A 124,172-nucleotide genomic window follows, 5' to 3' on the forward strand; every position below is an offset into this window, starting at 1 on the left:
CCAAACAGAAAGGACAGAACATTCACCCTTCATTGCTTCATATATAAGGAGCTTTACTACTCCAGGACTGGATACGTGGCTGAGGGAGAGTGTAAGATTATTCGTTTAGAAGCACTAAAATGTGCAAATTAATTACCACAACTACCCATGTGTGTTTTATCTGGCTTAAATGCTGGGCTGCTTTTTCCAGGTTAAGGGAAATGCTAACCTGTAAGGAGCTTTATCCAGGTCTGTAGCCTGAAGAGCTAAAAGCCTCAAGATCTGAGTCCTGGCAATGAAAATTCAGGAGCTATCATAGCCTTTGATTGAACATCCCAATAGTTTCATTAAGACCTCGTCCCTGTGTTTTATGTTTGCTAATTAGCAAATTCAAACACTTTATCTCCGTGTTATCTTTGTGCAAGAGAGTGACAAATTTATGTCATTATAAAATATTGCGAGAATTTAAAGGTTCACAAGCAATTAGATTTTGTAATTCTTGTTTATGCCTCTGAAGCACTGTTCATTTTAAAACTTTATAGTTAATATGTACGAAGATAAAACAGTGGCCTGCGTTGCTCTGGTGACTGAAGTCAAGTGGTTGAGTGAGCTGAATGGATTATGAGAGCAAAATGTTTTGGAAGTGGCTGCCTTGATCCTTAGCTGGATATTGCAGGGAATTTACACCCGGGCAGAGGGTCTGTGCCCAGGTTAGTGGCATTTTCCTTGGCATCATTCCCATTAGGAAGCCCGGGATGATGGATGTGGCAGCAGGATTGAGCACAGGCTCCCTGTGCTGCCTGTCACAGTCGGGTTTCGGTGGGTTTGGGGGTAAGAAGCGATGGATGCGGTGGCAGCGGGGTGAATTCCAGGTGCCGGTCCCGGCAGGAATGCAGCGCGGCGGAGCGCTGACACCTGCCGGCAGGAGCGACCTGGGACCGGCCCCGGCAGCTGCCCCTGCCCCGGGATCCCTCCCGGGATTGTCCCTGGGACCGGCCCCGAGTCACCTCCTGCTCCGGGATCCCTCCTGGGATTGTCCCGAGACCCACCACTTCCCCCGGGATTGTCCCTGGGACCAGCCCCGAGTCACCTCCTGCTCCGGGATCCCTCCTGGGATTGCCCCGGGAGCCACCTCCCCCGGGATTGTCCCTGGGACCGGCCCCGGCAGCTGCCTCCTGCCCCGGGATCCTCCTGGGATTGTCCCGAGAGCCACCACCTCCCCCAGGATTGTCCCTGGGACCAGTCCCGAGCTGCCTCTTGCACTGGGATCCACCCTGCGACCAGCCCTGAGACCCTCATGCCCCCGGGACTGACCCATGGACTGGCCCCGAGCCATCTCCTGTCCCCGGGATCCATCCTGGGACTGTCCACAGAGCCACCTCCTGCCTCGAGTAACCCAGCCTAGCAGCTGGCTTCCCTGTCCATGGCAGGGCTTGGAACGGGATGACCTTTAAGGCCCATTCCAACCCAAACCATGCTGTGATTCCGTGACCCAGCCCCACCGCAGAGCTGCCACAGCCGCTGGTTTCACTCCGAGTCACCCTGTGGGTGTCCCTGAGCCTTGCTCTGACAGCTCCTTTGGGTGTCCAAGCATCCCCTACACCCCCACTCCCTGGCTGGACCAGGGAGAGACCCATCACTGCTACTCCTTAGGCAATCATGGAATAATTTGGGTTGGGAGGGACCCTTTAAAGCCCATTTAATCCAACCCTCCTGCATCAAAAAGGTTCATTACTCCATTCCAGCCCTGCTCACTGCCCAGGCCAGGAGCTCCATCACCATTTCCTGGTGTCACCGAGCCCAGGAGCGCAGGGAGTGCTCGTAACTCATTCTCCTCCTGCTCCCGTGGTGGAACTGAGACGTTCTGCAGCAGTTCCAGGACAGGAAGAAGATTTCTCTGTGATTGCTTTTTAATCACAGTAATAACAGTAATGGAGGCAATGAGTGGAATTGATGGGAAAGAGCTGAGCTCTCTCCTCTGCCAACTCCCTTGTGGGGTAAACAAGAAGGATTTACTGGCTCCTCGGTGAATTGGTGGGATCCTGGCTCTTCAGGTTGAGTGTAGGTGATGTCTGGGGAAAAATAGCTGGTGTTTAGTGCCTGGGAGTAGAAACATGCCAGGAATCCTCTGGAAATCCTCCTGCTTTCATCCGTCTGGGGATGTGAATAACCCTTGTCCACACAGAGGGATGTACAGTTGCTCTTTTAACCAGCTGTCAGTGCTACATCTCCTTGGTTTTGGCCTTGAATCTGCATCTTTAGCACCCCACAGGGGTTTTGTCTCTCCCTCTCCCTCAGAGGAAGGAGATGCTGTGATGGACACAAGACCTTTGAACTGAGCAGAACCAGAAGTCCCCAGAAGGGCTTGAGTGGGTGGAGGGTCCCAGTGGTGCCCAGAACCAACCTCTTGAGGAGATCCAGCTCTGGGCTGGGGCAAAACAGTCTCATTTTGGCCAGTGAATACAGGACCAAGTGTTTTCCTCCAGTGGGAGCTACTGAGGTTTAACTCAGGCACAGGCTGAGGGGTTTTTCAGAAATGCCCTTGCAGGGAAGGACTTTTGTGGCACCAATGCTTGGGAACTGGAAATGCATCCATCAGCTTCTGGCCCTCAAGGATGTGGGGATTTCCTCTGCCCTTAAATACCCAAAAAGCAGTGAAACAGAGGTGGGAAGATGGGCTCTCCAAGCCTGCTGCTCACATAAAGGATAATCTGGGGAGACTCAACCTCACTGAGAGCACAGAGACGCCAAGGACAGAGCTTACCCCGTTGGTTTTGGTCAGACATGGAGCTTTCTCCTTTATTTCTGCAGCGTGGTGCACACGTGAGGGGCCTCGTTTACATCGCCAGCGTGGCCGTGCCCTGCCTGAAGAGGAGGAGGAGGAGGTGGTGGAACCCTTCTTGCTTTGCTGACCAAGACATGATCAAAACAGTTCCTGCACACCTCAAAGGCTCGCTGGAAGCCCCCCCGGGAAGCAGAGGTACCACAGGGCTGGGATGTGCCCCATCCCGGGGGAAAAGGGGCTGGGGGGCACCAGCGGGGGCCGGGCGTCCTCCAGGGCTGAGGCAAATGGGGAGCAGCTCCATTCCTTGTGGGAATTCGTGTGTGCAAGGGCTGGGAAGGCCCCTGGGGAGGGGAAGGGGAGCAAAGAGGCTGTGGGGGTGCGGAGAGGGCAGGGGACAGCGGGAGGAAGGGGACAGTGGTGTCCTCAGGTAGGTCCCGGCTGGCACCACCCAGCCTTCCTCAGGGCAGGGAGGGACGGGGGGATTTTAACATCCAAGCTTTGGAGGAGGAGGAAGGGTCATGCCCACATTTTGGAGCATGGGAAGGAGGTGGTGGAAGGTTTTACTGGACCTGCTCAGGGGCAAAACAAACAGTGAGACCCGGAGGGGGCTGGTTTTATCCTTTCACACACATACTCAGAGCCCTCAGTGCTTTTCCCAGCAATTCCATCCCTTTTTGCACGTCCCTTTTGTTGCATCCTGCCCTACCACGCCAGCCTCTTCCCTCTCTGGTCTTTATGGGGAAAAAAACCCTCATTATAAAGTGACATTTCAAGTTCTCTGGAGCAACAGACGTTCAGGCCCAGGAGTTTGGGGTGAGGTGTTGGGTTACAAAGCCGTGAGTATCTTTGCGAAGGGATGAGCCAGGAAGGAATTTTCAGGTGGGATCTCCCTCAGCAAGGTGCTGCAAGCAGGAAAAAGTGGGGGGAAAGCCATTCCAAAACTGCCTGAATAGAGCAAACCATGGAAAGGAGCTGTTAGGTCTTGGTTTTCACCATTTACGGGCTTTTATCCCATTTCTCCCCCTGACTGCCCTACACGGCACGGACTGAACCCCTCAGCTTGTCCATGGAGAGGGAAAATCACCTCAGGGAGATCATGGAATGGTTATCCAGCCCTGGATGTGATTCATCTGTCCAGGGGACAAATACAAAAACATGATCCTGAGCAAAAAGCTGCGGCAGTAATTCTCATTGCCCACTGCAGGGGAAAAAAATATAAAATAGCTGAACAACAGAATGCAGATCAATTTGGGTTTAGGGGAATTAAGAAAAACCACCACAAACCAGAAAAGCACCCACCACCTATGGCATCTAATCAATCTTCTGTTACTAGGATGGATTTGCTTTTTATTTTTTAATTTGAAAAGGTGGCTGGAGGGGCACTTTAATGGGCTGGAAAGCCTCCCTGGCCTCCTCCAGCAGCTCTGGGAAGATCCTGCTGGACCTCTTTGGCAGGTGAGGAGCAGAGCTGAGCTGCTGGAGGACCCTGGGGATGCCTGATGCCACCAGGGGATCTGATCCCAGCGGGAGCTGGGTGTCCCCAGGGTGGAGAGGTATGGGAAGAGCTCAAGCCTGGGACCTCTCTGTGCTGGGAAGAGCTTTGGGAACGGCCAGCTTGGGGCCTTCACCAGGATTTAACAGCTCTGGGGACAGGGGGACAGCTGCCTAGCAGGGGGTGCCACCCAAGCATCCACAATTCCCAGGAGGGGCAGAGCAGCTGGGGACAGAGAGGGGACAAGGAGGGGACAGCAGAGGACGGGGTTACGCTGTTAAGGCCTGCGGAGCTCTCAAGGCGAGCAGGTGATTTGGGGAAAAGTCCTGGTTTCCTCAGGGAAAGGCAATTCCCTCGTGCACCTCCCCTGTCCCGGGCAGAGATTAGAGCAGTAAGGTTAAGAGAGTAGCGGGTACATCCATGAAAATCCGCAGCTGAGTCTCCACTCCGAGCGCTGCCAGCTCTCCCGGAATCCTCAGGGTGCCTCGTTGGAGGTGGCTCCGTTGCCTTTGTTGACGTAAAAGGGGCGGTAATGTGACTGCAAGGAGAATTTGGGGCACGTCAGTTGGAGCCCCCCTCCTCTTCCTGACCTCCTACACCTCACCCATCCATCCATATCTTACAAATTCCTGCCCCAGCACCTCCAGCTTCTCCTCCTGGACAGCAGCGCTGCCTCCTTCCCCTCCTGGAGGTACTGGAGCCATCAAATGCAAACAACTTTGGGCTTTTTTTGATTTACACACGTGCTTTGCATGGCCCCTGCTGCCGAGCCAAACGATGCCTCATGTAAAACCTCAGACTGTGACTCACGGCTTGATGAGAGGGCTTTTTTAGGGAGAAGGGGAACGTCACCTTTATTTTTATGCCTCTGTCAGTGTGTTTTAATTGCTCACTAACCTGACAGCTCAGGGGAGCTGTCACACTGGGAGCCACGCACAGTTATGCAAGTTGTGTGGGGTTTATTTGTGCTCTCTGGCGGGCAAACCCCAAACTCTTGTGCGTGGCAATTCCCACACAGTGGGGCAGCATTGGTTGGTGCCTCCGTGCGCTGCAGCACCCAATGTTTGTGTAAACAGAAATATAAATGGAGAGGTGGGGCAGAACCAACAGGAATTGGCATTTTCTGCCTCTCCAGCTCCGTTTGCTGCGGTCCCTGAGTGAACCTCATCCCATCAGGACCTGCCCCTGGAATTTCACTCTGATCTGCCCCATTTCAAGGAGCAACACGTGGCAAGGCTGTGTTGTGCAGCCTCCTGGTGCAAAAACAGCAGCCAATTTCTTTGCTGGGATCACTGGCTGCAGCCTGGGTGGGAATATCCTCCTACCACTGAAGGAGTGACCATGGAAATCAGGAAAAGAGGGGGTTTTTAATGTCCAGTGTGTGCTGGGTTTGTTCTCAGGTGCAGAAGGTGGGAGAGGGCCCACAGGAATGTTCTGGCCCCGTTTAGTGCAGCCCTATTTAATATTAGGAACAGCAGGAAGCACGGGCAGAGCAAACCCAGCCCATCTCCCTGCTCAGCGCTCAACACCTCCTGCTCCACGTTCCCTTTTGTCGAGATTCTTTTCATTTCATGGCTTTAATTTCCAACATAATTAAGATATGAAAGAGGGGGGGCTTCATTTGAAAGAGCTCCCTGGGCATGAAAAAGACCTTCCTCCTTAAACAGCACAATCCTTTGTGAAAATTTGTATTTACAGACCTTTTAGAAGGTATATTACTTAAATACACATTTAAGGCTATTTTAAAAGCCAGATTATTGGCCCAATAGACCATAAAAGCTCCTACAGAGATCCTGCAGCCTGGAGTGTGTATTTCTATTTTGGTGCTTTTAAATGCTCATATTTATCAGCTCAGTTGTTGGGTTCAGGGCTGTGTGGTGAATATTGGCTATAAAAAGAAAATGGTCATTACAGATGTGTGCATGGCAGGGGAAGGGAGACAGGGAGGCAATGGTGGGAGCAGTTACCCAGATTTTCTCTGTGGGGATTAAGGAAAAATCACTGGGAACACACAGTGGATGTGGGTGATGATGTTTTAGAGGGTCAAACCCAAGGCAGAAGGGACGGCAGAATTTTGCTGCTTTGCTGCAGCACCTTCAAAGGCTCGAGGCTAGATTTCCTGAAAGAATCTGCCAAGGAACATCCCTTCCACAGGATTCACCTCCTGGGGAGCCTGGAAAATGGAGCAGATCCAGCTGCAGCCGCTTTCTACCTGTTGTGTGTTTCCCTCAGTGTGGGAATGCTCTCAATTCCTGACCCTCTGCTCCTTGCAGGTCTCATTTCCATGGAACAGTAAATAATCTCCCACAAATGTGCAATCAGAAATTTAAAAAAACACATGTAAGATTTCATCTGTGCGGGCAAAAGCTCGACAATCTTAATTCAGATCATGCAAGGCCTTAACGCAGTGCGGTGTGAATAAAACCAGATTAACTTGGTGTTCCTGAGGCAATGCATTCCCTGGTTGTGTATTTGAGACTACAAGCCCTAAAACATCCCTGGCCTGGGCCTCTGACAACGATCAGTGTAAAACGAGTGGCTCGGAGATGCTGTGATGATTTCTGATCACAGCCGGACCCCTCATCTTTGATCCTGCATTTGCCCACTGCAGGGCATGACCAGCAAGGCGCTTTTATGTGGTTGTCTTTGGTGTCATTTACACATTCTGGATGTCACAGAGTGACACAGAGTGGGTGTTGAGAGCACACCTGCAGGCAGGAAAAGTCCTCTCAGTATCATTTTACAGGATTTGCACAGTTCCTATCTTCTGCATCACATTTTAGACCAAAACCTTCTCCAAACATCAATTCTGCAGCACTGATTATTCCCACACCCCAGAGCTGTGGAAGCTGGGGGCTTAATCCGCATCCTGAATAGGGTTGAAGCCTTTATTTCCCCACCTCCAAAGGACCCATCCCTGCATCTGAAGCCTCCCTGGAACAGGCTGAATCTCTCCCCCCCACAGAGCTTTTTCTTACCAATACAGACTGCTTCGAGGAGGATTTCCACGTCTGTGGCGTCACCTTTGCAGACTGGTGCCTCACTATGGAGGGGTAGGCTGTGACGACACAAAACACAGCCAGTTACAGAGCAGCCCCTGCCACCACCACCCCCGTGTCCCCTGGCCAGCGCCAGGACCAGCAGCAGGACTGGAAGTGCCACCTCATTAGTATTGCATTGCTCAACATGGAAATGCAGCCGACAGCCATCAGACGGTGCCTCTTCCACCATCCAACCAGGCAGGAAAAGGCAGGAAAGAAGGGCTGGCTAATTAAAACGTCTGAGGAATGCAGAGAGGTGGAATGCAATCAGACCAATTAAATTCAGGCCAAGTCCCAAAGTCAGCATTGTGACTCTTGCAGAGAGCACCACAGGCTGTTTAATTAGTGCAAAGAGCTGAGCCTGGGGTTCTGCAGCTCCTCTGGCAGCTTGATAAGCCCTAAGCCCTTCCAGCCGCCCGGCTCTGCTCTGCCCCACGGGTGCCAGCAGCCCTGCTGTGTCACAGCCAGTGTCAGGGCATCGCACCATGGCCCTGCCCCACCATCTCCAGTTAATCAGACCTGACTCTGAGCAGGTTCTGGTGCTCTTGGATTCCACCTCTGGCGCCCTTGGACCCGTGGGTAGTGACGAGAGGACGATGAGATGGTGAATGGGGGGTTTGGTTCAGGTGAAGGAGGACAGGCAGCTCCTGAATATATATTTTTTTAAAGGTTGTGCTGTTTGTGTTGTTTTTCAGTGACAGAGCTAGAGGGGCGAATGGCCGTGGTGCCTTCCTCGAAAATCATCTAAAATTTATCCCATTCCAAACAAAATTTAAAATCACTTCACCTGCTCACTAAACAAAACTTTGTAATAGTTTTTAACACTCCTTGTCGCCCTGGCTCAGCAGAGTCGCTCGTGTGCAGGTGCCTGGGAGATTGGCAGTCAGGCCAAGGTGTGGGAATGCTCTGGGAAGCCAGAGCAGGATTAGGGGGCTTGTCACCTCAGAAGGGGCAGGAGGAAGGGGAATACTCAGTTCCTAGTACCGGTCTTAGTGAAGAGGCTCCCATCAGACTGTTTGCTGAAGTCACCGGGCGGATTCTGTCCCACCGAGGAGAACTGAAAAGGCAGCTTAGTGCCATTGCCTACTGGAAGATAGAAGAAGTTGTGTTATTCCAGGGGGCTGCAGGGGGGCATTTCCAAACACACCTGTGGCGCTGCCTTCACCTGGCTCGGGGGGCGTGGGCAGGGACAGCCCTGTCCCTTTTCTCTCAGGGAGAAAAGGCAGATGGGAGCAGGCAGCTGTGAGTGGGTGGGAGCGATCCCAGTGCTCCAGGCAGGGAAGAGCCTTTCTCCTGAGAGCCCCAAGTGCAGGTGTGGCCGCGGAGCAGCAGCTCCTGCACCTCCAGAGGCAGCAGGGACGACTCCAGCGCTGCCCTTGCCTCCTGGCAGTGGAGGCTTCATTCAAACCCCACTGACATTAAAGCAACGCTTCCCCTCCTGGCCTCCTCGGGGTCAGGCCCTGGCTGCCAGAAGGAATCTGAGAGATGAGAGGGACACAGCCCTGCCTGTGGCATGGAAAGCAGGGAGGGCCGAGGTGTGGCCCTGAGTCACCAGGGCTCCCCCAGGCAGGGTGGCCATGGCTGCTGCCAGCGTGAAGGGAAAGGCTGGACCTTGCAGGAACGAGGCAAAGGAGGAAAATATAGGGAAAGGAAGATGGGGATCTGGGAAGAAAAGGCATGAACACGGGCCAGGCTGTGTCTTTGAGAACTTATTGGTAAAAGGTGTGATGGAGAGAAGCACCTTATGCTTCTGAGAGTATTTGGAGTCTCCTCCTGGTTCTGCCACAACCTCCAGAGTGTTCTGAATGATGGTTCAGGATCTGGGGATCTTTGCAAACTGGCTCCTGTGTTTTCCACCTCCTTTCTCTGTGCGAACAACGGGAAGCAGGGATGCCTTTCCCTCCTGTGAGCACAGCACGGAGAGCCTGGGCTCGGGTGGGTGCACACAGGGCTGATAGCCCAGCCAGGAGCTGGCTCTGGGACTGGCAGGTGCCAGGGCAGCTGAGAGAGCAGCAGGAAAGGTGGGTTAGTCAGGCAGAAAGCTGTGGCACGGGGGGTTAGATCCTCTCAAACTGAAGGCAGAATTACCCGTACCAAGTGTTTCCTCAGTCGCTTGGAAGGAGGAAAATTCCCATGACCGTGGGTTGAAATTGGCTGTAAAACAAGAGCATCCAGTTCAGCAGTTGGCTCCTGATGAGCTGGCCCAGAGGCCTGTACCTGGCATTGCTCTAGGAAAAGGTCCCCACCGAGTTGGGAGCAGCCCCAAAGCAGAAATCTGGGCCCAGGGAGCAGAGGAGAACCTGGGGTTTATCCCTGGGTGTTAGGGAATGGGGAATAGGCTTCTCCTGCAGTGAGCAGAGCTCTCAGTGCCACAGAGCTGCAGCAATTTGCCAGCTCAGGTTTGGCTACTCAAGATGAGAGATCTGCAGGCAGAGGTTTGGGTTCAGAGCTGCAGAGACACCAGGACAGGAACATCCCTCTGCCCTGTGCCAGGCGTGTGCCCCAGGGTGCCACCACGACGCAGACTGGTGCTGCCGTAGCCCTTTTGGGAGGCACTGGGAAAGCAAAAAGAAGATGGATTCTTGGAGCGGCTCTGCTGCCATCCTGTGGGCTGCTTCTCTATTTAAGATGCGTTTCTGTTTACACAATTCTCTCTCTTTGTGCCCGAGTCCCATCTACTCTTCATTCAAAGACTTTCAAGATGATTTTTCCAACTTTGGCTTTGGCCAGACTGTTTGACACATCAGGAGAAGAAAGCTTAGTGGGAGAGGACAGAAAGGAGCGTGGAGCAGTTGAACAGATTGTTCCTCTGTCTTTGAGGCAGCGTTTGAAACGTTTTATATCTCCCCTCTGCCCCATCCTGTCATCCCTGCAAGCAAATGTGGGATCATAGAATGGTTTGGGTTGGAAGGGACCTTAAAAACCATCTAATTCCACCCCCTGCCACAGCCAGGGACACCTTCCACTATCCCAGGTGGCTCCAAGCCCCGTCCAACCTGGCCTTGGACACTGCCAGGGATCCAGGGGCAGCCACAGCTGCTCTGGGCCAGGGCCTCACCACCCTCACAGGAAGAAATTCTTCCCAATGTCCCATCTAAGCCTCCTCTCTTTCAGTGTGAAGCCACTCATTATGACACTGTCTTTAACAACAAGAGCAGTGGAAGTCTCCTTGAATTTATGCAGGGCTTAAAACCTTACAAATTCAGCTGGAATCCAAGCAGTTCTTCAGTTTGGGCTGCTGTAATTAGCACAGAGCATTCCTCAGTCCAGCAAACAGATTTTCCACTGTGGCCTGGGGCAGAATCTGCACTGACCCAGCCTCACCAGAAAAAGGGTGTGTAGCAAAACTGCCATGAGATACTGAAGGATTCTGAGCCTGTTACACAATGCCAAGGGTGGTCCTCGCTTTTTCCTCCCGTTTTAAGGGATTCCTTAGCAAAGATGCAATCAGCTGCACTGCTGGACTTTGCTGACACGGGGACAGGGTGCAGAGAGCTCCAGAGAGTGAAATGATGATGGGGATGTTGCATTATTCATCAGGTAATCCTTGGCTAGCCAGCCTGCAAGCTAAATGGTCGCATCTCCTGCCTTGCCTACTGATTCATCCTGCTCCCCAAATCCCCACCAGTGTGGTTCCAGCAGCTGGATCCTGCCTGTCACCCCTGAGCCCTGACCCTGCTGAGGTCTGTTCGTCAGCACAGGCTCTGTGTGCGATCATGAGCTCGGTTGTTTTGGCCAAAGTCACTTTGTTGGTAGAAAACACAGGATGAGTAATTTGGAAGGCAGCATTGTCTGTGTTTCCAAGAAAACGCGGATGTGGAGGTGGGATGAACGATCCCTCAGTGTTTGGACAGTCAGAAATGCATTGCAGGAAGAGGGGAATTGTTGTACAGCCCTCACTCTGCTCTGGACACTCATCACTACCTGGATCTGGCAGTGCCTGCAGATCCCTCCTGGACCTTCAGGAGGTTGGGATGCTGGATCCCAGCAGGAGCCTCTTCTCCCAGGTGCCAGCAGCTCCAGAGAGCAGCAGAGGGAGGTTCAGGCACTCATGAGAGCACCGACCATGCTGTGGCACTGCCAAAATGGCTTTTCCCTTCTTTTTATCCCTTCCTTTTTGCCAGGCTGGGAAGCATCTCCGTCCCAGACACACGTGGGATGACATTGCCCAGTGTTCCTCCCACCACACCCCTGCCACACTCTTTAAATGCCTTTGGGGCCGTTTCCACCTGAAAGCTCCACATTTTGGGAAGAGACAGGCTCAGCTTGTGCAGTTTTAGAAATTATTTTCAAACTTCCCCTGGGGCTGGAAAGTTTTGGGTGCAGGGCTGAGTCTGTGGTCTGAGCAGGATTTCCCTGGCAGCACAGGGCCTGGAAACCCTGAGGCAGCTGAGCAGCAAAACAAACCCAACTCTAAAAAAATGCCCCTCTGCCCCTGAAGTTGGGAAGAGCCCTGCTCAAGTCCTGCTGGCACTGAAATGGGAATGTCAGCCCTGCTCCAAACAACATCCTCAGGGCTGCCAGGTGTGGGCTGAGGGCACGGGAGAAGGGCCCAGTGGCAATCCCGACAAAGGGCTCAGTGTCGGGGTCTGGGTTATCCTCAGGAAACCCCAGCACAGGGCAGGAATGTGCCTGCAGGGAGTGTCCCTGCTCACTGCTGGCACATCCCTGCCCACCCTCTGTCTGCAGAACGGGAGCTGGAGACACCTGGCAAACCCGGGCAGGGCTGAAATGTGGTTCCTTGTTCCGTGCCACCCTTCCTGCTCTTTTGTTCCTCGCCTTGCCTGGGCTTTCAGCGCTCTCAGCTTCTCGCTCTGGATGCCAGTTTAGGAATGACAGCTGGGATTTTAGAGCTGAATGTGTTGGAAACACTGGTTCACTCCAAAAGCTCATCCTGCAGTGGCCGTGCAACACGTGGGACATAACAAATCACCAGGGCTCTTGCTGTCAGAGCTCAGAGAGGAACTCCAGACTCCTGCCTTTTATTAGGACACATTCCTCACTTCTTCCGTCCTTTCCCTGGAAAATTATGTTTGGTGGTGAAAGTAAAATCTTAATCCTTAGTGCAGCTTTCACTTGATAGCACAGAGAGGTGAGCTCTGGGTGGAGAAAAACTCTGATTTTATCCTGGTAGCCCCTGTTAAAACTCCTCTATATTCACTCCTGGATAGCGTTCAGTCACTCCAGCTCTTCCCCATAAAGCTGAGAACCTTTTCTGCCTTGTTTGAGGCAAAACCTTGTCAAAGCTCTGTAAGCTGAAGAGAGGAAGTGCAGAGGGCTGGATCTGGAAGTGTGAGGGAGAGGAAATTTTGGGATATATCATCAGTGAAGTTCTTTTCCTGAGCTGGAAGGGAGCCTGCCCACCTCTGGGGTGCCCTACCTTTGGGAGACAGGAACATGGAAAATCTCTTCAGGTTGTCGGGCTGGTTCCACTCGTAGTTGTTCATCATGAACCGGTGGTCCCCTGGAGAAGCAGAGCAGGGCGTGAGCTGGGGGAGGCACTTTGGTGGTCTTTAAACCCCCTGTGGGATCTTTGGCTGGGAGCTAAAGCAGCTCTGGAGCTGCCCAGAGTCGAACATAAAAGGTTCCCTCAGAGGCGGAGCCCAGCTGAAGGATTCAACCTCTCAGCAGACACAGGATCTCCTAAAAGCCACAGCGAGCCCTGAGGGTTGAGGTGTTTTCTTACCAGAATACTGTTGTGTGGCTGAAAATGCCTTCAGAAGTTTGAGTTTGGCTCCTTTTGTGCATTTAACCTGAGCACAGGGCTGGCTGATCGAGAACCGCCACTATTTAAAGCTGCAGAAATCAGTTCTGGGAGGGTTAAATGGCTTGGCTTCTCCAGTTTTTAGTGGAAGATGCTAAAGCTGTGTTGCAAGCAGCTCTAAACTCTTGGACAAGGGTGGTTGGTTCAGGTTTCATGGATCAAACTTACTCCTACACAGCCTGGGTTTGGATTTCTGACACTGATTCACAGGAAATGAGGCTTTAGCACTACACTTGCTCATAAAAACACTTTCTTTGAAGGCCTCTGTAAACCTATTGTTCTCTGCGAGGAAGTAAATTCGGTTTTCATGTTTAAATAGCTCCACTCTTTGATTCTCAAGTCACTGAACAAACTTTTCTTTTATTTCTCCCATTTATTCCGGTGCTATTTAAGCTCCCTGAATGCTCCCTGATTATTTGTCTCCTCGCCACGTAGGCACCTGTTATGACAACTGAAAGGACGTGGATTCCCTTTGGAGTCTGCTATTAGGCAGGTTTCTTTCCATTAATAGAAGATTTCTTCCTGGGAAGTGTTTTACAGTAGAAGATCAAGCCAGCTGCAAATGAATTTGTTGCAGTGACTCAGGGGGAGTCCAAGTTAATAACTCCACAGTTCCTTAATGGATTTAATTCCCTTGCAGCCAGTGGATGCAGAGTGCTGCTCTCTTTCATCTGTCACCGTGGCTTGGAGAAGGGAGAGCTCTGAAGCTCCTGGGACTCGCCATAAATAACATTTCCCACCTGTTCCCAACTTTTCATTAGGCACACTCCAAGCTGTGTCCTTGCTAAAGCTCCTGGAAGCACCCAGGTTTCTGCAGAGCAGGAGTTAAAAATGGTTTTGGCACTTGAATTCCATGGATTTCAAATAACAATCAGGGCTTCTGGCATCACCAGCATGGAGGAGACCCCAAATAAAATAATCAAGAAGTAATCAGGCTTTATCCTGAGCTACCAGGACTGAGCAGCTGCAGAACCTTGTTGGGTTATAAGGATGTCCAAGGAAAACGGTTCAGGGCTGGCAAAACCCATCCCAGCAGATGGAAATTCTGCACAGCTTCAGGTGAACAAAGGAAGGAAAATGCACAGAAAGTGATTTTTGGATTTGTTTGTCATCTATTCATATTAAGTTATTGTCAAATTTTTTTGACACCTATTAATGTCAAGTTATTGTCAGTAAATCTGGAGCACGTGGAGTGTTGAGAATTTAAATGGGAATGCTGCAGTGTTGAAAGATAAGTAAGGTTCAATTTCTGGTGCTACTTTAAGGGCAGGAGAGCTTTAAAAACCTGCCTCTAGCTGTGTATCCTGAGCACTTGGAGTGGGACCCCTGACCTTCCTGAAAGGTTGGTCCAGAAGGATCTGGTCCATCTGACTCCTGTTTGATGGAGAATGGGCAGTGTAAGGTGTAGATACAGGAGGGATGGCCACTAAACACTGAATTTGAGCGAATTAACAGCGATTTGCAGATTTGCAGCACAGTTCCTCAGCTGCTTGTGTTGTCTGAACTGGCCTTGAGGTTATTCCTGCACCTTTCCAGCTCCCACATCCCCCTGGAAGAGCAGGGTGCCATTTCTCCTCGCATCACCCGCTGCTGTCCTGCTTGCTGGGGTTCCTCAATGACTGATAGATTACATCCTCCCGGCAGCCAGGTGAGATAAGCACTCATTCCCATCCCTGGGATTAAGCAACCTGCCCAGGGTTACAGAGGCTGCTTGTGGGAGAGCTGGGAAGTGCAGACAGCAGAGCCCCATCGTGGTGCCCTGGCCTAATCTGAGGTGTGAGCCTGATGCAAGACAAGGCCTTTATTCATGGCTAATTGGGAGGAAGTGGGTTATAAACTTGAAAGATTAATTTTGGTGCTGTGGTGTTGGCTGTGACCTCTGCATGCACCTTAAAGATCTCCTTAAACATCACTCAGGTGTGGGGATGCCTTGGACATCCTGGATCAGGGCAGGCAGGAAAGCTCTCCCAAGTGGAACAGGGAGTATGATCAGAGTTTTTCCAGTTTAGGTTGTAGCTTAACACCCAAATGGAGCCCTTTTGACTTGGGAAATTAGATTTTCAAATACTTCCTTTTCAGTGACAGGTGCTTGCAGGGTATTTCATGTTCCAGCCAGGCAAGCAGAGGCTGAAACCCTGCAGTTGTAATATCTGATGTCACACCAGCACCCCACATGTGCTAACCGAGTGTACAAATAGGATTTCAGACTCACCATCCCACATTCACCCTTCTGCCACTGCCTTCTCCCTGCACTGAGCTGCCTCAGCAGATCTGTGGAGTTTCCCATGTGGAAAATGTCCTGCTGAACTTCCAGGGGCTCGCTGGAGCCTGGCACAGGCAGAATGGCACAGGGCAGGAGGGAAGGGAGGCTGTTCTTGAGCCCACACAGGAGCTGGTGGAACCCATTAAATCCTAAACATGAAACCCTAACATGAACCAGGGAACTGGGGCCAGTTTGGTCCCCTACATGAGATACTTGAATTCCCTGGCAGTTCTACTGATTCCATCCCCACACAGGAGTGGCAGGATAACTCTGATATTCCAGAATTCATATTCTAATGACTCCCATATTCCAGAATTCATTCCAGCTGCAGGTGTTGTTACTCCCACTTTTCCCCCAGGTCTTTGCTGACTTTCTTCTTCACCAGGATTGCTCATCATCCTCATCGCCCTCATCTCCCCTGACCCTGCCTTCCAGGGGAGCAGCGAGGGAGGGAAGGGGAATATTTGGGATATTTTACCGTTCTCCATGTGGTTCCTCTCGATGAAGTTGCGGCCCAGGTCTGCCTTGCAGATCTTCTCCACGTGCCTCATGCAGACGTTGAGGAGGTCATCCCTGAGCAGCCCCATGGATGGGCTCATGCTCTCCCCTTCCAGCAGCACGCTGTAGGTTGGGAGGGATGGAGGGGGCACGTAATTCCTCATCAGAGCCCCAAATTCCTGCCAAAAAAAGAGGGATCACGGGTTAATGAGGAGCATAAGAGGATAGATCCTAGGGAACTGGTTGTTGTTAGACTCCAAAGGTGCAAAGGAAAGCAGTGAAGATGGGCAGGAAAATGTTCTGCCCATGGTTTGCAGCCATGGCATGTCCAAGCTCATTCCTCACCCACCAGAGCACAGACAGCTCCAAACGTCCAGGTGAACCCCTGACACGGATGTGCAGTGAACTGGGGAAGGTTCACACATCTCACACTTATTTGGGGTTGTCTTTGGGACAAATCCTGTCCTCGTGGGGACAAAGGAAAGGAAAATGAGGTCTCTGTCACCTGCAGGAAGAGCACGGAGTCGCTGATCTGGTGGATCTGCTCCCTGTTCTCCTTGTCCTCACGCAGCAGCTTCGCCCTCTCCTCCAGCTCATCCACGATTTCTTTCACGTTCTCCGAGGCGATCTTCTCTCGCTGGTCCAGGGCAGCCTTCACCTCATCCCTCTGCCTCTCCAGGTCACGGATCAGCTCCTTGAAGTGCTGGTCCACCGTGGCTTTCTCGTTGGTGGTGTAGTTCTGGATGGGGAAGGGGCAGACAGAGGAGGCAGCAGGAAAGAGGAGAAAGAAAATATTAAGATTTCACAGAGTTCTTTGCTACTAGAGGGACACAGAGGGGGATAAATCCAAGGTTTCAGCTTTTAGGTTATGGAAACTCCAGCTGTGCAAGTCTTAGCTGCAGGAAAGCTGTGCCAAGAGAAGCAATACCTGTTCCTGCAGTGATCACATGGATGCAATCCAAAGGGGACACTGCCTTCCCAGGGGTAAGAGCATATCTCTTATTTCATTCATGCACTCACAGGTGATATTTAAAAACACTCTGTAGCCTCCTAAATCATGGTTCTGGCTCCTGGACAATTTGAGGACTAAATTCCCACCATTTCAAAGGATGAAAGGTGCTGAAACACTTTTTACAGGCCTGACCTCGAGGTGCCTCTGAAACATTCCTCAGGAGGACTGGGGATGTAGCTATATTGAGAGTCAACATTTCTAGGTCAGGTTTCCAGTAATCATAATAATAATAATAGTAATAATAAAGCAGATGAAAAGCAGAGCTGGTGAGCCAATGTGCTTGCACCACATAAAAGGGAAAAGAATGGCTTTGCCTATTAATATTATGCAAATTTGCTGGGGTGTCTCCAACTTGTGCTTTCACTGCTTTATTCAGTTAGGCTATAAATGAAAAAAATAATACCATGACTCCATTCCAACCCTCACCACGGTGCAAGAATTATAAAGGAGCCCTCTCTCGGCACGGAAAGAAGCTGTTCCACCATAAATAAGATGTTTGTTGGGGTAATTTCATCTGCTCCTGCTGTCTTATCTCAGTTTGGGCAACCCAGAGCCCTTTTTCAGGTTATTTGTGGATTTTGTTTCTAAATCTGCCTGGCTACTGGTGATGGAAGGGCCATAAAGGACCTAAAAAAGGAGCCAGAGCAGGGAGGTGCCTTGGTTTTGTAACAGGGCTTGATCTCCCCGCAGGGAATGTCGCAAGATGCCTTCAGTGGGAGTTGTTGTTTCCAAGATTTGGCTTGGAGTTTGGGATAGGGACGAGATAGAGGCCAGGGAAGGATGGAGTGAGGAAGAGCTGAATGTCTTGAGGAAAGGAGGAGAAGGAGAAAAGAAATCGGTGATCACAGGAGGAAGAGGTGAATTTAACATCTCAAACACACCTTGATGCGGTCCCTCTCCTTCTGCCACTTGTCCACCTCATCTTCCACCTCGATGATCTTCAGCTGCAGCTGCTCCTTCTGCAGCGACAGCTCGGCCTGTGGGGAGGAGAGGAGAAGAGAGGGAGCCTGGTGAGCTGGGGCTGAGGGTGGCCCACTTCAAACAGCCCCGAGCCTGCCCTGCTGTGCTCAACAGCAGCAGCAGCGGGGAGGTCCAGGCTGCTGGCACTGCCAGCGGGCAGCATCCCAGCACAGTCAGCTCCCTCAGCAAAGCAGCAGCACCCACCTCCCAGGCTGTCAGGGTGCTGCTTTTAATCACATGGGAGTCATGAGCTGCAGGGGAAGGGAGCTGTTTCAAAATTCAGCTGTGTGTGCAGAGCAGGGCCCAGCCCAGGGTGTGCCTGTGCAGCAATAACAGTTTTCATGTAATTACGGAATGACGTTTGACGAGTGTTGCAACAAGAGGATGATGCCTCCGGCAGGAATTCTGTTTAGACAGGATCGTGGATTAATTTGCTCTGAATTGAGAGCTTTCATGTAGCGATGGAGCAGGGGAATGCTTGGAAAAAAATTAAAAAAAAAAAAAAAAGCCACAAAAGGAGGAGGGAAGAGGTGTAGTCAGAGCCTGCTGGGCTGAGATCAGCAACTTCGCTGGCATTCATTTGCATTTCGTTGTGCACTGGCTTCCCAGAGAAGCTCGGAGCAGGGACTTGTGCAGGAATTTGTGGCAGTGGAGCCATGGAGGTTGGGCAGCCGTGCACCATTTCCCCAGATCATTGTTTCCCTGGATCGGCCCAGGACCTGGATGCTGGCAAAGCCTTGCCCCGTTAACTCCAGGTCGTTCCCATTCACCATCCCTGCCCCACAGATGCCTTTGTTGGTGCATTTCTGCATTTCACGGGTGTGCAGGTTGGTCACAGCCGTGGCCAGAGGCAATCTGGCTGTGGGACACCCAGCCCAGAGCTGTTGAGGAACTATGGAGCTGGCAGAAATCCCCTGCATTCTGTCATGTTAGAAGAGTGCTCAAAACCCGCTGTTCACGGGGGATCTTTAGGAAAATTGTAGGATTAACCCAAACCACTTAAATTCAGGCGGACGGTTAGAGGCGTGGATGGATAAATCCACTCTCACACTCCAGCTGTCCGTCCAAGAACGTAATGGAACATGAAAATGTGGGTGTTTATTGATCAGAGCTGCCCTCAGGAATTTAAAAGTTTTCAGTTCTCCACTTGAAATGAAGAGCAGGGAAGAAGCTGTGAACCAGCCCAGACAGGAGTTCTTGTCTTGATGCCAGACAAGTGTCTGAACACCCTCTGGAGCTGGAATCCAGCACAGCTGCTCCGAGAGCACCAACCCCAGCTGCTCCAATTTAGAAAATCCCTATTTATGGAGGGAGAATGATTGGATGGTGGTTTTGTTGCCTTATAAAACACAAGGAAAGTGGGAAGAAAAAAGGGAAGCGTGCTCAGAGGTGTCTCAGTGCCACAAAAGCTGCATCTTCAAATTGTTTTTAGGAGTTGGGAGAGCATTGGCCGTCTAAATATTATCCACACACCCTCAGTAGCGGCCTGAAGGCTGCCATGAGCTGATTCTCACCCTCTCCAGGGGTTCAAGATTTCACAGGAAAGGATTTTGTGGCACAGGTTCACCAGGGAACCCACACTGGATTCCAGATGAGAAAATTTGCTCTGCTACTGGTCAAAAGAACAAAGACAGGAGCTTGATCCCGTAATTTTCACATTTTCAAGACAGTGACTTGGAGGAGTTCCTGCTGGTTTCCATTCCCACGTGCAGTGGGAGATGTCCTGTGCATCAAGACTCTGCACAGCAGGGAAAGGCAATGAGATAAAAATATTTTAGATCCATTTATCCATTGCACTGCATTAGCCAATGTGAGAAATGACACCCAAATTCCAGTTGTTTCCCTGAGCCCCAGAGCTACATCCAGGTGGAATTATTTGTTTGCAAAGTAAAAACTCATCTCCAGAGCAATTATTTCCCTCCTCATCCCCAAAAATCAGGACATCCTTATAGGAACGTGAGTGAAATCCTACAGAGAAAGACTGGAAGGAATTTTTGGGGAAGAGCAGAACTTTCACAGCCATGCAGACACTCCCAAACTCAAGGGATTTGCAGATAAAATGGCAGGAAAAAAAAAAAATCAGGTGATGGCTGGAAGAGGGTGATAACTATGCTTTTCTAGTCCTTTTTAATTAAGATGGGTCTCCAAGGAATTTTGGGAACTATGATTTGTAGAAGTGATCCTGACTCTCGGCAGTTCAAACATCCCCCAAAAGGTGGTTTGGGTGCTGCTGGTATGGGGTGTAACAAGCATTTAAGAGCAGAGCCACTCAGCAATTTGGAGCGAGATTTCTGACTTGCAAATGGGAATTACAGAGATGGTCCCAAGAGCCAGGATGCAAATCCCACACTCAGCCAGGTTTGGCAAAGGGGAAACACCAGCACAGGCTGCAGCCAGGGCAGGGGAGGTGAAGGGAGGTGTGAGTGTGTGGTACTGCAAAACATTTTAAAAATACTACAAAAAAACCACCTTAAACATAGAAAAGAAATGTTAAAGAGAGGTGTTGGGGAGACTCTGGAATAGTGGAGAAACTGGTGGCATGGGCAGCAGGGTTCAGGGAGGGTGCTCTGGAGGTGGAGCACAACATCAAGGGGTTCAGGAGGTGATTTCCTGATGGTTTTAAGACCTTTTTTTTGTCTGGAAGGTTGCTTTAGCTGTCCATGTGTATCACAAATAGGCATTTACAGTGGGGGGGGGTCACAGGTATTAGGGACAGGCGGTGCCTCAGCTTCATTCCCTAAGAGGAAACTCCTATCTGCCTTCATATTTCTCAGATTTTTCAGGGTCAAAAATCCTTGATGGACCACCCAGAACAAATCCATTGGAAGATCTGGGGTTCAGAAAATCCCAATGAGAGATAAAACAGCAACACTCCCCATCGTGGGGGTCCCTCCAGAGCAGAAATAACAGGAACAGTGGGAGGAAATCCAGGAAATCCAGATGCAGACAATTTTTGAGCACAGCTGGTTGAGAAATGCAGGCACTGAGAACCTTCAAGCTAAGATTGGATCCCCTATTAAAGCCTCAGTTAATTAGGGCAGTTCAGAGGCTTCAGTGAAAGTTCAGAGCGTCCATCCAAACACGCACAGCTGAGCCCAGCCCTGGTGCCGTGGAGGACCTGCAGATGGGAGATGACGAGCCTTGCACGATGATGCAAGTGGTTTGTGCAAGGCAGCAGCAGCACAAGCAGCATCATGCCCTTAATGCCCTGGGAACACCCCAGTGTCCCCAGCCTGGGAGAGAGAGCTCTGCTAATTAACCTGCCAGCAGCATCCCAAGGAAATCAGGGAGCTGGAGAAGTGCTGTTCCAACTCGTTGTCCATGTGGGTGCCATGGCTGAAAAGTCAGGGAGTTGTTTGAGACATTATTTCTGCTGGGTTTAAGATGACATTTCCCCATCTCAGTTTCTGTGGTGTCAGAGGGCTAAAACCCCTGGAGACTCTGCCAGCACCCTGCAAAAATGTCACTGCAGGAGCTGAGGCTCCCTGCACAGCTTGGAGGGAACTCCTTGCTTGCAAACAAGTGGATTTTCCCTGGATTCTGCCCTCAGTGTAGAGGATTAATGCAGAATTTGGGCAAACAGGCGATTTTGCTCCAATCACAGTCACTTCCTAGATTTCCAGCTGGGAGAAGAGTGCCCTTCCTGCAGGTAACTCTGGGGAAAGAGCATCTATTCTGAGCTATGTCCACAGAGCAACCACAGCTGATGCAGATAAAATCTCACAGCCGCGCTGCGCCAGCGAGAAAGGCCCCAAAACCCTTCCAGGGTTTTATTTTGTTTGTTCTCTGCTCAGTGAAAGTGGTGCAGAGATGGGAACCCCTCTGGATCCGTCTTTGTTTCTTCAAAGCCTGGCTCAGCCTTTGTGAAATCCCCCCCTTTTCAAAGCTGCTCTGTGGGAAGGAGGAACACCAGCTCCCCTTCCTGCACAGCCCTTCCCTGTACCCACAGCGAACTTTGCTTTAAAAGATAAATAACTACAGAAAAAAAGCCCAAATCAAAGAGTTTTTCAGCAGAGCTGGCCTGACATGCTGAGCACCAAGGCTGGTGCTGGAAGGTAGTGCCAGGTTGTTTACAGCTCTGGGACTGGCAGGCAGAGGTGAAGTTGTCTCCTTTGGAGAGCAGGCCTGTAAAACAGGTTTGGGATGAAGGATCCCCTTCCAGAAGGAAGGATGCTGGCTCCAAGGGGGGCTCTGGCTCTGCTGATAAATCAAGGGTTTTATTGGAGCTGCTGTGGAGAATTCTCACTTTTCAAGTGTCAGTGGTTATTATCCAGCCTCACAACCCTTTCCTCGGCTGTTTTTTATACTGGTTCTGCTGCAAACTGTTACTTTTCCTTTAAATCTGCAGCAGGAAACGAATGCAAAGTGGATCTGGGGAGAGCATTAAAGGTTTGCTGGGTAAAATACGCAAATAGCACAGGGTGGGAAGTCAGGACAAATGTCTCTTGTCTGAGTCCCTGTGCCTTTCACTTGTGTCTGCTCAAAAGGAACAGGGGGTGAGTGACTCTCACCCCAGGCTCCTGAAAAGTGGAAGATGCTGCTGTGTTCTCTGTCTGAGACAGAGATATCAGGCCTAACTATAGGTGTCTCTGTTCTGGCTTGTTTGCATTCCTCTTCTCCTGGGCTGCACCGTCTCTGTCTGCTCCATGAGACAAGGAGGGTTTCCTAATTCCACAGAAGGGTCTTTCCCAGCTCCAAAGCACAGCTCCTCTCTTCCCTACAGGCCTACAGCAAAGACAGGCTCCTGAAAGAGGCTCCAAGCTGCATTAATCCTGCAGAACTCAAGGGCAGATGGACCTAAACCCAGCTTATTCTGTGACAGTTTTGTGCCACCAGATCGCTGAGCGCCCAGGCTGGCAGTGCAGCGAAACAACCACCAGTTCTGGAACCCTCTCCAGTTCTGGAACCCCCTCCAGTTCTGGAACCCTCTCCAGTTCTGGAACCCCCTCCAGTTCTGGAACTCTCTCCAGTTCTGGAACCCCCTCCAGTTCTGGAACTCTCTCCAGTTCTGGAGTCACACAGCAGCCAGGGACAAGGAAATCCTCGCAGATAAGTCCTGGACATCCAGCACTGTGTGAACGGCTCTGGCTGGACACAGCTTTATTCTGGTCACCACTCCAGTGGCAGAAAGAATTTGGAGGTTTTAAAGCTACTCTGGAGCTGCTGGGATGCCAAGCTGGGAAAACAGGGCAGGGATAGGGGTGACCTGGCGTGGGGTTGTTGCTTATCCCTTCCAAAAGGGCAGCAGCACCAGCCACTCTCCCAATTTGTGGTCACATTCCAGCTGGGCTGATTTGATAAGGAGAGGTGTTACACACCAGGGGCTTGGAAATATTCATTGCTCTTTGTGGTTCTTGCTGAGGCTCCACCTCTGGTGAATAAATCAGGGCTGGGAACAAACATTTGTAGGCAACAGCTTTCGTGCTAATTGTTTTTGTCTGAGTGAATGCTTGCTCGAGTTACAACAAGATCAAACTCGTTGTCAGGAGAAACTTGCACATGTGCATGATTCATGTTGATAAATCCTAACTCCTTGAGGCCGAGCAGCGGCAGAGCCAGTGCAGGAGGACCTAAGGACTCAAGGACTCTGAGAGAGGAATCAAACACCATTTGAATCACAGTTCTCTGCTCATCCACGGTCGCCTCTTTACAATCAAGGTGCTGGAGGTGTATCCAGCCACAGGGGGAAGGATCTGAGCAGCTTTGCTTCCTCAGGAAGCAGCTGTTCCCCTCATTGCAGGGCAGGAACTGGACACCCCGGCAGACACCAGACACAGCTTTATGTTAGAGCTCTGCAGTGTTCAGGGCTGACATCAAAACCACGAGGACAGGCAATTACGGAACAAACAAGCCCTGCAGGAAGCTGGGAAAGGCTGGCTGAGACATGGAAGAGGCTTTGTCTGGTTTCAGCAAGGCTGCAAGCTGGAGATGACACGGCAAGGAAAGACCAGAGAAGACAGAGATAAGCTCTACACAAGATGCTCTTTCAGGCTGATGAGATAAATCTTCCCAGCTCCCTAGAAAGAGTAAAATTGTTCTTCCCATGAAGGGAACTCAAGAATTTCTCACAGCAGGAACCTGTGTTTGCCTGGTCACCACATCACAGCACTGGTTTGGGGTTTAGGAGATCTTAGTGCTCTTCCAGGTTCTGACTGTGTGACTCCAGGCACATTGTTTTATATAATTATTATTTTACAGGTCTCCTTTCTGCCATCTCTCCTGTCCTGTTTCTAGGCTGGGTCCTGCTTTTACCACAGGGGATGTGCAGCAACAAATGTGGTGAGCCCCTGATTTTTGCTAGAACAAGTGAAATCTCCTCATCCACCCAGAAAGCAAACAACAGGAGGCTTTAGGCAAACAAAGCTGAAAGACATTTCATTAGTGGAATCTCCCTGGATGTCCATCCTCTAAACCTGTTGCAGTAACACTTCAGGGGAAATGATCAGGTTTTGTGCTTGCCACCAGGGTTTGTTGTTTTTTTTTTTTCCTATCTGAGCTTCAAAAGACTCTTTCCGTAGGTGTGGCTCAACAGAAAAGGAAAAAAAAAATCCAAAACCTCATCTCACTCTAAGGAGCTGAGATAGCAATTTTCAATCGTTATTAGTGCCCATGAGGAACTTTAGCAGCCACTGGTTTGACAGCTTGTGTTGTGGAGATCCTGCCCCTGAGCAATGCCCACCTTTCTGTGGGTAACACCCCACGAACACCATCAAAACTCAAGAATAATTTTTAAAAACTCAGCATTTCTGGCTTTGATTCAGCTTCTGCTGAGAGTCAGGTGCGCTGGAAACCAGGTTGTCCATCCCTAAATCCAGCGCTGTGCTGCTCCAGCCAGGATTGGGAGAACGACAATCCCATGGCAACAGCACGCAGGCAATATCAGTTCTCCACTAAACACTTCCCATCCACCACCACTGCATCCCGGGATTCCATCCCAGCCATGATCTGAGGGGAGATTGCAGGCTGGGGAGCAAAGGCTGCGGTGTGACACTGGGATCTGCAGACTGCTGGGAACAGAAGGAAGAAAAGGAGAATCAAATTACCTCTTTCCCTGCCTTCTCGATCTCCACTGTCACCGTGCTGTGGTTCTTGTGCTCCTGGAACATGCAGAGGTAGCAGATGCACATCTGGTCTGTCTGGCAGAACAGCTCCATGGTCTTCCCGTGCACAGGGCATTTTCTGGCTTCGAAGTCCCTGATGGGGTCCAGGAGCTGGTGGTCCCGGAAAGCCGCTCCCTCCAGGTGGGGCTTGAGGTGCAGCTCGCAGAAGGAAGCCTGGCACACCAGGCAGGACTTCACAGCCTTCTGCTTGTTGTCAATGCAGGAGTCGCAGAGAACATCCTCGAGCTTCACGCGGGGCCGGGAGCCGGCGGCTCTGTCAGCCTTGTTGAAGGGTCTTCTCAGGTCGCCCGTCTCCACCAGAGGCAGGGAAGATTTCTTCAGGTCCCCCATCTGCCCTGCAGAGAACAAGGATTTCCTCCCTTCCCCGTCAGCGGGCAGGAAGCTCTTTTTGGAATCCAAGGAGAAGAGGGACTTCCTGAGGTCGCCCTTCTCCGGGAAGGACAGGGCCGGTCTCCTCATGTCTCCGATCTGGCCGCTGGCGAACTGCATCTTCTTGGAGTCTGCTGAGTCCATGCTGAAGTAGGTTGACCTCTTCTCGTCGGATGACTCCACAAACTGAATGATGGGCCTCTTCCAGTCACTCCCAGAGAAGAGGGAGCTCTTGATTTGCCCCGTCTCCAATGCAGCACCGCCCGTGCCTTTTATAGCTTCTTTCTCGCCTCCGCCAGGGCTCGTGGCCTTCTTGGCTTCCTCTTCTTTTTTGGGGGCAGTTGGGCTCTTCACGTCCTCGGGCTTGCTGGCGGTGCCGTTTGTCCTGGCTGCGCTCCCCGTTTCCATGTCTCAACAGGGTCAATGGCTTCTCTGCTCGCTCTCTGCTCCAGCTCCCGTCTCTCAGCCCCCTCCAAGGCAGGCAGGCTCTACCTGGTCGTTGTCTCAGCAAGGAATCGCTCTGGAATGGCTCTGGAATGGCTCTGGAATGCAGGAAACCTTCTGCCCGAGTGACGCACCCGCAGCTCCTGCGAGGAGGAGCAGCGCACCCAGACCGCGCCGAGGTGGATGCAGGGGGGAAGAAAGGAGGAAAGGAAGGAGCAGACGTGGAGGGATCAGAAGCTCCAGCTGTGCAGTTAATTATACAAGGCAGTCCACACCCAGGAACATTCTTGTCTAACCAGGTTGGGGAGGAAGGGCTGTTTATATACATAGAAATGGCTCCTTGGAAAAAAAAAAAAAAGAAAGAAAGAGAAGTCATTTTCATTAAGATGTAGCAACCAGTTCCACCGCTTGTTTCAAAAATAATTTGGCCAGCAGCTGAGGTTCCCCTCCTTGCAGAGATGGGCAGGGTTGGGGAGACCACGAGATGCCCAAGGTGGGTTTGTTAACTGGGTCATAGCAATGCACCAAAATAATTAGGGTTGTAATTAAAATGAACGCCTAGAATAAAGCATTCTTCAACCAGGCTCCCCCAAGGGCTTGCTGCATTCAGGAGGGAGGAGAAATGCATGGTTAATACTGGGTTTAAATGGCCCTATTACCTTTATTTTGATTTTATTTTGGGTTTGTGCAAGGTCTGTCCATCTAGACCTGGAAATAACCCAGCCATGGATCAGAACAGGAAAAATTGGCTGGGCCTGCTTTTCTCACAGGCCATGGAATCTCCGAAAGATGAGTGGTAAAATAAAACCCCACTGTGTGCTCTGTGATAAAGGTTTAGGTGTATCCTACGTAGCGCTTCCCATAAATGTCCTCGGAACTGGAACACACCTGGAAGACGAACCATTTTGCAGCTTAGATGGTCAGAACGTCTCTTGCCAGAGAAAAGAAGTGAAGAAGTTTTAAAAATAGATCTGTCTCCAGCAGCTGAACTCCTGGGAAATGTTCACCTGTTGGAATCACAGAAGATTTCAGGAGAAAAAAGCTTTTTATAAGCACTGGTGAATTCCAGCGACTTCTAAAGAATGAGGTTGATCTTCTTCTCACATCACATCAGATTATACTTGGAATTTCAGTGAGATTTCTCTGAGAGGAATGTCCAGGGTGCAAATTAACCATGCCAGAGATTTGTGCTTAATTGAGTTTTCTCAGAACGCCCTGGTGACGCTGCTGGAGAAGGTGATTTTTACCCGTAAAAAATCTCCTTAAACATCCACCAGGAACCCCCTGTTGGAAGGGATTTGAGTACAAATCCAGGTCTGCATTTTCCAGCTTTTTTTGAGGTGTGGAGGAAACAGAGGCAAAGCAGGGACAGCATAAATTCTGGATGTGATAGGAGAGGAGAGCGTGAATTACAGACACAGCTTCTAAAGGTCTCGTCTGTGCAAAAGGAGAGAAAAGCAAAGTGAAATTTGTTTTCTGGGCCCCTGGCTCATAGATCCAGCCCCTCTCGCTGCCTGCCTGTCTTTACCACTCTCTCTTTATGAAAAATGCCTCAGCATTCTGCATTTTTTGGATAATAGTTGTTGGGAAAGGGCATTTCTTTCATTAATAATTTTTTATTAATAGGCCTACAGCCTTTCATGAGTCAGAATTCACTCCCCGGCGCAGGAAAGGGCAATGCCGTTTTTTAAGAGCCGATTTCATAAAAGAAAAATTTGACTGACATAAATGCATTTCTTTCCTCCTGGCTTGCTGGGCTGAGCTGTTCTTTAGAACATCAACAGTTCTGTAAGTCTCCAAGTAATTAAAAATCCTGCAGGGTGGAGGCTCCTGTTCTCACGTGTACCGAGAGACTCAGCAGAGCTTTTCCAGCCAAGGTTGATCCTTGAGGAACAAAAAAACATCCCTAGGAAGAGGTCTGGCTTGGATGAAGGTGGCCTTGGTTTGTTTTCCTGATGCTTTGATAAGATTTTGGTGCAGGTAAAGCAGATGAAAGGTTAAGGGTTGAATTTTTAGATTTTGGTTTTACTGATGCAAATCCAGAGGAAATCCCAGAATCACAGGATGGGTTGGAAAGGACCTTAAAGCCCTTCCAGTTCCAAACCTGTGCCATGGGCAGGGACAGCTTCCACTGTGCCAGGCTGCTCCAAGCCCCAGTGTCCAGCCTGGCCTTGGACACTGCCAGGGATCCAGGGGCAGCCCCAGCTGCTCTGGGCACCCTGTGCCAGGGCCTGCCCACCCTCCCAGGGAACAATTCCTTCCTAATATCCAACCCAAATTTCCCCTCTTCCAGTTTGAACCCATCATGCCGTGACATTTCCTGATCCCTGTCCAGCTTCCCTTCAGACGCTGGCAGGCGCTGTGAGGTGTCCACACAAGGTTCTCCTCTCCAGCCTGAACATTCCCCACTCTCAGCCTGTCTCCAGACCCCTTATCAACCTCGTGGCCTCCTCCGGACCTGCTCCAACACTTCCATGTCCTCTTTGTGTTGGGGACCTCACATTCCAGGTGCCAATTTGTGCACACACGCACATTTTCCAGGCAATTTAGGAGCCAAAACACAGCCCAGCCTGGACATCTCCTTATCTTTGCCCCTCCCAGAGGGTGGCTCCTGCTGTTTCCAGCATGAGTTCATTTTTGTAGGAGCATCCCCTGGGATTTTTGGTCCCTGCACAGGACAAGTGTCCCCTGCTGGGTGCTGGCCCAGCACTCAGGTCCCTGGCTGTGCCTGTGACTCAGAGCACACACCCACGGGTGGCATCTGCAGGGCCTTTCATCTCCAGGACTCGGCAGAGCTTTTCAAAGGTTTGCAAATTAAACCTGACAACACCTTTGCAAAATAGGTCTGGGCTGGTAACCCCACACAGCAATTAGGGAAACTGAGGCATGCACTGGGGAGCTGGCAGATTTTTTCAGCAAAACGGAAGTGTTTTCCCCCCTAAAATCGCTGTGCAGCCTTTTTGCTTTCTCTTATTTTTTATCTCCTGCATTCTCTTATTTTTCATCTTTTGCATCCTCTTACTTTTCATGATCGGGACCCCTCTCAATCCTTGCTCTTTTCTATTAATACCTCCTGATGCTGCTGTTCTTGGTTAGAGCTTCATCTTTTTGTCACTCTACCAGGAAGTTTGGGTGTTTTATTGCTGGTACCAAAGCATTTCCACTCTGCAATATCGCTGCACACGGCTGGTGCCTGGAAAACCAATCTCCCCAGGATGAAAAAGTGAAAGAAACTGGGTCCACTTCAAACTAAATAGAACAGAAACAGTTAAGCCAACCCCGGGGCACTCCTTTAGACAGGCTCCAGAGCAGGTTTTCAAACAGCAGCGAGTGATGAAGTCATGGGGAGTCAGGGAGAGTTAGCTCAACCAGCCCGTGATTCACTGGCCCTGGTTCTCACAACTCCGAGCCAAGCAGGAGCAGGGAGCCTGCCCGGTAATTGCCTGCTCCGTGCTCTGCCCACTAATCCACGGTGCCTTGCACATCCTGCATATTTCCAGCCCTTTCTCATTTCTTCCACCTTTACATGGAATAAATCCCCGGCCCAGAAAATGTGACGCCGAGGTGCAGCCAGGGTGGTTCTGCTGTGGGAGAGCTCACAGATCACTCCAGCAGCCGTGTGGGGACCATTGGGCAATGCCAGGGCACGAAAGCAGCTCCCAGGGTGACAGCAGAGCTGGCAGAACGAGTTCAGGGCTTCGTGTTGCTCTCACAGGGATCAGGTTCAGGCAGCAGCACGTCCAGGTGTGGGTCGGTGGGGCTCTCCTGGAAGAGAGGGCAGCTCTGCAGAGCCTCTGGGCTGTGATTTCATGGTTTGGGGTGGAAGGGACCTTAAATCCCATCTTGTTCCACCCCTGCCACGTTCAGGGACACCTTCTACTATCCCAGGTTCCTCCAGCCTGGCCTTGGACACTTCCAGGGATGGGGCAGCCACAGCTGCTCTGGGCACCCTGTGCCAGGACCTCTCCACCCTCACAGGGAGGAATTCCATCCAAACACCTATTCCAACCTCTTTTAGTGTAAAACCATTGTCCTGTTGTTACCTGTCCATGTAAAAAGTCCCTCTCCCTACTTTTTATAAACCTCCTGAATACTGCAAAGCCCCAGTGAGGTCTCCCTGGAGCCTTCTCTTCCCCAGGCTGAGTTTAGATGAGACAGACTCAGTTTAGATGAGACAGACTCAGTTTAGATGAGACAGACTCAGTTTAGATGAGGTAGACTAAATTTATAGGGCATAAGGTGAAGCTCAGATGTTTGCAATGATGTTACCATCGTCTGTGTGTCTTAGATTAGGGGATGAAGGGAAGGAAAGCTGAACCAGCAGGACTCAGTAATTCAGGGGATGAATTTGGTTCCGTTCTGGTCAAGTCCTGGTCAGGATTTGGCTTCCTACACCAAGACTTGGACTTGTAGGGTGTTGTGAACATCCAAGGAGCTTCTCATGGGTACCACCCAGGCCAAGCACCCTTCCCAAGGCTTAAACCAGGCCTGCAGGCTATGAGCAGGACCACGGGGAGCCCTAATTGTTGGCAGAAGTCGCAGGCAGGACGTGAGTGCCCCGTTGTGTAAGAGCGATACCGGGTGAGCGTGCGGGAGCAGGGCGAGGCACTGCAGCAGGGACAGGGGTGTGACAGCACAGAGGATTTGTGCAGCCTGGGGGACAAGCCCTGTGCAGGGCTTGTGCTGAGTCTGGAAAGGCTGAAGGGCAAAGCGACAGCTCAGCATTAAATTAGAGGACAGACAGAGGGGAGTCGGAGTTAAAGGCCAGTGTCAGATCAAAAAGGGTGAATTTGCTCGTTCAAAAACACAGGCTGGGAATTAGGGGAGCACCACAGGAGCACAGGCCAGGCTTTGGAGCAGCCTTGGACCCCAGAATCCAAGGTTCTGCAGCCACCAACACGTTGCATAACTGCGCAGAGGATCCCGCATGCCTTCAACGTGCTCACAGGGCTTGTTGCACCATGTTCCTGTTGTTTATAATTAATTAATTAAAGCTGTGTTTCAAGGCTCCTGCTGCTTGCCTGCTGAGGGCCCCCCCCCCCGACTTTGATGATTAACTTGGTTTCTGTGTCATTGAGTTTGAGTTTTTGTTTTCTTTTCCACCTCCTTTTCACTGGAGATTGGCCCAGGGGAGAGGGGGAAGTTGGGTGGAGCTGGCTGCACCTCGCAGGTGTCTGCTCAGCACTAAAATGCCAGCTCCAAATCTGGGATCAGGAAGGGTTATTCCTTAGCTGGACTGGAAAAGGACCACTGGAGATTTCTTGCCATCTGCTTTGGCTCCTTGGGACTGTGGGCACTGGCAGTTTTCAGCCTCAGTGACTCTGGAGCTGGGATTTCATGGGTGGTTCCTCATCCAAACTTGGGAGATGGAGATTCTGCTCTGCTCCAGCCTGTTTAAAGTGCCCTGGGATCTTTGGGAGCAAAGCAAGCTGCCAGAGAAAGAGATTATTTATGTGAAATTGATAGTTGATATAATCTTATGCTTTTGGGAGGCTGTAGAAGTCTTATAAAACATTCTGCTCTCTTTATTGTTTATTTATTCTTTATTTACCCTGCAGCTGGCACAACTGACTGCACTGAGATCTGGGTGGCTGAAAGAGGTTGTACTTCCACAAAAAGGTTTGATCCTGAGGTGTAGCTGCTATCAAGGGTCTGTGGCCCCCAGGATCTCCTTTGAGGAAGCTCTTTTTAATCTGAAATTATAACTTTCAGCACAATTTGCTTTTGCCCCCAGCACCAGGAACCCCTTTGTTAGTTTAGCTCTCTCTGGATTTGCATCCCAGTAAGAAATTCCCTGTGTCCAACTCTGCAGAGCTGGGGAATGCCAACTCCATCTTGTGCCTCAGGAAACTGCAGCGTGCCCAAGCTGGGAAACATTGGCTTCCCAGAAATCCAGAGACTGGAAACCCCAAAACAGAGACCTTTTTGTCCCTGTCCCACTGCTTAAAAAGTTGATTTTCCCCCTAGAGCTTCTTTTCCTGGTCTATGAGATACAGTTCCAGTGTGTTGGCAGGTGGGAAAGGCTCACAGGGCACATCTGGAGCAGGGCACAGGGACAGCTTTGCTCCCTCTGAAGAGTTGTGCTGGTCCAGCTTGTCCTGCTGGGGTCCTGGAGTGGGGGTGAGGTGCTGTGGGATGGAGACCAGGCTGGGAAAGGGTTGAGGGCACCACTTAGTGATGGGAGGGACTTGACAAGCCCAGATATCCAGAAGCTGTGTGAGGATGGAGCTGGAAGAAGCTCTGCATGGCCAGAAGTTGTTAGAAGGAACATCATCACTTAGGCTCTTTCTGAAGGTTCTCCCTTCCCTTCATGGTTCCCTGTCTGCCTCTCCAGGCGTCTCTGCTGTTCCCAATTTCCCTCTCAGTGCAGCCTCTGCCTCCCCAAGACCCAAGTGCAGCTCCCTGCTGAGGTCAGCAGGTCAGCGGAGCCGGTGGGATTTGTGTGACTCACAGAGCCCAGTCTGGAGAGAAAGTGGGGAAACAGCAGGAGAAAGAGCAGCAGGACAAGGCCTGCCAGGGAAAGAAGGAAAAGGCCAGCCAGATGTTAATAGAGTCTCCTGTGAAATCCTCTGAAATCCTCGGGATTTGGCAATCCCAAGCCAAGCATCCCTGCAGGCCGTGGTCCAGCAAGAGAGCTGTGCACGGAGCACTCCCTGCCCTGGCCTGCCCTGGGGACAGAAACTGGGGCTCTGTCCCTCCTGAGCCACCCAGGGTCACTGGGCAGCCTGGCACAGCGGCAGGGACAGAGCACAGGCCAGGCTGAGGAGGAGGCAGTGCTTCCCTGTGCTCGTGAGGAGCTGGGGATGTTGGCAGGATCATGGATTTGGGGTCAGCTCTGAGATTTTTTTGGCTGGTGTCTTCATTGCTCTGAGCACATGTGGTGGGTGCCCCCCAGATGTTCCTTCACCTCTTGGAAAAGCCTCGAGTGGGATCTGACTCCTGAGAAGGCTCATAGGGATAGGAGGCATCACCCAGCCCGGGCAGCAGGGCTGAGCAATCCCACGGATGTGGGAGAACCCCAGCACAGAAAATCCTGCTCCCGTGGCTCCTGCCCTGCACAGAAACCTCCAGCAGAGGCTGTGGCCCTGCTCTGGAGCCAGCTCAGCACCCGGGGCACTCCAGCTGCCCTGCAGGCAGGCTTTGGGTGGGCTCTGTGTCATTGTTGGGTTCCTGGAAATCAGGAAAAGGGGGGGAAATCCTGAGGAGTGAGGCCACCATGCACAGCAAAGGAGTGTGAGCTCAGCCCTGCTGTGTGGCTGTGCGGAGGACTTCTCGCTCTGAAAAGCCCCTGGGAAGTGAAATGGGAAAACATGTTGGAACAAGGACACTTATTCACCCTGTGACTGAGCAAGACAAATATCCAGCCCGTGTGTGTGCCTGCACGTGTGGCTCTGGATTTACTCCCCTCTCCCTTCCCAGTGTAAATACAGAATGAAAAAACAGGCCAACGAGAGAAATACGAGACAGGGGCGAAGGAGGAGAGAGCAGGAAGAGGGAAAACACTGGGAAAAGGAGTGAAAAAAATCCAGAGCCATTCTGGGAGATAAATAAAAATATAAACACCAAATCTAGATAGGAGCGTGAACCTGGGGCCTGAAGCTGCCTTACTCATGGCAATAAACTCAGGATAACGTGGCAGGAGCCAAGGCAGGTGGAGGGTCAGGACCAGACCTCGGGGAGGGTTTTGCATCCACCACTCTGACTCAGCAGCAGCAGCACCGAGCTGCCTTGCCTGGGCTTGCAGTCCTGGGTCAGCATTATCCCTCTGCAGCCCAATCCCACCCTTTGGGTTTAGGGTGGTGGCAGCTCCTGGGAAACAACTCTGTGTGTGTGTTTGTGTCATGCCATCCCCTTTTCCAGACAAATCCAGCAGGATCAGCAGGCTGCAGGCAAGGCCAGCAAGGCTGCTCTTCTCCAGGCAGCAGCACAGAGAGGGTGTTTTGGAGGCTGGAATTTAGATGGAAACAGGATCAGGTAGTGCTTGACACAGCTCCTCTTCCCAGCTCCCTTATCTGCTCCTGCCAGGGCTGCTCCATGTTGGAGGCTTGGGAAGGGATCTGTAATTCACTGGGAGCATGTGGACACCAGCCCTGGCTTGCAGGAATGGGAGTGAGATTTGGCATCCGAGGGAAGCAGCGCCCGATGGAAAATGTCTGATGTTTGCCTTGGAAAGGAGCTGGGGACAGGCTGAGCACGGCGGCCCTGACGTCAGTGGCACTGAGCTCATCGTGGGCCCTCCTTCAGCACCTGTTTGTGTCTGCTCCCAACCCGCTGTGGGATGGCAGGGACTGCACCTCTCATCCTGCTCCTGCCTCTCTCCAGGTGCTCCATCCTCGCTGCTCTGGACAGCCCAGAGTGTCACCTGCACCCCAAAGTCCCCTCATGGCCTCCACCACCCTGTCAACACCCTGAGGCCTCTTTGCCTCATTCCTACCTGCTCTGGTGGCAGAAAAAACTCTTCCCACCTAGCAAAACCTCTGAATGTTCTCCAGCTCAGGGAACATCCCCAGCAGGACCTGACTCAAAGTCAGGGCAGACAGTGAGGTTCTAGGTGGCACAGCAGTGACATCCCACTGCATCCCTGCCCATCCATCCCTGCCCATCCATCCCTGCCAGTCCATCCCTGCCCGTCCATCCCTGCCCGTCCATCCCTGCCCATCCATCCCTGCCCATCCATCCCTGCCTGTCCAGCCTCTCCCTGACCCCTCCCGGGCAGGATTTGCTGTGTGCCAGCTCTCTCTGGACTCGGCAGCAGCTCTGTGTGGGGAGCAAAGTGCCCAGAACAAGGTGCGGGGAGCAGGCTGGGCACTGCCAGCAGCAGCACGGGCACAGCCCACAGCCTGGCATGGCCCACACTGTCACCTGCTGGCCCTGCACGCCAGGGTGGCACTGAGGCTGGAGAACTCCCGTGCAGCTGCACTTTGGGAAGTGCCCAGAGGGCCCAGAAGCTCCTGCATTGCCTCCCCACCGTGCTGCTCCCAGCAGAGCCCGCTCCTCCGGCAGGATCCGGCCTCCTCGTAGGTGGCACGGTTGTGAAAGAGGGGGAAAATCACGGGGCAGATTCCCAGGCAGCTCCTCAGGGGTGCCAGGGAGCGAGGAAGGGATGCTGCTTGCTGTGCACAGGCAGGGAACACCCGGAGCTCAGGCAAGGCAGGGAGCCCTGCTCCGCTCGGAGCCCGGCCTGCTCTGCTGGCTGGGCTTTATTACATTAATTGCATCCCAGCTGGAGGCTCCACCAAGTCCCAGCGCAGCCTCATGTGGCGTCCTGGGGCTGGCTGGCACCCAGGGAGGGGAGCCAAGGGGTGGAGGAAGGTTGGAAGGTTGGGAGAGGAAGCTGCAGCTCCCTCTTGGAGCAGGGAATGGCCTGGCCCCACATTCCCGGGGCTCCCCGTGCCCTCGGGGCTCCCTGGGGCAGTCCCCTGGCACAGGGACACACTGGCACCCAGGGATGGTGGGCATTGCTGGAAGGGTCTCACATCTCTCACCTGAGGCTTTGGTGCTCAGATTTTCCTGCTCTCAGTGCTCACATCCTGCCCGTGCAGCGAGGGAAAGTGAACAACGAGTGGGGATGTCCCTCCCAGGGCACCCTTAGTGACTTTTTTCCCAGAGCAGGACCCTCTGAGCATCCACCCAGGCTCCCAGGCTGGTTGTGCAGCCCTGCTGAGCACCCAAATTCCTCCTTCCCTGTGCCACCTCTGCCAGGCTCCCCCAGCATCCTCTGGCCCATCCCAGCTCCCCTTATCCTGCCCATCCCCGTGCCCTGCACCAGCTTGGGAGCACACAGGAGCTGCTGATTCTGCCTTGCTGACTGTCTGCATCCATATTCCCACCCCATGGAGCATTCCAGGGATCCCCCACACATCCTGCTGGGGCCAGGGCTTGGCTGGGAGGGTGCCACAGGTATGGAACAAAGACACTCATTATCCCGGCCATGTGGATCTCCCGGGATCTGGGGCTTCTGTGTGAGCATGGAGGATGGAGAGGGGATATGGGGATGGAGATGGAGAGGGAAAAGGAGGATGAAGATGGAGAGAGGAGATGGAGAGCAGAAAGGGACATGGAGAGGGGAGATGGAGAAAGGAGATGGGAGAGGGGAGATGAGGATGGAGAAAAGGGATGGGAGAGGGGAGATGAGGATGGAGGAAGGGGATGGGAGAAGGGAGATGAGGATGGAGAAAGGAGATGGGAGAGCAGAAAAGGACATGGAGAGAGGAGATGGGGATGGAGAGATGGAGAAGCTGGAGAGCTGTACCCAGCAGAGGAGGTGCTATGGGGCAGGACACCCCGCACGGGCTGCCAGCCACTAGGTGTCCTCCGTGGCCCACACACGGGCGTCAGGGGCCCCAAAAATCTGCGAGTGTTGGAAAATCCCTCCAGGACACGGCGGGTCAGTCCCACTCCACCTTGGGATGGGAGCAGGTGCCTGGCGCTGAGCAGGGGCAGGGGCTGTGATCACAATTCCATGTTTTTGGTGGGAAGGTGGATGCCTGGAGCTGCAGGGATGGGTCCATCCCTGGTGTATTCCACTGGGTGTAATCCTCCTGGCTTCTCCGTGCTTTGGGAAAGGGTAAATCCACTGGGTTGCAATGCGGCCAGCCCTGGGGAGCCTGTGCTGGACCGGGTTCGTTCTCCATGTGCTGCTCCCCTGCTCCAGGCCCATCCTGCAGGTCCCCGGCAGGGTCAGCGCCCTCAGGATTCCTTCCCAGCAGTACCGGGGCTCCCTGGGGCTCTGATAATCCCCTTTCCTCTCCTCCTCCCCGCTGGAATGCCCCGGCTGCTGGGAAGGGATCCGTTGGATTTACAGCAGGGAAAACACCCCAGATTCCATGCCGGCGGTGAAATCCTGGAAATCCCAGCTCTCCTAGTTCTGTTTTTCTGTCCTGGGAAGACCTTCTCCCGACGAGGCCTGAGAGGAGAGCCCGGGAGGGAACGGTGTTACCTGTGCAGGGTGCCGGGAGGGCATTTCCCAACCAGCCTGCAGAGCACACCCAGCACTCCCCATGCCCATATTCCCTCCCGGCTGAAATCCCCGGGTCCTGCGCTATCTTATCAGCACGCTCATTATCCCCTCAGAAGCACCGTGTAAACATCCCCACAAAGCGCTCTCCACGACAATTTCCTTGCCGAACAAAGCCACTTCCCCGCTTGAGTGATGGTTGAGAGGGAGGATTGGTGTACCCGCTGCTGTTTGAACAAGCGAGGAGCAAACAGAGCTCCGAGCTCACCGTGCACCTGCTCGGCCGAGTTTCATCACAGGAAGGTGTCTGTGGGAACTGCTCATTAAAATCCTGGCAGCTCATCACGGCTGCTTTGTTCAGCTTCTCACCTGGAATTTGGCTGAGGGAGGGAGATAACGCTGGCAGGAGCTGCCGGGGGAGGGTTTTTTTTACACTCCAGGCTGTCAGGCAGGCGGGTTGATGTCTTATTCCAGAGGATGGCACCTCCAGCGGCACGGCAGCTCTCATCCAGAGTGGCAGGGCTGAGTGGGGAATGGTTGGTTGTGCTGGGATCACAAAATCGTGGAGCTGCTGCTGGGCACCAGCCAGAGAGCAGAGGAGGAGATGACAGAGCACTCAACGTCCTCAGCTCCTGTTTTCTTTCTTCTTTCATTCATTCCCTGCCACTGCTGTGGGGTTTTGAGCAGTCCCTGGGTTGCTGCACTCCACACCAGGTAATGCTGGAGACAGGCCAAAACCTGTCAGGGATTTCAAGTGCTCTTCTTCCGCGTTTAACTCAGCCTGAGGAAGCTCTTCCAGCTCTCCCTGGTGTTTCCTCCTCCTCTGAGTGACCCAGCCTGGCTGGAGCAGAGCCCTTGGCCGCCTTCCTCCCCTATTCAGAGAGAGAAAGAGGGAGAAGGGGGAAAGAACAGAAACTAAATTAGTCTCCCAGCTGGTAGCAGCGATTCCAGGAGCCTGTCCAAGCCCTTCTCCATCACCAGGCTGTGCTGCAGCCCCTCACCTCCTGCCTGAGCTCTCTCTGTGCTCATTCCTCCCGTGGGCTGGGGTGTCTGCTCAGATCCCACCCCGCTCCCCCTTCCCTCTCAGCTCCTATTTCACAAAGATTCATTTTCCCTTCCTTTCCCCGTGTAAATAACACCACATATGGCCCCAAACCGTGTGTGCAGCCTGCCCGGCTGCTCCTGACAGCAGCCAGAGCTGAGCTCAGCAAACACCATCCCCCTGGCCTGATGCCCACCCGGGCAGGCTGGGGGAAAGCTTTACAGCTCAGGGAGAAGCATCAGGAGGAGAAAGGGAAGAGTTTTAGACAGGAACTCAAATATAAAGTGGGAGAAAATGCCCTGGGTGTTGAATGTTGGTTGTTTTGGATTCTTGCAGGGATGTGATGGTGCTGGAGATGATTCTGTATCACCCCTGGCACACATTAAAATGAGGTGCTGGTGCACAGGATGCTTTGCACTCTCACCCTGTGTCCACACCAGCTCTTTGCATTTATCCAGTGGTTGCTGAATGGTGACTGAGAGGAAAATTTAACTGCGGTCTTGGGATTTAACTCTGGTTTTTTTGAATCTGGAGAGACTAGAAGTGAGAGAAAAGGTAAAGCCTTGTCCATTCTGGGCTGAACCCTGGTTTCAGCAGCTCCCTAGTTCAGGGAACTGCATTTCCTCACCATTTGCAGCCTGCCCAGCTCTCAGAGGATGTGTTACAGCTCTCTGATGAAGTGCAGGAGCACTCTGAGGCCAGATCTGAAATAATTACAACTCCCCGAAGGGATGTGCAGTAAAAGGGGCAATACAGAGCTTTAGAGTGAGAATCCTCCAAGTCCTGACATGCTGTAAAAAGAATCTATAAGGCTTAATATCAGTAGAGAAGGAAATCTGGGCTGGTCTTGGTGTTGTCAGGGGGGTTCTGTGAGTTCCCAGGGTCAAATTGGGACGTGGAAAGAGAATCCTGCAAAATGATTCACCTGACACAGCCTGAGAAAATGTGTTCTTAGGAAAGGAGCCTCTTATTTAGCCTGAAAATCAATGACATTAATAACAGCAGGGAATATATCCTGGCGTGGGATAGAGATGAATTTCCTCACCAGTGTTCACTGAACCAGTGAGGAAAGGCATTGCTCTGTCCTGGGGTTTGATAAGCATTGAGGGCACCGCGCTAAGAAAGCAACCTCGGATTCAGAGATTAACTGCTGATTCAATTACAATGAAATGGAGAGGCAAACAAAGCCTGCAGACGAGATCCTCGATTTCAAACAGGCAAGCCCTCGTTGGTGGAGAGAAATCCACAGGAATGAAAATTGGACTCAGGAGCTCAGAGGAGCGATTGCAATTTTTCTAAAAAAAAACCAAAAAAACCAAGCAGAGTTCAAAACGTTTGAGAGGACACCTTCCAAGGGAGGTTTCCAGTTCTAGCTGGATGAATAACCACCTCAAAAGGATGCTAAGAGTCATCAGAATGCCTGCAAGGGACGGAGAAACAGGCCACAGCAGCAGGGAGAGCAGAGGTCAGTGTGTGGAGGAATCAGCTGTCAAAAGCTGGACTGAGTAACCTTGAAAGAGGCGTTAAAATACCCGGCCCGAGTTCTTTGGGTGCAGAACAAAAAGGGAAACGGAGGAGGGAGAATGGGTGATGTTCTGCAATCAGAAGGGGTAGGGATGAGTCTAAGGATTGCCTCAGAAGGGTTTAATCATCAGTGGGAAAAGGGCTGAGTGTGGGGCAAGTGGAGGCAGAGGTCCCAAAGGGAAATTGCCAAGTTCCTGGTAGAGGCAAAACTCAGAGCTCGCTCTCTGGGGAGGAGGATTTAGGAAAAAACCTTCTTCCCTCTGGTTCTGGAGAGTGGGGGAAACCACGGCTCCTTCAGCAGGGTTTTCAACATCTCAGCTTTATCACGGGGTCAGAGCACCTAATTCAGGACCCACAACTAAAAAGGGGATAGAGATGGGAGAAAAATTATAGTAGATGAATACAGAAATGCTGCCTCACTCCTCAGCAGGATGTCACAGAATCCGGGAATGGTTTGGGTTGGAAGGGACCTTAAAAACCATCTCATCCCACCCCCTGCCACGGGCAGGGACACCTTCCACTATCCCAGGGTGCTCCAACCTGGCCCTGGACACTCCCAGGGATCCAGGGGCAGCCACAGCTTCTCTGGGCACCCTGTGCCAGGGCCTCCCCACCCTCACAGTCAGAGCAAATTTTTCAGGGCAGAAGCGCTAAGATTACAGATAAATGGGAAACAAGATTAACTGTAGCCGCCTAGGTTGTTTTTCTGACTGGTTGTTTTTCTTTTCTAAAAGAATTTAACTTGTAGATAAAGCCTTGGGCGGCAGGAAAAAAAACCTCTCTATTTTGAGGAAGGCAGCTGTGATATGATTTACCCTGAGATTACTCCAGCAGATCCGAGCCCTGTTTCCGTGTACTCCTTCCACATGGCCATGGGTGAGCTGTGACCCCAACTCTGAGATTACAGGGCCACAGAAATTCCTGTGTCCAGCTGTTATTCCCAAACCCAGCATATCCAGATCTGCTCTGCTACCCTGCACACACACAGCGAGAAACCTGAGCCTGGCCTTCCCCTTTTCCTTACTTTCTCTCCTCCTGCTCAGGCACGTTGTCGCTGAGGAGGCCAAAAGTCAGGGCTGCTCCAGGAGGGAGCCCCTGAAGTGACACAGGGGGAGAGGAGCCAGCTGGCAAGGGAATGGCTCTGGGAGAGGTGGCAGGAAAAGGGAAAGAAGGGGAGAAAAAAATTCAAGGAGAGAGAAAGCATTTTTGCTCCGATTTGTGAGAAATCTCCCCGCTGCCTGTTAGCAAAACTCTCCTTTTTCTGCAGCAGCTGCATCCCTGAGCTCCAGCCTGGAAGCTGAGGAGGATGAAAGCAAAGGAAAAGGTGGGAGAGGGCCCAAGCCGTGCTGAGCCAGCGGGACATGGGAGCTGCGGCAGGGCCTGGCTGTCAGCGCTCGCTGCTGCTCCCCACCACGGCCCTGGCAGCACAGCCGAGCCCCTCGGCACCTCGGTGTCCAGCAGTGGCCAGGGACTGCCCAGGACTCCCTCAGGGTCAGTCTTTGGCAGGCAGGACTTTCTCCAGCGCTGCCTGCTCCAGATCAAAGCTCCTCTCGCTGCCCTGGCTGGCAGGCAGCAGTTCCGCTCCAGCACCAGTTCTCCTCTTGGCACTGGAGCAGCAGATGGGAAGATCTCCTAGCTCAGTTGGAAGAGCCTGTCCTGACTTTAGGGTTTTTGTTCTTTCTTTTATTTAAAACCACAGTTCACGTCTCCGGCGCTAAGCTGTGCTGCTCATGCCTCCCCAAATCTTGCACTGAGCAGGTCTGCTCCTGCTCCGGCTCAGGGGAGGTGTTCAAAGTGCTCCTGTGGGGCAGGGGAGGGGGTTGGCAGCCGTTTGCTTTCATCATCCCTGTCAGAGCTGTTTCCTGACCTTGCAGCTCTGCACTCTCTCCTGTCCACCCCAGGCCGTGGTCTCTGCCTTCCCTACCTCCCTCCTCAGGGGGTTTTGCAGGGAGAGCACCCCTGCCTGCTCTCCAGGTGCTCCGTATGGACCTGCACACCCTCCAGCAACGCCAGCTGGACCCCAGGGCAGTGCCAGCCAACCTCTGAGGGGCTGGGAATGTCCTCCCCAGCTCTGAGAGATGAAGCAGTGCCCAAACAGCACAACAGAACCAAGCCTTTTATAGCAGCCAAGGCGCCTGCCCTGCCAGGATTAATCATTACACCGAACGCAACACTTCCATGAACCGCGGGTGGCTGCGGTGCCGGGTGAGGGCTGTCCTGCCCTCCTCTGTCCTGCCCTCCTCTGTCCTGCCCCGGTGCCTCGAATGCCGCATGGCAGCAGCAGGGCAGGAGCTGGGAATGCTGCCTGGCATCCTCTGCTGCTGTGCCGGTGCTGCCGGGGGAGGCTCTGCTCCAAGGGAGCAGCTCCGGCCCCGTTTGGAGCTCGTGTTCCGAGCAGGGGCCCCTCTTTCTGAGCCCACCTCCTTTCCCCCTTTTACGAGGAGCTGGCCCCTTTCAACTGACGGCAGGGCTTTCCTGCCAGGCTTGTTAGCTTTAGCTGGAACAATTTCCTTTGAACTCGGCTTGAATTAACATCTCCATGGCAATGGGATCAGGGCTTTGTCTCTTTGCAACCTGCCCTTCACCCTCAGCACGAGGTTCCAGCAGGAGGTGGGCAGGGATGGGCAGGGCACCCCGGCCAGCAGCACCAGCCCCTGCTGCGGGACAGCACAGGGCAAGGCAGGGATGGTTCTGCTGCCTGGAGCTCCCAAGGGGTGGCAGATGCTGGCAGGTCCCTGCCCAGGTTAGAGGAGCTTTCTGCACCAAGTGGTGGGGTGAAAGCAAAGCAGATTTCCCTCTGCCATCAACAATCCCAAATGAACAGTTTCCCTCGGACTGGGTTTCTCCGGTGCAGGGGAAGGAAAGGGAGTGCTCCTGCTGGATCCAAACTCGGCATTTTCCCTTCTTTCCCCTCATTTCTCCCACAGCCATCCCCACTTCCAACTCTGTCTGCTCCTTCACCTCCGTGGCTTGGCAATGTGCTGCTGCCCACGGAGGTTCTCCCATGCTCCCAGGGACCATCTGCCTGTTCGCTGCTCAGATTCTCCTCCTCCAGCTCCCCCAGAAGGGAGATCCCTCTCTTTGGGCTATTATGAAACTTGACCTTTCCAGTTCTGCTGCCTGTGCATCACCCCCAGCCCCATCCAGCCCGGCCACCGCATAAAGAGCCACTTTATTCCCTCCCTGTGCCACTCCTGCTCCCTGCCCTGGCCCACGTGGGTCGGGCTGTTTGGCAGGAGTGGGCTCTCCCCAACAATATGGGTTTTTTCCTCTTGTGGAGCGAGAGGCTGCTTTTGCAGCCAACTCCGTAGGTGGGGAAAAAAAAAAAAAAAAAGAGGCCTTTTTCTTAGAATGTCGGGTAAATTCTTTGGGAGCTGCCTGGGGGAATCGCAGCTCGGCTTCTTCTGTTTGGGGGTGATGTAAAGAGCGCAGGGCTGCTCCTCTTCATCCTGCTCTGCTCCTAAATGCCCTGGGAAGGCAGTGCCCCCCCTGCTCCCCGCTCCCAGCGTCCTGGGGTGGGCTCAGGGTGCCTGGGAAGCCCCAGTGGATGTTTCATGGGCAGAGAGGTTTTGCTGGGGGTTACACTGAGGTCAAGGCTGGTCCAGCTGTGATCCTCCAAAAGATTTGGGGAGCAGGACACACTGGGGTCAGTGAGGGTCCAGCAGGGTCCTTAAGGAAAGGAGTGCAGAGACAACACCACGAGGCTCAGAGCTCTGGGCTCTGAGTGTGACGCACTGTGCAGGTTTGATTTCCTTTTCCACCTCTTTCTTCTCCCTCAGCGCTTTTCCTCCCTCCTCCAAGGGAGCTGCCGCAGCTGGATCCCAGCAGGCACTTTTCATTCCCTGTTAATGAGAAACTCCTGCACTTTGTCCCTTGAAACGGAGCCACATTCTCCACGTGGTGCTGGGGAAGGGCTCTAGTTGAGGTTACAGGGAGAGGAGAAGGGGTGAAGTGGCTCCTGTCCTACCCGTGGTTCCAGGGCTGGGCTGAGGGAATCAGAGCCTGGCTGGCCTTTCCCTGCCTCTGCGGGGCTGGCCAGAGCCTTCCGTGCCAGGGAATGGGAATCCATCCCCTTCCAACCTCCCCCAGCCCCATCCTGCGCTGTGATGAGCGCACCAGGCACGGAGCAGCCACTGCACCGCCCAAATCCTGACTTGGGGTCTGCTGGGGTGGTGTTCTGGAGCTGGACAGTGGGGGTCAATCCTTCCTCACCTCCTGGACAGTGGAGGTCAATCCTTCCTCACCTCCTGGACAGCGAGGGTCATCCCTTCCTCACCTCCTGGGAGGGCTGGGCTGGCGTTTTCCATGGGGAGCAGCTTTTGGGCAGGGCCAGGGAGTCCCAGCTTGTCCCAGAGGCAGATTCAGGAGTGTCCCTGGGAAGGAGGGAAAGGGAGATTTCTCTTCCATGAGCCTCAGGAGCATTTTCTCTCCTGCCTCTGCTCCTGAGCAAGCAAAGCCCAGTGCCCCAGGCCCTGCCTCCCTCCCGCTGTGCTTAATGCCTCTTATCTGCAGCAAAAGGGATCTCTTTCCTTGCTGATACAGACTGGAGTGCCCTGACCCTTCCGTGGCTCCGTCCCAGCCAGGAATTCGTGTTCTCTGGCACTCCTGGCCCACGAGCTGTGACAGGAATGTGATGTGATTTCTCCTGCAGCGAGAGGCGCTGCTCAATTAATCCTGGGCTGCAGATTTCCTTAGGGCCAAGAGGAAATTCCTCACCCACCAGCAGCAGGAGGGACCCTCTCCAGCCTGGCACTTCCAGCTCCAAGTCTGCAGCAGTTGGCAGCGCAGCCACAAGCAGGAGCATCCTGGTTTGTCCTTAATCAATCCGTGAGCTCCTGCCACGGTGCTTTGGGCACACAAAGGAGGTTTCCCACTGGCAGCTCTGTCTGATTCCAGCTCCTGTGCCCCCTTGCTGTCTCGTTTCACGCTTTTTCTGCTTGCCTGAGTCACTGTCTGGAAGTGGAGCCCACTGGTTTTACTCTGCAGAAAGACACATCCAGAGTCACTGCTCGAGCCAAACCTCTCCAGCCTTTGGAGTATTTGAAATTCAAAGTTAAGGTCTTTCATGAGGGAGGCTTGGGAACTCTGGGATTTGAGGCTCCATTTTTTGGGGTGGCTTCTCAAAAGGTGCTGCTGATTTCACTCACCTGCCACAGAAAGGGAAGGCAGAAGCTGGGCCAGAGGGAAGAAAAATATTCCCAGCTCTGGAGGCTTCTCAGCTTTTGCATTCCTGCCTTTCCCACCTCCTTAAAGGGAGGGGGGGGCGAGTGAGGGGAGGCTGAGCAACAGGAAGCTCTCAGACAGCTGTGATTTTTCACCAGAACCCGACAAAATGCCTGAGCTCGGCAGCTGCACTTTGAGGTGGGTCATTAAAGTGACACAGCAGCTCGGCTGGGCTGCAGGGGAGCAGGGAGAGCTTGGAGAGCAGGGCTGGGGGAAGCCCCTGAGAGAGACAAAAAAAACCAACCAACCAAATAAAAAAAACAACTTTGAAAAGACCAACTGGAGATATGAAAAATATTCCTGTAAATTCTGGTAGCTGCTGGGGAGCCCAGCTGGGGAGCTGCTGTGGTTTTTCCCCAGTGGCGTGGGAGCAGAGTAAAGGGTCACCTGGAAGAGTTTGGTTTCCTTTGCTGGCCTCGTGCTCCTCCTGCTTTATCTGAGGGGCTGGGGCCAGGCGAGGAAGGCATTATTTATTTGATTCTGCTTTGCTCCATCCCCCAAACGCCACATCAGCAGCAAACTGCAGGATGACCTCAATGAGGAACAGATTGTTCCTTGGCCTGCCTCCATCTTGCTGCCTGTGGGGACATCAACCTTGAGCTGGGAAGAGAGAGAGGAGGGAGGCTGGGCTCATTCCAGGAGCCACGCGTCAGGATACCGTCACCAGGGAGCTGGAGAGGGGTTTGGGAGCTAGAGAGGGGTTTGGGAATTACAGAAGGGTTTGGGAGCTGCAGTAGGTTTTGGGAGCTGGAGAGGGCTTTGGGAATTACAGAAGGGTTTGGGAGTTACAGCAAGTTTGGGAGCTGGAGAAGGGTTTGGAAGCTGCAGTAGGTTTTGGGAGCTGGAGCAGGGTTTGGGATTACAGCAGGGTTTGGGAGCTGCAGAAGGGTTTGGGATTACAGCAGAAGGGTTTGGGAGGAACAGCAGGGACTGCAGGAATGGGCACAGGAGGGAATTTATTCCCTCATCCCAAATTTGATGGCTCACTGGCATCACCCAGCAAGGATTTCCGTCCAGAGCTGTTCTTGAGGAGAAGCTGCACCGTGCCCTGGCCCCGAGCTGCTCTCCCTGTGCCCCAGGCTGCTGTGGGCAGCCCTTGTCCTCCTGCAGCCACCAGCGAGGCTTTGGTGCCAGCTCGGAGCGAGTTCCGTGCCCCCAGGGCTCCTGTTCGCTGGCTGCACAGCACAACGAGCTCAGTGTCCGTCTGCAGTGTGTGCGGCCACTCAGCCGAGAGCAGCAGGGGGACACAGCCTGCCGGGAATCCCTGCTCAGTCCCGGGGCTGATCCCACCTGTGTTTGCCCTGTGCGGATCCCCAGAGCCAGATCCAACCCACTGTGCCCACAGGGACACTTTCCCGTATCTCATTCCGGGGCTGCAGAGGTCAAACCCTCCTCTGGTGTAAAATCTGTCCCAGGAGGACAATCCCAAGAAGATTTATTCCATCAGAACAGAGGCTTTTTGCTGTTCTCCCACAACTGGGAGCCCAGGAAAAGCAGGAGGCACTCAAGTGGCAGTCTGGAGCTGATGTGTAACAGCCCTTAGTCACCTATTTCCCAATTTCCAGCTCACTCATTCATTCCAGCTGTCCCATCTCATTCCTTCCAGCTTGAATCAGGCTGGGATTTAGGGGATGCTGATGGTCTGCCCACATCTTCGATTCCAGGAAATGGGTTCTGGGAGGTTTGGCTGGAGGAACCTTAAATCAGAGACGGGATGGCAAAAGTGGTGACTGTGTCCTGGTCATCTCCAGCTGTTTGCTTCAAGCTGATCCCCGTGATCTGATGAGAAGAAAATAATATAATTAATATAATATCATTTACAAACCAATTTCCAATGGGTTTTAAGACCCCATTGACACAAATGCTGTCCCCAGATCCATAAATAAAATAAATTGACATTTTGATTAACTCGGGGTTGGGGTTTTTTTAAAGCTGTTTGTCTCAGTGGCTGCTGAATCCTGCCTTAGTGTTTCAGGAAAGCACAGTGTACTAGTTTGCAAACAAACCAGTGGGAGGCACCAAGTCAGAATAACAATTTAATGGAAATTAAAGAAAAGGGGGAAAAAAAAAAAGTAAAAGAAAACACTGGTTCAAACTGACAGAGTCAAGGTACAACCTGAGTCCCTGTTAGGCAGGGTGGTGGTAGCAGTCTGGTAGAATGGTGGCTGCAGTACTCTGAAGCAGTGATCCTGTAGGAAGAGTCTGCTCCTCCTCAGGTCCAGTGGTGGCTGTGTAGCTCCCGTCCTCTGGAAATCCAGTGGAAGGGTTGTCTCTGGTGTTCAGAGTCTCAGCTTATATCCACGATGGGATGCTTGGTTCCTCCCTCTGGGTGGAGCATCTCACAATGGGGTCATGAGTCATGAGGCCAAGTGTTGATTAGGCTGATTAACAGAAGATAGTCCGGAGGGAGTTATCTGGGAGTCATGCGGCAGGACAATGATGGGCCATGAACAGAAAGATAGTCTGAGGGGAGGAGGCAAGGAAACACTGCCCCACCTGATTTCAACACCTCATGAGGATGGTGATAGAATACACTGCAACCCAGGACACACAGGAAATATTTCCAGCTAAATCTGCCAGAAAAATACTTGCATTTTCCTCCAGGCTGATTTTCGAACATAAATTGTTGGGGTTGGGGGTTTGGGGAGGGGGTTGCTGCTTCCCAGTGAATTTCCACAAAATAGATCTTTTCCTTTGCTCTGGAAAAAGAAATGAAATCCAGGCCACTGCAGATGCTCAAATGCCAAATGACTTTCAAGCACGAGAAAATGTTGGAATTGCAAGTATAAAACATATGGCACTTTGGAGGAAGATTGGAAGGCAAAAGCACAATTGTAAAGCTGAACTGAGAGTGTTTTATTATTCAGAATGAAAATACTTTCTTTTCGCTAAAGGCAGCCAGAATTTTGAGCAGATCTGCTTATTTTCTGGAATTGATTTGGGTTTTTTTCCCCAAAGACAAACAGCATTATTGATTATGATTGTTTGGATTGTGGCTGGATTAGGTCAATTATTCCATCACTTAAGTGGAAAAAAAGAAAGACCTTTAGGAACTTATTTTATGTGCAAGTGGAGGAAAATGGAAACTACAAATGGGATTTTTCCAGTTTAAGGCAAAAATAGTCCCCACTGTGTCAGTCTGCAAACACAGCAGATTTGGGACAGTTCTGCCTTTAAACATAGCAGGTGAACAGGGGAGTGGAGAAAATCCCCAAAATCCTTCATTTTCTTTTTGTTGCTTCACTGTACCCAGGAAAATTTGGGTCGGGAATGAGTAGGGGGGGAAAATATCAGGGCTGTGCTGGCTGAGTTCTCCTGAGCTCCCACAAGTTCCTGCTGGGCTGAGGATCCCCCAGAACTCCCAAGACCTTGAGCTGGAAAATTCTGTGGTTCCCCTGGCATGATTTTCACCATTTACCCCATGAAACCATCCCCATTTCGCTGCCTTGCCCTGGGAAATGTGGGTCAGAATAAAGTGGGATTCAGAGTTGTGGGGAAGAGGAGCTTCCCTGACCCTCTTTGCAGCTGGAGCACAGCACCTCATTAACCTTGGGTGATTCTTTGTGGTTTTATTGCTCATAAACCTCTCCTGGTCCCCCTCTCCAGCTCCTCTCCTCTTCTGTGGGCCGTGATTCTTCTCGAAATGTCCATTTTATAAATCACTTTAATTAGTTTTAGATCTTCCTGCTGTATTTATAGCACTTGATTTAGGGTTCAGATTGCTTCCGTTACATCTTCTATATTGCTTTGATTTTATTTATGATGTTTCTGGTGCATTTGCATTGCTTTCCTTAGATGGGTATCATTTTGGCTGGATTTACAGTGTATTTCTCCTGTTAGATTTATATCACTTTAATTAGATTTATATCCTTTTAGAATTTGAGGGCTTCACGGAGATTTATAATATCTGTTACACCGGGCTTGCCTTGCACGGAAAATTCACACCCTTTTTGTTTTAAAGGATATTAACTCCACACTGGCGTTGCTTTCTCTGGTCTTTGGTCAGCCTCCCAATTAAAAACTCACCACTTGGGGGTTTTTCTCCCCCCCTAAATTCCCCAGGAATCATTCCAGCCTAAACTGTGCTGGTTTAAATTAACCTCTCCCCAGCCAGCAGCAGCAGGGCTGCGGTGCAGGACATCACCCTGCCTGGATTCCTCAGAAGTGGAGGGACACTTGGAGAGGCACCGCTTTTATTCATGGAATGGTTTGGCTTGGAAGAGACATGAAAGCTCCTTCTCTCCATCCCGGCTGTCCCTGGGGGCTGTTATTTCAGATGTTCCCAGCAGGATATTCGGCTGCTTTCATGGGAATGTGGGATCCAGGGCTCAGAGCAGTTGCTGCTCCCAGACCTTGCCCGTTTTTATCTCCAAACACGCCGAGGGTGTGAGTTGATGGACTTTAATCAATATTGACCTCCTGGATTGCTTCATTCCCAAAATACAGCACGGAGCCTTCCGTGTGCCCAGGGACAGTAGCAGATTCCCACTTCCCCAGCTGTGGCCCAGGGGCTGGGCTGTGAGAGATACCTGCAGAGCATTCCACATCCTTTCCGTCCCTGGAAATGGCTGGAAGGTTTTCCCTCTGCCACTGAGGGATTTCACAGGATCCCAGCATGGTTTGGGTTGGAAGGGACCTTAAAACTCATTTTGTCCCATCAGCAGGGACATTTCCACTAAATCAGGCTGCTCCAAACCCCGGCTTTGAAAACTCCCAGGGATGGGGGCAGCTTCAGAAGGCTTTTTTCAGTGGGTTTTAATGGGATTCCTGTATTTCTGCAGCATTTGGGAGCCACACAGGCCAAGAGCTGAGTTCGGGAAAGGAAAAGAAGAAATGATTTCACCTCCCAATGCCTTCCTCCTGCCCTGTCCTCCTTTTTCTCTCTCCGGCCTCCCCCTCTTTGTGTCTGTTCTCTCTGTGAACAGGACACGAGGCAGGAGGGAGGGGAGGAATGTGCTGCAGAGATCCTGCTGCTGGGTAGTTGAATCCAGATGTTGAGGGAAGGAGCGGGGCTGTGTGAGCAGGACACAAAAGGGCCGGAGCAGGAGGAAATAAGGAGCACCAAGCCTGACTTCAGCACAAAAGGAATGGGAATTTGACTCGTCAGGTACAACTTCTGCCCCCAGCAGAGGACAGGGGACCAAAAGGGGCACCTGCCCAAACCTCCAGTGCCACAGGAGGCATCCACAGCCCTTGCTCTGCCCCACGGAGGAGCTTTTACTTTTGTAAGGAGCAGTGCTGGCCATGAGGAGATTTTTCCAGTAATTTCCTAGTACTTCCCAAATCCACACCATCAGTGCGAACTCTGAAGTGTCTCCTGGCAGCCCAGACCCTTCCACATGATCCTTCCAGCTCTCATGGCCTTTCCAAGGAGGGCAGCCCAGTTTTGGCTGGGTGATCTCCAGCAGCTCCCACAGTTCAGGATTGTTCTCTCAAGGCTTCGGGAGCCCTGTGAGGGATCCTCACCTGGATTGTGGGGTGTGGCTTCAGAATTGTTATTTTGTGGCACTTCCCTCTTCCACCTGAACCAGGTTACGCCCGGCTCGTGCTCTTGAGTCCCTTTCATTAATTAATCCAGGAGAGAAGGGGCAGAACCCCTCCTGCACACCCCAAGAATCTCTCCCACTGCTCTCCTTCTGCCCTTCCCAGCCTCCCTGCAGCTGCATCGCTGAGCGTGGAATCCCAATTAACCTGCATCTAATCAGGATAACATCTCTGGACAAGCATCTGCAGCAGCTTTAGAGCACTCAATCAACTTCCCAGTGCTCTGCCACCGGGGCCTGCTCATTTAATTACACCCAGGCTGCTGCACTGCTCAGCCCCTTAATTGCCAAGGACAGAGAATAGGGTGGTAACCAGGTCAGAGCCAGAAGATGCTGGGCATTCTTCTAAGCCACTAAAGCTGTTTTTCACCCCCATTCAGAAGCTTGGTTTATGTAATTGTCAAGGAAAGGAGGGCATTGAGGAGGGGCAGCAGGGAACACTCCGAAGGGATGCTGAATCACTTTTAATTAATGAGAAATGACTCGAAGACTGATTCCTTTCTGCAACAGTCAGATCTCCACTGAACGCCACAACACAAATCCTTTCCCAGAGCTTCAGATCAAGCCATAGGTCCTTGGTAGTAATATTCCTGATAATAGCTGGGATTTAGTCTACAAGTTGGGGGACCAGGAGAGTGAAAAAAAATCCAATTAACTCTCCCTGAGCTCTTTTAGTTCTGTAGTTCTGGGAACAACAGCAAATAGCTGGGTTTTGTGTGTTCAGCTCCCCAAAATGCTTGCCCTGATTGAATCCTTCAAAAAGCACTGATGATTCTTTCGTGTAGCTTTAAAAGTAGTTTGGCACGAGAAATGAAGGATGGGAGATTAAAGAGTTTGGGTCTGACCCCTGACCTCAGTTACACCAACTTGAGTTGGGATTAACACCAGAGTAAACAAAATGAGGAACTCGGGCACTGAGCAGGCAGCAAAGGCTTGTTCTTGGTGGATTTTAATTTGGAAGACTTCAGATCTTTTGGGCTGATCTGGACAACTGCTGCGTGGGGTTTGCAGAGCACAACCGAAAGTCTGGGTTTCCTCTCTCTTCAGGGCTTCCCATTCCTGCCCTGAACTCCAGCTGTGCAAGCAGTTCCAGAGTGCTGGAAGGAGCTTCGAGCGTGCACAGAGCTCTCCTCAGTGCAGGCAGGGAAAGAAACCTGCTGGGGCCGGGGCAGGGGAATAAACTGTGGTGATCCACAGGCAAAACCCCTCCATTCAGCTCCATCCTGCTTCCCAGCTCCAGCAGGGCCAGGAGCTTGCTGCTTCCCAAGTTTGTGGGCACTGCTGGTCTGTTCTGAGTGAGCAGAACCTGGTGTTAAACTCTGGCACTGACAACCCTGGTGGGTGCAGCAGCTTTGGTGCTGCTCCCTCCATCTCCTCCATGCCCTGACCAAGCCAGGGTGCTGTGCACAGCTCATTAGACACAGCCTAATTAATCACTTCGCAGGGGGAGGGTTTAGGCTGGACATTTAGGGCTCGTTGTTGCTGTTGGGGTATGGCTCAGAGCTCCTGCCCGGCTGGGTCCTTTCCCTGAGACCAGGGGAGCTCCTGCACTGAATTTCTCTCCATTTTTGCCGAGGCAAAGGCAACTTGGGATGGCAAAGAGGCCTTTTTGAAGAAGCAGAGGCAGTTTGGAGGGCCTGGAGCTTCTCGGGGAAGCACTGTGGTTGTTGATTCAGCACTCTGAGGGGAGCCACAGGGGTGCCGCTGTTTCTGCAGCAGCAGAGCTGTGCGGGACTGAGAGCAGCTGAGAGCTGGCAGAGCTCTGGGGCTGCACCTGCCTGAGATCCCCCTGCAGCCACCCCAAACAGGGCATGGGAGAGGGTTTTTTGCCCCTCCGAAGGTCTCTGGCAGCAGAGCAGCTCCCAGCAAGATGCTCTTCCCCAGTTTTCAGCCTCCTCCAGCCCAGAATTACCCAGATTATTTCTCAGAATAAGCAGCTGGTTCCCAACAAACATCGTCTCTCTTTGATGTGCTGTTGTGGTGGTTGGGATCCTTTGGTTTCATGCTCATAATAAGCAAAGTGGCCACAGAGCTTTACTCTAAGCTGATGAGAAAGTAGCAGTAATTATTGCTCTCTTCTGCATGGGAAGGGAAACTCTGGATGTTAATGGCCTCTGGAGTACGGGCTGATTACTCACTTTGGAGTGAAACAGCAAAGGGAAAGGGCCTTCACTTTCCCTGCTCTTAAAAGCTCCTTTGCTCAGGAAGCTGGGCATCCTGACTGCGTAAAAGAGATTTGGGTTAAGAGGGGAAAGGATGATTCATTTTATTTTATTTTATTTTATTTTATTTTATTTTATTTTATTTCACTTTGTTTTATTTTATTTCATTTCATTTCATTTCATTTCATTTCATTTCATTTCATTTCATTTCATTTCATTTTATGTTCTGGGGGGTAGGAGGGGTACAACACCACACAGCTCAGGTGCATTCCTGGGATGGGTGAAAGGAGAAGCTGGTGCAGGAATTTCTGCTTCACCCCTGGCAGCATTCACAGGACAGCAAGTGGCTGGCAAGTGGTGAAGACGAGATGGCTACAAACATTTTGGTTTGCCTGGAAAATCTGCATGCAGGGAAGGCTCTTGCAAGCAGAGCTTTGTGTGGATGCTGCAGCACTTCTCACACCCTCTGCTCTGTTTTTCCCTCGCTTGCCAGGGCTCCGAGCGAGTCTTTGAGTCCAGTCTGAGTGGGCATTGATCCCTTCGTGGTTTTCCAAGGTGCCAGCGTGACACGGAGCTTCTGTAAACAAAGTTCTGAGGTGAGGAAGAGGCAGTGAGGATTTGTAGCTTGGCCAAATCCACGTGGTTTTCCCCAGGGACGACAGAGGCACCAAGGCAAGCCCTGTGCCAGATGCAGTTCCCCGCTCCCACGCACTGGAACTTCACAGCAAAGCCCAGCCAGGATTTTAGCAGCACTTTTTGTTCCCCTTGACCTCCTTCTCAGTCGTGGCTGAGGTATTTTAATGGAAGTTTTCTCCCAGTAAAAGGCTGCAATGTGCTCACATACCAGGAAATCCTGGCCCAGATCACTGACTTTCAGTCAGACTGATCCCGCAAGGGGCACATTGAGCTGCGGGGAATGTTTCACCTTCCCTGGGGTTCAGGAAAGGTTCCGTCCATGCAGCTGCCCCACAGTAGCAAACAGCAAAGGTAGAAAGGCTGACTGACACCAGTAAGGCACTGGTTTGGCCTCTCAGACCTGTCCCAAAGTCTTGGAGCTGCACTTGCTCTTCAGGAATTCTGTTCAGTGTCACCTGCTGACCACTCCGTCCCTTGGCAGCTTCCAGTCCCTTGCGCATCCCAGCAAGGCTGTCCCTCCTGTGCTCCCTGATTGCTTTTCTGCTCCCTGCTCTCTCCCAGACAGCTCCTTGTTCGTTAACTCTGCCAGCGTTTTTAATCCCCTTCCAGTGTTTATCTGTGCGTCCATTCATTTCTGGGACTGGGATCAAACCCACCGTTCCCAGGTCAGAGTTGCAGTCTCCAGGAGGACTCCAGCATTCCTGGCAATCTGCTGAGCCTCGGGAAGAGCTCCCTGAGCCAAACTGCTGATTTCCTCTGCTCTAGGAGCTCCCAGGAGGAAAATAACACCACGTACGCCAAGGCAGCTTTGCTGCAGCAGCACAGCGAGGGACAGCCCCGGATCACCTCTCACACCCCAGGATCCAGCGGCTCAGATAAAACCTGAGTGCCCCCAGTGCCACAGGGATGTGGATTCCAGGTTTGGGATGAGAAGAACCCTTCGGACTGGAATTCCTCTAAGGGTTGTTTGTGCCCGCTGGCCTCATGGCGCTCTTCCCTCCAGCCCCTGCTGAGATCCTCCTGGTTTTTGCATAATCTCTTCTGAATAAATTCACTGTGTGAGTGAGGCCGTGTCCTCTGCAGCTTTTGTCAGGAGGATCTTTCTGTTCGTTCCTACCTTGTGGGCCCTCCCTCTCTTTTTGTACCCGAGCTGAGCCATTACTTTCCTCCCTCGTTTGCACTTCTTAACTTTCCCTTCTCTTATTTTTAGCACCGCTATTGTCCTGAAAAGCGTTTCAAAGAGCCAATTTTGCTTGAGGGAAGCTGTGAAAATTTAGGGTTAAAGCTTGTGTGAGGTCACGCAAAAAGCACTATTTGGACAAGAGTGATCTCCCTGCCTGGAGTGGCTTTAATGGTTGTTTCTGTTTATTTCTGTGCTCCTCCTCGCAAAGCTCTTTCTCCGAGGCCCTGATCCTGCTGCCACAGTGACCTTTGTGTTTGCAGGGAGACCTTTTGAAATCAAAGGGGCCCTTCAAGCAGCATCTGCCCATCTGGAAATGATCACAGAGCCGGGAGGGTGAAGGGCAGATTGGGAGCGTTTGGAGGGTGAGCTGCAGGCTCTGAAGTGACACAGGTCCCTCATGCTTGGGAGAGAGGCTTTGAGGTGTCCCAGTTACATCCTCAGGGGCAGGGATGCTCACACCAGACCTGTGGCACTGGGAGCCTGAGCAATCACATCAGTATCGTTCGATTTGCAGCAAGAACGCATTCAGAAAACTCTGGGTGTATTTAATTGTGGCTGCCCCATCCCTGGAGGCGTTCAAGGCTGGGATGGATGGAGCTCTGAACAACCTGGGTTAGTGGAAGGTGTCCTTAAGGTGGGGGTGGAACTTTGGGTGATCTTTAAGGCCCCTTCCAACCCAAACCATTCTGTGACCCCATGATTTGAGCTGGGCTTTGCTTAAACCATGCCCTCCTTTGTAGCCAGCTGGGGACCCAGGGCGAAAAACACAGCGGGAATGCGGGAGAGCCCCGGAGCGGGCAGGAGCAGAGCCTGTCTCCGTGCTCCCAGCTGGCAGCCGGGGCTGCGGGAGATGGATCCGCGTGTGCGGGGCTGTGGATGATGGATCCGCGTGTGCGGGGCCGGCGTTCAGGACGATGGATCCGGGGTGTCGGGGCTCTGGCCCACGGATCCACGTGCGCAGCCAGGGCTCGGCCGCCGCTCGCCGCTCCCCCTCCGCCCCGGCGCTGTCCCTTTAACGACGGGGCGGGCGCTGCTCGGCGGGGCCGTCCCGGGTCCAGGGGGGAAGTGACGGGCGGGGGGGCGAGGGCAGAGCCCGTGCGGGGAGGAGGCAGCGAGCGGGCGCTGGATGAGCCGGGCGAGCGGGCGGCGCGCCGAGCCACCCCGCGGGGCCGGGGGCGCGGCGGGGCCGCCTTCCCCCGCCGCCTTCCGCGCTCCGCCCGCGCCCCCCGCCCCATGCGCGCCCTGCCCTGAGCCCGGGGCGCGGGGGGATGCGCGGCCCGCGGCCGCGGCTGCCGGCGCTGCCCGCGCTGCTGTGGCTGGCGCTGGCCCCGCTGCCCGGCCCCGCGGCGCGGGCAGAGCTGCGGGTGCGGGTGCGGCTGCCCGGCGGGCAGGTGACGGAGGAGAGCCTGCAGGCCGACAGCGGGGCCGACTGCGTCAGCCTGGAGCTGCGGGCGGCCGACGGCGCCCTGGTCACGCTCACGGCGGATTTCAGACAGGTACGGGGCGGGGGAGAGCATCCCCGGGGGGGGGGGGTTCGGGCAGGGATCGAGCGGGGAGAGCATCTCCGGGGAGTTCGGGTGGGGAGGGAGTGAGGAGAGCATCCCCGGGGAGTTCAGACCGGTACAGAGCGGGGGAGAGCATCCGCGGGGCTTTCGGATAAGAACGGGACGGGGAGAGCGTCCCCGGGTGCCGCGGGGTCCCGCGGTGAGTGCCGGCGGGGCTGGAGGAGGGCACAGGCTGCGGGATGGCAGCGCTGGCCCCTGGCACCTCGCGGGAGGGTCGCGTCAGGGCTTTTTTGTGCGCTCCGTGAGTGCTTTTTGTGGGATGAGCGCTGGGGATGGCGATGCTTCCCGTCCTCCTTCCAGATCCGAGTCCATCCCAACTCGGAACCTGGAAAATCTTGTCTGGGGCTCCAGGAGCCAGAACTGTTTCAGAGGCACGGAATTCCCTCGAAATGCGCAGGGAAACACAGTCCGTCCGTGCTCTCGCACCGTCGGGGGCTTTGTTTGGGCTCTCCCGCACAGCTCCAGGACAGGTGACCAGCCTTGCTGTCCCCGCCGGTGTCACTGCTGTGACCCGGGCTGCCTCCACGCTGGAAATAGCTGGTGAAAGATCCCAGGTAGCAGTTTCGCAGCTGAGCGGGGAAAGGACGGGCAGCAGTTTCCCAGCTGAGTCCAGCAGCTCTGATGCTCCTTGCTGAGTTGTGAGCAGCACAATTTTGCACGGTTCTGCCCAGTTTCGCGTGGCAGGCTCAGCACAGCCGGGCACGGAGCGGGGGCAGGGCAGGAGAGGCTGGGCTGGGGAGATCTCGGGTCCCTGGCTCCGGTGTGGGGGTGTCCACGCTCTGCTGTAGCCCTGGGATATCTCTCTCCATGGTGCCATGGGGTACAGTTAATTCCTTAGGTGGGCTCCTGCCGTCTTTGGGGGCTGATGTGTGGTGTGGGACGTGTTTGACTGACAGCTGTCAGTGGGGCTGACAACAGCCCTGCTGTACAGCTCCCTCTGCTCCCAGCCCGGAGTGCAGGGAGCTGATGCTGCTGAGCTGAGGCCCCAAATCCCACATGTCCCATGGGCATGGAGATGCCGAGCCTGGCTGGATGCGGGGAACTTCCCGCTGCCCAGGGAAGAGCAGTTTGCCCGGGGTGGCACGGCTGTGTTATCTCATTCCCCATCCCGCCTGTTTGCTCAGGTGGACTTTGCTTTGCAGCAGGAGGAAGCCCAGACCCAGGAGATAGGAAGGTGGTGTGTCCCAGCCCGCTGTGAACCTTGGAGCCTTTTGCCAGGGGTTGTTCTGGTGCCTCTTCCCCTTTCAGTCTCAGTCTCCTTTGGATGTTCCTTTTCCTCTCTGAGGTGCCGGCAGAAGCCGTGGTGATTTTGGAAGTGGTGGCATGCTCCAAATCCTCCAGCACATGTGCAGGGAAGCAGCCCTGTGACTCCTATTAGAGAAAATATTCAATAATTGCGAGCCGTGGCACAGCAGGGAAGTGAGGGGAGGGAGGAAGGGCTCGGAAGCCTGCGGATTGCAAACTTGCACATTCCCAGGCGTACAGATCCTCTAGGTAGGTCCTTTGGGAACCTGGGGAGTGACCTGGGGACTGCTGCTGTGCTGAGCTGGTGATTTTTTCAGCATTTTTCACTTGCTTCAGCTCTTCTTGAGAACTCAGAGCTCAGCCACAAACCCGACTGAGTGTGTGCTAGTTCTTCTCTCCCTCCCATCCTTATTAGAGCTGAGTGTCTTCTGGGTTGGGGTTCTCTGGAGCTGTCTGGAGTCCAGAGGTTAAATGCTCAGCCCCTGCTGGAAGCGATGCTCCCTGGAGGGCTCTGCAAGCATCCAACTTGCAGAAGTGCATTCCTGATCCTCAGTTTTAGAGCAGCCGGGGCCTGACTCTCCCTGCTCCATGGCTTTGCTGGAAAATAGCTGGGAAAAGCCAGGGAAACATAAAGGAACGAGGAGCTGGCTTTGTGGTGTGTGAGTAATGTGTGAGCAGGCAGCAGCCTGGCCAGGCTTCCCCCTCTGACCTGCTGCAGCTGCACCCAGACAGTTCCCTGTTCTGCCCCGGTGCTGCTCTCGCTGAAATTACACAACTTCTCCCCTGCACTGAAGGTCGTGGGGATCTGAGTGTTCCCAGAAGCAGCTGGGTTGTTGATCTGCTGCCCTTGAGCCTGATGGTGTGGTCACGCTCTGGCCAGGATGCTGGGGTTTTTCCACAAACGATTTTTCCACTCCTCTGGCTTAAACTGCAGGGGGTTCATCCAAAGTCAGGGGTTTATTTGCCATTTTTTAATTATTTTTTTCCTCTGCTGGCAATTTGTGGTTGCCAGACCAGGGGCTGGAGAAGAAAGGAGCTAAATGAGATCATTGTTCATTGCTCTGCTCTGACACTGGTGGGACTTGAGCAGTGCCTGGGGCTTCCACAGGGCTGGGATTTCCACTGCTCTTTTACCCCTGCCTGCCCTCCAGAGCTGAACCTGGAGGAGCCGTGTCCTCAGAGCACACCAGGTTATTTTTCCTATTTAGAGCAGCACAAAGTGGTCAGTGCAAGTTTGAACTGGGACTCGGTGTTTTCTGGGCAGAGCAGGAGCGACCCTTTCTTTTCTTGCAGTTTGAGAGAGGAGAACGAGAACATTTCTTTTGCTGTGGTCAGGCACAAAATGTATTGCAAAAACTAGTGAGGGGGCTCGGCAACCCTGAATGTTGTGTCTGATTTGAGAGATGTTGCCAGTTGTTAAACACTGAGAACAAAGTGGGTGGGGGTTTATTTCGAGGTCAGCACATAGATCTGGAAAAGTTTCTCTTCCCTTTTGATTGCTGGAAAAGTTGGGGTTGGAAACAGAAGGGAGTGTTTTAACCCTCACACTGCCAGTCTTTTGGAGGTCTTGATAAAGCTGTTGTGTGATGTTTTGGGGTGCTGGTGTCAGAATTTCCTCATGCCAGGGTGCCACGTGTTAGGTGACAAATCACCAGGTGACACAGGAAAGCATCTGACCACAGATTTTATCTGTGTGAGTTGGAAAGTAGATTCTTCTCTGAACATTCAGGACCCTGTGGGAGGGCTCATTAAAACACCCTGGTGTTTGTTACTCTGACTTCTAGAACCTTATTGCTCTGAAAATGTGCTTTTTTCCCCCCTCTCCCAGCACATCCTTGATGTGCCTTTTATAGATCCCTTAATACGAGACACCAAAATTCTTCATTCCAGCCATTTCCAGAGAGAGAGGGGTTAAAAACCATAATCCCCACCCATTCAGGGTGGCTCAGCTGGCTGGACCCCCGGTGTGGATGCAACACCGAGTTCCCTGTGCTGTGCAAACACATGGAACTGTGGCTGGCTGTGCCTGTTCCCTGGGGCAAGGGCTGCTGACAGCGTGCAGAATGGGGCCCAGCCGTGCTGCTGTCACCCCACGGCCCCAGCAGCGCATCCCCTCTGCCTGTGCCACTGCAAAGACAGAAGTGGGTCCTCACAGCAGCACTGATGTCCTTGGGGGAGAGAAATTTGGCAGCAAAGCTGAATGGGTTGCAGGGCGGAAGGCACTGAAATGATTTATTTCCCTGGGAACTGGTTTGCTCCACTCGACGTGGAATTGTTGCTGGGCTGGGAGCTGGACCACACAGGCTTGTGAATCCCGGCTGGAATAAACCCCAGGCAGGGGGGTTGAGCTGCTCTCAGCCCCAGATGACAGCCCCTGGCTGGGGACAGGGTGAGGAGGGAAGGAGTTTGATGATTTCCCTGCTGCTCCCTTTGGTAGGGACAGGCCACCCTGGGATTTTGGGAGCCGGGAGCACTGATTTCCATGCTGCCTTGAGGAGCTGCTGTGGCCTCGCTGCAGGGCTGCTTGTTCCCTGTTCCACCGAGTGTTTGACAGCCAAACCCCAGCAGCAGCTGTCACTGCACCCACTCAGGGCCGAGGATTCCCCGCGCCCCCGCCCTGAGTTCACCCGGAGAGTCCCCGCTCTGCTCCGCTCTGCTGGGACTTGTTCCCTGCTGGGAAGTTCTGCAGGAACCCAGAGCTAAAGGTGCTGTTTGCTGCCTTGGCTGGGTACCCACCTTGGCACTGATTCACCGCTTTTCCTGCTGGGAAAAAGTGAGGAGGCTGGGGAGGGGAAGGTGCTCTCCGAGGGGGAGAAGCTTTGGTGGCTCTTTCCCTGTGGCATCGTTTTGAAGCAGCATGGTTTGGTTCTTGCTCCACCTGAGGCTGCAGGGAGAGCTGTGCCAAAGCCGAGCAAGGATTTGGGACAGAGCAGGGAAAAGAAGGGACTGATTTTGCTCAGGACAGAGTGGTCACTGCAAGGTCCACTTTGGCTTTGCTCAGAGCCAGGTAAAGGTGGGATTTCTCCCCTCAGAAGAACTCGTGCCACAGGAGCCAGACTCTTGAGAAAGCAGCTTTTTTAAGCTGCTTTTGGCTGTTTCTATGTTGGCAACCCAGCCCATTCCTGCCTGTCCCAGTGCATCTCCCTTGGTGTCAACAAATGCTCTGGAAATCCCTGGCACCTGGAGTTCAGGCAGAGGGAGTTGTGAATTCCTCGTCTGCATCAGCCCTGAGGAGGAAAGAGTCGGCTGGCTGAAGGCTAATTCTTAAATAGACGGATCAGGAGGATTAATCAGCTGCTCAGCACGTTCTCATTTTACAGAAATTGCCTCCAACCTGGGAAGTGCTGCACTGTTTTTAATCTCCTGCCTGTGGAGGTTTTCGGCCTGAATGCAAAACGTGGCTATCCCTGCTTGCTTTTCCCAGACTGTTCAAAGGGAATTAGAATTGAATCCGCAGCTGAGGAATATGCCAGAGTCAGCTCCTGGTTTTAGTCTGCTCATCCATGGGCCCTGCACGCCATGGGGGCTCCCAGCTGGAAGCTGGAAGGCAGCTGGACTAAATGTGGATGGGGAATGTGGGTTGTTCCAGTGTCTCAGTGGGACATCTCCCCATTAAATCTCTCAAAAAAAGTAATGATTCCATAGCAATTTCACAGGAATTTTTGGTATCTCTTTCTTCTCAAGCCTCCTCTTCGCTGTGCAGTCAACAATTGCACCAGCAAGATGATTTCTGCAATCCTGGGGGTGGAAATGCTGTCCTTGCAGCTGTCCAGATGTGCACTGAATGGCATTCCCCTTGCTCTCCTGGGCATGGAGAAAAGGCAGGGAGTAAAGAGTGGGCTCTGTGAGCGGGAAAGCTCAGCTGGAAAAGAGAAATGCTCCCTTCTGGGGCAGAGAGAGGCTGGGAGAGGCCAATGAGGCATCCAGCAGGAACAGCTCAGGAGGAGAGGGATCCGAGGAGCTGGCACAGCTCTGCCTGCTGCTCTCTCACCAGTATCTGTCCAGCTCTCTGTGGTGAGGGATGGCTGCAGGAGCTGCCAAAGGCACGGATTGCTCTCCCTGTTGCAGTCCTGCTTAGCCCTTGGAGTGGGATGGGCTGGCACCAAGGGATGGCAGATTCCCACAGAGGGCACGGATGCCCCTGAAGCCAGAGCCAGAGGAATTGATCCCTGCAGGGAAATCAGGGTTTGATGCCAGAGCAGGACACAGGGAGTCTCTGCTGTTGACCCAGGAATTCTGTGGCTCCACATGAAGTAACTGTGAGTGATTTCCAGGCTGGTTCTGGAAAGGACTGCAGCCCATGTCATGTAAAATGACAAAATTAGTGACCTGGACAGAAGAGGAAGTCAGCTGCAGCTGATCATAACGGCTCCTTCTGCCTTTAACAATTTGATTTTCACTTCTGTTCCACACATTCAGGGATGAGTAACTTTTTCTCCAGGATGCCACCTGTCAAGAAGCAAGGGAGGGAAGGCTACAGAGGAAATTTGGGGCTGCTTACTCAGTAAGGCATGACCATAGTGGCTGTGTGATATTTGCTCAACAAAACCAGACGAGGTTCCTTGGAGTTTGCTTCCCTTCTTGGGAAAGGACAGAAACCCTGTTGGAGGTGGGATGTGACCTGGCAGCAATTTGTCCTTGCCACAGCGGGCAAACCCTTCATTCTCTACAGACACCGGGGATTCTGCTGCAGGCTTTGGGGTGGGATTGGAGCTGGGAACAACCCCTGTGCTCAGGTAGCACAAGCATGAGACTTTGGTTTTGTTTTTTGGCTGGAGCCTTTCTCTTTCACCCCGACCTCTCAGTTCACCTCACTGGTGCCAAAGGTTTGCAGCTCTCATTTTTGTTATTCCTCTCTCTGTCAGGAGGTGAAGATTTTCCGTGCCTTAATCCTCGGGGAGCTGGAGAGGGGCCAGAGCCAGTTCCAGGCTCTCTGCTTTGTGACCCGGCTCCACCGCAACGAGATCATCCCCAGCGAGTCCATGGCCAAGCTGCGGCAGGTACGGGGCTCCATCCTCCCATCCAGCCAGGAATTCTCAGAGTTATCCCACCTGGATGCCCTTCCCAGGCATCTTAGACCCACCTCTGACCACCCCTCCTGCTTGAGGGATTTGGTATTAAACTGAGTTCTTCAGTGGTATTGATCCTGTTCTAGTAAAGCACTCGAGGTTTAGTTGAGCCTCATTTGTGTCAGGGGTGGGTGAGTGGCCATGAAAATCCCTGCTCTGGTGGAGCCAGTACTGATCTGGAGACAAAACAGCACTGATCAGGACAAAACAGTACTGATCTGGAGACAAAACAGTACTGATCTGGAGACAAAACACTACTGATCAGGACAAAACAGTACTGATCTGGAGACAAAACACGGATAAACCACCACAGGCAGTGGTAAAACATCGTGGTTGCAGCATCAACAGGTTTTTAAAGTGCCTCTCACCCAGGCAGGATCAGGTGCACATCCGTCCTCACATCTGGTGTTGGCACCACCTCACAGTGGAACAAGCTGCACCCAGCATTGAAGTTTTTGATTATTTCCTCTGCAGAAAAACCCCCGGACAGTGCGGCAGGCGGAGGAGGTGCGAGGTTTGGAACATCTCAGCATGGACGTGGCTGTGAACTTCAGCAAGGGAGCCCAGCTGAGCTCCCACATCCACAACGTCTGCGCGGAGGCCAAGGAGGCCATTTACACCCGGGAGGAAGATGTCAAGTTCTGGCTGGAGAAAGGTGAGTTCCCGTGGGTTTCGCTGTCAGCGAGCTGGCACGGTGCTGCGATGGCTCCTGCCAGCTTTCTGGGCATCAACACGGATTGTTTTGGCTCTGAGGCACGTGTGTCACCCTGCAGCAGCCTGTGTGTTAGCAGATCTCACTCCTCCTGCTGGTGCTCCCCGAGTGAACCTAATTTGGGATTTTAGAGGTAACCTTTCACCTGCTCCACCACCCAGCGGAAATACATTGGTTTTGTGTCTTCTGGCTTACTTTCCCCGGGGTCTTTTGTTCTCCTGTGGTTCCTGTTCAGATTTAAATCCTTGGAAATGCTCTGTCCAACCTCCTCCTTAACCTGGGGACTGTGCAGAGAGACCAGTGCTGGCTTTGGTGGCTCTCTCCTCTGGCTTTACCTCATGGCAGCACCCTGAGGGATGTCTGTTCCAGGTGCTGCCACAGAGCTCGGACCTGCCAGACCTTGCCTTCCTCAGGGTCTTTTGCTCTCCCGTGGCTCCCATTCCGATTTAAGTCCCAACAACCCCTGAAAACGCTCTATCCAACCTCCTCCTCAGCCAGGGGGCTGTGTGGGGATGCCTTTGGTGGCTCTCTCCTTCGGTTTGCTTCTGTCCTGAGCGATGTCTGTGCTTGCTCCCGCAGGGGTGGACGGCTCCATGTTCGAGGTGCTGCCGCAGGGCTCGGACGTGCCGGAGCTGCAGCGCTGCCGGCTGTGCCCGGACCGCTGGAAGCCGTGCATCTGCAGCTACTCGCTGAGCATCGAGTGGTACCCCTGCATGCTCAAGTACTGCAAGAGCCGCGACGCCGGGGGCAAGGTGTCCTCCTACAAGTGCGGCATCCGCAGCTGCCAGAAGGGCTACACCTTCGACTACTACGTGCCTCAAAAGCAGCTCTGCCTCTGGGATGAGGAAACTTAAGAGCCAGGCCGGACTCTGCAGGGGCAGCTCGTCTGGCTGCTCTGAAGAAGGAATGCTGTTCACAGTGGTGCCTTGTGCTCTGTGTGTGTGCCTTTCCTTGTGGCCTCCTGTGACTCCCTCCCCACCTGATGCTGCCTCGTGCTGTGATGAGCAGGCTCAGCTCGCTGGGTGGTGATGCTCCGGCTTCCCTGGAGCAGCAGATGCAGGTTTTGGGGTGAAGCACGGGGAAAGGGGTGTGCTGCCCTGCTCTGGAGCTCAAAGGGGCAGCTCCCAGCCTCGAGCTGAGCAGGCAGGGCAGGCAGAGAAAGGATCTCGCTGATCTGGCTTGCCAAACATCGCTGCCATGAAGAACCCCCTTCGCTGCCTTCACCACCTCCTGGTGACACAACAACGGGAAAACAGCTGACTTTTGGGTCCACACCCCCTGAACAAGGAAGGTTTGAAGCCCACCCAAAGCAAGAGCCTGCCTGTAGCTTTTCCTAGTGCCTGACTGGCTGTTACATCCCCCTGTGGATAGAAATACAACGGGGGGAGATAGCCCAGCATCTTGTGCCCCCAAAGGGCTGGTAATTAGGGCTTTAATTAATCCCTATTTAGACTAGTGAAGGCCCAACTTTTTGTGTTGGTCTTGTGACTCTTCCACTAAGAAAGAAAACATCCAGAGACTCATGACTACCACCACAACCCCGTGGCTGCAAGGGGAGAGGAGGATCCCGGGTGGGTTTTGAAGAAAGGATTCTACACCCACGTCCAGTTTTATGTCCTGCTCTGCCAGCTATCCACAAGAAGCTCTTCAATAACTGTACTGCTTTGCTGTGCCCAAATGTTAAACAGGGATGGCACTGAAGCTGTCCTTGGCCCTGGAATATTCCTGGAGGGATCAGACAAAAAGCACTGGAAGTGCTGCCTGACCCTGTGTCCTCTTCCACTCAGATTAGAACAAGCACAGAGGGGAGAGAAGCTCTTGGGGTCTTTAGGAACCCCTGTGCCTCCTGGTGAAAAGCCTTCACAATGTGCCTTTTTGCCTAAAATACAGGAATTTCTGAGAAAGAAAGAAAAAGGATTTGGTCACAATTATTTTTGTATTGATCACTTAGGGGGGTGGGGGGAGAAGGGAAAGGTATTTTAATATTGGAACATGAAGTAAAACACACTTGAAATGATTTAAAAAAAAAACCAAACAAATTATTTATCATTTGTAAGGTAAAATAAACTGATTTTTTAAAGCATCCTTGGCCTAAAAATGTCTCTGTGCATGATGCTCTGTGCATGAATTAAGATTTGTTCCTTTATGGGTAAGTCTCAAACCTGCACCTGGTGAAGAGCCATGGGCTGGGGGAGAACACCCAGGGATTTCTGACTCAGCAGTGTGATGCTGCACCTCAAACACACCATCCTTTGGGATCCTCCACAGGGAGACAGGTTTGGCTCACCCCGAGCAGTTGTGGGAGCTCTGAGCTCGAGCTCTGGTGGATAAACCCATCGGCAGAAGCAGGTCCTGGGGGCTGCTCCTCTCGCCGAGTGGCCCCACGAGGCTTCTCTGGGTCCCGTAAACATTCCCGTGAATTCCTCTGCAGCTCCAGCTGATGAGGGCGGCACTTTGGGCCAGCCCAGAGCTCCCGGTGGCTGCTGGAGGGAGAAATGTGGAGCTCTGATTCCCTCTAGTGTGGGGAATGCAGGGATGGGGCGAGGACTCGAGCCTTTCTCCGCCTCGCCCACCAGCAGCTCTCCCTTTCCTGGGCACGGGGAACGGGGGTTTGTTCTCCGCTCTCTCGGCTGCCGCGGGCGCAGGGATTTTGGGATGGACACGGGCTCGCTCTGGGAGCGTCGGGACCCATCCCAACGAGCCTCCATGGGCTTGATTTTATAATTCGGGGCTCTGGGATGCCCGGGAGCCGGTGCAGTTCCCCGGCCTCCAGCAGTGGGTGCTGGCGGAGCGCGGCTGCGCCCGGCCGGGGTGTCGGGACGTCGGGATATCGGGACAGGGATGCTCGTGGTCCAGCCGGTCCCTGCAGGATCGCAGGGTGTCCCCAGCCCTGCTGGAAGAGAACGTGTGCGGGGGGAGGGTTTGTAACGTTTCCTTGCAGTTTGTGCGTCCCCAGGCCGTATCCCATAAACCAGGTGCTGTCTGCAGAGCTTATCTCCGTCCGAGAGGGGAACGAACGCTGGCAGCAGGAGAGGAGGAACACGGTGCCTGCAGCGAGGAGGAGAGCGGACAGGTCATGGATGACCACAGGGACAAGAAAGAGCAGCGCCTTTGATGGTGTCTGGGAGTGACTGCAGCAGTGAACAGAGTAAACCCAGTCCTGCCCTGCCTGATAATCCCATTTCCACAGCAGAAAGAAGTGGTGATGCTGCGATCCATCCCCCATTTTTCATTAGGAGGGTGTGTTCTCTCCTGCCCATCACCGAAGCTCAGGGCACCCAGGGGATGGGCTTGGCTGCCACAGCTGTTGGGGGAGAAAACCACCTAAATATTCAATTTCCCCCGCTGTTTCATTAAGCACTAAATAATAGCGAGAAAAAGTCACTCCCAGCTGTGTTTGGGGCCAGGAGAGGGCACTGGTGCCCTGCCCGTGGCCGGGACAGCATCCCTGCCCAGAGGATGCCCGGGATTCCTGTCCGGCTGGAGATGCCACCCGGCAGAGCCGCTTTCCTGCTCGGCTCTGGAGCACGGGAAAAGCGCCAGGAAGAGCAGAGAGAGAAGAGAAACTCCTGGTTGGTGAACAAAAGGTTCTCCGACGTGGGGGAAGGAGAGCTCCCGTGGTCCCCAGCCTTTCAAGCTGGCTGGGAGCCACCAGCACATAAATTCCTGTTTGACGCATGGAAGACACACGATCACGTCAGCCTTCAGGATGGGGAAAACCCAGAGAAAAACACGGTAAAAGAGGGCGGCAGCTGCCCAGGAACGCCCCGGGGCTCAGGGCCTGAGTGGCTGGGCGGGCTGGGGCTCGGTGGCACCAGTCCAGCCCCTCCAGGAGCTCCACGGGAGCTGCCGTGCCAAAAGCACCCCGTGCCACCTCGCTGCTTCCTGGAGGCAGAAATCTCCCCTGCCCTGGAAATAAATGTCAGTCTGACCCGGGAACCCCCAGCTTCCCTCCACTTTTTCCTTGTTAGCGTTTCGTTGAGCTCATCCACCCTCTCCTCCCGTCTCTCGGGATGTCCTCCCTGACCATGCCGCGGGCAGCTCCAGCCCCAGCGCTCCGGACTGGGTTGGAGGTGAGGCTGGAGATCCTGCCCGCCCACCCATCCCTTCGGAGAAACCTGTCTTTCCAGGGAGGGAGAGCGGCATGTGGGAAAGCCGAGAGCCCTGGAACGTGAATTACCCAGGGAGAGATGAATGTGTGATAGCTCGTACCTGGCAGCTACTAATTGAGCGTTAACGCTTTCAGCAGGGCTGGAGCGGCGCTGGAGCTCGGCCCTGTCACACGGGTGTCCCGAGGGGTGCCGGGGTCACCAGGGTGGCACACGGCAGGGACAGGGAGCAGCTATCAGGGTGGCTCGGTCCCTGTCACAGCACGGAGCATGGGCTGAGGCTCTGGCCTCTGGCTGCTTTCTGCAGAAGAAGCCAACGTTAGGGGATTTTTTTTCTTGCCTGGGTTCCCTGGAAGTTGGTAAATCCTTGAAACAGCAGGGATGAGGAGGAGGAAGAGGCTGGCTGCCACTTCTCTCCTCTCCTTAGGGGACACAGATGGACCCTACAGCGCACATGTCGGGAGAGCGGGGTCTCCATGTGCCAGTCCTAACCCTGCTCTTTATCTCCAGCCAAAACTGGTTTCTTTTCTGCTTTTAACTTCCCTTCTCGTGCTGTTTCACGCAGCATCAAGGTTCAGCCCAGACTGAGAGGACACAGTCCCAACGCCACAGGCTGCTCCCGTGGCTCACCAGCGTTATCAGAGTGGCCCAAAAGGGCTGTCCCTTCACTCCAACACCTTCCCTCAGGGTGCTGCCCGGCCCGGCTGGGTGCCTCGGCCTCTCTGAGGTGCTTCAGGGCCGAAAGGGGGGACACGAGGGCTTTGGGGCAGGTGCTGCTGGTGCCCGTGCGCGGCCGAGGGGGCGGGCGGAGCGGAGCGAGCGCCTTCCTTCCTGCCCTCCTTCCCACCCCACCCCGCAGCCTGGCAGCGCTGCAGGGACTCATCCATTCCCGAGTTACTAATATGCAAATGGCAGCGTTTGCATGGGCCTGACGCCAAGCTGCTGGGTGTCAGGGCACCCGAGGGAGCCGGAGGTGGGGCGAGGCGTGGCACCGCTCCGCATGCTCACCTGGCCCTGCATGGCAACAGGCAATGGAGCTCTAGGTCCCTTCGGCAGCGGACCCACGGCCGCTTCGAGAGGCAGCGGGTGGCAGAGGAGGGAGGGCAAACTGGCAGCCCCTGGCAACCTGGGGCTGACGGCAGGAGGCTGGGCACACCGCGGATTTCCCCCCGCCGGCAGGATGGTGAACCTGGAGTCCGTGCACGCAGGTAAAGGGCACCGGAGCGCACAGCGGAGCCGGGACCGTGGGCTCGGGCAGGAAATGGGGTTGCTGTGATTCCCGTGACCTTTCCTCGCTGCTTTCCCTCCTCTTTTCTCCCGCTGGGGCGCCTGGTGAAGTGCCCACATTCCTGCAGGGGATGGATGCTGCCCTGATCTGTTTAGGGGGCTGCCAAGCCATGCCCACAGAGTGGGAGCAGCGCTCCCGCTGCCAGCCCGGCGGGGTCAGGGAGCAGCACAGAGGGCTCTTGGGTGCCTGGAAAATGAGAATTTAGTGCCTGCCCTGTGCGTCCTGTCATTGGGGTAAAGCTGGGAGGAGGGAGAAGGGAGAAATCCACGGAGGGATGCGGGAAGGGTGGAGGGAGGGGTGTGAGAGAGAGAGAGATGGAACACGGGCTGAAAGGAGAAAAGTTCATGGCAAAGAGGGAAAAGGAGAGAGAAATGAATGAGGAGGGAGCTGAGGGAGGCTGGGTTGAGCCGGGAATGAATGAACAGGGATACTCGGGAACTCCTTCCAGGGGGTCTGACCCAGGGTGCAGCTCAGCGCTCACATCCCCTCTGAGCAGCCCCCCGCCCTGCAGTGAGCTGGGAACCAGAGCAATCCCTGCCAACCCCCTGGAGCTGTGCTGAGCCCCGGCTCACCCTGACAGAGCTGCCCCAGCTCAGTCCCAGGGGCAGGACACATCCCTGGGCACACGGAGCTGAGGGTGACGCTGGAGCGGGAGCAGCGTGGTGGCAGCCAGACCCCGACAGCCCCATCCTGGCAGGGGCAGGCAGCGGGATTTTGGGATACAGGAGCCACGTGCCCCGTTAGTGACTTTTGTCCTGGGCTTTGTGCGGCACAGAACGCTCTGCTGGCCCCGGGCTGGAGGGGAGGGGAGGATGCATCCTTCAGTCTACGCCGGGCTCATTCCCTGGGATATCCCTGTTGTTCAGGGGACACCTGGGGGTCTGTGCCCAGGGCTGGTAGCCCCACCACAAGCCCTGCCTGCCCCTGGGCTCGCAGACAGGCCTGCAGGGCAAGGTGCAACAATGCCACCACCTAACCCCGTGTCAGTGCCATGGCAGAGGTGGCCAAAGCCTTTGCTCCACGGCCGTGTCCCAACCTCTCCACGGCTCTGGGATGCCTCTGTGGCCAGCCTGAGTGGGCTGGGGAGCCCTGGCCACGAGGAGAGGCTGCCAAGGAGGGAGGCTCGTGGTCTTGGCTCGGGGTGTGAGCCCGACTGGTCGGAGCACCTGCGCTGGGTGTGCTTGTGTTGGTGTCTCTCGGGGACGCGTCCCCCGCAGGCTCCAATCCACCCATCCACCCATCTGCCGGGCTTGTGGGCGACTCTTTCTTCATGAGAAGATTCCCCAGATCGATACTGTGCCCTCTGTCAGAGCTGGTGGCATCGCTCCCAGGCTGGATTTGGAGCTGTGGGTGCGTGTGGAGCTCCCACTCCCCCAAAGCATCCCCCGTGCTGTCAGAAAGGCCGGAGTTTTAAGGAGTCTTTTTGCAGGGAAAGGAGCCCAGCACAGGTGGGAGGGGTTTTTCCCCCCTGTACAAAAGCAGTTCCATTTTGGGGTCTCTTCACAGCTTTGAGGCCCCTCTGTAACAAGCTGCTTGCAGAGCTGTGCTCAGTTTTAACCCCAGTTTTTATCTTGGAGGTCTTTTCCAACTTTAATGATTTTAGGAGAAGACACAGCCCCCGGGGGGCTGCTCAGGCTCCACACACCTCCTCCCTGCCGAGACACTTCCCCGGTGGGTGCCACCACCCCCTCCCCAGGCATTTTGGATATTTCACCTCCCTGCAGCCTCCAGAGGGACTCAGGCACCTCAAGTCCAGAAAACTCCAGGTGATGCTCCCAGCCAAGCCAAGCTCCCCCTCCTCCACGTTCGGATTCCACTTTTAAAGCCACCAGGCTGGTTCACCCTTCGCCCGTGCCCGAACAGCTACCGGGAACGAGGGCTTGGGAAACGCTTTATTTGCTGACACCGTTTGTTTCGGCTAAAATAGAGATGCAGATATATCCCCAGAGAAGTGTCTGCACTGGCAGAGCTCCTTTGGTCTGGCTGAACCACCCAGCCTGCCCCTACCCCAGCTCTGTTTGGGAGCTGGGGCAGAGCAGCACATTTTTAATATGGCCCAGGCCGCAGTGGCGGCTCCTAATAGGGCTGTGGTTAGGAGTTAGGCAGTCCTAAGCCAGGTTATTTTTCCCAGAGAGGTTTTATTTTTCCAAGCCTGATTATCCTGTGTGTATTGCTAAGCTGGCAAAGCTGGGGAAGGAGCTGGACTCACAGCCTGCCCTGTCTGAAGGTGTTTTTGAGGATGGAGCAGGGGTCACATCTGGATTTGCATCGCTCTGGTTTTAGTGGAAGGGTATTGAGTGTCCATAAAGAGATGTTGGCTTCACTTAGATTAGAAAGGAATTGCTCTGTGTGTCTGCTCCTTGTCCCCAAGGATCCCTTGGAGGGTGCTGGTGCTGTGCTCTTGTCCACAGGGATACAAAAGCTGCCTCAAACCTCCCAGATGAGCAGGCAGAGTTTTCCTTTTCTTCCTGTTTACTTTTTCTTTTATTTTCCCCCACAAGATATTCAAACTGTGATAATCTGGGCACGTTTATAGGGGGGGATTTGAATCTCGCTGCAAATAAAATTCCTGTGCATGGGAATCCCAGGAATCCTTATCTCCTGGCTCCAGGAGGAGGGGGTTTACCTGATGGATGACATGTGATATGCAATCGAGTTGCAGCAGCAATTCCTCCTTCCCTCCCCACCCACCCCAGTTTTTAATGGCAGAGGGGTGTGGGGGTCACTCCTGCAGGAGGGACAGAGCTTTTCATGCTCTGCTGCTGTGTCTTCCCTTCCTCAGCTCTGTCTGAACTGTTCCAGCTCTTGCTCTCTTGGGAATTAGATCTTTTCTTTCCCTAATTTTATATTTTTTACAAGCTTTCAGGCTTTCTCACCAAGGCAAGCACCAAACTTCTGCAGGCTTTTAGATTTTTTTTTTCTCCCTCTATTTTATGAGAACTTGCCTTTTTTTTTTTTTTTTAATACTTTTTGGCAGCCAGCAAAACTTTGTGCTTTGTAGATTGCCTAAGTTAGGGTCCCTTGGCAGTGGTACAAGACAAGAAGATGTTTATAGCTGATGGTAATTACTCTTCCTGCAGTAGAAATGCTTAGAAGCCCCACTAAACGTTCATGTCTTAATTGCAGAGGGTTTATTTGAAGGGGAAAAAAAAAAAAATCCCACAACTCTTTTCTCCCTCCTTCCCCCCCCACCCCCACTCCTTAATATACTTTAAGGGAAGGAAGTTTCTGAAGTATGTGAAAGTTTCTGTGCTCTGGTATAAAATCCTGATTTTTTTTTTTTTCCACCTTTATTCATTTGCTGGAGAAAGTTTCAGACTTTTAACTTGATCAAAGCTATGAAACCTTGGCCAAAAAAGCAGATTATCTGCCGTTTGCACACGGGAACTTTGGATGTGGGAGAAGGAAACCTGCACACACACACACACACACAAAGCCCTGCCTGTTCTGGTGTGAGCAGCAGAGGGAAACGGGGCTAAAAATCCAGCGGGGCTGCTCTCATCCGTTTGGGAATAACAAAAGGTGGATATGGGGAAGAGGAAAAGGGTTTGCATGATGCTTTTAGGTGGCTTCCACCTGCCTTCCCTACCCCGGCAAAACCACAGCAAACACTGGCCCAGCTTCGCCGCTGTTGTTATTCCCCGATGCAAATGGGAAGAGTCTGTGGCCGGGATTGGCTGCAGGAAGCACATGCAAATCACTCGGGTCTTTAGAAAAAAGAAATATCTTTTTAGTTTTCTTTTTATCCCCCCCTGCCTCAACTAGTCTGGAAACAGTTAAAATTCCCATGGAAAGGGTGGAAAAGCTGAGGGGGTGTCCATCTGAATTTGAATAGATGTCCCCCCCCCTTCTCCCACTGCTGTGTCCTTGGCCTCTGTTGAGGAGGGGATGAGCAGCCCGGTGTGAAGTTGACCATTCCCACCTCTTCTTGCAGCTGTCCCCGAAGGAGAAAGTGGCCCCGGGTGTGGTGGCAGTCATCACTTCAAGGGTAAATGACAAATTTGTTGGCGTGGGTGAGGATGGGAGGGAATATGCAGGAGCTGGATGGGCTGGGGACAGCACTTCGGGCCAAGGCAGCTTCTGGGTGGCTTGTGAGGGGTGTGAGCACCTGTACGTGACAGAAAAGAGGATAAATAATGGGCAAATTGGGGCAGTGTGAGAAACTCAGACTCAAGTTTGAGCCATCTTGAAGGACAAGGAAAGGATCTGGGAGAAAGCTGGAGGGATCCCCATCAATCCAGGTGTGGGAGGATGGTGTCACCACGGCCAGACCACCACAGCAGCTTTGGGAAGCCTGACCAGGGCTGGGGGGCTCCCAGTGCTGAATCCACCCCTCCTCCTGTGGGTGAGGAGGGCTGTGAAGGGTGAAAACCCCGCAGCAAACTGGGGAGGGGGGACAGGAGTGAGGGGGGGCTGCAAAGAGCAACAGGAGGGAAAGTGCATCCTCAGAGCTGATGAATATTCTAGTGCCTGTATGTTGAGGAATCAGAAATTTGAAAGTCTGATGGTTTATTATAATTACACACATTCATTTGTGCTGTTTAGTGGAAGCCACATGTGCCTGTTGCCTGGGACTGTGACCTGTTATTAAAATCAGTTGTGCCTCCTTTTGCAGAGATCAAGATGAGCGGGGATGCGGCAGATTCCACAGACACCCGGCACGAACCTGACCAGGTGGAGCCAGGTAAGGAGGGCCTGGGGTGGCAGGGGCACGAGAGGGAGGGCAAAGACAAGAAAAAGAAAGAAGAAAAGGGGAATGTGGGTGCTGGAAGTTTCTCCCCGCGCTTCGCTCGGCTCCTGTTGCTGCTCTTCCAGCCTGGGAGTTGATCAGGAATGTGCTCTGGGCTAGGATTGCGTTGGTATCTTGATCAGCGATGCAAGATCCCTTCTCTGTGAGAGCAGCGAATCCCTGAGTGCCTCCCTGATGTCCTCAGTGGGTTTGGCGTGGAAATTCATTCGCTGGCGCCTTTGCCAGGGCAGTGATGGCTTTGGAGCAGCGCTGGAGCGCTGAGCTGAGCACAGGCAGCTCTGTGTCACACGGGGCTCTGCCAGGAGCTGCTCCTTAGGGAAAAGAGCCTTTTTTTGGGCTCTGTGTGTATGAGAGAGAGAGAAATGGGAGGGACTTTGGGAATAATCAAATCCAGTTCGGATTGCGAGGCGTGATTGGGTTTCTCCCCTCACACCTGATGCTGTGCAGGCTCCGGCTCCTTCGGGGAGCCCCAATGTTCCTTGGATTGGGAAAGCTGAGGCACAGGGTGATCCTTTGAAGGCGACAGTGCTGGTGTGAGCAGGGATTTCTGCCAGCTTTACCCACCTCGAGGTGTGACAGGCACCAGAGAAATCAGGTTTGTGTTTTCAGGCTGCCTGAAGTGAGATTTGAATACAAGGCCTGAGCCTGTAATTTCCCAAAGGGCCATGGTCACATCCCTTTTTAGGCAAATGAGCAACAATGAGGAATCATTTTAGCACCCACTAGGTACAGCAAATTAAGATTATTAAAAGCTGTGCTACAGGCTTAGAAATCAACACCTTTCCAAACAAAAACTGGTGGAGAAAATGTAGAAGAATTGAATATTCTCTGAGTAATGAAGAGCCCTAAGCCTGAGCCAGGGGGGTGTGTAAGAGCAGGTGAAAACTGCATGGAATGATTTTCCTCTTTCTCTCATAATACTTGAGATAAGTTAGAAAAAAAATGAGATTTTGGGTAAGCAAGAGAACTCCAGGTTTTAAAGGGACTAACCCCACCCCTTGATTTAGAAATCCTCTGTGCTTTTGGCTGTTAAGATGGGTTATTTGACATCATCTAAAGTAGAGATAAAATCTGGTTCTATTCACATCCATGAACTCTGATTGACTTTGGCCAGCTCAGCTCCTGCTCGGGGCTCTCAAATCACCCCAAGCTGGGGTTTGGGATAAACGAGCAACAAACACATCCCCAACTCCCCAAGCTCTTCACAAAAACCCTGGTAGCTGTTACAGGGCATTAAAATGGGAACTGGAGCCCCCTGGAATATTTGGCACTCATTGATGGGTGGCAGGATTAATCAAGATTAGGGAAACTGGGATTTCATTCTGGTATTGGCTGCTATTAAAGGTAGTGGGAGGCTCTGCTGTTGGGAGTCAGAAGTGCTAAACCAGAAGCTGGCAGCACATTTGGTTGGATAAAATACGGGTTTTTTCCCTCAACTTAAGCATCCCAGACAGCCATTAGCGCGAGCTGCAGCACTCTTTTTAGTGGTAATTGAGAAAAGAAAGCAGAGCAGCGAAGTCAATTTGTTTGAAAATAACAAAATTGTTCTCGGCAGCGGTGGCTGCGCCCTCGGAGCCTTCAAATCAAGCAGGGAAATCAGGACGAGTAAATCGCCTTCACCTGCAAAGAGTGCCACAAAGAACCCGTTTAAATCGCTTTTTTCCTGAGGCTGTCCCGGTGATTTTTTGGGTCTGTTCGGGTTCTTCAGGCAGGGCAGAACTGCAGAGGGTCGGGAGCTTCCCGGGGGGGGTCTCCAGCAGCAGCCACAGCCCCTCCCGAGGGGTGTCACCCTTTGGGGACACCTTGTGGGACCCTCGGAGGGTGGGATCAGCCCCTCACTCATCACCTGTCCAAGGTGCAGCTCCGGGTACTTCACCCAAACCCTCTCCGCGCCTTCCCCGCGTTGTTTTCTCCCCTCTTTCAGCCCATTCTGTTTATAAACAACAAAGCTCTCTTTGTGCCGAGCTTCCCGGGAAGTTTTTGTGCTGCTTTGCACGCATTGTTAGAGGAATATTTACTGCAGCTCCTAATAGCGGCGTGTTTTGGTTACCCGCTTCATGTGGGAAAAGGCACTTTTGTGATGAGTCATTAATTGAATTTCCCATTTCCTACGGGATTAGGCCAACCCGCACGGCTCCCCAGGAACTTCGTCCCCCCCCCAAATTAACGATATTAGACCTAGAAATCCTTCTAGGTCCAGGTATCCAAAGGGTTTTCATCACCAAAAGATGCGGGCTGGTTCCAAGAAGAATTTAAAAAAAAAAAAATTAAAAAAAAAAAAAAAAGGAATTAAGTGCCAAAATGCTTTTGTAAACCAAGCCCTTGATCTAAAACTGATGCTTAAAGATCTGATGGGAAGTGTCAGGAGCAGAAGCATAATCTCATCCTTTCATATCCCCGCCAATTCCAGGCTTAGAAGGGGGGGGAAAAAAGAGGTAATTTGGGGCATTGTTTTACTTTGAAAGCGTTTGAAATAATTGTGGGGGGTTTTCTTCTTCGAGAAAATTGTTAAAATCGTTTGCCTTTCGTAGGAGGTTGGGAAAGTTCAGTGTTGTTTTTTTTTTCGTTTCCTTTCATCCACATCAATTTCATAGAAAATATTTCAGGGCTTTTAAAAATACATATTCTCCAGAAACCCGTGGGTTCTTGATCCCAAATCTACCGGTTACAGTGAAATTATATCATTTTACAAACTGTTATTTAAAAAATATATATAATTTCTAAGGGATATCACTGCCCAGCCCTGCGAATCTTAATCCTTCCTTCAACCCTGCATTATTTTATCAGGTGCGTGAGGGGGAGCAGGCACCAGTCGCTCCCACCAGGGTTGCTTTGCCTTCCCCATCACCGCGGGGATGTGGGGCAGCCCGATCAGAGGTTATCCCTCTGGTTTTCGGGTCCTTTTCCCCTTTTCCTGCGTGATCCCAAGCCTTGGCATCGGGGCTGGGCTCCCAGGCGAGCCTCCATGGGGGGTAATGACGAGCAGCGAGTTTTCTGCTTGGCTCGGAGCTCTTTTCATCTTTTTTAAACTGATGAAAGCCATGCCAGCAAGCTCGGCGTTGATTTTTTTGATGGGAACTGTGGGGGCTTGGCACTGCCGAGTGTCGCCCCTGGTCCTGCAGCCGCGGGGCAGAGATCTCCCCCTTCTTGTGGTTTATCTAAGCCCTCGGTATCTGATGCAACAGAACGCTGAGGTGGGACTTGCCCCTGTCTGTCTGTTTGTTTGTGTCAGACACTTGTTCCCCGCTTATCTCCCCCATCAAAACAGGTTACACCAAGCAGAGCTACTTCCCTTTGATTCCATCTGTTGAGGCTATGGGGGGGAAGCCAAAGCTTTTACACAAAGGGCGATAGGGAAGCGCTTCAAACACAACCACGGGGAACTGGATAGCTGCAGGCGCCCCGAGCATCTTCCCTCCCCACCCTGGAACCCAGGGAGCTGCCCGGCCTGCCAGCGGCCCGGGGTGGGGTGTGCCGGGCACCCCGGCTCTGGGGGGGATGTGGGGTGCCATATGGGACGGCCCCGCGGCCCTATGGGCAGGGCTGGGGTGGCTGCTGGGATGGGGAATGGGATGAGCCTGGGAGCTGGGGGGGCAGCGATGGGAACAGGAGCGTGGCTGGGTGGGCTGGTGGAGCTCGGGGCTCTTGGTGGCCATGGGAGCAGGGTTACCTCGCCCTCGCAGCTTGGGTGACTTGTCGGAGTGCTTTAGGATCGCAGAATATCCCGAGCTGGGAGGGACCCACAGGATCATCCAGCCCAGCCCCAGGCCCTGCACAGACACCCCAACAACCCCACCCTGGGCATCCCTGGCAGCGCTGTCCAAACGCTCCTGGAGCTCTGGCAGCCTCGGGGCCGGGCCCATTCCCTGGGGAGCCTGGGCAGTGCCCAGCAGCCTCTGGGGGAAGAACTTTTCCCTGATCTCCATCCCAAACCTCCCCTGACCCAGCTCCAGCCGTTCCCTGGGTCACGGAGCAGAGGTTGGAGCTGCAGGCAGTGATGAGCTCTGCCCTCAGGCTCCCCTGGAGAGAGCACTGAAGCAGGAATCTTCTCTCTGGCAGTAAGAAAGACCCTTTCCCTTAAACCTGCAGAAAATCAAGCACCGAGGGGCTGTGATGCATCTGCTCCTGAGTGTCCCTTCTGAGGAGACCCTGCTGTGACATCCATCCCTGTGGATGGATCCTGCACCCCTCAGGTCCCCTGGCAGTGCAGCAGAGAGCGAGGGCAGCTCTGAAACTGGACACCAAAACTTCCACCGCAGCCGAATCCCCTCCCAGTGTCAGCGCATTTTGCATGAAATCCGGGTCAGGGCAGATGGAAAATCAGAGACTTTGCCCCAGTCTGCCTCCGCCACAAACTGAATTAAGCCTCTCTTCATTCCCCAGCTCCCAGGTGAGAGTCCTGCTCTCTTCTGGCACCTTTTTGCAGGGTGTGAGCTGTCTGCAGCTGCTGCTCTGCCCAGGGATGGGCAGGACGGAGCCCTGACCTCTGCTGGGCTCTGGGAAGGCGGCTGTTTGTGGTATTCCCGTGGGGTAGGGTCTCTTTGGAAGGTGATGGATCCCGTTGGGATAAGGTTTGGGGGTTCCAGCCTCTGTGTCAGCTCCTAACTCAGGTGGAAGGACCCAGCACAGGTAAGGGATGGCAGAGTGGCCTGGGGGGTGCTCAGCCCGTGCTGCCTCCCAGCTTGTTTTTTTCTGGGAGCTTTTTTTCCCTTCTGCCTTTTGTTGTTCCCTCCTCAGCTCGGGCTGGAAGCAGCTTGCCAGGCCAAAGTCTTTTGAGGAAACTTGGCCTCTCCCGGCCCCACGCTGAGCTCAGCGCTGGGCTACGCCTTTGCTCCCCAAGGCTGGCTCTCCCTCGTGAAACTTTCCTCAAAGCCTCCAGGATTTCTCTCGTCTCTTCCCCCTGCAGCCATGCACAGCCCCAGGACAAGTCCCGGGTAAATGAAAGCTGCAGCAGTTGGGCTGGAAACAGCTGGTTGCCATGGCAATTGGGGCTGCTCGGGATTTGCATAAGGCTGATGATTTTCATAGCACAGCCACATTTAAGGCAAGCAGGAGAAATTTCCATATTCCCAGCTCCGAGTCAGTTGGGGCGTGGGGGAGGCCAGGAGGGGGATATTTGAAATTCAAATGAAGGTGATTAGGGTTTGAGGTTGCGTTATTTTATTTTTTTTTCTTAAACATCCCATTATGGAAGAGGATAAAAAAGGATGGGGAGGGGAAAGGGGAACAAAAGGCTGGTTTGACTTGAATTAGAGGGGCAAAGGAAGAGCTGGTCTGATCTGCCTCTTGCCTCTGGTCTCGGAGAAGAGACTTGCCCTCTCCCAGCACCTGCAGGTGAAATGTTTTCCGTGGGAACAACTGCTGCCCTCGGGTTTCCTTCTGGAAGGTGCCTGAGTCTCCCACACTCGCTGTCCTGCTCTCCCCCTCTCCCTGCCCCACACGAAGGGGCTGCAGAGGGACCCGGGGATGGGATTTCTCTGAGGCACTGCTGACACAGGGAAGGCATTTTTATAACCCAGGGGTTTCCAGCCCAGTGAAGCACTTGAGTGTTCAGTGAAAGCTTCCCCTGGAGTCTGGAGCTTGTCTGAGTCAGCACAAGATTCACTTTTGCTCACCAGCCTTGGCTTTCCCATGGAGATGCTCCGGTGGTTTGGGGCTTTTGTGTCTTCAGAGCAAAGAGTTGAGATTAAAACTGCAGCCCTACCTGGCGGCCTCAAATCCCCCTCCTGCTCACGCTTTAAAAAAGCACTTTTTAGGTGCCTTGGGAGCATCAAGCATCCCAGTAGGGCATGTGGGAATCCAGGGAATTGACTGGTGCCTGCTCAGCTGCAGCTCCTGCTCCCCAGTGCTGGTGGGAGCAGCTGGAGGGAATCAGGGGTGGCCACTCCGTGAGGAAAAGGTGATTTGAGTGAGCTCCCAGCAGCTAGGGTTTCCTGTTGGCTCTGGAGAAGTTGCTGGTGTGGCTGCTGGGGAACAGCAGCACGAGGGCTGTGCCTTGGTTTCTGCCTGAATTTCCAAAGTCAGTGGAAATCCTGAGGAGTGTTTGGTGCTGGATATCTTGGTTTGCTTATTCCTTCAGTGGAGGTGAGCATTTGGCTTCATTTCCAGCTCGAGGGACAAGTACTGGTTATAGTTACAGTAATTGCCACTCTTTTCTCTACCAGCACTTGGGCAGTCTCTTCACTTCACGCCTTCTTTGAGGTGAGGGATTCGAACGAGGGAATTTATCAGAAATGCCCCTTGAAAGGCACCCTGCACCCGGCCTGCTCTGCCAGCCTCCTGTGGCATTGTGCTCCGTCAGCTGGAGTGCTAAAATCTCCAGGATAGGTGAGATTAATCTGAATTTTAGATATTTGATCCTCTGAGGCTGGAGCCTGACCTGCTCACCCCAGGCAGACCCTGATGGATGGAAACAGGGATCTCCAGAGGGTGATTCATCCCTGTGCCATCTATCTTGGGGGCGAGAGGAATTGCCCTCTGGAAGCGCCTGCTTCCTCTGCATGGCTGCAAAGGGAGCCTGGAGCAATTGGCTCCCGGTTAGGCACCTCAAAGTTTCAGACATCTCAGCCCCGGCAGCCGAAACCCCTGCCTGGTGTCTGCCTGGCATCGTTCCCCCAGCGCCCTTCAGCTGTTCCCCATTTCCCTCCCAAATGTGCAGCAGCAAACTGATTCCCTGTGGGAATTCCCCAACACCTGCTGAAGGCTGGAATCACCTCCTCATCCCCCTGTCCCCTCAGAGCGTGGGGTGGGTCGAGCGTGGAGCTGGCTGGGAATGGGGACGAGGCTGGCACGGCCCTGTTGGTGTGGCCGGGTGAGAAGTGTCACTCCCTGGAGGTGACACCTGCCCCTGGCTGCCTGTGTGAAGATGAAGGCCACCCTGATTTTCCTTTTCTCCCATTAGGGTGCTTTTATCCTCCGGGGCCGGACTGGCTCTGCAGCTCTGGTCCTGATGGATCCCTCGCCTTGGGTTTTCCAGGGGGGGAATGGCCGCGGGTGGGGGGAAGCTGCCCGGAACTGCCGTGCTGCTCCCATCCCCAGAGAAACCTCCCCAGGCAAACTCGCACCAGATCTGATGCCAGGGCTATGCAAAACAGCTGCCAGGTGAACCAAGGAGAGCAGCACAACCCTGGGCTGCCGGGCTCGGGGAGCCAGCTGGGCTTATCACTGCCTCTTCCCCCAGCCCCAACACCCAGGAACAGCAGGGCGAAGCCTTGGTTGTGGGCAAGCTGCTGGGAATTGTAGGGGCTCCAAGCAGCCTTTCCCCATTGAAATCTCAGGGCTTCCCCAGCCTCGTGGAATTTAAGGAAGGGGAGGACTGATCTAGCAGATTCTGGAGGTTCTGGATCCCATTGTGTCTGGCTCGTGCAGCAGAAATCAAGTTGTTGGCTGGGCTGAAGCTCCATTAAAATGAGTAGAGTTCTGGCAGTTTGCAGCAGGAGAGAGAATCTGCTGCCACTTACACTTTTCTTTCTTTTTATCTCCTGGAGCTAGAAAAGATTAAATCTTAAGTGCAGATTGTTTGAACAGCTCATTCCTTTAAGGAGAGAAATGACTGCTGCAGTGCGAACCCTGATGTTGACAGAAACTGGGAGGAAACTGAGGCTCTTTTTATAAAGCATTTGTAGGAAAGTTACAGATTCAACTGGAAGAGGAGAGTTATCCCTATCACACCCAATCCTTGGCCCACAGCTGCAATCACTTGAATTTTACATTCACTGAAACAGACAAAAAAAAAAAGGGCCAGATTTTTTTGCAAATAAATCTGTGCCCAAACACTCATCGGTCCTGCAGAGATTTGTGTATCCAGCTCCCATTTACATAACCACTGGGAGCAGAAATCACCCCTCCCAGTTTTAAATCTCTCCCTCTTGGACATCTAAGGCTGAACTGGTTCCCCCTGGGTCCCTTTGGAGTCAGTCAGGAGGAATAGTCATCTCCAGAGGGCCATTCATCCCAGCGGAGATGGGCGGCTCAGATAGGTGCAGGAATGGCCTCTGGAGGTGCCTATTGCTCCTTCTGTCTGCCCAGACAGCCCGGGGCAGTTCCCTCAGACTTGGGCACCCCAGCCAGTGCCAGGCTCCAGGAACATCTGCAGTGTGCTCAGCTGGCACAGGATTCCTGCCCGGCGTGCTCCCAAGTCCCCCCTGCTGCTCTGCAGGGATTTGTGGGATGCTGTGTCTGACTTTGTAGGAGAGGAAGGGACAAGAAAAGGTCAAAGAGTGTCAGCTGCACGTGCTTGTGGAGGGAGGGAAAAGCAAGAGCTGGGAAGAAGAGGGAGAAGGCTGTGCTGGAGGATGCGGGCCTGTGCAGGGAAGCTCCGTTCCAGCTGCGCCTCTTGGGTTCCAAGTTTTGGGGTGAATGGTGGTGACTCAGCCATCATCTCTGGGACCCAGGGATTCCCCTCCAGCTCTTTGAATCTTGCCTCATCACCACGCTGCGCCTGAACGTGAGTGAAACTCCTGTTTCCAAGAAACCAGGAGATTACCTTTTCCTTCCTGTTCTATTTTAGCAGCTGGGAACTTTTATTTCCTCCTTCCCTCCTGGCTGTGCTTCCCTTCAGCTGCTGCCTCCAGATCGCATCAAACACCCCCCCACACCCCGTGGGGGTTTCAAAGGTAGAAACTGCAGGCCTTGGAGATGCGCACGCGGTCCTGCTCAGGTGTGTGGATGCTGATTGTGATCATCCATTAACGCTATCAGCATTCCCATCGCTGGATCTGCTCTCCTTGGCTTTTGGGGCTGGAACGGGGCTGGAACGCAATGAATGAGCCCAAATCCCGGGGTGGGAGCAGCTGGAGAGAGCTGGACAGGGAGCAGAGGGGGTTGGAGCAGAGTAGGGAATTACACGGGGAAAGGAGATAAAGGGCTGAGAGCTGGGAGAAGCAGGTCGGGAGGAAGGCAGGAGCAGGGCAGGATTGCAGCCAGGCTGGGGGAGAGGGCTCAGAGCTGGCTGCAGATAGTGAGAACACAGAGGAGATTTCAGAACTGGGGGACAGCTCAGAGCTGGCTGGGGTTGCAGATGGTGAGGAGATCTCAAATTGAGGGGGCAGCAGCTCGTTCTGCCGTGGCACTGCTCCATAGCACGGTCCCACAGCTCCGTCTCCACAGTCAGTGCTTTTCAAATGTCACAGATTAAATCTCCAGGGCTGTTTCTAGACAGCAGAGAGCAGCCACAAAGCTCTGTTATCCCTGACTCTCCAATGTTTTGCCATCCGTGGATAATTGTACCAAGCACACTCCCCCTCAGGATCCAGGCTGATTCACCTGGGAATACTCTGTGCATGGAAAAATGTGTGCTGGGATAGGGTAAAGGCTTGTTCAGTTGAGGAAGGTCCACGGGAGGGCTGGATTTGCCCTCCTGCCTGCACAGCCTCTCCGAAGCTCTTCCCAGCTCCTTGCAGGAGCTCTGAACTGCTGGAAAACACGATGTGTTGGAGCTTGATCAGATCACAGGCCACGGGCTCTGCTTCGTGGGGAAAGGTATCCTGGAAAAACCAGCAGGAGGAGGAGGCCTGGGGGCTTGTGCCGGTGGGATGTGAACAATTCCAGGCTGTTCATCACCAACTCGGCTGGACTGGCAGGGAATGGCTTGGGGAATGTGTTGCAAAGGGGGAAGGGGTGTCTTGGGGTTGCCTCTGCAGCTCGAGAGCTTCGTGGAATCCCTTAAAGCATTCAGATGTGTGGAGAGCACAACCTTTGCTCTGTGATGTTCTTGATGAATTTGGCAGGTGTGATGGAGGGGGGGGATGTTTATCATCAAAGGGGAATGAGTGAGGGCCTGTGCGGTACCTTCAGGCTGAAACCTGTCTGATTTTTCCCCCTGTGCCTGCCAATCTCTTTTGGAATCAAGGAGACGCCTCTTGAGCACAACCCCACGGCACCCTGTGTTCCCTCAGATATCCCGTAATTACCCAGTGCCACGCGGGTTCCTGAAGATCCCGGGTGAGCAGCCCTGGCCACCTGTTTGCTGGCCTTTCCCACAGTGAGCCCTGGATTTCCCTGGAGATCTGTGATGTCCTCCAGCTCACCTCTGCTGGAATCTCCCTTGCACTCAGCAAGATTTCCCCCACCCTTGGCCAGGTATCTCCCAGGCAGGAACACTTTTTATGGCTCAGCAAAGGCTGGCACCACCCAAACGCTGCAGAAGCTGCCTTCATCCTTCCACTGCTGCGCCTTCCTCCTCCTCTCCTTGCTCTCCCAGGGCCAGGCTTTTGGTTATGTGTGTTCCAAGTTCTGGGAAGCTCCCACCAGTGCTGACTGTCGTTAATACTGAGATGTTTTTCTCTTTGTTTCGTTGTAGGGAATGAACAGAATGGGCTGGACTTTAACAGGCAGGTAAGAGGCTCCCTGGCTTCCCAGGTATTCTCCTCCTTTCTGGAATGACTGTTTTTTAATTGCTCATCGTTCTGAGGCCCAGGCAACTCCTGCTAAGAGATAAAAACTGTTAGGTCAGAAGCTGCCATTAAACTGACCACAGAACTCCTTCCCAGTTCCCTTTGTGGGATAAATGACAGATTACACCTCTGCTTTCCCTCTTCCTAATTCATAGAAGTTCAGCTAATTACAGAGTTTCTTTGAATGACCATTTGCTTGAGGGGTTTTCTGGCTTTTGAATTTTTTTTCTATCATCATTTAGGAACAAAAAGCACCTCAGTTATGGTGGCAGGGGTGCAAATCTGCCCCAAAGCCCCAGTGCTGTGACACTGGCACTGACAGCACCGGGGTGTGCAGGGACAAAGGCACGGGGCTGACTCACAGGAGTGTTCAGCCAGCACTAAAGGGGAGGTGGTTTGAGGTCTTGGGGTGCCCAGGTCAGGTTCCTCTTTGCAAGGAAGCAGGGAAAGGGACAGCAGATAAAAATATGTGGAAGCAAACCCCAGTCGCAAAAGAGCAGCTGAGGGGCCATTTTCCCTGCTGGGTGTGCTCTTCTCCCCCAGCTTTGTCCAGATAAAAGCATTCCCTGGCTCTCTCAGTGCCTGCAGATCTTCCTGTGTGGCTCTAAAAATCCCTGAGTGCCATATCAGGAGGTGACAGCCCTCTGGAGGTCCTGGATCTCTGCAGACACAGGAGTTCTGCTGGCAGGGTGATGAGGCACAGGTTGCCCAGAGCAGCTGTGGCTGCCCCTGGATCCCTGGAATTGTCCAGGGCCAGGTTGGACAGGACTTGGAGCACCCTGGGATGGTGGAAGGTGTCCCTGCTCATGGCAGGGCTGGAATGGGATGGGCTTTAAGGTTCCTTCCAGCCCAAACCATTCTGGGATTGTAGGAAAATGCTCTCTGAGCCCAGAGCTGAGGCCTCCTGTGGCCAGCAGAGCTGGGCTGAGCCCCGGAAAGGAGAAGAGGAGCCTGGAGAGCCAAACACTGCCCTGCTGCAGGATTCCAGGGACGGGAGCTGCAGCCAGGAATGCAGAAGGGGCTGGGACTCCATCCTGGACAGGCTTGAGGCAGATGTTGGCACAGCAGCCAACACTTCCAGTGTGCATTCCCCAAACTCAAGGGCTCCAACCCCTTCCAAAGGCTCCCTCCCAGCAGCACAGGGCAGCTGCACCTTCTCCACATGGCTGTTTTTGTCCTTCAAGCTCCCCTTGGTGGCTCTCGCCTTGACAAATGTCAGCCAGGCTGCTGTTTGTTTGTTTGCTTTGGCTGCTCCGGCTCTGGGTGGGTCTCCCCTTCCTATCCAAGGTGTCTTAACACGCTCAGCCATCTTCCAGGGTTTTGGAATCCCAGCTGCAAACAAAAAGCCCTGTGTCTCCAGCTCTGAGCACTGCAGAGCCCAGAGCATGGGCTCGCTCTCCGCACGCCCGGAGAAGAATCCAATCTTCTCACCAGGGGTGATAAAAGGAAATTCCCTGCAGATAGAAATGAGCACGAGGTCGTTCCATGCTGCAGACTTCTCCTATGGCAACACCACAAAGGTGTTGGGGCTGGGGTTAATCGAGGAGAGGTGATGGAGCAATGCTGATCTACACCCACTGCTGATCTGACCCTCCGTCCTCTGTATCCCTCTGAGTGATGCTGGGCAAGTTGTGGGGGCAGCCAGGCTTGCAGGCAGTAGAAATATCCTCCTCCTAAAAAGAAATTGTGGTTTATGGTTTTTTTTTTTTTTTTGCAGCATTTCCACTTTTATTTTCCTCCTTCCACCACAAAATCCAACTCATTTATTCCAGCTCGTCTGTGTAACTGAATAGCCAACTTAGCTGGGCATTTAGCAGGGTTTAAAAAGCCAAAGACTGTGAACGAGCTCATTTTATTGTTTTATTTTATTTCTACTCTGCTCTGATTCCCCAGAGTCCGCCAAAGGCGTTTGCCGGGATGTCAGGGATGGGATGGAACAGTCCCTGAGTGGACACAGCCCTGTGCAAGTGGCTCTTTGTCTCCCTCTCTTGGCCCTCCCAAGGCCATGGGTAGAGTGATTTTAAATCATTATTATTTAAAATAATAATTACTATTTGAAAGTATTGTTATTTAAAAGAACAATTATTACTTTAAATTATTCTCTTAAATGAGCAGGAGCCCGAGCACACACGGGCTCCACACTCACGTTTAGGGTTGACCTCAGCTGTTGGTGAATTCATCCTCAATTCTGCAAATAGATTTCAAATGACGAGAAAAAAGGAAAAGAGGAGAGCTGGAAATATCAAAGTGTTTTCATGTAAAATCAGGTGCTGAGCTCTTTCATTAGGGGTGGAGGTTGGTGGGTTTTTTAATTTGGTTTGGGGTTTGAGGTTGGTTTTGGGTGGCTTTTTTTTTTCCTTCTTCTTCTTTTTCGTTAGCCTGCAATTCAAGTTTTCAAACCGAAGCCAGGGCAGGATGGTTTGAAACCCAACTCCAAACTGACTGCAGGAGCTCTCTTTGCCTTTATTTGGAGTGCTGGGCTCTAATCACTTTCAAGATCATAAATCTCACATCGTTGAAGCCTCTCCCCCAGCCTTTGTAGATGGCCTACATTTCAGGTCTGCTTCCCTCCCTCCCCTGCTGCGCTCCAGGCGGGATGGGAAGGGTGGAGTGACCTGGTTAGACCCCTTCCCTGCCTCCCAATTCCCTGCCGGGGCTGCTCGCACCCTGCAAACGGGGAGGAGGGAAACTCTTGCGGAGTTTGAGGTTTTCTAGCAGTTTGTGGGTCAGCCCTGTGCTTTATGAGAAAGCTCCTTCTGATCCCTCAGCCTATTTGGCAAACATTTCTTCTCCCCCCCCACCTTTCCCTCCCCTCTTCAAACTCTCCTCCCACCTGGATGCAACAGTAATTTGTATGTGAATGAGAGGGAAAAGGGTGTGGATGGAAAAAGCAGCATCTTCAGCCTTGCCTATCTGGTTTGGCTTTTTTATTTAGTGAGTCTGATGCTGGTTGTTTCCTGTTTATGGCGAGGGAAATGCAAAGGCACAGTAATAAACTTTCACCTTCGGTGCTGGCAGCCTGCACAGGGACATCTGCCTCTGATGGGTTGGGATTGTGGCCAGAGCATGGCAGGGACAGATCTGAGTGACTCTTTCCTTGCCTGGCAAAATTCAAGGCCAGTTTGCCTCAAATGGGACCAGGCCAAGGGCTGAGAGTGCTGGAACAGCTTTTCCTGGCTGCCATGTGGTGATGCTGCCCAGGTGCTGCGGTCTCGCCGGGTCTGGGGTGGTTTAATTCCCCGCTCAGCCTTTAGGAAATACCAGATTGTTTGTTTGTGGAGAGCCAGGTGTCTGGAGCTAAGCCCTGGGATAGTGCTGCCTGCTGGAAGACACACTTGGATGGAGGGCTGATGGTTCTGGGAGGTGCCAGGGCTTGTGTGAGTGGTGTGAGGGTTGTGGCCCAGCTCATGGTGATGTGCGTCCGTCCACAGCTGGAGGAGGAGAACGCACAGCTGCTGAAGCCAGGAGTGCTTTTCCAGCAGGGAAGTGATGGCAGGACCCTGTCATCTGCTGCTCCTGAGTGCCAGGGAGGAATGCAGGATCAGCTCTTCCTCCAGAGAGGGGAATGAGAGCTCCTCTCCAAGCCCTCCCTGCACTCCAGAGCTGGGAGGGGAAAAAATGCCCCTCTTGAAAAGAAGCTGACAGGTTTTTGTGGAAAGGCTGGGCAGGATCTGCCTCTGCTCCCTATCCAAATGTGCCAGGCACTCTTCATTCCAGCAAAAGGCTGACCCTTGCAAGACAGGCTGTCATTTGTTTATCAAACCTGTCATTATCATTAATCACATCAATCTGAAGGGGATCTGGCTGGGAGATTCGACAGTGTTTAAGACAAGCAGGCACAGAGGTGCCTGAGCTGGGCCCAGCTTCAGTTTTACTGCTGGTTCTTTATTCCTATTCTTTGCTTTCTTTGGTTTACACCAGCCAGGGGATGTAGCAAGGACATAGATTTCCAACAGACTTCCTAGAAAGCCTTTTCAGCTGGATCTCTTGGAAAATTCCTCCTTTCTAAACCCAAGTGAAGGATCCTGCAAGAGGTGCTGGAGGGGTTCCCTTCCCTCAGGACCTCCTTGTCCAAGTCCTCTCCCTGCTCTGTTCATATCTGACCATCCTTGCCCAAAGAAACTTTAATTTCTGAGGTTGATGTGGGATTTCCAGCAGTTGCTTTGAGGTAGCAGGGCGAGTTATCTCAGGGCTCCACAGCTGATGTCCTGTAGGCACATGATGTGAGAAATTCAAAGCGGCCAAACTGCCCCTGAGATGTGAAATCCCTGGTGGCTCCTTTTGGGTGCCACTAACAAACACCCTGACCTTGTTTGGTTCCACCCACGCGTCTGAAGGCGCTCTGCTAATGCATTTAGCATCCCTTGGTGCCTCTGGAAGGCGGGGAGGTGTTCAGCCCTGTCTTGCAGACCCAGCCTGCCTCCCTGGCTTTTCCCAAAGATGCTGAGCTCTGTGATTGCAGCTGGGATCAGGGGATGCTTCATGGGACGGTTGCCCCTGGACATTGGGGTGGATTGGAATCCAGGGGCCTGCTCCCTGGCAGAGCTGGGTTATGGACTCCCATCCTCTGATTCATAGTCTTGTGCTCAACCACAGACCAGTTCTTCCTCCCCTCCATCCTTTTGAAGGTGGAGAGAAGGGCCTAACTCGCTGGGTAGTTTGTTATTAATATCTGGGATGCAAAACTCCCTGCACTTTTAATTTCGCTCCACCAGGGCTTCCCTCCCCCCGGGGATCTCTCTCATCGCTTTTCATTGCACTCCGTGTTCCCACCTCCCCTAATCTCATGTGCTCCCTGGATGTCATTTCTGTTCCTGCTTGGCTTTTCCCCGTGGGTAGCTCAGGTTTCAGTCTGCCCTCCAGATTTCCATCCCAGTCCTCTTTTGCCCTCCTCTCAAGGGGAGGTTCACATCCTGCTTCCTTCTCCCCTCTGGGGATCAATTCAGATTTCACTCTCTCTTCTCCCCATTGCCTCAGGGGATCAGCCTAAGTCTTGCATCTGCTTTTCATCTCTTGAGCCTCCCCTGGCTGGAAATCAGGGCTGGCCTTGTATCTGCCTCGCCTGACACTGGATCTAAGCTCAGCTCTGCCTTGGCCTTTCCCTTTTGAAGTCTCCCTGCTCTGTCCTAGGGACAGGCTGATTGCATAAATTTGTTTGTGTGCAGGTTCCTCATTGAAATGCAGCCCTTTGGGAAAGCATCAGAGAAAGCCCTGGCTCCAGGGAAAGTCCTCTGTGCCTAAATGTGGCCCTGCTTTGCTTAGGACAGATATGCAGAGGAACCCCTTCTTCAGGCTGGGTTTGTTCTGGCACCTCGGATGAGCTTGCTGGGAATGAGCTCCAAAACAGGCCAGGGGAACTTGTGAGGGAAAGGGGGATGCAATTAGGAGCAAGGATTTGGCCTTTTTTAATTGGTTTTCTCGAGAGGTGGACCTGAAACCACTGAATTAATTTGTTGACAACAACCCAGAGTTGGCTGGATTTTATCTGTTCCTTAACATCCAGCTGCAGTCCGTTCCCAAACTCCTGCTCTCCAGCTTTTAAGGAGCAAACTTCATTTATAAGGTGATTCCTACACCTGTTTCCTTGGCAAAATACCTTGTACAGCTGCTTCAAACCTGTCTGAGAGCGAGAGACAGAGATCTTTGTGCAAATTCCCTGCTCATCCTTTGGGAAACGCTTTCTGTGCTCACAAGGGACAAGCCCCAGTTTCACGGATCTGTCTGAAGGGTCACAGAACTCGTTTTCCACAACAGAAACTCAGCCCAAGGCACGGCTGTCACTGGCCAGCCACAATCCAGGTGGCCCAGCACCTCTTTGAGGGCTGAGTGGCACGGAGTGCTGTGCCTGGATGTGACTCTCCCGGAGTCACCACTAATGAGGAGAGAACTCCGAGTCCTTGAAGGCCTTTCATGTGCTGAGCTCCAAGGATTCACCCCAAACCCTGCACCACCCAGCCAGGGTGGGGCCCTGCACCCGTCCTGCACGAGGGCAAGTCCCAGCACACGGAGGGGAAGGCGATGGGTTCCAAGCAAGGCCTCTAATTTTGGACATCAGAGGGCACTTTCTCCCTCCCCAGAGGTGCTGATCTGCTCAGTGTGGGATCAGTGGGTTTATCCAGCAGGGAACCCTCCTGACTGCTTCCCCAGCCCATGGAATTCACACAGGTTGGGAGCAGAGAGCTGGCTTGGAGCTCCCCCCACCCGTGGGCTTCATCCCCTCACCCAGGATGAACCCCGTGTGATGCTCTCCCATCTGCTGCACTCTCCCTTTCTCTTTAATCGCGCTGCTCGCTGTGTTTAATGCAATCCCTCCAGCTGCTCTTGTCCTGTCCCAGTTCCCTGGGGCGTGGCAGCCGCTGCCAAAAGTGCCAGGGACCAACGGGAGAGGCCCGTGGAGCTGGGATGGAGCCAGCCCCAGCCACGGGAGCCGTCTGATTCCGAGTTAATTCCTCCTAAACGTGGGATGTGGTGGGAAGTTGCCTCTCAAGGGCTACCTGGGCTGTGTGGACACTTTCCCCACGGATGACTAATCCAGGGATATCCATGCAGTGCCAGGTGTTTGGATTTGTCACTGCCAGAAGGCACAGAGAGTCCTGAACAAGCAGAGATTCCTCCCCATGGGCAAGGGATCCATGGAAAACAAACAAAAAAAAAAGGGACATTTTTCATGCAGGCCCAGAAAATCCCAATAAGGCAACTTTGGAGTGGAACAGGAACATGCTTGGGCTCCAGGGGACCTGTGTGAGCTTGCAGGAGGGCAGGGGAGAAGCCATGGAGTGGTGTGTGTGAAATCAGGGTGATAAGGAAAGGGGCAGGGATGCAGCCCAGGGTGAGAGCAGAGCAGATAAGCACGGAGGTGTAGGCAGAGGTGGAGTTCTGGAGAAGTTTGGGAGTTGGGCAAGTGAAATGGAGAGAGAGAGAGGGAAAGAGGTGCAGGAAGCAGAGCTGCAACCCATGGGAAGGTTGGGGCAGGGGCTGAGGAAGGGACAGGGAGAGCCCTGAGAGGGAGACAGAGGAGAAATCCCAGCCTTGATGGGGGTAAAAGCATTTTCCATGCTTTGATTGGAGGTTCTGGCCACTCTGACCAAGAAAATGGCATCTTCCCCTGGCTGTTGTTGAAATGCTCCCAGTTTGGGATGCCCACAGGCCTTGGCAGGGAAGGCACCGCGTGCCTCAGTGCCACCAGCCTGCGGGAAGGTGCTGTAAGTTGCCTTTCCAGTATCTTTTCAGCAGCTCTGTGCCCCCTGAGAGCACTCACCAGCCTCTCTGCCCCCCAGGCTGTGGGAGCAGCCCTGGCCAGGACGCTCCCACCTGAGCAGGTGTCGCTGTGAGCGTGGCCAGGCAGGGCAGGTGCTCTCCCCACCTCTGGTTTGGTTCTCCTCTCCCTTGCCCAGCCCCTGCTTTGGAAGCCTGCTGTGCCACAGGGGATCATTTGAGGTTCATCACAGCGAGGGGGGACTTCTCTCTCTTCCCTGTTTGTTTGGAAGCAAAAAATTCCGGGGAAAAGCTGTATCAGAGAGCCCACAAAAGCTGCGTGTGGTTCTGTTTGTTTTCTCCTGTCAGGCATGCAGCTTGGTTGCTCCTAAAGTTTTGACTTCCCACCTCTACTTTGACTCCAGCACAACCATTAACACCCCAAGCCGAAGCTGAGGATAAACCCTATCGGATCAGACCTCAATTAATAACCTCAAAGGCCTCGTGTAGGGTGATGCAGGTGTGCTGAGGTTAGAGATTGCATTTGAATTTTCCACGGCTGAGTTTTAGGACACAGCCTGTTAGGGACTTAATCTCACGCTGAATTCCTTCCTGTCACGCTGACAGCTTCCAAAAATTCCCAGCCTTCGGTGGGATGTAAATGTTACGGGGTGAATATCGTGGCATTGGCATTAAGGTTTTCTGCCTTCTTTCCAGGTGTCTGCTAAGCCCTGCTGTACGTGCAGGACGGTACATGTGGAAATAGTAATTGCAACCCCATTATTATTATTATTATTATTGCCATAATTTATTATTAGTGTTTTTTTATTTTATGGGGCCCACGTGCGCGGGTAATTCACGGCGGAGCGCTTACGCCATCGGAAGGTGGGAAGGCCCAGGGAGCTGCAAGAGCCTTGGATCCGGCTTAATACCCATTTCCATCTTAAAGCTTCCTCCCTGGGCTTGAGGCAAAGGTATTTGGGGCAGCTTGAGGCAGCCCTGCTGTGCTGGAGAGCGTTTTGGGGTGACTCAGAGTTGTGCCATTCCTTTTCAGTGAGGGCCAGGTGCTCCAGACCCTCTGTGTGCACCTGATCCTCCTCTTCCCTCTGCTCTGGAGGGCTGGGAGTGAGTCAAACTCTTAAACTCGGCTCTGACCGTGAGATAAGCCAGATGTGGAGGCAGATAAACGTGTTTCAGAGAGGTCACTGTCTAAAGAGGAGCTTCCCAACAAATAGGGCTGTCTTCCATCTCCCACTAACACGGTTCCTGCCTGATAACTGGTGCTGGAGAGGGCTGGCAGGGCTGCAAGGATTGGCAGGGCTTGGACAGGAGAGATCCAGACCTGGATTTGGGGAGAGGATTGGAGGCTCTGAATTGGTGGCTGAACGAGGAGGATGATGGAGCCCTGCGTGTGTCGCACCAGGAGCTCACGCCAAGGAGGATTTTGGGGCTGCTTTGGGGTCTGCTAGATGGGGAAAACATTGAGATTATCCCTAAACTGGGATGACCCACGGAGGGCTCCAGCCCAGCCAGTGGGATCCAACCATCAGTGCATGGAGCCTAACGCTGGTCCATCTGAAGGGAACAGCAGCAAGCAGAGCTGCTCAGGTGAACCTTCCCAGCTTCCCGCCTTTCCACGGCTCTGCAAGATGTCTGCAGGATGTTTTCACGAGCCGAGCGTTTGCCAGAAGTTCACAGATCAGTTACAAAACAGTTGTACCTTTTTTTTTTTTTTTTTTTTTTCCTCTCCCCTTCTTCCTACTGGTAAGGAAGAGTTTGTGCAGTAATTGCAGGCAGGTTGGGAGATGTTTTCTTCATAATTCTCCTTCTTATGAAATGTTTATGAAACACCTTCCACAAATCAGTTACGCAAGCAGGCTCCGGAGCTTTGATCATTTTCCATCACCCTCAGTGTGTTTCTTCGTTTGTTTTGCTTTTTGTTGTCGTGTTTAGGCCAGAGATAGGTAAGAACCCATCCATCCTTGCAGATGTTCAAGCCAACTGCGGAAGGGACTCTCTCTTTTCCACCCAGTCACCCCTTCCTGTGTTTTTCACTCGGCTTGCTCGGGGGCTGACCCTGTTTCAAGGCTGTGAAAACATCCAAACATCCACTTGAGATTTGCAAGTGTGATTGCTGCCCTGGCCCAGAGGAGCTCCCGGGCCTCCAGCTGCCGTTACCTGCTCCCAGCCCTGCCCCGGGCCCCCCCTCGGGCCCCAGGGGAGGAAGGTGCTGGAGATTCACAGCCAAGAGCCCCCACACCTCACCTCAGCCGTGGGGATTTGCAGCTTCTGCTCTCTTCCCTGCTCGTTTTTCCGTGGAATGGTTTGGATTGGAAGGTTGCTGAAGGATCATCCCGTTCCAACCCCTTGCCATGGGCAATGAAGCTTCCACCAGACCAGGTTGCTTTCTTTAAATAATGCTATTTTTCCAAGCAAAATTCAATGGGGACAAAGTCTCTCCGTGACTTCTCGTTCCCTTTTCCCCATCCATGATGATCCTATCAAACCAAGATCCTGAGCAATCCCAGTGGGACCTGCTCCTGTAATTTTTACCCAAATCACTGTTGCTCACTTGCAATGTTTCAGCAGAGCTCCCATCAAATCCTCACATGAGCTGATTCTGTGAGGATTTCATCATTTCAATCTTTTTTTTTCTGGTTTGGTTCCTCAAGGAAAAGTCTTCCCATATTTGCAGGGATTTTCTGCAAATCTGAGGCAGATGCACTGGGAAAGGAGGAGGCAACTCCTCCCCTCGTTTTATTAATCCGAAATTTACATTATTTTAAGGGAGTCTCATGATATTGAGTGGCCTCGCCCACAATGTGTGTGGTTTTTTGGGGTTTTTCGGGTTTGGTTTTTTAATGTACACTTGGCAATATTGCCGGTTTAGCCAGGGAAAAAAAATGAAGGAGCAGGATTTGCATAAACCATCCCCAAAGTTTTGGATAGAGCCCGAACTCCTGCTAATGAACAATTAGCCAGCTGCAGGCCTGTCGGGGAGAGGAAGAGGAGGGCGAGGTAAATTTGAGCCTAAACCCAATGGAAATAGGTGCGGAGGGAGAAGGATTTGTCAAGAGCAACCCCAGGTTCCCGCCCACTGCGCAGGAGGGAGCCAGAGAATTCCAGGGCCGGGGGAAGGAGCAGTGGGAGATGTTGTTGTTTTTAAATCGGGAACCGGTCCTCTGCCAAACCCACCTCCCGTTCTCACATCGAGCCATGCCGGGATGCGGCTACACACCCCTTTCTCCCTGGAGCGCCGCCAGCTCGTCCCGCTTGGCAGCTGCAAAAATTGATTTCAGTTTGGAAATGGCTCGTGCCTCTTCAACACCCCACTCCCATCGGGATCACGGCTCAGGCAGCACCCAGAGCCCGGCTCTCTGAGACGTGGAAAACTCGATGTTTTTTGGGACTGCTCCGCCTTGGATGAAGCAGACAAACGTTCATTTCTTTTTTTTCTTTTCTTTTTTAATAATTGAGTCTTTTTCTTTTTTGGCGCCGACGGATTCTTTTTAATGCAAAGAACGTCCCTAAATCCACGTGCCTGCAAGGACTGGATGGCTCAGGGGTAACGGGGTGTCCTCCTGACCCTTTTTGCCTGGCATCTAGTGACTTATCGCTGTCGATAGCAATCAAGAAGATCTTTCCACCTGATTTTTTTTTTTTTTTTTTTGCCCTGCCGGGCTAAGAGGGATGATCATGCCAACCTGAAAGGTAGGAAAGAGCTGGAATTTATAGCATGTCTACCTCTTGTTGCAAGGAGCTGGGATTATTGCAAAACGAGTTTCGGCGGTGTCCAGAGCTCGAGCTGTAATGAGAGGGGGTGTTGTAATCACCTTCCCTCCGTGCAGCACCTTCCAAAATGCACAGGGGAATGTTGCAGCTCCCTGCTCTGGAGCTGTTGAACCTCTTGTGATCCCATTTCCCCCTTTTCTCCTCTCGTGGAGATCCTTCAGAGCTCAGACTCGATGATTGTAGAGGTCTCTTCCAACTGGAATTGTTCCGCGTATTTCTTCGCGTTGCTCAAGTGGGCAGAAAAGCTCCTTCAGCCTCAAAATATCCACTTGAGATGTTGTTTTTAGAGCGGATTTCTTGTCCCCCTCTGCTGGCAGGAGGTTGCAGGACTCAAGGCCCCATCACTGGGACAAAGACCCTCCTCTTCTTTGGGGGATGTGGGGTTTGGAAGGGGGTGGGGGGTTTTGTGGGGTCTGATGGGACCTGGGGATGGTCAGTCCAGGAGTCAGGGTGAATCTTCAGGGTTTTCAAGCTCTGTCCTTTGTAAAGTCCTCCTGGTTTTTCCAGGTTTTGGGAATTAGAGGCTCTTCTTGCTGCAATGAGGAATAATCCTTGTTCAGGGTGTTCTCATGCTGAGGAAATATTTGGTTCAGTCTTTTCTTGGAGGAGAGTTCTGTATGATTTACCTGTCCCCGTGCATGGGCACTCCTCACCCAGCTTTCAGGAATTAACCTAAAAACTTCCAAAATCCTCCCCTTCCTCCTGTCCTAGTCAGCACTACCAAAAGATTTCAGCTACCACAATAATTGGAACAGATTATTATTCATTTTTTAAAATAAATTAATTTTTAACAATGTAGCAGCAGTGTTAGAAATGGACATGGAGACTGTGGAATAAACCAGAAACAAGGATTTGGTTCTGCTCCAGGGGTGCGTTTTTCTCTACGAATGTGGATTTAAAAATCATTATTTTCTGGTGGACAAGAACTTTGCTTGAATATTAAAGTAGCTCCAAAAGACCACTGGACACCTGGGAAGTTTTCCAGTTCTTTTTCCACAGCTTGTAACTGAGGAGGGAGATTTTGCTCACAATTTCTTGTTGCTTTTTGGTAGTAATGGCACAAAAGCATTTGGTGCCTGGAGTGCTGCATTTTCAAGTCTGGGAGATTGCTCTGCCTTTTTGAGGTCTTTTACTCCAGGACCTTTCCTTTCCCATCCCCTTGGACCATTCTCTCTTTCCTGCAGGGAAAAATGAGAGGTTTTCCATGGCCAGCCCTGCCATCGGGGCCTGAGTGGTGATCTGGAAAGGGGAACTGCTCTGTGTCTTCATTAAAACTCCACAAAAGGCTTTAAACCTTGAAAAGCTGCTTGCAATTGGTTTTTTCCTGAAGTGTTTCAATTGAGCAAAGTGCCAGCCTGCCCTGGGCTTGGCAGAGCAGGAGAGCTGTCCCTGGGATCCAGTGGAGAGCAGGAGTGTGGATGACCATGATTTTCAGCGATGGAAACCGTGAAAATTCCCTGAGAGGAGCATCTTGCAGCCCCTTGGATCCCAGCTCCACTCCTCCTGCTCATCCCTCCTCTCTGCTCTCTAATCCTACAATTCCTTTGCTCTTTTGCAGATTAAAACCGAGGACCTCAGCGACTCCCTGCAATCTGCCATCCCCCCTCGGTCGGGTCACCTCGTGCAGGGATCATCCATGATGCCAGGGAGCCAAATCGCAGGGGTGAGTGACCTGGCTGCCCAGGGAGCCGGGATCTGCTCATCAGGAAAAGAGGCTGCTCCTCACCCCCTCCCCGAATTCCTTTGGCCAGGGGCAAAAGGAGCCTGAGGGGGTGAGGAACACTGGATTGGAAAAGTGAATCCTCATCTTCCTCCTCGGCTTTTCCTCGTGGATTCAGGGGTAGACTGGACACGTGCTGGATTTCCTCTGAGGGTTTGCTAAGCAGGGAAACCACTCCTGGTCAGGAAATCCCTCGGACTGGAAGTAACTGGAGGCTGAGACAACACCGTGGGGAAGTGTTTGAGAATGTTTGCCCTGCTTTTCCTCCTTCAGGAATGTGTGGTTAATGCCATTGTTGGAGATAGGATTCTAGACCAGATTAACTCCTAATCTGAGCCTGTTGTTGCCTCAAATTGATTTACACCAGGGAAGAAATTCATTCCTTGAGGGAATTGGTTTTTCCCTAAGGTAAAAAAAATGGAGTTTAGCACTTAACTCTTGTTAAATTCTAGTGGGAGTTGGATGCCAGGGGGTCACACAGATGCTCAGTAAGCCCTTCCCTCGTTTTTTCCTGGGGTATTCAGATCCACTATACAATTTAGGGATTCTTCAATTTCCCCCAGTCTTCAGAACAGTCCTGTGGGAAGCAGCAGTGGTGAGCTGGGAGAGCCTGCTGCAATTTGCTGGGTGATTTTAGGCAGTTCACTCTGGAAATACTTTGTCTGGAAGAAATTGAAATGCAAGACGTTTCACTGTTCCAACAACCAGAGTTTGATTGCCTCAAAAATGTCTTCATCAAGAGTTACCTTTTCCAGGGCAAAGCAGACAGTTCTCCACGGGGATGTCTCTGTATGCACAGAATTCTTCTCCTACCCCTGAAACTTTTGGACCTGCAGCTCTCCAGCCCCCCAGACTACCCACATGCAGCGTGGATTTGTGAGGAGCAGAAATCCTTGAGTTTTATTGTTCCCTTTGCTGTTTTCTGTAGGACATGAGCTCCCTCCACACCCTGCAGCAGCTGGTGTTGCTCCCTGGGCACATGCAGTCAGTCCCCCAGTTCCTTCTGTCCCAGTCTCAGGCAGGACAACAAGGTAAGAAATGGATAAATATTCAGGGAAAACCTCATTTCTCGTGGATGTCAGGTTTTCCTAGCGTGATGCTGCCTGTTCCCACACCGGGGATGATCCCAGAAGCATCCCGGGCCGGAGATGCTGCTGGCACCTGCGCCTTGTGCGCTCCACGAGTGCCACCTTGGGGCCAGCCCGGGCAGCCAGGCACGGATCCCAGCCTGGAATTCGGGACAGCGCCCGGTTTTCCAGCAAAACAGTGAAGGAGCTGCTCCTTGGGGAGCAGGGCCAGCCCGCCCGGGCTCCCTCCCACTCCTCATTAATTCCAGAAAGCTGATCAGAGGCCGGGCTGCTCGCTTGGAGGGAGGGTAAATCCAGGCAAGGAGCTGGAGGACAGCGCTGGCAGCAGAACAGGTCCAACTTAGCCAGGAGCAGCTGTGGGAGGAGAGCGAGAGGTTTGGATGTTCCATAGGGCAGGAAAGGTCTCACTGCTCCTGAAACACGGAGAAATCAGCTCCAGGAAAGCGCTGAGGGCTCGCTCAGTGCCTGAGAAAGTCCCTGTATTTCTGGTTTTACCTCCAGTATTTTTACAGCATTTCTCCCGCCCCAGGGGTGAGGATGGAGGTTTTCTGCTGCTTTAATCCATAGCCTGGCAGATCCAAGGGGACTTGCATGCTTTGCTTGTGTTCTGGATTTATCCCAGCACAGAGCTGCCTCCACATGAACTGGAATTCAGGATTATAACCTTAAATCTCTGCAGCTTGAACCCACTGGTTCGCACACTCCAAAAGCAAGTGGGGACTTTATTTCTTCCTGACAATATATAAATTCTGCTCTCTGCCAGATGCTGCTGAGTGATGGATAAAGGTACTTGATGTATATTTACAAATAATTTTGAATTAGTTTGTTTGAAATACGGTCAGGACAATCTATTCCTCACTGCCTGCTTTTATTCATGAATAATAAGCATCTTTTACTGCAAAGCAGAACTCGCTGCCTTTTATAGATGAGAATTTCTCTGTTCACTGACTTTTTTTGGCAGCTATCTTTGGTTGTCACCCCTTCCAGTTCCAGGCTTGACCAGGACTGGATATTCTGGCCAGGAGTTGGATTTTTGTGCAGGAACAGTTCCATTTGCATGGGTGATTGCCGGGTTTTAGTGATCCTTTGCCACGTGCACACAGAGCCAGTGGGGAGTGAAAGGGAAGGCTCAGGTTGGCTCTGTGGAATTTGTTGTTTTGTACAAGTGGAGTTTTCTTCCTCCTGCAGAAAGGCAGAAAATATTCCAGAATTGCCCCTGGGGCCATCAGGGAATGCCCTGGGTGTCTCCTGATTTCAGACCGTGGCTCCATAAATGGATTTTGTGGCCAAAGGGGCTTGGCTGGGGGCTGCCCCTTTCCAGGAGGGATGTGAATTTTAGTTGGGGTTGTGTTTTGAAGCTCTCAGATAAATTCCCAGCTCTGATTCCCTCGTTCCCTGCGCAGCCCTAATCCTGGCACACCTGAGTCGGGGTGGGAGAGCTCTGTAAAGGTGGCAATGAGCAGCCACAGAGATTTTGGGAATCCTGTCAGTCGAAATATCGCTGCTGAAATCTTCATCTCAGCTGCCAGACCGGTGATTCCTGAATGCAGCCCTTCATTTCCCTCAGAGCCAGAGCTGAGCTCTCACAAAGGTGTTCAATCATGATTTTAAAGACTCCAAATGACAGAGCATCTGCCATGTCCCAAGGCAAAGCCACGGCAGTGATTAATTACCTGCACTGGTAAAAATGTGCACCTCATTACCAGCCTGGATTTGAAATTCTGAGTTGTTCCAGCGTTAGGGAAGGCTTATTCCAACCCCAGCCTAAGTAAATAAATGGGATAGTGCACATCAGATCTAAATTAAATAAGAAAAGGCAGAAAGAGTGAGAGAGTGAGTGATTGGTTCTGGAGATTATCTGTTTTCCCTTTTATTAGCAGAAGTCCATAAATTTCTATGGACTTCCCTGTAATTGGCAGTTATAATCAATTAAATATATTGACTGCTCTGGGCAAGGTTATAAATCCTCACTAAATTCTTTAGGTTTCACTCACAATGGACTTGATACCAACTAAATTTCTAGGGAACTACACAACCTGATCCTGTAGGACATTCCCTCTAAGAGATATAGGCTTGCACTTGGCAGTTTGTCAACTAAACAATTACACAGTCTCCATAAATCCCAGTTTTTGTTGGGTTTATGGATTTCCCTTCTTTTTCCCTTTCATCATTTCGTGTCAGCTCCTACGTTCTGAAAGAAATTCAATTTGTTTGAAATACAGTAGGGTAGGAAGGGAAGGGTCAGATGGCTTCCAAATGACACTTGAAAATGAAATGTAGAACAGAGAGCAGAGTGGGAGGGCTCACGAGATTAACTGGAGGATCAGGAGTTTTTTAACAAGATCAAGTGGCTGAAAGTCGGAGTCAGAAGAGCTTATATTGGAAATAAGATGTCCATTTTTCTAAGAGCTACAATGATTAAGCACTGGGAGGGATCCCCATGGAGGATGTAGGAAATTCTCTGCTGCTTGGCACCTAAAATCAAGGTTAGAGGTCTCTAAAATGCCTGAGCACGATGAGTGACACTCAGGGATCAGCAAATGAGATATTTCACTTCTATCATTATTGTAATAATCCCTTGCAGGCTAAAAAGCCACGGGAAGAACCTTTTCTTCCTCATAATCCAGCTCAGAGCCCGACACTTCCCTAATGGCTGAAATTCTTGTATTTTGGGCAAGAAATAACTTAGGGAGCTTCCCACTCCGAGCTTTCCTGGGGATGTTCACTGAGCAGCCGTGTCTCTCTTTTTTCTCCTCAGCTTTGCAGCCAAACCTCCTCTCGTTCCCTCAGCAGCAGGGCAGCCTCCTCCTCTCCCAGCCCGGACCCAGCCTGGCCTCCCAGGTAACAACACACCTGAGAGCGTGGTGAACTCCCCGCTGCTGCTTTAGGGAGGGCAAGTGGCACAGAAAACGGGGTGGTTTTCTATTTTCGTGACTCTGAGCATCTCTTTTGGGGTGTCTGGGCAGGCTGTGGGGCGCTCTGGCCTCCCCGGCTCCTCGGTCGAACCCCACCTGGACGTCCCCCAGCACTTGCAAGTGGCAAAGCACCTGACCCCAGCAGGGGCTTCTGAGGAGCCCAGCGACCTGGAGGAGCTGGAGAAGTTCGCCAAGACTTTCAAACAAAGGAGGATCAAGCTGGGGTTCACACAGGTGAGAGGGAGGGGATGGGAGGAGTTTGGGGCAGAGCCTTTCCTCCAGAAAGGCTGGATTAGGTAAATTTGGGTTATTTTGCGGCATCCCTTTCCAAATACACAAAGAGAAAAACCATTCCTAACACCTCATCACCTCAATACCTGCACCTTCTCCAATATTAAGGGGTGTGGGGCAGATTGCTGTGGGGAAAAAATCCCCTCTCCCTGGCAGGCAGGTCATGGGAACAAGGCTGAAGCTATCCTGGAAGCAGCCTGGGGGGAAGTTGAGGCTGGACATCAGGAAAAAATTCTTCACTGGAAGAGTGACTAGGGCAGGAATGACCTGCCCAGGGAGGTGGTGGAGTCCCCGTGCCCTATATGTGTTTAAAAGAAGCCTGGACGTGGCACTCGGTGCCATGGTTTAGTTGATGAGGGGGTGTTAGGTCGCAGGTTGGACTCGATGACCTCAAAGGCTTGCCCAGCCCAGTTCATTCAGTGCTTGTGGGCGGGGCTGTGGCAGCTGTGAGGGCTTTCCCTGTGCTCACGCTGGGATTTGGGTGTCCCCTGGCAGGGTGACGTTGGCCTGGCCATGGGGAAGCTCTACGGCAACGACTTCAGCCAGACCACGATCTCCCGCTTCGAGGCTCTCAACCTGAGCTTCAAGAACATGTGCAAGCTCAAGCCACTGCTGGAGAAGTGGCTCAGTGACGCAGGTAGGTGACATCAAGGCAGAAGTGCCACCACCAGCAGGAGAGGATCCATCCAGGAGCCTCAAATCCATTCAGCCCCTCCCTGTGTGAGCTGCAAAAGGAGGGAAGGAGCTGCTGAGGTGCTCGGGTATTACCACAGGCCTGGGCCCTAGGGTACATCACCGTGTCCCACAGCCGTAGGGAGGAGGAGGAGAGAAGATCCAGCAGGCAGGAATTGTGCAGCAAGATTGATTTATTTAATTATTTTACAAACTCTTTTGTAGACTTTTTTCTTCGTAGTCTGATTGGACAAAGGACCAGCCACCCCTTGGGGTGATTGGCTAAAATCCTAAAACATCCATTGTCAAAATATTTTTCTACTGTACCATAAACAAGACTTTTCAAGGTTGCAGGTGGCTTGGTTGTTTACAGAACTCTGCTGCCTCTTCTGTGAGAGAGAAAAGTCTCTCATGCACTTAGAAAATAGCAAGAAAATCCTTGCTAGCAGCATTTTTGTATCTACACTCAGGCATCAGCCCAGGAGGGGTAACTGGAAAAGGAAGATATCACTGAGAGGGGAATTCCCAGGGGCAGCAGGATTTGGGGTGGTGTCCTGTGCTGACCTCACACCAGCCTCGTGCTTCGCCCAGCCCTTCAGGATGTCTGAGCCATTTATCACATCTTGGCCACCCCGAGCCAAAGGGTTTGGTCAACATCTTCATCTGGGTGCAATGAACTCCTTGGAACACCCCTGGGCCCTACCAGAGCAGGCTGGACATCAGGCTCACAAAGGAAAGATGGTGTGTGGGTTAAAGTATCAGCACTCCTATTCCTTCCCTGATTTGGACAAGCTCGTCGATGGATTTGGAGCAATTTTAATCATCAGCAGAGGGAGGAGCCACAATGTGGGAACAATTTATCTATTTTAGGAGGCGCCTTTGTTTCACAAAAAGTAACTGGGAATGAAAATAACTCATTATCTTCTTGCAAATCTCTTTTTCCCTCCCTCTTCCCCCAGAATCTGCTCCTTTGGATTCTTCCATGAGCACCCCCAATTCCTACCCCTCCGTGAACGAGATGTTTGGACGGAAAAGGAAGAAGAGGACCAGCATCGAGACCAACATCCGCTCCACGCTGGAGAAGAGATTTCAAGATGTGAGGGGGAAAATCTTTCCATCTGTTGGGAACTCTCCCTGAGCTTGGCATTTGCAAGGCTGGAGCACTGAATCCCCTCCAGAAAAGAGGTTGTTTTGGGGTTTTAATTTGATAGCAGGTTAGAAAATGCTTGAAGGGGCAACAGGTAAAGAGTTAAACCCAATGAGATTCCCAGTTATTTCCTTGTTGAATGTTGTTTTAAGGGAATTACAATTTTAGCACCACATTTGGGCCAAAGCTGATCTCTGCACCCAGCTCTTTTTGAGTTGCAGATGTGTCACAGGAGCTCTGATGACCCATTAAGCAGCTCTTGTGAGACCCCAGAACTTGTTGCTCCAAGTATTTTTGCTGAGCCCATTCAGAAGTGGAGCCCTTCTACTTTTTAAGCTCCAAGAATTTCAAGAAAATTCACTACAGAACCCAAGCAGAGCTTTAATCAGCAGGGCTAAACTGAGCTTTGGAAATTTCTCAAATCAAAGCTGTTTCTGAGCTTGTTTTCTCTTGGTTTCTCCCTCCTACCAAAACTTGCCCAGCCATCATCAGCTCATTTTGGCAGCTCCTTTTTAGCTGGTAGAAGCCATTCTCTGTAATGGGAACATTATCTTGGCACCTCTGTGCCAGATATCTTTGATATTTTTGAGCTTCAGCTCCGAGCAAACCCCACAGAGCTAAAAGGAATGAAAATAAAAGACTCGGGAGGCGGGGTGGGTTCTGTTATTTCCCTTTCTAAATGAGGGCTGGGGGCAGAGAGAGGCAGTGGCTTGGACAGTGCCAAGGCCACCAGGTTTGGGTGACCCCAGCACTGATTTTGGGGCTGTTCAGCTCAAAGAGGACGGTGATTTGTGCAATGACAGGGTCAGAAGCTGTGACTCAGCCCCGCCCCGACTCCGGGAGAGCTGATGTGGAACCAGAGGCACTTTCTGGTTCACAGAACATAATCTCTCACCCAAATATTTACCCTCGGCCTCAGATGGAGCTTTTGTCCCCTCCCCAGCTCGCAGCCAACCCCACCCTTGTCCTCCCAGCAGCCACTGACGCTCTTTGGGGCTTTTTTAACCTCCTGCCTCTCTCAGCAGAACCCCAAGCCCAGCTCAGAGATCTCCTTGTGCTCTTTGGGGCTTTTTTAACCTCCTGCCTCTCTCAGCAGAACCCCAAGCCCAGCTCAGAGGAGATCTCCTTGATAGCAGAGCAGCTCTCCATGGAAAAGGAGGTGGTTCGGGTCTGGTTCTGCAACCGGCGCCAGAAGGAAAAGCGGATCAGCTGCCCGATGCCATCCCCCATCAAATCACCCATCTACAACTCCAGACTGGTGAGGCACTTGGGATTCAGCCACCTGAATGGAATCTCATCCAGAACATTCATTATTATTCTATCGATTGAAAACAATCAACTCAATTATAACAGTTAATTAAGTGATAATTCTAGCTATTGAACACAGTAGAAAGAAAATACAAATTTCCTAGGAGGAATTGATTAGCTTAATTGTAGGATAATTTATTCAAATCAGGATGCTATCCCAAAGCTTTTCCCCCAGAGATTGATAAAGAAAATCTCTCCAAAGTTAATGGAGGATGAGGATTACACACACTCTTATCAATTTAGCTGCATTTCTGCTGGTTCATTTACGAGTTGCCCGGTGCCTTTGCCATTTAAAAGTGGCAGGAACCTCCTCAGTGCTGCAGCACAGGAGTGGGAGGCAGGGTCTGTGTTCGCCAGCAGGATTTTATCTTGAAATCTCCTGGCTTTTGGAATTACCCATCAGAAGGCAGCAAAACATCACGGGAAGTTTGGTTGCTGGTTGCCCAACCTGTTTGGGCACCAAAACAAACGCTTGGGTTGCCACAGCAAGAGACTGGGTGAGGAATCCCCCTGTGACTGCTGTGCCCTCACTCATCAGCCTCCCTGAACAAAGCACTCCCTTCAGGAATCAATGCCCCAGGCTAATTTGGATTGCAGCTCCCAAACTGCCAATTGTCACCTGAGAATTAAACTGCCCTAAAGGAGATTGGGATTGTTTGTGCCCTAAACCAGAGGCAGCTGGGAAATTCCAGGCTGAGAACACCCGCTCTGAGATGTCCGAGTGGATCTTGGGGCTTCCGGAAAATTTGATCATTTCAGGCTTTTCCATTGCTGATCCATAAGTTTAGATGGATGTGGAGAGTGTCAGGCACGTGCAATACAAATTCTGATTTCTTCCCATGGCCCTGGATATGGGAATGGCGCTTCTACACTGGAACATGAATGGAAATATCCATGAGAGGCCCAGATGTGGGTGATCAGTGTCCCTGGGAGCCAGCACACTGCACAGGGGCTGTGAAAGGAGCAGAAGGATGTGATTTATCTGCTCACAGTGCCCAGTGCTCACTGCCTGCCTCTGTTCCTGCCTAGGTCTCTACCTCAGGGTCCTTGGGGCCCCTCTCCGTCAATCCAGTGCACAGCACCATGCCTGGGACTGGTGAGCCTTGGGAAACCTCCCTTCCCTCCTTCCTCTGCCTGGTTATCCCTGACTCCTCCATTTCTGGGTCAGGATAATCTTCATCAGACCCCTGGCTTTGGCCAGGGAAAGAGCCCCCACACAGCTGGGATAAGAACAGCCGAGTCTTTCTGTTGGGTGGCATAAAAACATGGAAAACACTGGGCAAAAGAGCATTTCCAGGATAACCCTGGGCTGGGGTGTTTAGGTTTGGGAGCCAGGCATAACTGGGAGCCAAACAAAGGGTGGGTCAGTGTCGGATCTCTGTGGAGACGTGAGATTCCCAGATATAGGAACAGGGAACATTCCTGGGGTCCCCCACCTTCCCCACGGCAGGGGCAGTGAATCAGAGGAGCCACGGGATGGGCACAGGGATGGGGTGGGAATGTTTGGGCAGGAAGAGGAGACCCCAGGCTCACTCTGCTCTCTGCCACGCAGTGACATCCTCGTGCTCGCCAGGGAACTCCAGCAGGCCCTCGTCCCCTGGCAGTGCCCTCCATGCCAGCAGCCCCGGCACAGCCCAGAGCAACTCCAAAGCTGCCATGAACTCCTCTGGCTTCAACTCTTCAGGGTAAGGCAGGGGGGCCCCACAGCTCACAAAACCAACCCAGGGCATCGGGGGGTTGTGGGGAAAGCAGTGGGATCTTCAGGAAGAACAGGAAAGCTTTTAGAGATCCCAGCAATGTGGGATGTTCTTGTGTGAAGCTTCAAGTGTAACGTCTCAGGGACAGGGTGGGATTGCTGGGGTGTCCTGTGCAGGGACAGCAGTTGGATTTGATGATCCTGGTGGCTCCCTTCCAGCTCACGATATTCCATGATTCTTGAGATGTGGCTGTTTTTCTGCTTGAAAATGAATAGTCAATCAAGTTTTGCCTGAAAAACTGTGCTGGGTTAAAAAAAAAAATTGAAAAAACCAACCCCAAAGTGATTAGAAACACTGTCCTCACCGGACTCCTGTGTGAAGGAAGCAGAGGCAGGTTTATTCTGCTGTTCCTGCTTGGATAACCCACCCACAGCCAGTTTTCTCTCCTGCAGTGCCACCCAGAGAGCTCTGCTGTGAGCAACTCTTCCACAGTGGCACAACAAGGATTACTTTTTCCCCTCCACCCTGCCTTTAGAGGCTGCAAAAGCATTAAACCAGACACGAGGGCTCAGAGCCCTGCTGGCTGTTTCCCTGGGGGCTCTCTGCACTTGTGATTTCTGCTGCATCACCTCGAGGATGCTGAGTTAGGGAGGCACCAGAGCAGAGGGGTTTACCCACAGCTCTTGGGTCACCCTGTGCCATGAATCCCCCTCCCTCTATGCTGTCCCTGCAACACAGAATTTGTTGCTTGGAGTGAGGTTTTGTTATAGAAGCAGGGAGTGGAAAAGATCATTTCTTGAAAAATATTTCTTTTTTTGTTTTAATACTAAAATAAGTTTTTTTTCAAAACGTTCTGACACAAAAAAAAAGAGAGAAACTATTTCTGCTTTCTGGCTTCCCCCACTCCTCATTTACCTCGAACTGAAACACTTTTATCGTCTCTGGTTTTAGTGGAAACATTAAATGAAACAGAACTTTTTTTCTAACAAAATCTCCTGTGATTTAAAAAGAAAAAGGCCAGGTAGCAGCTGAAATGAGGAAGATCTTGTTTAGAAACAAGGGGGGGTTGCTATGATGCAATACAAATTCTGATTTCTTCCCATGCCCTGGATATGGGAATGGTGCTTCTACGCTGGAACATGAATGGGAATATCCATGAGAGGCCCAGATGTGGGTGATCAGTGTCCCTGGGAGCCAGCACACTGCACAGGGGCTGTGAAAGGAGCAGAAGGATGTGATTTATCCACTCGCAGTGCCCAGCGCTCACTGCCTGCGATCAACCTGCAGCATGGGCTGAGCCCCAGTAGGGCTGCGAAGGAATTGGGGCTGACTTTTCCTCCGAGGTGAAACCGCTGTTTTTCCGTGTTGCAAACAGATCCTGGTACCGATGGAACCAACCCACCTACCTCCACTGAGACGCCTCCTCCGCCAGGGCGAGAGCAGCTCTGCCACCGGGCCGTGGACCAACGATGCTCGGGGCCTTCCAGTGCCTTCCACCGCTGCCAGCGCAGCCTCGCGCCAGGGCCCCCCAGCAGCGGGGCTGTGCAGGGACTCAAACTGCAGCCCAGCCCTTCCCCGAGGCCCCCCCAGCCCCACAGTGACATTGTCCCCCTTCCCCTCAGCCCCCACAGTGCCACTGTCCCCCTGTGCCCGGCTCCAGGGCGAGCCCCTGCTTTGCTGTCCTCGCATGGCTCCTCTGCTTGCAGCTCCGCATCCTCCCGGGCGGGATTCCCGTGTCAGGACTCTCCTCTCTCTCTGTCCCCGTCCCGTTCCAGAGCTTCCCAAAAGGAAGGAGGGTCCCTCCTGCTCTTCCTGTCACGCACAGCCCCCAAACTGAGCCGAGGTTTGAGTTCATTTCACCGCAGCCCCGTGGCTGGGTGGGAGCCTTGGTTTTCCCCAGGCTCCCGATCCACTTGCTTTGCGCCTCCTGCTCCCTTTCTAAAGGTGCTTTTTGTTTTTTTTCCCCTTCCTTTTTTTTTTTTTTAATTAAGTATTTTAGAGCCTTCTTATTTTTTCCTTTAAAAAAATACCAACCAACCAACCAACCAAAAAAACCTGTCTTTTGCAAAACTTGTGTCCAGGTCTTGTTATTGCTCTAAACCTTGGGGGAAATTCTGATTCCATGAGCACAAATGAGATTTGTGCTGATTTGGTGGGATGAGGATGAGTGAGCACTGATTGTCTTCATAACCTTTGCCTGCACATTTTACCCAGTAATTCTTGCTCTTGGGAGCTGAGCAGTAATTTGGATTTTTCCTTCAGAGTCAGGTGACTTGGTCCAGACTTGCAGAGGTTTGTGAGCCTCTTGCTCAAAAGACACCACAAACAACATTAAATCAGTTATTTCCAATAATCCATTTACAATTTACTGTACCTCCATATACTCTTAGAGCCTTGAGAAAATACATTAAATCCAAATCTGGCTGTTAACTGACAAGAACTTCTGGGGTCTCAGGAATTCGTCCAAGTAATTTGCTCCCACCTGCAGAAACTTTGGAATAGTGTTTCTGAAAGCTGGGAGGGAAATCACCAATGTCTTAAAAGCTGAATAACGGCACCTGCACGTTGATATTTCTGCTGAGATCATGTGCCAGGTGTTGTGCAAACACGTCCTGAGGGTTCATCTCCTCCACAAAGTTTATAAGCACAACGACAAATCCCTGGGATTTATTGATAAACCGGCCCTGAGTGGGAAAACAAACACCAGCAGTTTGTTTGCTCCACAAAAATCTCCAGTTGGAAGGGAAAGAGCTCCATTCCGCTGCCGTCCAGGAACGCTTCCAGCCTCGCAGGAGAGCATCTAAGGGATTAAAAGTAAACAGAGCAGGAAATCCCAGCTTTCCAGGACCAAGAGTCACCTCCCACAGCCACAGAGAAACAATGCAGGGAGCAATTGCTCCGTGTGAGAGCTCAGTGACCTCCTGAACAAGCTGAGCTGTCACCAGAGCAGCTCCTGTGCCTGGACCACTCCGTGCTCTCTGTCCCTGCTCTTCTCCAAGGAGAGCTGCTGTGGCAATTCCAGCTGCAGACCAGGAGCTGGGATACCCCATAAATTGGCATTTAGCAGTGCCCAAGTTGAAGCAAGGCTGGGGAGAGCTTCAAAATTAACAATTTGCTGTTACTATTTAATTTCTTTTATTGTTCATTCATTTCTTTCCTCCTCTGATTTCCCCCTGTGAAGAGAGCGAGTGCAAGCTGGGAGAATATTCCTTCTCCTTCCCAGGTTTCCCTGTGGCCTGAAGGGAGATTTTGAGCATTTCTCAGTGTCCAAATGATGCCACCAACTTCCTTCATCACTCCTGATGCTCCCAGCCTTGGGATTTGCAGCTCTGGTAGAATTACATGGATCCTAACAGTCCAATTTAATATCCTAGCTTCAATTCAGGCTCAGATTTGCAGATGCCAGCAGGGATTAATGCTCAAACTGCAGTGGGACGCCCTTTCTCAGAGCAGGAAAGGAGACAAAACCCAGCAAGTTTTAGCTCAAATATAAGAGCAACCTATAATCTACGATCCAATTAAAAGGACATTTGAATGTCTAACTCTGAGGAGCCTCCTGTGGAGTGCAGCACACACGAGGCAGACCTCGGGCACCACAGAAGGGCTCTCATGCCCTCGGTGGTTTCACTCCCAGTGCAGAGCTCTGGCTGTAGAGAAAATCTGCGTTGTTTGGGGGCCACAATCTCAGATTTTGAAGTAAATTAAGTCAGGAGTGACACAGTGCTGACACCGAGGTGGCTGGCAGGGGTTGGAGGAAGCACAGCCCTGTCCTGGTTACTCACTCCTAGCCCTGAACTTGGCCCCAGCTCAGCTCCTGGCTCACTCATCCTGTTCTGCACGTTCTGTGTCACATCTCCCTGAGCCCCGAGTGTCCAGCACCACTCCCAGCCCCGGACCCAGCCTATCCCGAGCTCTCTGACTCCTGTCTCAGCCTGCCCTCCCTGCCACCAGCACAGGACAGCACCAAGGTGGTCCCTGTGCCCCCAGCTGGTTGAAAGATCGAAAGAGAACTCCAGGACACTCGGGGGGAAAAAAAATAAATGGAAAAAAGAATAAAGGGAAAAAAAAAGGACAACAGCACCTCCCCTCTTGCCTGATGCAGCTTTATTCTCCATCACCAGAATGGAAAACACCCAACCAAAACAAAGTCTGGGCGCTCTCCGGGGCGGCTCCAGCCGGGCGAGCCGAGGCTGGGCGGAGGCACCACCCGCCCGTCCCCGCTCCCCCGCCCCGTTCCCCGTTCCCTGCCCGCCCTGCCCCGGCTCCGGCCCTGCCCCGGGGCTCGCAGCTCCGCTCCGCGCATCCCTGGCCGCCTCCGGGGCAGGTAAAGCGGGGCTGAGCGAGCGGGGATGCAGCGGAGCATCCCCGGGGGATCCCGCGGGGGCCGGGCCGGGCAGGGCGGGGCAGGGCAGGGACGATAAAAAAGCTCCGGGAGCGGCGGCACCGCCTCCCCGCCCGGGCAGCCCCAGCCGGGCGCAGGTGCCGGGCACGCAGAGCCGGAGCGGGGTCGGTGCCGGAGCGGGGTGAGGATTTGGGGGCGCTCAGGGTATCGGGGACCCCCCAGCCCCGTGCCGAGCTGGGGTCCGGTCCCCCCACGCGTCCTGGTTCCCGGGGGCAGAGACGCTTTGGCAGCGGGAGGGTTGGGATTGTGGTTTTCCCTTCGGATTTGGGTATCTGGAAATGGTGCTGAGGGGGCTCGGGAGGGCGCGGTGCTCACGGGCGGGGGGGACGAGGTTTGTTTTGCTCGTTTCGGTTGTTTGTGGGGCTTTTCCCCGCTGTCGGGGTTTTCCGTGGATGTGCTGGGGTGGACACGGAGGATGGTGTGGATGAACATGGCTTGCTGAGGGGGCTGCTGCCCTCCTCACGCTGTCCCTCCGTGTCCAGCAGGATGGTTCCCATCGTCCTGGAGGTGACCTGCAGCTTTGTCACCTGGCTGTGTCTGTACGGCTGCTTCTGCCGCTGGAACAGGCAGCGTTCCTGCAAGTGGAGCTGCCGCCTCGTCACCCTCCTGCACGGGCTCATTGTCACCTGCCTCTCTGGCTACGTCGTGTTCCTGGATGGCCCCTGGCCTCTGACCCACGCAGGTATGTGCAGAGTCTCACCTGTGCTCACCTGTGGCTCTGTCACAGGTGGAGGGAGGGGCTGATTTCCTCTCCTCTTCCAGGTGTGTTTTGGGGGCAAAAATTTGTTTAATTCTTCTGCTTCTTTTTCTATCACTTCTCACTGTTCATCCTTTTGTTCTTTGTTCTTTTATTATTTTTTTGTTGTTGTTTATCTGTGTACAAATTGGAAGCATTCAGGTTGGCAGCTTGAGTTTATTGCAGCATCAGGCGTAGCAAGGCACGGAGAACAAAGTGCTTTCACATCGTGAAGGGTGTAGTAACTCCTTACATTTGGCTGCAGGGTTTTGGTGGCTGGTTTCTATTGTTAAATCTCAGATAGTGCTGCTGATGGAGGCCTGGCCTTTCTAAAAGGCCAGAAGCAGCAGTGGGGCAGGCTGGGGTGTGAAGGGGAAGCAGAACCAAATATCCTTAATTCCTGGCACTTGGCCTATAGGATAAGGCTGGAAATTCAGGAGGAGAGAAGCATACTTGACCTGTACTGGTCTATAAAGTAGAAAAATATCTTTAATACGACCCCAGACTTATGCACATCTTCCATTCCAGGTTCACCAAACACCCCTCTCCAGATCCACGTGCTGTCCCTGACCTTGGGCTACTTCATCTTTGACCTGGGCTGGTGCCTGTACTTCCAGACAGAGGGGGACCTGATGCTGCTGCACCACACCCTGAGCATCTGTGGCATGATCCTGGTGCTGGGGCTGGGCAAATCCGCCACGGAAGTGAACGCTGTGGTGTTTGTCAGTGAAATCACCAACCCCCTGCTCCAGACCCGCTGGTTCCTGCGGGAAATGGGCTCTTACCACACCGCCCTGGGAAAAGTGGTGGATTTCCTCTTCGTGCTCCTCTTCCTGGTGCTGCGGATCGGGGCAGGAGCGTGGATCGTGTATGGGATGGTGACGTCCCCCGAGCCCAACTGGCTCCTCAAGGCTGGGGGCCTGGCCATGTACATGGTGTCCTTGGGGTTCATGGTTGAGATTTGTCGCTTTGTAAGGAGGAAAGTGTGGAAAAAAACCCCTTCCCTGGACACACAGTCTTTCCAGGAGTAGGAATGCACCTGTGGAAACTTCCTGGCCGCTCGTTAACGGGTTGTGGAGGTCAATCCCCTGGGTTTGGGGCCTGGCTGCTGGAGCTTTTTCCTGTGAAAAGAACTCCTAAAAATGACAAGGAATTGACTTTCTGCTGCCCCTGGAGGAGATGGATCGGCGCTAGAAACATGGAAAAGCTGAGGGAAGAGGGATTTGAGTGGAAACCTGAGGAAGCTGACGCTGATTCCCTGACTTCTCCAGCAATGGTACAGTCTCGAGGAGGGTGGCAATGCCAGACCCGATCAGTCTGCAACCAATAATTGCACAGTCTGTATGTTCTGTCCTCATTTCCAAGGTACAGTTATTTGACAGCGTAGAGAAAATCAAATAAGAAAAATGCCATTTTCCTGCCAGTGGGGCTGGGTAAGGGGAGTGACCTGGCAAAGGTTTCCTGAGCCTCGCTCTCCTTAATCCTGGATTTGGACAATGTGCTTGGCTAAGTACTCGAGTGAAATCCTCTGAACACGACTGAAGTGCTTGCAGGGGTGTAGTGGAGCTGTCCTTTGAGAGTGTGAAGTGATGGTTCTCGAGGGGAGGCAGTGTTTTACCTCCTGGTTTTTAATGATACATTTCCTTTTCTTTTTTTTAACACTGGCATTGGGGCAGGTGCTGATCTCAGAGCAGAGTGATTTCTCTGGGACTGACTCAGGTCCTCACAAACAAGAGTCAGGAATTAGACTTGTGCCAATAAACTCCACGAGCAGGTGTTGGCCTGGACTTGGATTGCTTAAGATGAATAATCAGGCTTTTTGTGGGAGAGGGAGGATAGCAAAGAGCCCCTCTGGATGCTCTTCCTGTCCTGGGGTTGGCTCATTTACAAGCCACTTAAGCAGAATTCTTGGCTAATGAGTCAAATATGTGACAATTTCCAGGGGTGCCAGTAATGTTTAGGCAGATCTCAGTGTGACATCTGCTCCACACCAGCAGGCCTCGGAGCATGGAACAGTTCTCTCATTTTCTTTACCTCTCAGAATCGTGTTCTGACATTTTCCCTGGGGTTTTAATGTGAATTTCCCTCTGTTTAAGGCCACAGTTCAGATTTAGTCTCCTCTAAAAGCCTCACTGAGAGCTGAGAAGCAAATGCAGGGGTGAGGGAGGGGAGCAGTGTGGATGCAGCTCCTCCACTCCCCTTATCTCACTGACTTTGGCTCTGTTCAGAGCCGATATCAGCCTTTGGCTGGGGCTCCTCAAGGTGTCTGCAGAGATTAAAAAATGACCTGAAGTAACCTCACTTTTGACACATCCACTGAAAGCATTGCAGCTGTGAACCCAGGCAAGTTCCTGGGCCAGTATTTTTAGGAAAGCAGGAGCCAGAGTGGCCTCCTGAGGTGTGGGCACCTGCCCGGGTCACTGTGCTCTTCCAAAAACTCCTCTGAGTGAAGGGACTTCTAATAAAGTCATGTTCTCTTTCGAAAAAGAACCGACTGCTGTGATGTTCTTTTGTTCTGGGTCTTGAGGAGGCAGCCGGAGTGAGGGCTGAGGCAAAGGGGCTTGAGGGAAGGCTGAGGATGCCGAGTCACTGGCTCATTCCCTTTGTGCAGTTCAGGAAGGAGAGAGGGGATGAGGAAATGAGTCCAGGAACTCTGGAGGTCAGGCTGGAGCTGTGAAGGGCAGGTGAGGGTCAGCTGAAGCTCAGGTTTGTGAGCAATGCACCCACAACCTGCCTTGCCAATGAGTCAGTGCTGCAAGGAGCTTAAGAGCCACCAAACTGAGGGGTTTGCTCTTGGTGGGCACAAGAATAACTTAAATTCTGGCCATGGTCTCCTACATCCCAAGGGGCTTTTATTTTTACTCTGCCTCTCTGTGTTGGGTTCCACTGGGGTAATGACCAGTTCAGAAGGGTTGCAGGGTGACTTGGCTATGTTCTTTTGGGAGAAGCGATCAAAAGCATGAGAACATCTTGGGGGTTATAAGATGTCCTAAAGTCACCGCTGAGTGGCTGTTTCTGGCTGGGAACCTGCTCCTCATGGGCCAGGACTCTGCTGTCTGGAGTGGAGGAGAGCCTGGGTTGGCTTCCAGCAAGGAAATGCTTTTCCTTCAGCTGAGGGACAGTATTGGGACAGTATCCCAGTGCACCCAGGTGGCTTCTGTGCAACCAGAGTTACCTGGGGAGGTTTGATGCAAAATAAGTGCCCTCGGGTGCTCATGTGCCATGTCTCACCCAAGCAGAACTTTAGTGCTAAACCCTCTAATGTGATCCTAGAAAATCATCCACCTCCACTATCCCACTGTATTTCTTATTTCAAAGAATGGGATTTTTAATGCAGGTGTCTGCTTTTCATCTGTCAAATATCCTTGAGGGCTTTTACAGTCACAAAAACTGGGTTTTAGCAACGGCCTGTTGAGCTCCCAGGTTTCCAGTTTGTGTTTATTCCCAGTTTAATTGTGGACAAGGAGTTTCCCAGTGGGGGTAAGATAATAAATACATTCTGTGATGCTTTTCAATGCTGTGAGCTCTGGTTAGAACAGGTCCAGGAGATCAGAGGAAAGGATGTGCAGCTGGGGGAGGCTGTGGCTGTACTAAATGAGGCAGCACTGTGCAAACAACTGTTTGCAGAGGTTCCTGCCCTGAGCTGTTTTGCTGAACTCTGTTCATCTGCAGGCCCAACGAGCCAGTGCAGCACAGCCCATTGAAATGGCTGACTCTGCACAAAGCAAACAGGAAAATTGGTGTATAAACTGCACCTCACTTCTGGTACAATCCACAGGGAGATGATTTCACTTGCCACCTTGCACCTCACCGTGCAAAGTCTGTGCTAGAGAAAAAGCCAACCCACAACTTCTCTGCGTTGCACCTCCTGCATTAAGTGGTCTGTGCCTTGTTAGGGCTTTCAGGGCTCTTTTGTGAACATCTCTGGTTTTCTTCCTGGCTGCTCATAGAATCCCAGAGTGGCTTGGGTTGGAAGGGACCTTAAAGATCACCTCATCTTATTCCAAACCCCCTGCCACTATCCTGGGTTGCTCCACAACCTGCTCTTGGACACTCCCAGGGCAGCCACAGCTTCTCTGGGAATTGCATCCCAGCCCCTCACCACCCTCACAGCCAAGACTTTTTTCCTCATGTTGCATCTAAATGTGCTTCTAATGTGAAATACATCAGCCCTGTAATGCTCTGTCCATGCTTTTCTTTGACCTAAGCTAGATATTAAACCAGCTCCCTCTCAGGTGTTACTGATGCTACTGGAGGGCCAGAAAAGGTGGAGGGAAGCAGGATGAGACCTCAGATTTGTCAGAGGAGCAAATGCACTGTTAATGCTCATGAGGATGTGCTGAAATAGCAGAAGGATGAGCATTTTGTAGCAGCAGGAACCTGTACCTGGCCTGAACTGGAAAAGTAGGATCTGTATCTTGTTGAATACCCAGCTGAAAGCACTAATTAGAAGCGCTGTAATAGGCAAGTCAAGCCACTCCCAACGCCTGCATTTCAAAAGGTAAAACTTGACGGGATGAAGAAAAAACCAAACCCACGATTTTGGGTGTGAGAGGTTGTTTTGACTGTAACTTATGAAAGGTGGAGGAACTTCTGTAGCTGCTTTAGGTGTCCTGCTTAAACCCTGAATTTGGGATGTGGAAGGCAGGAGAGAGAATGGGCAGCGCTGAATGCCTGCAGAGAGAAGAAATCGCTGGGCTTCGTAACTGCTGCCTCAGCGGGGATGGAGGGGATGTCCAGGACAGGGTGTGAGCTCTCCCAGCCTGCTGCAGCTGACAAAACTCCTCGGGGGATGTCACCTTGGACCTGCTGCTGCACTGGCACAGCTCTGAAGCTCTGCAGAAGGGTCTGTACTCATCAGGCACTGCCCGGCCGTGAGGAGAGCAAACTCCGGGTGTGCTTTGTGCCTGTTATCTCTGTGGTGATTGGAGCGGGGGTGGGTGTGGGACTGATTTCTGTGTCCTCGGGCTACAGCGATGCTCCGTGTGCCCTGTGGGGACACGACCGGGTCTGGGGGGGCCATACGAGGAGTGGCTGAGGGCACTTGGCTGGTTCCACCTGGAGGAGGCTATTTGGGGTCTGTAGCTTCCTCCTGAGGGGCCGCACCAATCTCTGCTGTTTGATGACCGGGGACAGGACCTGAAGGAATGGCTGGAGCTGTGCCAGGAGAGATTTAGGTTGGATATTAGGGAAAGAGGGTGGTGGGGCACTGACCAGGCTCCCCAGGGAATGGTCACGGCCCCAAGGCTGCCAGAGCTCCAGGAACGTTTGGACAACGCTCTCAGGCACTGGGCGGGATTGTTGGGGTGTCTGTGCAGGGCCAGGAGCTGGCTCACGATCCTTGCGCATCCTTTGGAATTCCGGGCATTCCACGACGCAACAAGGAGGGCAGGGATGCTCCGGAGTGGGGCGGCTTCCCAGGGATGCGCTGCGAGGCCGCGGCGACTTCGGGTCGCCCTTCCCGCCATCCTTCCGCCCTATTCCCTCCTCCCTCCTTCTCCTCCTCCTCCTCCTCCTCATCCCCATCGCTGCCGTCCCTCCTCCCGGCCGCCAGGTGCCCCTCGGCCGCCGCTCGCTCCGTGTTCCGGGGCGGCCCCGGCAGCGCAGCCCGGCAGGTGGGTGCTGGGGAAGGGTCCTGTCCCTGTCCCTGTCCCCGGGGGATGCGGGAGGGACAATGGGGTGGGCACGGGGGCCGCTGCATCCCGCGGGATGCGGGAGGATGGGGCGGGCGCGGCGCAGGCGGTGCCCCGGGGCTGCGGTTCGTGCTGTTGGTACGGTCCGTGAGCTCCTCCATTTTCCCGTTTGGACTGAAAAAAATGTGGATAACGGGATACCGGTGCTTTGCTGGAGGTGCCCGTCTGGTTTTTAATCGCTTTCGGGCTGTTCTGCACGTGTGTTTATTGTAGAGGCTGCTTTCATTCAGGGCCTCATTGCTACGGGTGATACAAATTATAATCTCCTTTATGTATAACAGATATATTGGATATATTATATGCAATAATATAAAATAATATATAGGGAAATACATAATTTTATATATGATCATATTTTATTTATTTTTTAGTTTTTATATGTATATTATATAGAATTGTTATTTATTGTTCTATAATTATTGCTGGTTTTTAAATGATACTGGCCTTTCTAGTGTGCATATATTGTGTATGCTGAAGACAAATCACAGGATGGTTTGGGCTGGAAGGAACCTTAAAGATTATCTTGTTCCACTCCCTGCCATGGGCAGGGACACCTTCCACTATCCCAGGATGCTCCAACCTGGCCTTGGACACTTCCAGGGATCCAGGGGCAGCCACAGCTGCTCTGGGCAACCTGTGCCAGGGCCTCCCCACCCTCACAGGGAAGGATTCCTTCCCAGTATCTAATATATACTTATCCTCTTTGAGTTAAAGCCATTAAATGTTGATTTTTGATGTGCAATTGGAAGAAAGCTCCCTGCTTTCTTCCTGAGGGAACGGCTGGAGCTGGGTCAGGGAGGTTTAGGCTGGATTTCAGGGAAAGGTTCTTCCCCCAGAGGGTGCTGGGCACGGCCCCGAGGCTGCCAGAGCTCCAGGAGCGTTTGGACAGCGCTCTGAGGCACAGGGTGGGATTGTTGGGGTGTCTGTGCAGGGCCAGGGGCTGCACGGGATGATCCCTGTGGGTCCCAGCTCAGGATAGTCTGTGATTTTTTTTCCAGGGGATGGAGAAATATCTTTTTCATGAGCAAGTGTGGAAAACACCTCAATAGTTTTAAAACTCATTCCTCTTCTTTCCACCAGCCTTCTCCAGCTGGTCAATCCCTTTTGCCACATCAGAATTCTCCTTCCCTTATTTGCCCTGAGCGTGGACCTTGAGCACCAGGGATGTGAATGGAAATTCCCGCTCAGAGCAGTTAATCCCATCCCTATTTCATCTCCCCATGTTCCCAAGGCCCATTAAAACATAATGGTTTTGTTTACCCAGCCTCCAGTCATTCCTGGGAATGCTCCAACAGGCCAAACAGGAAGGTTGGGCTTTGCAGCTGTGACTCCTCATCCCGTGAGGTCCCTCTGGTGCTCCCCAGCCCTGGGAGTGGGGCCAGCGTTGGGCAGCAGGTACCAGTGGTGCTTTGGCTGTTGCACAACTGGAAACTCCTGTATCCCAAAGCCTGACTCAACTTCTTTGCTGCACTTCCCTGACAGCTCAGGAGGAGTCAGACACACATTTCATGGGAAGGCATTATATGAACGAGGGGTAGAATAGAGTAATGTGTATTTGGAGGGTTTGAGCAACACCCACAAGTGTTTATGTGCTTCAATTTTGTTCTGGCAGTTTGTCTTTTGCTTGTTTGAGAGATTATTGCACAGTGTGTGAGGGAAGATGTATGAAAGAAATACTGCTGAAAAAAAATCTTTATGGTCATAGATTCTTACTCTTTTGCATCCAAAAGATTTGGAGGTTTTGGTGCCAGTAAGGATGAAATGAAGTCTGCAGAAAGGAGAGCAAAGTGCTTTTCACACAGTTCCTCTGCAGAGAAAAATCTGTCAGGAGCAAGCAGCCCCATCAGGAAGCAGCTCTGCCCACTCGGGGCTGGGATGGTTACGGAGCAAAGCCGTGCTGGGTTGTGCTGACACTGCCACAGGCTCGACCTCCTGCTCACTTTGTCTTTCTGATCCCTTCTGTCCTGCTGTTCCCAGGACAGGATGCTGTTCCCGCTGCCCCTTCGTGCAGCCTGCAGCCTTCTGGCCTGGTTCTGCCTCTACAAGTGGTTCTGCCACCGCTACAGGCACCGCAACATCGAGTGGAGCTGCAGGCTGGTCACACTGACCCACGGCATCCTTGCCACCTGTCTGTCTGCGTACATTGGCTTCATCGATGGCCCCTGGCCCCTGAGTCACCCAGGTGAGTGAGGAAATCGGTGATCCCACCTCCCCCAGGGGTTCTCCTACACCTCAGTCCCCAGCCTGCTTGAGGGATGATGGTTGCAGTGATATCTGAGCCGCTTTGTGGTGGAAAGCCCCAGAGGAATGGAGAGCCTGGCACTGCCTTTGCTGGTGTAATGCCCCTCCCCAGCTGCACTTTGGCAGAGCGTGTGACCTTTTGTGCGGCCATTACGTGTGTGCAGCTGCTGGGCTAACAACTGTGGTATTGTGACTTGGGGGACTTCTGTGGCTGAGCTGTCACCAGTGCGAGCCAACACCAGCCTGCCAGCGCTGCAGGTGAATACCCCTTCCCCGTCTCACATCCCGCTCGGTGCCCCCACGCTTTAAAGCTCTGTTTTTCTGTTTCAGGGACACCCAACACAACCCTTCAGGTGCACGGGCTGTGCCTTAGCTTGGGCTACTTCATCTTCGACCTGTGTTGGTGTGTGTACTTCCAGACGGAGGGTGCCCTGATGCTGGCCCACCACCTGGTGAGCATCGTGGGCATCACCGCCTCCTTGGCCCTGGGCGAGTCGGCCGCGGACGTCAACGCCGTCATCTTCGGCAGCGAGATCACCAACCCGCTGCTGCAGGCCCGCTGGTTCCTCAAGGAGCTGGGCCGCTACCACACCTTCACGGGGGACGTGGTGGATTTCCTCTTCGTGGTGCTCTTCACCGGCGTGCGCATCGGGGTGGGCGCCTGGCTGATGTACTGCGAGCTGGCCTCGCCCAGGCCCCGCTGGTACATCAAGCTGGGCGGGGTCATCATGTACGTGGTGTCCTGGGCGTTCATGGTCAGCATCTGCCGCTTCGCCCGGAGGAAGAGCATGAGGAAGTACCAGGCCTGGAGGAGCCGCAGGAGCCACGAGCTGGGCTTGAAAACCAATGGGCACCTCAAAAGCCACTGAGTGGATGCTGAGCAAAGACTTCCTTGAGTTCACGGGCTGGCAAGGAGGGGGATCATGCCTGAAATGCCACTGTCGGGAGAGGAGCCAACGCACGTTAGCAGTTCTGGAGCCAAATTTATCCCTGGCGTAACTCCACCGAAATTCATGGAGCTATGCCATGGATTCACTGGATCTGCAGTGTTTGGCCTGGCAGAGGCTGGCTCGGGGTGTACGTAAGCCCAGCCTGAACGATGAGTGAAAGAAGGGCTAATTTTATAGGCTAAACATGACTAGTCCAGCAGTGCAGGTGTAAATAGTGATGTCTGTAGCCAACTCCTTCAGGATCTTGGAAGAGAGGAGGAGGTAACACTAGGTCTCCATGTCCAGTGTCCTGTGCGGTCTAGGCAGCTAGAGTGACTCTTCATGCTGGTAGGAAGAAGCATGTTCTAGTGTTGCATCCAAGCTGGGATTCCTGGCTCTTCCACCATCTCGTTGTGTGGCCTTGGGCAAGTCACACAACTCTGACTCTGTGCCTAATTCCCCCTCTGTGACTTGGGGGTGATGGAGCCGATCCATCTGTTATGCACTTTCAGATTTTTACTTGAGAGGTGCTATATAATGCAAAGTGATGGTTGTTATCTGCACTTGGTTCATTATCCCTGTGTTTCCCTTGGGAGAAACGACTTTGGTGGTTGAGCTAGAGTGAGACTCTAGAAAAATCAGTATTTTAGGTAGGTTGTTGTTTCCTACCCTTTCTAACTCCTTTTAATAACTTATTTATTAACATATTGATAACTTATTTTTCTGTAGTGTCCAGAAGCTCTAATCAGCACTGGCGCCGTACAGGACTAGGTGCTCTGTGAACACACCCAAAGACACAACCCCAGAAGGGAAAGTTTTTCCTGATTTTTCCCTCTTCATCCTTGACTGTTAAAACTCCCCTACAAACACTGCTTTTAGATCCTTGGGTGACCAGCACACTCCATTTTGAGAAGCCCCATCAGGGCTTGCCAGTCAGGGGTTTTCTTGCTGATCAGCCAAGCCCTGATTTTGCCTGCAGAACCCCAAAATTCCCTCAGCTGTGCCCCAAATCCAAATTGGGATTTCTGGTTGCCCAGCTCCAGATCTGCCTAGTGGAAGCCACAGACTGACTTTGGCTCTCCTTCATCTGAATTGATGCTTTGACCCCTGGGCTCTGATTTCCCTCTGACTGGGTCTGAGTCACTTTTTAAAAGTGAACATTTAGAGGGTCAGAGAGATTTATTTTACAGCTTAGTAATTAAAGAAATGAGAGGCCCAGAATCTGGTCTTTTTTAAGCAAAATAAACCTGACTGGGAGAAAAAAAAAAGCATTACTTATCTTTATTCCCATTTGCAGGGAAAAACCATGCCCAGCTGGCAGCTTCTGGAGTTTATTTCACTGCATGTTCTTAAGCTGTTCCTTTGTTGTTGCTGTGATTTTGAGCATCTCCTTTGAGCCTCCAGTGCAGCTCAGGTACCCCTTCTGCTAGAGCCTTGCCTGCTGCAGCCAAAGACCTGAAGAACCCCCAAAAAACCCCTTCAGATGAGCAGAGCCAGCTGATGAGCTGGTCCTGGAAAGGAAACTTGACTCAATCAGCACAACCAAGCCTTGAAAGGAGACAAGAAGGGCTGGTTGGGGCTTGCTGGGTCTTTCTCCCAGCTCTGCTGCTCTGTTGAGCACATCCAGGAGCCTTTTTGCCTCAACTTAACCCACTTTGGGAAGTGGGCCCAGTCTAACCTACCTCGTGGGGTGTTTCCATTTAGCACCAAGCCACCTTTGATGAATTCTCGGTGGTTTGTGTCACGCTGTGCTGTACAAAAGTTGCTTTGAGTGAAGCACTTCCCGCTATGAGCCATCAGCAGTGCTTTGTCACCTGAATGTGGCACTTCCCAGCATCCCAAAAGCAGGAGTGGAGGTGTTTTGCAAAGGTGCTTAAGGGCAGGGTCAAAGGGAGTGAGCTGGACATGCAGGTGGAGATCAGCTGTGCTGCTGCTTCTTCACAGGGACCCCCAAGCTGAGGAAAAGGTGTCTGGTGGGTTCTCCCTGGTCAGGATTGCAAGGAATCTGGAGCCAAAAGATTCTCAACCACCAGCCTGAGCAGGGAATGAGGGCTTTCAGCAGCAAGTCCTGGAGAAATGGAGGTGAAAACAGGCTGGTCATTTCTGGTGAGCTGCTGACCTGCCCACCATGAAGAGTTTCCAAAGCAGCCCTGGTGGTTTGGGCTCTGACCTTTGCTGAGGGTTGGGGTGCAGCTTTAGGGGGTTACAGCCCTTCCCTGCCCAGGTGGATGAGGATGGCAGTGACTGCAGTATCTGTGAAGCACCTGTTTGAAGGTATTTTGAAATATAGTGGTTGAGTGGTCCCCTTTTCTGACCTGAGGGGAAACTTGGTTGGAAGAAGGAGAGCACTGCTCAGTTCTGAGGCTTTAGAAAGTAAACAAGAAAACAAAAGGGCAATTAGGAATGGCTTTATGAGGTAGAGCAAGGCCTCATAGCCCAGTGAGTGGGCTCCAGCATAGAATCACAGGCCCAGAAGTACAAATTCCAAGCTGTGGAGCACAGGGTGGGACCTGTCCTCAGGCTAGTCCATAGTGGCTAGGGCAAACTGTGAGAGGAAACTGCAGAACTAGTGTGAAATAATAACTTGTGTCTGGATTACTGTGTAATAGCAACTAATGTTCCACCAGTCAATGGTGTAGATGCTTTGTATTATGTTTTATAAAAATAAAGATTATTTAATTATATGAGGAATTGGTTTTCTCTCTTTGGGTGCTGTTCTTAAGTCAAAGGTTGCACTTGATGGTTTTGGAGGGCTTTTCCAACCTAAAAGATTCAGTGACTCAATAGGATGGAGCAAAAATGTTCCCTTTGTTTTCCATGCCCTGGATGCCAAGGGAGATGGTTCTCCTGTGTTTCCACACTGCGAGCTCATCTCAATCATAAATTAATATTATTGCCTAGGAAAGCCCTGTGGTGGTGTGTTGGTAAACAGCCACTCTGCTTGCTGATGGCCAGAGATCCAGCATGCTAAAAGTCTTGGCTTCTATAAATAGTTAAGCCAATTTAGTTGTTTGCACGTAACCCTTAAGTCCAGCTTAAAATCCTCCAGGGGGCTGGGGAGCAGCTGCTGAGCAGTGCTGAGCCCTCTGGAGATGTTGTTCTGTTTACAGAGCCCAGCCTGGGGGTGGAGGGGTCTCAGGGCCTGCAAGAATTTGTGCTGGGACTTTGCTGAACCTCTGAGGTAGTTCCAGAAGCAGGGAAGAAAGTACAGCAGAGTTCTGAAGCTTTGCTTTAGAGCTGCAAGTGTCTCCCAGGTTTCGTGTCTTCAGGAATGACAAAATCTGGCATTGTCAGTGGTCAGATGTGCTTTGTCTGTAAAAAAGTGACATCTCCCTCTCTACACCCAATTAATTTCATTTTTTATCATCCTATTATTTCTTTACAGGCAACCCTGCTGCCTGTCTTTTGCTTCTCCTGCTGGCCCTGCAGTCGAGCTTTGTAAAATTAACCTCCTCTTTTAGTCGTCTGCCCTCTCTTTGGAGCTGAACTCCTTATTTGTACTTGAAAAAATTGCAATTTTTTAATAGTCAAGGCTTTATTCCCTTGCAGCAATAGTCCAGGCACTGATGTGAAAGCAGCATTTTAAGTCTTTGAAATGCTATTACATCGATACCACAGGGTCTGCCATGTCCGAAGAAATCAATGCCCTGTCTGCCTCAAGTTCCAGGAGCAGTTTGGCAGCGGGTAAGTTGGCAATATAAGGGATCTTTAGAAAATTATTTTAAGAAGGACTAGAACAGCTTGATGTACACGGAGAAAGCTTTTGTAAAGCAGTAACGGCAGCTTTTCAGCAGTGCTCGTGTTGTGTTGTGTCAGAAGGTTAAGAAAGATGTGTTCAGTGCCACAATCCTCAAATGTGAAGAGAAATTCTGTTCTCCATTTCTTCAGATTTTACCCTGGTGACAAGTACCTCTCTTTAATCAGAGGATGGAGAAAGAGAAGGAAATTCAGGGCACAATGTCCAGCAGCTTCATCTGTCCTTACAAAGGTTGCTGCTTTAATTCTGCTGATATGGAAAGAAAGCTTAGTGCTATAAAAATGCTGACTGCCTCGTGGATTATCCAGGTTTAGGGACTGTAATAAGCTGTCAGTGTAGAAGCTCTGATAGATTAGGCTCTCTGTGTCTCAAAATCAGCAAAGCATTGTGTCACAAGTGGCCTAAAAGCACAGACCAACCCTGGGTGCATTTCCAGGGTGCAGGACAAGTGGTAGGGAGAGAATCTGGTGCCCATTTTTAAGGTGTGAGATGCAAAAAGGCTTTGGAATTGCACAGAAATGTGGAGCACAGCACAAATTTGTTTGTGTTTTCTGGGATTAGGTCCTCTCTGTTTTTCAGGAGTCTCAAATTTCTAGGTGCCTTTGGGAAATGAACTTGGAATCGTTTCTCCTGTGCTTTTCCCCTCCAGCTGTGCAAGGTGTAAAGGTTTGGCTGTTGGCTTCCAAAAGCAGCAGAAAACCAGGAGCTGGCTGAGCATTTTATGGTGAGTGTAAACAACAGTTCAAAATACCGGGGCATTTTATCACTGGCTTTAAATTGATCACTTTTAAGGAGCAAAAGAGTCTGTATGCACTTGATTTTTGTGGTGGAGCTCAGTAAAACTCAGCTGATTATCCCATCTCAAACACAAACTGAAATTCTTCTGAAATTTATCCACACTTAAAATCTTAAGCATCACCTTTTGCTGATTTTTATCTCTGTTTATGCTGAGTCCACAGCGGTGCAAACCCCCTCGGAGCATTCCAGAGCTCCACGATCCTAAAGCGCTTGGAAATGCTCCTTTTTCCAAATTCCTCACCTTTTACCTGGCCGGGAGCTCAGGTTAGAGGAGCCATTCGAGGCTTTCCCAGCAGATGGCAACAGCTCCTCGGTGCGAGCCTGGGAAAGGGGGATTTGGCCAAAGGATCCTCGATAAACACTTCCTCTATGAATTTGATTTTACAGGAGCCCCTATAAGGCACCGCCAAGGATTTGACCTTTATTTTAAGGCAAAATAATAAGTTTTACTCCATAGGAATTAACCTTCTCCACTTCAGGGTCCTGCTTAGCTGTGCTCTGGACTGAAAAACAGATTGATGAGGTTAATTAGAGAAATTAGGTTTGGGTTGGAAAGGACCTTAAAGGTCATCTTGCTCCAACCCCCCACACCATGGGATGGTTCTGTGTGTAAATTCAGGTGAAGTAACAATTTCAGAGCTACAAAAAAAAAAAAAAATCTA

General features: G+C 52.4%; 5 protein-coding genes across 14 annotated transcripts; 4 read left to right on the forward strand and 1 right to left on the reverse strand.

The window, feature by feature from the left end:
* Nucleotides 1–2,751: 2,751 nt before the first annotated feature.
* TRIM29 (tripartite motif containing 29) lies at nucleotides 2,752–26,011 on the reverse strand. Of its 5 annotated transcripts, none has more exons than XM_010403866.4 (9): nucleotides 24,838–26,010; nucleotides 17,716–17,811; nucleotides 16,328–16,561; nucleotides 15,803–16,001; nucleotides 12,678–12,761; nucleotides 9,392–9,451; nucleotides 8,282–8,380; nucleotides 7,235–7,314; nucleotides 2,752–4,794 (listed from the first exon to the last, which is right to left on the reverse strand). In XM_010403866.4, exons 1-9 carry the CDS (start codon nucleotides 25,690–25,692, stop codon nucleotides 4,732–4,734), a joined length of 1,770 nt encoding a protein of 589 aa, XP_010402168.1. In that variant the 5' UTR covers nucleotides 25,693–26,010; the 3' UTR covers nucleotides 2,752–4,731. The 5 variants fall into 5 exon arrangements, with proteins under 5 accessions (XP_010402168.1, XP_010402167.1, XP_019144124.1 ...); XM_010403865.4 differs by having other exon boundaries at nucleotides 8,282–8,383; XM_019288579.3 differs by lacking the exon at nucleotides 8,282–8,380 and having other exon boundaries at nucleotides 24,838–26,011.
* Nucleotides 26,012–55,231: 29,220 nt separating this feature from the next.
* Nucleotides 55,232–64,672, forward strand: OAF (out at first homolog). The gene is made up of 4 exons (XM_039564944.1): nucleotides 55,232–55,494; nucleotides 61,674–61,808; nucleotides 62,352–62,532; nucleotides 63,169–64,672. Exons 1-4 carry the CDS (start codon nucleotides 55,267–55,269, stop codon nucleotides 63,441–63,443), a joined length of 819 nt encoding a protein of 272 aa, XP_039420878.1. The 5' UTR covers nucleotides 55,232–55,266; the 3' UTR covers nucleotides 63,444–64,672.
* A 2,933-nt stretch (nucleotides 64,673–67,605) lies between these two features.
* Nucleotides 67,606–106,988, forward strand: POU2F3 (POU class 2 homeobox 3). Of its 2 annotated transcripts, XM_019288612.3 has the most exons (14): nucleotides 67,606–67,906; nucleotides 71,921–71,974; nucleotides 72,602–72,670; nucleotides 83,037–83,071; nucleotides 95,675–95,779; nucleotides 96,765–96,867; nucleotides 99,683–99,765; nucleotides 99,891–100,073; nucleotides 100,626–100,767; nucleotides 101,762–101,898; nucleotides 103,046–103,207; nucleotides 104,287–104,353; nucleotides 104,810–104,942; nucleotides 106,330–106,988. In XM_019288612.3, the coding sequence occupies exons 1-14, from the start codon at nucleotides 67,621–67,623 to the stop codon at nucleotides 106,367–106,369; spliced, it is 1,599 nt and encodes a 532-aa protein (XP_019144157.1). In that variant the 5' UTR covers nucleotides 67,606–67,620; the 3' UTR covers nucleotides 106,370–106,988. The 2 variants fall into 2 exon arrangements, with proteins under 2 accessions (XP_019144157.1, XP_010402336.2); XM_010404034.3 differs by lacking the exon at nucleotides 71,921–71,974.
* A 2,209-nt stretch (nucleotides 106,989–109,197) lies between these two features.
* LOC104692102 (TLC domain-containing protein 5-like) lies at nucleotides 109,198–111,855 on the forward strand. Of its 5 annotated transcripts, none has more exons than XM_039565044.1 (3): nucleotides 109,198–109,278; nucleotides 109,839–110,038; nucleotides 110,621–111,855. In XM_039565044.1, exons 2-3 carry the CDS (start codon nucleotides 109,843–109,845, stop codon nucleotides 111,121–111,123), a joined length of 699 nt encoding a protein of 232 aa, XP_039420978.1. In that variant the 5' UTR covers nucleotides 109,198–109,278; nucleotides 109,839–109,842; the 3' UTR covers nucleotides 111,124–111,855. The 5 variants fall into 5 exon arrangements, with proteins under 5 accessions (XP_039420978.1, XP_039420979.1, XP_039420976.1 ...); XM_039565045.1 differs by having other exon boundaries at nucleotides 109,213–109,278; nucleotides 109,842–110,038; XM_039565042.1 differs by lacking the exon at nucleotides 109,198–109,278 and adding an exon at nucleotides 109,390–109,477 and having other exon boundaries at nucleotides 109,842–110,038.
* Nucleotides 111,856–115,375: 3,520 nt separating this feature from the next.
* Nucleotides 115,376–121,646, forward strand: LOC104692103 (TLC domain-containing protein 5). The gene is made up of 3 exons (XM_010403869.4): nucleotides 115,376–115,707; nucleotides 117,763–117,967; nucleotides 118,357–121,646. The coding sequence occupies exons 1-3, from the start codon at nucleotides 115,516–115,518 to the stop codon at nucleotides 118,893–118,895; spliced, it is 936 nt and encodes a 311-aa protein (XP_010402171.2). The 5' UTR covers nucleotides 115,376–115,515; the 3' UTR covers nucleotides 118,896–121,646.
* Nucleotides 121,647–124,172: the final 2,526 nt, after the last annotated feature.

The sequence above is a fragment of the Corvus cornix genome, chromosome 24 (assembly GCF_000738735.6).
Source record: "Corvus cornix cornix isolate S_Up_H32 chromosome 24, ASM73873v5, whole genome shotgun sequence".
Taxonomy (NCBI): Eukaryota; Metazoa; Chordata; class Aves; order Passeriformes; family Corvidae; genus Corvus; species Corvus cornix.

Excerpts from the sequence above, each read along its gene's own strand:
- TRIM29 (XM_010403865.4), bottom strand. The coding sequence starts at position 25,692 with ATGGAAACGGGGAGCGCAGCCAGGACAAACGGCACCGCCAGCAAGCCC. Across the intron at positions 17,812-24,837 it reads TCGAGAAGGCAGGGAAAGAG|GCCGAGCTGTCGCTGCAGAA; the intron begins GTAATTTGATTC and ends TCCTCCCCACAG. Across the intron at positions 16,002-16,327 it reads ACTCCGTGCTCTTCCTGCAG|GAATTTGGGGCTCTGATGAG; the intron begins GTGACAGAGACC and ends TTTTTTTGGCAG.
- OAF (XM_039564944.1), top strand. The coding sequence starts at position 55,267 with ATGCGCGGCCCGCGGCCGCGGCTGCCGGCGCTGCCCGCGCTGCTGTGG. Across the intron at positions 61,809-62,351 it reads CCATGGCCAAGCTGCGGCAG|AAAAACCCCCGGACAGTGCG; the intron begins GTACGGGGCTCC and ends TTTCCTCTGCAG. Across the intron at positions 62,533-63,168 it reads CAAGTTCTGGCTGGAGAAAG|GGGTGGACGGCTCCATGTTC; the intron begins GTGAGTTCCCGT and ends TTGCTCCCGCAG.
- POU2F3 (XM_019288612.3), top strand. The coding sequence starts at position 67,621 with ATGGGCCTGACGCCAAGCTGCTGGGTGTCAGGGCACCCGAGGGAGCCG. Across the intron at positions 96,868-99,682 it reads GTCTCAGGCAGGACAACAAG|CTTTGCAGCCAAACCTCCTC; the intron begins GTAAGAAATGGA and ends TTTTCTCCTCAG. Across the intron at positions 100,768-101,761 it reads GAAGTGGCTCAGTGACGCAG|AATCTGCTCCTTTGGATTCT; the intron begins GTAGGTGACATC and ends CTCTTCCCCCAG.
- LOC104692102 (XM_039565044.1), top strand. The coding sequence starts at position 109,843 with ATGGTTCCCATCGTCCTGGAGGTGACCTGCAGCTTTGTCACCTGGCTG. Across the intron at positions 110,039-110,620 it reads CTGGCCTCTGACCCACGCAG|GTTCACCAAACACCCCTCTC; the intron begins GTATGTGCAGAG and ends CTTCCATTCCAG.
- LOC104692103 (XM_010403869.4), top strand. The coding sequence starts at position 115,516 with ATGCGCTGCGAGGCCGCGGCGACTTCGGGTCGCCCTTCCCGCCATCCT. Across the intron at positions 115,708-117,762 it reads CCGGCAGCGCAGCCCGGCAG|GACAGGATGCTGTTCCCGCT; the intron begins GTGGGTGCTGGG and ends TGCTGTTCCCAG. Across the intron at positions 117,968-118,356 it reads CTGGCCCCTGAGTCACCCAG|GGACACCCAACACAACCCTT; the intron begins GTGAGTGAGGAA and ends TTTCTGTTTCAG.